Raw genomic sequence first — 137,608 nt, 5'->3', positions numbered from 1 at the left:
AATGTTTAAAAAAAAAAGATTGAATATTTTTGGATTAAACTATCAGAAAGTTCTATATAAAAATAAAAGTTAATAATGCCTTTTTTATCTTCATAAATTTGTTTCTGGTTGCAAACAGCTAGCAAACTGAAAATGGTTTACTTCAATTGCTTTCATCAGCTGCCTACACTGATGTGGAATCGGGCTCACAGGGGAAGAAGTCCCTCTGCCTTAAGGGGGTGCGCCAATGCCCGCATGCTCATTCTCACCTTTTGTGATCCCATGAGTGTGGCCTGCCAGGCTCCTCGGTCCATGGGACTCTGCAGGCCAGAATACGGGAGTGGGTCATGTCCTCCTCCAGGGGATCTTCCCCGCCTAGAGATGGAACTTGCCTCTCCTGCGCTGGGCAGGGGGATTCTTCGCCCAAGCCGCCTGGGAAGCCCCGCGTGCTCCGACAGCGAGGGCTCTCCAGCCGTCCTGATTCGGCCACAAGGAGACCACTGTGCCAGGCAGGGCCTAGCCTCAGCTGGGTCTTGAATTTAAATGCTTGTTTCATGATCCCCTGCCTAGACATGGCGACGTTCCAAAATGGATTGTTCAAATGAATTCGGAAAGATTACCGCAGACTCCATGAGGTAGGCTGCAAGAGACTTGGTCTCCTCCCAGACATATCTGAAGATGGATATTTTTTAAAATACCTGCATGCTCTGTCGAGTCCAACTCTTTGTGGCCCCATGGACTGTAGCCAGCCAGCTCCTCTGACATTGGGATTTCCCAGGCATGACTGCCATGCCCTCCTCCAGGAGATCTTCCCTGTTCTTGGATTGAACCTGCCTCTCCTGTGTCTCCTATATTGGCAGGCAGGCTCTTTACCACTAACGCCACCTGGGAAACCGTTTTTTAAATGACCTGACTGGAAAGGGGAGGGATGAAAATGCAAAACACAAGGGATTTCCAGTACAATTGTATTCATAGCAAATGTGCTTCTCTGCTGTGGGATGTGGATAAGAGGGGAAGGGTGTGCGAGCGGGGGGCAGGGGGCATATGAGAACTCGGTAACCTTCCTCTCAATTCTGCAGTGAACCTAAAACCTTTCTATAAAAAATACCTTTTTGAAAACTGACCTGACTCTACCAGTCAGCCCCTAGTGGGGAGAGTGGTGAAATGAAAAGGATGTGGGGGAAATCCCTGGTGATCCGCACTCGGTGATTTCACTGTGGGGGCTAGTTCAACCCCTGGTTGGGAAACTAAGGTCCTACAAGCCTCATAGTGAGCCCAAAAGTGACCGTGGCTCCATTGTGTCTGACTCTTTGCAAGCCGTGGACTATGGCCGCCAGGCTCCTCTGTCCGTGGAATTCTCCAGGCGAGAATACTGGAGTGGGTTGCCATTCCCTTCTCCAGGGAATCTTCCCAACCCAGGAGTCGAAGCCAGGTCTCCTGCATTGCAGGCAGCTTCTTTACCGTCTGAACCATCAGGGAAGCCCAAAATTCAAGAAAAAACGGAAAGGAATGTTTTACATCACTCTTTTTTTTCCCCCTAACAGTGGCAAAGGCCAGAATTTCTATGAGAAAGTTGCTTTATTATCCTTCAAAAGTGTTAGGACTCAGATTTATTGGTTGTGTTAATGGAGAGGGTTTCTCAAGATGGTTTTGACTCACAGTCTTAGAGAATGAACTTATGGTTGCTGGTTACGTAAGGAAAGATAGGAGCTAGAGATAGAGTGTTCAGGATGGACATGCACACACTGCTTTATTCAACATGGATAACCAACAAGGACCTGCTGTAGACACAGGGAACTCTGCTCAGGGTTATGTGGCAGCCTGGATGGGAGGGGAGTCTGGGGGAGAGTGGATACATGTGTTTGTATGACTGAACCCCTTCACTCTTCACCTGAAACTATCACAATACTGTTAACTGGCTATACTCCAATACAATTTTTAAAAAAAATTTTAAGATGTTTTTGGAGAAGGAAACAGCAACTCACTCCAGTATTTCTTGCCTGGGAAGTCCCATGAACCAAGAAACCTGGCAGGCTACAGTCCATGAGGTTGCAAAGAGGCAGAGAGGATGAGCACAGGCATGTCATGTCATGTCACGGTCACAAATACTGTTTTATTACTTTTTGACAACTTAATTTTTAATGACCTATAAGCTGAATATAATGGTGGAATATAATGGTTATATACATACACACACACACACACACACACACACACATGCATATATTTAATTCCTTTCCCAAAGAAAGCTTGTTTAGTTCCCAACACGGATCCTCAGATTCCTTGATGAACAGAAGTGGATCGGAGGTGAGATGAGAAATGCAGGCAAGGCTTTTCTGGGACTCTCGCTGTGGCACAGGGAGCAAGGACAGATGACAGGCACCCTGGCTCCTTCCGGAGGACAGCAGGCTGGTTCCTTAAATGGGGGGGAGGTGGGCGAGGACCCAGAGGTCGGAGGTCACCAGAGAGGTGGCCCGGGCAGTCTGCACACCCTCTGGTGGTGCCACGTGTTGGGATCATGTGAAGCACCCAGCTTTTGCTCCAGGCATCCCAGAATCAGCAGTTGGCTTGTGGCCTTTTTGTATCTTACTGCATAACTGTGCTGAGTGCACACGGATGTTAGATCTTTTGAATCTTGCTGGAGGAGGCCTTTGTCCAGTTGCAGGCGCTCCAGTGGCTGGTCCCGGGTCTCAGCCTCTCAGATTCAAAGATAGATGGTGGTAGAGCCCATCCGGATATTCCTGTCTGGAGTCTCCAAGTCTCATTTGACAATATCACTGTTAATCTCCAGAGAGTCACAACAAGAATTTCAGAGTGGTGTAGATGGTCAAAAAGTTGACAGAATTGGGTTTATCCCCAGCACATAAGAACATCACAAGCTGGTTTATTGTCTCTATGGAAATTCACCTGAATCTTTCCCTGCCTCCAGTCTATTCCCTGGGAAGTTCCCCGGATGTCTAGTGGTTAGAACCCCTGTTTAGGAAACTGAGAGCCCACAGGCCACAATGTGATTGAAATTTTTTTTTTTTGAAAAGTGAACATGAGGTTTTAAATGGTAGGTACTGTCCCCAGACTCAGAACTGGAATCCAGTGACAAAAGCATCTTTCTTAAATAAACATAATTTGAAGGGGAATTTCCTGGTGGTTCAGTGATTAAGGATCCATGCTTCCACTGTAGGGGGAATGGATTCGATCCCTGGTGGGGGACTGAGATCTCACATGCCTCTCGGTGCAGCCAAAAAAAAGTTTTTTAATTAAAAAAGTTTTTGATAAATAATTATAACCTAGCATGTAAGGAATGTGATCCAGGAACCTTCCAATATTGTAATACCTTACAATATTCTGCTATAGTTTACAACACATGGAAGCTTGTTGTTGTTGTTCAGTTGCTAAGTCGTTTCCAGTTCTTTGGACCCCAAGGACAGCAGCACATCAGGCTTGCCTGTCCTTCACTATTTCCCCAAGTTTGCTCAGATTCATGTCCATTGAGTCAGCAATGCCATCCAACCATCTCATCCTCTGTCGCCCCCCTTCTCCTCCTGCCTTCAATCTTTCCCAGCATCAGGGTCTTTTCCAATGAGTCAGCTCTTCACATCAGGTGGCCAAAGCATTGAAGCTTCAGTTTCAGCATCAGTCCTTCCAAGGAATATTCAGGGTTGATTTCCTTTAGGATTGACTGGTTTGATCTTGTATTCCAAGGGACTTTCAAGAGTCTCCAGCACCACAGTTCGAGAGCATCAGTGGAAACTTATGGCTCTCATATTGATATTCCTCCAGCACTGACCCTCCTCTGGACTGAAGCCATGTCCTCTGACGATCTCCCCACGCTGGGAGAGGCTGGGGAGTTAGTGGTTAACAAGGCACACTCCGGCTCCGCTTGTCACAGCCATTGTACCATCAGCAAAAGACTTCCTTACTCCAGACTTACTGCCTCATCAGTAACAACATGAAGAGGGTGGAGAGGCTGTGAGCATTAGATGATGTGACACATGTAAAGAACTCAGAAGGATGCCCAGCACAAAGTTAATTGTTAGTGTTCATTATTATTAATATCTTTACCTTGAGAGTTGCCATTCCTCAGACAGATTCAGGGGTTTCGAAGAAAACCATGAGGTCACAAGGAGTCAGACACGACTGAGCGACTGAACAACAACCTGCAAACTAGGCGGACGGGACGTTTTACTTGCATCTTAACCCCATCTGATGTTAAGCTCTAACTCAGAGCTGCACCTTCTCCTCCACTGGCTCTCAACGCTCACTTGCCCTCTTTATTCTCCAAATGGATGCCCTTTCAAGCATAAGTTCAGTTCAGCTCAGCTCAGTCGCAGCACGCCAGGCCGCCCTGTCCATCGCCAACTCCCGGAGTTTACTCAAACTCATATCCACTGAGTCGGTGATGCCATCAAACCATCTCATCCTCTGTCGTCCCCTTCTCCTCCCACCTTCAATGTTTCCCAGCTCTTTTCCAATGAGTCAGTTCTTTGCATCAGGTAGCCAGAGTATTGGAGTTTCAGTTTCAGCATCAGTCCCTTCAGTGAATGTTCAGGATTGATTTCCTTTAGGATGGACTGGTTGGATCTCCTTGCAGTCCCAGGGACTCTCAAGAGTCTTCTCCAACACCACAGTTCAAAAGCATCCATTCTTCGGTGCTCAGCTTTCTTAATAGTCCAACGCTCACATCCATACAGGACTACTGGAAAAACCATAGCTTTGACTAGACAGACACTTGTGGGCAAAATAATGTCTCTGCTTTTTACTATGCTGTCTTGGTTGGTCATAACTTTTCTTCCAAGGAGCAAGCATCTTTTAATTTCATGGCTGCAATCACCATCTACAGTGATTTTGGAGCCCCGCAAAATAAAGTCTGTCACTGTTTCCACTGTTTCCCCATCTATTTGCCATGAAGTGATGGGACCAGATGCCATGATCTTAGTTTTCTGAATGTTGAGTTTTAAGCCAACTTTATCTCTCTTCACTTTTACTTTCATCAAGAGGCTCTTTTGTTCCTCTTTGCTTTCTGCCATAAGGGTGGTGTCATCTGCATATCTGAGGGTATTGATGTTTCTCCCAGCAGTCTTGATTCCAGCTTGTGCTTCTTCCAGCCCAGCATTTCTCATGATGTACTCTGCATATAAGTTAAAGAAGCAGGGTGACAATATACAGCCTTGACATACTCCTTTCCCGATTTGGAACCAGTCTGTTGTTCCATGTCCAGTTCTAAGTGTTGCTTCTTGACCTGCGAACAGGTTTCTGAGGAGGCAGGTCTGATGATCTGGTATTCCTATCTCTTTCAGAATTTTCCAGAGGTTTTGTGACCACACAGTCAAAGGCTTTGGGATAGTCAATAAAGCAGCAGATGCTTTTCTGGAACTAAAGCAGATTGTCAGTCCTTGGACGGCTCAGCGTCTTCCCTTTCTGTTAGATCTCAAGTTCCTACAAGGGGCTGCCTCTTTGGCCACCCCTTACGTAGAATTAACTTTCTCCCAAACATCAGATCAGACAGTATTTCTTCTGGTACATGGATATTTTGTTTCTTTCCTACCTGAGGAGTCATTAATATTCATATAAGTGCTTAAAATTTTTTTTTAAAGTTTTGGTTATGTTGGGTGTTCGTTGCTGCGCGTGGGCTTTCTCTAGTTGAGGCAAGCAAGCGCCGCGCTTTGCTTCTGTGTGCGGGCTTCTCAGCCTGTTGCAGAGCATGGGATCTAGGGCGTGCCGGCTTCAGTGACTGCAGCACACGGGCTCAGGAGATGCGGCTCCCAGACTCCAGGCAGTCTCAGTAGTTGTGGCTTACGGGCTTAGCTGCTCCTTGACCTGTGGGATCCTTCTGGACCGGGGATTGAACCCGTGTTTCCTGCACTGGCAGCTGCTTTCTTCACCCCTGAGCTGGCAGGGAAGCCCCGTGTTAAGTGCTTTAGTACAATAGTTTTTTTAAGTTTTTTCTTTTGGGCCATGTATGTATATTCTCTTGAAATATATCCTTATAGTTTTGGTTCTGTTGTGATTAAGATATAAATTTAAACTATTCTTTCAAACCTGTCAATACCATCAAATAAGCAGGTCCCAGTGTTTGAAGTGCACATTTATTAAATCAGAAAGACAAATGTTTTTTTGGTCACACTTCATGGCATGCAGGATCTTGTTTCCTGACCGGTGATCAAACCCTGTGCCCCTTCCAGTGAAAGCACATAACTAACCACTGGACCACCAGGGAATCCCCTGTTCATGTACTGTTGAATTAAGCAGTTATTCACTTCCTGTCACACTCATCATTTCTAGTACCCAGTGGTCCACTGTGACTTGTGGCTACTAAATTGTTTTGGGGTTTTTTTTTTGGTGTGTGTGTGTGTGGCTGCTATATTGTCTGGTGGTTTGTTTTTTGTATGTGTATGTGTGGCTACTATATTGGACATACATTTGGGTTCTGGACCCAATTCCAACCAACCAGTGCTAGGGACACCAGTGGATAGCCTACAATTCAACCCAATTCTGACTCTATCAACTTGGAGATAGTGTCATATTTCACAGGTTAGGGCCTCAGTCCTAAGACTCTGTTACCAAACTCAGGTTCAACTGCTTATTGTTCAAGAATCCAATATGGAGAGACACGTGTTAGGTAAAAGCAAAGATAGCTTTATAGGGAAAGCTGACAATCCTGGGGAGAAGCTGGACTCATGTTCCAAAGAGCCAAATCCCCATTGCTGATCAGAGGGCAAGAGATTTTAAAGGGGAATTTCAAGAATACACAGGCGGAGAGGGCTGGCTACATGCAGAGGAATACAGTCATGTCTGACAGTCATCTTAAAATTGTTCATGGGTGATCTGACCAGTGTCATCTTCTTTGTTTCAAGTACAGTTAATCTTCAGTTCCAGGGTCAATTTGTTCCTATTTCCTTGAGATGAACTCTCAGAATTGTGTAAGACGGAGCAGCTTAAGTCGTGCCTATAGTCTGGTCATGATGTAATCAACTTCTTCCAACTGATGGGGGCTCCAGTATTGAAGGATATGGCTCAGAAAATGCTCTATAGCCCTTGTGTGCTAAGTCACTTCAGTCATGTTGAACTCTTTTCGACCTCATGAACTATAGCCTGCCAGGTTCCTCTGTCCAAGGGATTCTCCAGGCAGGAATACTGGAGTGGGTTTCCATGCCCTTCCCCAGGGATCAAACCCTCATCTCTTAAGACTCCTGCATTCACAGGCAGTTTCTTTACGTCTAGTGCCTCCTGGGAAGCTCAGGATACCCCTTGTGAAGGAACTAAAGATCCTTGACTTTAACGGCTGAAGTATTTCATCTTTTTTTTCCAAAATTTAAACTTTTTGTTTTGTATTGGAGTGAAGCCAATTAACAATGTAGTGGTGGTTTCAGGTGAACCGTGAAGGGACTTAGTCCTCTTTACCATCTCCAGAAGCTGAAGCTGAAGGTACGTTTAGAGGGGTATGTTCCCAGGAAGATAATTAATGCGGAGTCCAGGCTGATGACATCAAATATACCAAGTCTGTCTCCAAGTTCACTTTGTTCTGGCTCCAGAGAAATAAAAACAGTCACTATGGAATGCCATTCTGTATACCTAAAGCAGGAAGGGAAAAGAAAAATTGAAGAAACCAGTTTATAAATACAAAAATGGAGGTCTACTCTTTCCAACTTTCCAGTCAAACAAATATGGAACCTCCTTACCCCTTGGGAAAGTTGTGCATTAGCCAGCCCCTGGCAGAACACACCTGAGGATTCATTCTGCCAGTAAGTCAGTGATATCTTCCACGAAATCTGATTGCTTACCATGTCCCAGGAAGAGGGAGAATATTAGTGAACAAAGCTCACATGCTAACAGGGTTTCTGGGTTCCAGTTCAGAGCTTGAAAAGTGGGCAGTGGAATTCCTCGGGAGGACCACAGACTTGGGAAGAGCCTTGGGGACTGTGACCACCCCCGGACCCCGTGGAGGCACACTTGAGTGGAAGCATCATCCACTGCCCCAGAGGAAGGTGGACGTGACTCCACCATGTGGAACAACTGGCACTCGGGAGACTCCGACGGTGAGTCACATTGGGAACGACAGGCTAGTACCTTGAACTCTCCCATGTCAGAGATCCTGTCCCTGGTTTTGTCTTTGGTCTGAAGCTTCTTCAAGGCCCCTTTTTCTCTGGATACGGAGTCTAGATCTTCGGTTTTGGAACCAAATCTAAATAGGTAAAACAAAGAGATTTACTGAAAAAAAACTGATGTCATGCAAGTCTCACCATTGCTCATCTTATAAGGCAAAGGAGAGGAAGAGATGGTTTCTTTTAGATTTTTTTTTTTTTTTTTTTTGGTTGTTGCTGTGTCTGTGTCTTATGGGGATTTTAGTTACCCAACCAGGGATCAATCCCATGTCCCTGCAGTGGAAGCATAGAGTCCAAACTACTGGACCACCAGAGATGTCCCTCAAAATTCTGAATCTTGTACAAATACCTTTATGATCGACCGATAGGTTTCATATCCTGAAAGTCCTCACAATTCCCTCAAAAGTATTAGTCTTTCCTAAAGAGTCATACCTGTATTTCAACTTTTCCCTCTGCCTGAAATTCTCTTCCCACTTCTCTCCTTCCTCTCAAAAATGCCCGATTTTACTCTATGATCCAGAATAGGGTAATGTCCTCTAGGAAGACATTGCTATCCCATAGGTGCATGCATGCTTAGTCATATCCAACCCTTTGGGACCCCCATGGACTGTAGCCCACCAGGCTCCTCCATCCATGGGATCCTCCAGGCAAGAATACTGAAGTGGGTTGCCATTTTCTCCTCCAGGGGATCCTCCCCACCCGGGGATGGAACGCGAGTCTCCAGTGTCTCCTGCATTGCAGGCAGATTCTTCACCTCCTGAGCCACTGGGGAAGCGCCAGTCAAGCCAGAAATCACATTTTTCATCTGTCCTGCTTATCTTTTTTTCATTTACAACATATTATGCTATTGGTTTGTTTTTCTTAATAACAATGTCAAGTCCCTTTTTGACTACCTGGACTCTTGACTCTGGAACCCCAATTTTTTCAGCAAGTTGCTCTCTGGAGTCAATCCCAGGGTAAGGGTTTTCTGTGAATGCGTTCTTGAGAGTTTGTAACTGAGAGGAACTGTAGCTGGTACGACATCGTCTGTCTCTTCCATCTGGAGTAGGGGTAGGAGTGAAGGTAGAGAAACATTTGGGATCAGCTTACATATTCGAATGAGGAACCCAAACATCTCACCGTCTAACTTGGAATCTGTTGCCACTCCTTGAGAAGGTTATTCAGGTGGAAGGTTCTAAAAGAGTGTGTGCTCAGTAGCATCCTACTCTTTGTGACCCATGGACTGTAGGGCGCCAGGCTTTTCTGTCCATGGGATTTCCCAGGTAAGAATACCGGAGTGGGTTTCCATTTCCTCCTCCAGGGGATTGTCGCAACCCAGGGATAGAACCCATGTCTCTTGTGAGAAGCAGTAATATTTGGCTGAATTGCTAGGCTCCAGCACAAAAAAAGCTAAGACTCAGAATATCTGGACCTTGTGGGGGAAATTTCTAGGAGCCACGTTGAACCCTTTGCTCCTGGGATGCCCTGATCAGGAAACCCTGAAGGAGGAAACATTCATCTCCCACTCTCCTCTTATAAGGTGGAGAGAGGAAGAGATGGTTTCTTTCAGGTGGCGCCACTCTCAAGAGGCATTTGCATCCCAGGAGGCTCGGTGGGGAGCAGGGCTGGAGCAGGCTGTTTACCTGGAATCTTCTCTTTGGGGGAGGTGTGGTCTAAGTTCTTCTTGGGTCTCTCCAGGAATCCATGCCTTGCTCTTCGATTCTGAAACCATATCTAAGAGAGGAAAAGAAAACGAGAGAATTAAACATGTTTATTTCATCTCAGCCCCGTTGCTGCCCTTCTCCAAGGGGAATGATTCTGGGACTTCCCCGGCAGTCCAGTGGCTAGGACTCTCTGCTTCCACTGCCGGTGGCATGAGTTCAACCCCTGGTCAGGGAACTAACATCCTGCCATGACATGGCCCCCCAAAGAGGGGTAGGCAGTGATTCCTATGAACCCTAAACTCAGGATTATCACTGATCCTATCACATTCAACTAAGCCTTAGATCAAGGCTTGGCATTCAGCATCTTCATGACCTGGTCCCAACACAATTTGCTATAATAATCTCTTTTTTAAAAGATTTTTTATAAAGTCTTTATAGAATTTGTTACGATATTGCATCTGTTGTTTACCTTCTGGTTTTTTGGCCATGAGGCATGTGGGATCCTAGCTCCCTGATGAGGGGTTAAAACTACACCTCTTCATTGGAAGGCAATGTCTTTTTTTTTTTTTTAATTTAGAAATTTATTCTGTTTAATCCACAAGCTTTATATAGCTTTGGTTTAAAAAAAAAGAAACAAAAACAAAACAAAAACAGTGAAAACAAGACACTATTTCAAAGTCTGGGCCCTTCCAGCTTTCCAAATACAAGAGCTCTGAAAGTTGTATATACCGACTGGAACAAGACAAAATTATGAATGGAGCCATGACATTTCATAAAACAAAATTTTATGTAACTGAAGGATCCTTCCTGGAGCTTGTTAATTGCCTTTACCAAAAAAGAGAAAAGAATGAAATTCCAGTGTTCCAAATCAACTTGTTACACATCTATATAAACCCACAGTGTCCTGGCAGACAACATGCTTTCATTTTCTGTCTCATCTTAGAGCTCGAATCCTGATTCATTTCAGCAGCGACTCCACAGGCAACAGGAAAGATTGTGGCATTAAAATATTCATTCATACTTTTGTGGTAGTCCAACAGTGGTCTTATTTCTGGGCAAGCTTGCAAACCATCAAGGTTGAAAGCATCATAACTTAAATGGGTGCTAAGACTCAAATGAGAAAAATGAAAAAGGAAAGAAAAAGTAGAAAGAGAAACCTCTGGGAATAGCCAGGGGCATTTAAAGGAACCATAAGAATGCCAACGATATTTAAACCCCCTTTTTTAAAAGGGGGATTTTTCTTTTTTGGCTTAAAATATTTCAGTCTAAACGAATTTATGTCAGCTGTCAATGAAAGAATGTCACTAATACACTGTGGACACCTTTTGCAATGTAAATCCAAGCCCTTTTTTTTTACATGGTGAACTTCAACCTAGCAATTATTACAACAAATGTTATAGTCTAAAGCTTAAACACATTTTAGCAATTTTGAAATTGAATTGCGTACAAACCAAATAAAATTTACATCATAACAAACATTTCCATCTAGGACTGTGGGGACACTTGAGCCTTCCGCATTGATCTCAGGGCCTTTTCACGCAGGTGCTTTTCTAAGTCATCAAGGTTATCTTCAGCCTCACTTTCAGTCTCCTTCTTAGGCTCTGGCTCTGGCTCCTCCTGTGCTGAGGTGGTTGTGGGGGCAGCCACGGCCTTCTCTGGAAGGCAATGTCTTAACCTCTGCACCACCAGGGAAGTCCCCCGAATAGTCTTTTTAAGTTCATAAATGGGTGCTGTAATTATTCTGCTTGTAAGATCTCTGTCAAGCATGAATCTGCACTGCACGCCTGGGCTTCCCAGGTGGTGCAGTGATAAAGCATCTACCTGCCAATCCAGGAGACACGGGTTCCATCCCTGGGTTGGGAAGATCCCCTAGAGAAGGGAATGGCACCCCACTCCAGTGTTCTTGCTTGAGAAATCCCATAGAGAGGGGAGCCTGGAGGGCTATAACCCACGGGGCCGCAAAGAGTCAGCCACAGCTGAGCACGAAAGCACCAGTCTGCCATTCCCTGGTCTGCTAGGATTCATTGACAGGAGAAGGCAACCATCACATCATCCATCATTCCTCGGGCATCTCACCGTGCCGTCAGGCGCTGGCCTGTATCTGCGACCACGCCACCGATGATGACCTACTTGGCTTCCACACCCTGGAATAAGTGTGTCTTGCAGCCACCACACCATTCCTCTTTCCTGAAGGTGTATCTGCACATTTCTTGCCCACTCCTGGGAGCTCCTTCACTCTTAGTGTCCACATTCGTGAAGGGAGGTTATGAGCAACATTCTCGGGAGTTCACTCTGAGGGTCAAGCAAAGCACTCCACTCAGTGCCCTTATCACAGGGGCACATGATACGTGCTCAGTGAATGGTTCCCACTCCCCTTTCTTTTTTTTATATTTTATTTTTTATTTACTTGACTGTGCCAGGTCTTAGTTGTGGCACATGAGATCTTTAGCTGTGGCACATGGAATCTAGATCCCTGACCGGAGATCAAACCCAGGGCCCCTGCCCTGGGAACGTGGATGCCTATCCACTGGACCACCAGGGAAGTCCCTCCTTATTGTTGAATAGAGGTTTCTCCCCAACAGCTCTCTATTAGAAGCACAAAAGGCTGAGACTTGCCTGGTGATCCAGTGGTTAAGACTGTGCACTTCCACTGCAGGGGGCTTAGGTTTGATCCCTGATTGAGGAACCAAGATCCCGCGTGCCAGGCAGCATGGCCAAAAACTTAATCAAAAAAGAAGAAGCACAAAATGCTATGAATATTCTCGCAATTACATTATTGCAAACATCCTAAATTATCTTCCTGGCAAAAAAAAACCCAAAATCCTTAAAATGATATGCTGTCAAATATCATGAACATTCAGGTTTAACGCATATTGACAGATTGTCCTCCAGAAACATTGTACCAATTTCAGTTAATAACTTTTGCGATTACTGAAATTTGTGTGGGGGAAGATTTTCACTCTCCTCGAATTTTGAGGTGTGCACTCTCAAAAAATTATGCAAATGGAGTATCTCCTGCCATATCAGTAAACAAGGATGTCACATTCATCGGCGATTCCAGCCCTCCAGGGCACTCAGAAAGGAGAAAATACCTGGAATCTAACAGCCATCAGATTGCAGCCGATCCTTAGGATGAACCCCAAGGGAGCTCAGGATGTGGAAAAACACAGGATACCGGCCACACAGCTGAGGTGCGCATGAAAAGGATGATTTCAGTGAGCCCAGACTCTTGCGCCTTCTCATACATAGAAAAGCGCTAAATTCCTTCACTTGGGATATCTGGTTTTTTTTTTAAATCACAAAAATCCTTTGGATGTTCAGACTACTCGCCCTTTGTTGCAACATGGGGCTTCCTAGGGGTTGCTACTGGTAACGAATCCACAGGCCCACGCAGGAGACGCAAGAGTTGTGGGTTCAATCCCTGGGTCAGGAAGATGCCCTGGAGAAGGAAATGGCAACCCACTCCAGTATTCTCAGAGTCGGACGTGACCCAGCACACATATAACCTGGCTCCTCCCTCTTCCCCTATCGCCTCCTTGGAGCAGTTCTCTCAGGGTTACTTGAGATGCTGCCTTTCGGGCTTGAAGTCCTAAAAATTTCCACTGAGTAAAATCCTAACTCTCAACTTTTAGGTTGTGACTGTCTTTTAAGTCGACACAAACACCTGTAGCTATGTCTCGCAACATCTAGCTCAGGGCCCATTTAGCTACCGGGCCACCAGATAAGTCCCCACCACCCCACCCCCCCGTTCCCACCCCAAGTTTCTGCTTCTCGTCCTGGAGATCTGGAACTTGGAATGTACCTGGATCCTAGACTCTTCAGTGTTGATTTCCACGGCAAGTCTCTGTTTGGCAGTATAGCCGGGGTAAGGGTTTTGGCTGAACGCCTGGACGAGGATCTTCAACTGCTCTTCTGTGAACGAGGTACGGCTGCGCCTACACTTTGTCACCATGGTCTCTGGGGAAAGAGAGACCAATAAATCGGAGGAGAGAAGCATTAAATTGGCCATTGCATGTATTCACGCTTCAGCTTGGCGCTTGCCTCTCATTTCCTCCTTTCATTTTGAATCCACCAGAACCCAGAACACTTGAGCACACAAGGGTGGTGATTCTTGAAGCTTCCTTAGTTGACCTGAAGGCCATGACTAGGGACACAATGTCTTCTGTTTAAAAAAAAACAACATGAAAAAGTGATGTGTCCCGATCCTATATGATCAAGAACAATGTAAGTCAGGAAGATGCGGGTGATGTTATGACAATGATGGACATTTGAACTCATAAAGAGCACCTGTGACAGGTATTGTTGAGCTCCTTTCAGGTTTTCTGGTTAGAATTCCTAGGTACAAACTGACTCATTTTGAAGTTCATTGCCCTCAACAAATAGGGGCAGTTTCCTTTTTTTTTTTTTTTGGCCTCACTGCATAGCATGCAGGATCTTAGTTCCCCGACCAGTGCTTGAACCCATACCCCATGCAATGGAAGCACAGATTCTTACCTGCTGGACCACCAGGGAAATCCCTCTACAAATATCTTTTAAAACACAATTCATACATTCAGTGGTGTCTTCAAATAGGGAATACATGCCATGTTGCATGATTTTAGACATGATACAGCTCATTAAAATAGCCAAATCTGGAAAACCTGAGCTTTCATTTTGGAGCATGAATGAATTAGGCTTGGTAAACTAAATAAGATAGAAGAAAAGTTACTGTGAATGCTACAGGTTCGTTTGGAACTGGACTCATGCAAAGAGGAAACTTAAGAGATTCTGAGTTGCTTTGGTTGATACCTCACAGAAAAGAACATGCTGGATCACATGGTAGTTCTATTTTTGTTTTTTAAGGAGCCTCCACACTGGTCTCCCAGGTGGCGCTAGTGGTAAAGAACACGCCTGCCAGTGCAGGAGACGCAAGAGACAAGGGCTTCATCCCAGGGTCAAGAAGATCCCGTGGAGAGGGAAATGGCAACCCTCTCCAGTATTTCTTGCCTGGAAAATTCCACAGACAGAGGAGCCTGGTGGACTACAAGTCCATGGGGTCACAGAGTCGGACACAATTGAGTGACTAAACAACAACAGTAGGTAGTTTTAACCCCAAATCCATTTCTTTGTAATGGATTACAAAGAATAATTTATAATTCTAACCCCAAATACATCTCCATGACATTTTCCAGAATGCTGTTTTGTAGTAATAGCTGAAGCAGCTGAAGCAAGCACCCATTGCTAGGAGAATGGATAAGTAAAATCTGGTATATTCCCGTAATGGAATTTTACACATAAGGCAAAGTAATGAGGGGAAAAAATGGAGAAATAAGCTAGGTAGAGCAGGAGGAGAGAAAATGAATCAGAAGCAGATGAGGTCTTAGACCTCCAAGTGGGCAGATTATATGGGACCTCTTCAGGCCATGTGCCTTTGACTCTTAGTATGGTGGGGCTTCCCAGGTAGACACAGGTGCAATCCCTGGGTCAGGAAGATCCCATAGAAAAAGAAATGGCAACCCACTCCAGTGTTCTTGCCTGGGAAATCCCATGGACAGAGGAGGCTGGCAGGCTACAGACATGGGGTCGCAGAGTGGGACACTCTTGGCTGGCCGATAGGGAGTAGAGTTGATCAAACAGTTTGACAAGATCACACAGGCTACAGAGTTGAGAATAGATTGAATCAGGGCCAGGATGGGAGCAAAGAGACCAATTCTTGCCACAATCCAGCAACGATGGTTTATGTTTAAGTGTGTTGTTAAAGCCAACAGAATTCTCAGCCTGGTTAGGTGTAGCTTATGAATTCCCCAGGCAAGAACACTGGAGTGGGTAGCCATCCCTCCCTCCAGGGGATCTTCCCTACCCAGGGATCAAACTCAGGTCTCCTGCATTGCAGGCAGATTCCTTACCATCTGAGCCTCCAGGGAAGCCCTATGAGAGAAAGACAAGGTCAAGAATGCTTAGGTTTGGGGCACCAACAATTGCTATTTGGTGAGCAAGGAGAACAGGAGGAAGAATTGGGGTCTGAACATAAGGAGTTCCATTTGGGACATGTTGCTTTTGAGATACCTATTACAGACGAGCAGGCAGTTAGATGCTGAAGTTCAGGAGACCAAGTTCAGTCTGGAGAGAGAAATCTGAAAGCTACTTCGATTCCAAAACCTTTCTGGTCTCAGGACTTTTTGATGACCCCCATCGTTTCTTTGGGTTTCCCAGGTGGCGCTACTGGTAAAGAACCCAGCTGCCAATAAGAGACGCGGGTTCCATCCCTGGGTAGGGAAGACCCCCTGGAGAAGGAAATGGCAACCCGCTCCAGTACTCTTGCCTGGAGAATCCCATGGACAGAGGAGCCTGGCGGGCTACAGCCCAGGTGGTTGCAAATAGTCGGACACGACTGAAGCAACTTAGCACAGCACAGCACATAGTTCCTCTTCCTTCTTCCCATCAATTTCCCCCTCCCATCTCCCTTCTCAAAACAACACTTTGTATTTATTGTTCAGCTGTTTTCACCCTCCTCCTCGATTGTCTGGTTCTTGCGTGCCTCCATCTTTTTGAAATTCCCAATGCTCAGATGCAGAGAAAACAGCATGCTTTCATATTACATGAGGAATCAATTTTCTCTTACCTAGCACAGTTATTTAAACGCTTGAAAAATGGGACTCCCATACCTTCTCACAAGCTCGTATGTTTTCAGTCCAATTCCCCTTCCTTTCCCCACTAACCAAGGAAATGAGCACAGCAGTCTGAAGTGTAAGGAACTTACTGTCTGAAGGACTGTCTTGAGCCATCTGAAAGAGAGCTCCAAAGTCTGGTTCCAGAAGAAGGCAGGTAAGCAGCACTGGCTAGGTTGGCTTTTTTATGAGCAGTCTGTTTGGCCCCGCCCACTTACTTAAGTATAAACCCGTCTAATCCAGCAAGGACTAGATAGGATCTTTTCTTCCTTTGAATGAATTATTTATTTACTTATTTTTATTTTTGGGCCCCTTGGCATGTGGGATCTTAGTTGCCCAACCAGGAGTCAGACCCACGCCCCCTGCATTTGAAGCAAGGAGTTTTAACCACTGGACCACTAGGGAAGTCCCCTGAGATTGAATGATTTATACCAACATCTGCACCTGAACGAGTGCATTTTTGAGTCGCATTGGACTTACGCATCTTTTTTCTCCCCAATGTTTGTTATGTACACATTACTCTTTTTGAAATTGCTCTTTCATATTCTTCATTACCTTTTGAAGTGGTGGCCTTTTCTTATTTAATTAATTACTAGCAGCAGGATTGAAGTGAGGTGAAGTAGCTAAGTTGTGTCCGACTCTTTGTGACCCCATGGGCTGTAACCTACCAGGCTCCTCTGTCCATGGGATTTTCCAGGCAAGAGTACTGGAGTCGGTTGCTCTTTCCTCCTCCAGAGGATCTTCCCGGCCCAGGGATGGAAGCCAGGTCTCTCTCCCAACATTCTAGGCAGACGCTTTGCCAGCTGAGCCACTAGGGAAATCAAGCAGCAGGATTAGGGTGAGGCGAAGGAGGCTCTCATTTCTAGGGAGCAATATTTAAGGGGCGGATGCTAAAAGTTCTGTGATCAAGACAAATGATATTTGAATGCAGTACTTAAAAAATAAAAATTAATTGCAGAAAGTCCACATTTTCAGAATGTAAGAATTGTAGATAGGGACTTCCCTGGAGGTCCAGTGGTTAAGACCTCACCGTGCAGTGCAGAGGGCATGGGTTCCAACCCTGATCAGGGAACTAAGATCCCACATGCCACTGGGTGTGGCCAAAAAATAAAACAACTGTAAATAAAAGCAGGATCCTATCTGGTACTGTCAGGAGTTATGCATCCCGGGCACATGTGCCGTGACTATAAGGAGCTCTCCTTTGCAATTTCTTCTCAAGGTCATTGGTCAGTTCTGAGGGAAGCTGACAAGTTCTTTTAATTTTTTATAGTTGTCATCCACAGTAGTGCAAAACAGAGAAATTTTTATTACCCACATATGTTTGTGTGACTCAGGAGGAGTCGGAGGGTCAGGTGACACCACTGAGGAAGAACAATGCTATAAGTGGCACCTTGGGGAACCCTCCTACACTGTTGGTGGGACTGTGAATTGGCACAGCCACCGTGGAAAACAGTGCGGAGGTTCCTTAAAAAAACTAAAAATATAGCTACCATAGTTGTTGCTCGGTCACTCAGTCGTGTCTGACTCCCTGTGACCCCATGGACTATAGCACACCAGGCTTCCCTGTCCATCACCGTCTCCCGGAGTTGGCTCAAGCTCACATCCATGAGTCAATGATGCCATCCAGCTGTCTCCATCCAACTGTCTCGTCCTTTGTCGCCCCCCTTCTCCTCCTGCTCTCGATCTTTCCCAGCATCAGGGTCTTTTCCAGTGAGCGGCCACAGCATTGGAACGTCAGCTTTATCATCAGTGCTTCCAGTGAATATTCAGTTGATTTCCTTCAGGATTGACTGGTTTGATCTCCTTTCAGTCCAAGGGATTCTCAAGAGTCTCCTCCGGCAACACAGTTGGAAAGCATCAATTCTTTGGCACTCAGCCGTCTTTATGGTCTACCTCTCACATTCATGCATGACTACTGGAAAAACCGTAGCTTTGACGATACAGACCTGTGTCAGCAAAGAGATGTCTTTGCTTTTGAAGACCGTGTCTAAGTTTGTCATAGCCTCTCTTCCAAGGTCCAACAGTCTTTTAATTTCATGGCTGCAGTCACCATGAAATTAAGTTGCCTTATGACCCAGCAATCCCATTCCTGGGCATATACACAGAGAAAGTCATAATTCAAAAAATACATGCACCAGAGCCCAGGTATGTAGATTTATTGACCTTCGTTACAGAAGCATGACTGACTTGAGTCATTGAACATGGGACTCAGTGTCCAGCCTTCTTTCCCGCTCCAGAGCGCCCGCTGATCACTCGTGGTTCAAAACCCCAAGATTCTGATTACATGTGTGGTCTTTCTGCTGTGGTCAGACATCATGTTGTCTCTTTAGCATAATCTATCTAGGTTCCCATAATGAGCTATCTGTTGTCATAGAATCTAAAATACGTCCCTGACCAGGGATTTAACCGAGGCCTGGCAGTGAATGCACCGAGTTCGAACCACTGGACCTCCAGGGAATTCCCCTTTTCCGGTGTTCTTACAACAGTTGGGATGTCCTTGCTTACAGAAACTGAATGCACACAGAGGTATTATTACTCTGTTCAGCCACGTCTATAAAGTTGTGGTGGTGTGTCCACTCCATACCCTTTATCTCCTCAGTTCATAGCTGCACTGTTTACAATAGCCAGGAATTCTTTCCTGGTTCTCAGATCTCCCTTTATTGGCTGATGAACCTAAGTTATGTTGGGTGGTGCTGAAGTCCTCTCTGGAGGAGTAGATTATCCTTGAACCTTAGTTTCAAGAAGAGGTACCTGAGTTACCCTAAATTGAAAGACTGGGAAGACTTGCTGGAAAGTCTCCCTAACCCAAAATCTAATTCATTGCCTCATTAAAAAAAAAAAAAAAAAAGACCGAATTCTGTGTGTTTATTTATTTTTGGCTGCACTGAGTCTTTGTTGCTGGGAGGGCTTTTCTCTAGTTGCCATGAGTGGGGGCTACTCCCTAGCTGTGTTCAGGCTTCTTACAGAGCACAGGCTCCAGGCATGCAGGCTGCAGCAGCGTGTGGAGAGGCATGTGGACTCCAGAGCACAGGCTCAGGAGCGGTGGCTCACGGGCTTAGTAGCTCCGCAGCATATGGGATCTTCCCAGATCAGGGATCAAACCTGTGTCTCCTGCATTGGCAGGTGAATTTTTTACCACTGAGCCACCAACAAAGCCCTCATCACCTCTTTAAGCCTCTTCTAGGGTTTGTCAAGGATAGATACAGATCTTTAAAGTCTTTCCCACAAATAAGAAAGCTTTAGTCATCTGAGCAAGCAGATTTAACTTATTCCAACTGTTCTTTATAAACTAGTGAGTTTACATTGTAATACCTGATTCACACCCAAGTGTCAAAGCCATGAGATCTCTTCTTTTGCCTGTTTATATGTCTGTGTACACATGATACCTTTGATAAAAGTCTCCACCTCTAGATAAGGTTATCAAAATTAAACTTAGAGAAGAGCTCTATTTAATTGACTTAAAAGGTCAGTGCTTAAAATTAAATATTTTTTAAATGTGAAAGAAACTGGCTAGAATGAATTTCAGGTTCATGTGTTCTAAGAAATGTCCGATGTTTTTCTTTCTTTCCTGTTTTTTTGGCTGTGTGGGCTCTGTGTTGCCTTGCAGGCTCCTCTAGCTGTGGCAAGGGTCTTAGCTGCCCTGCGGTATGTGGCTCCTCGATCCCCCAGCAGTGACGAAACCCGCTTCCCCTGCATTGGAAGTCCCCTTGGCATAGGATTTAAAGCAAGTGTGAATCAAGCCAGCGCGTGGAGCAGGAAACTGAGGTGGAATAAAACAGAAAGCAGTAAAAGACTATGAGGACTTTTAAGACCATGGGGCCAATGCAGTCAGATTTTTTGTATAGGAGGCATCCTCTTATGTTGTATATTACTTCCATTGTATATTACTTTTCTGCTTCTGTGTAAACACTTTCATACATGTGTGGCTTAAAACAACGCACTTAAAACAATCCACACTTTTAGTGGACCAGGAGTTTGGTCACACCTTAGCTGAGTTGTCTGCTTCAAGGTCTTATAAGATTGTGCTCAAGTTGTCAGTGAGGACCAAAGTCTCAATGGATTGAGACTGGATTGAGAAACAAGACACTTCAAAACTCATTTGGGTTATGGCTAGAATTTATTTTCTTGTGGTTGTAGGACTGAAGGCCTTAGCTTCTTGTTGTCTGTTGGTGAAGGTCACCCTCAGCTTCTACAAACTGCCTGTGGTTTCTTATCTTGTGAGCCTGCCAACATGGTCACTTGCTTCATCAAGCCTGCAAAGGAGAGAGCGAATCCAGAAAGATAGGTCTAACCCTGTACACATAATCACATATATCCCACCACCTTTGGTGTATTCTGTATGTCTAGAAGCAAGTTATAGATATGGCCCCAAATTGAGGAGAGAGGTTGTACAAAGGCTAGAACACCAAGAGGCAAGGATTTTGAGGCCCACACTGGTTATATACATACATATATCTATATAGATATAGATATATTTGTGTGTGTGATGATTTAAAAATTACAGGAAATTTTTAAAATTATTTTATTTTTGACCACATTGGGTCTTCCTTGCTGCGTGTGGTTTTCTCCTGTTGCGGGTAGCGGGGGGCTAGCCTCCATTGCAGTACATGGGCTTCTGTTATTGTGGCGTACAGGCTCCAGAGCGCACAGGTTCAGTAGCCGTGGCGTACGGGCTTAGTTGACCCGCAGCATGTGGGATCTTCCCAGACAAGGGATTGAACCCATGTTCCCGAGTTGGCAGGCAGATTCTTAACCATTGAACTATCAGTGAAGTCCAGGCCATTTTTAAGAATAGCACAGAGAAACTCCCTAGAGTCTTAACATAGATTTATCCACAAACATTCTCTCACATTGCTGAGCATTCTCATTCTCTCTTTCCCTCCCATTATCCATCAATTTATATTTGCCTAAACCATTCGAGAACATTACACTTACTGTCTCTTTCTTCTTAAATGTTTGTTTGCATTTTTTTGAGGGAGGAAGAAAAAAACATTATCTCACACAGCCAGAGGGAAATTTCCAATATCAGGGAATGTAACATCAAATCAACAGATACATATGGCTCATGTCACATGCATCATATATAATCCATCATATGCAGTGCTGCGGCTGTTGCTGTTCAGCTGCTAAGTCGTGTCTGGCTCTTTGTGACCCCATGGACTGCAGCACGCCAGGCTCCCCTGTCCCCCACTCTCTCCCAGAGTTCTCTCAAATTCATGTTCATTGAGCCAGCGATGCTATCTATCATATGTAATATCAACTATCAAACAATGGATCAATACCAGATTTGATCTGGTTAGGCAGAAGTTTGTTTTCTTTGGGGATTTAAGTATGGTCTTAGGTAATATGTGTGAGTGCCAAATTGAGAAGGGGTGGGATATGATTGCTTGTTTTATGTGTAAACTGGCCTGGGTTATGCTACTCAGTTATTGGATCTAATACTAATCTAGGTGTTGCTGGAAGGTATTTTGTTGATGTGCTCATTATCTGCAATCAGTTAGTCAACTGATTATCCAATCTTTTAAGCAAAGGATTTTATTTTGATTGAGTCTTCCTTATCTAATCAGCTGTAAGGCCTTGAGAGGAAAAGTAAGGTTTCCCTGAGGAAAAAATTCAGCTTCAAGCCTGCAGCATTAGTTCCAACTGCAGTTTCCAATCTGTTCTCTACCCAATGGATTTTGGACCTGCCAGGCCCCACAACTGCATAACCCAATGCCTTGAAATAAATCTCTTATGTTGTTCAGTTGCTAAGTTGTGTTTGACTCTCTGCAATCCCATGGACTGCAGCATGCCACGCCTCCCTGTCCTTCACTATCTCTGAGTTTGTTCAAACTCCTGTCCATTGAGTCAGTGATGTTATCTAACCACTTCATTCTCTGCCACCCACTTCTCCTCTTGCCCTCCATCTTTCCCAGCATCACAATCTTTTCCATTGAGTCAGCTCTTTGTATCAGGTGGCCAAAGTATTGCAGCTGCAGCTTCAGCATCAGTCCTTCCAATGAATATTCAAGGTTGATTTCCTTTTGGATTGACTGGTTTGATCTCCTTGCTGTTCAAGAGACTCTCAAGATTCTTCTCCAGCACCACAATTCAAGAGCATCAACTATTTCACACTCAGCTCTCTTTGTAGTCCAACTCTCACATCTGTTCATGACTACTGGAAAAACCATAGCTGTGACTATATGGACCTTTGTCGGCAAAGTGCTGTCTCTATTTTTTAATGCACTGTCTGGGTTTGTCATCGCTTTCCTCCCAAGGAGCAAGTGCGTTTGAATTTCATGGCGGCAGTCACCATCTACAGTGATTTTGGAGCCCAAGAAAATAAAACCTGTCACTGCTTCCACTTCTCTCTTCTTAAAAAAAAAAAAAAAATTAAATCCTTTGGGGCATTTTATGCACTCTCTAATTCCATTTCTCAATCTGTATGTACCCTCAAGTCATGAAAAATGCACTTTATTCTTTCAGCTCCACATTTATGGGGGGAAAATTAGCAATGGTGACTTCTCAGATTGCTTAATTCACCTCTTGGTGGACAGTGGAAGCTCTGACGTGAGCTTGTTAGTTTCCTGTCATCAATTGCTTAGGTCTAGTATTCACACTCTGATCATTTTCTTCTTCTGTCTTCACTCATTCCCTTGACAGTCTCATCTAACCATGACTTGAAATGATAGTGTAAGCTAACAACTTTGAAATTTATATATGCAGGCTTGAACTCTCAATGTTCAATCATAGGTTGAAATGCCTAAGTGACACACATACTTTGTGGTCTCATAAAAGTTTCAAATTGATCCTGTTAAAACTGGAGTCTTCGTCTTCCCTGGTTAGTCAGTGGTAAAGAATCCACCTGCCAATGCAGGAGACATGGGTTCAACCCCTGATCTGGGAAGATCCCATATGCTGCGAAGCAACTAAGCCCATGAGCCACAATGATTGAGGCTGCACTCTAGAGCCCGGGAGCTGCAGCTATTGAGTCCGCGGGCTGCAGCGACTGAAGCCCGTGTGCCCGAGAGCCTGTGCTCCACAATAAGAGGAGCCACTGCAACGAGAAGCTCTCATACTACAAGTAGAGAGTAGCCCCCACTCGCCAGAACTAGAGAAAAACCCCGCACAGCAACAAAGACCCAGGGAAGCCAAGAAAAAAAACAAAACAAAAAAACCCTGGAGTCTTCATTTTCCCTCCAGGTCTCTTCGACATGTGGCTTCCCCATTTCAGGGGATGGAAAACCCATTCTTCAGGTGATCTAGGTCAACCATACATGAAGGAGACTCAGGGTGGAAGACTCAGGGAAGTGCAGTAGGGCATGTGTGCAGTGCGTCAAGATGGGACTTCTGGTTTCCTTCTCAAGGTAATTTTTAAGCTACTTTAAAAAAATCTGTTCCCCTAGAATGCTACCAAGCCAAACTCGGGTTCACTCACTCCATGCACAGCAAAGCCAACCTGACACTGGGTTGTGGTGAAAGCACAGCGTTTATCTCAGGGTGAAAACCAAGGAGAATGGGGAGCTCACACTCAAAAGACCTGAACACCTTGAAGACTTCAGGCGAGGGTTTTTATTTTTTAAAAGCACATTTACTTATAATTAACTAATTAGCATTTGGCCGCACTGGGTCTCAGGGCACACAGGCTCTTCATTGCTGCACTCAGGCTTTCTCCAGTCGCAGAGACTGCAGGCCGCTCTTAGCTGTGGCGGCTTCTGTCGGTGCTGACCACAGGCTCCAGAGCATGAGGGCTTCACTAGTTGTGGTGCATGGGCTTAGTTGCCCTGCAGCATGTGGGATCTTAGTTCTCGGACCAGGGGATCGACCCCATGTCCACTGCACTGGCAGGCAGATTCCTAACCCCTGGACCACCAGGGAAGTCCCCAGGCAAGGGTTTTTAAAGACAGTGTTAGGGGAGAGGGTCCCAGGATGCATGATCAGCTCATGGAGAATTTTCTGATTGTTTGGTGCTGAGGTAGCAGGGTGGTGTTCAGGAATCTCACCATCAATCTTCTGATTCCAAGCAGTCTGTGGTCTATGTGTTTGAGGTCAGCAGTTTCCACCTGGTGGGAATTTGGTTTCTATTAAAAAAACAACTTAAAAAGTGTTTCAGACATTGTTAACTGTCTTCCTTGAGGAGAGCTAAGCTCTTATGACCCCGTCCTACAGATTGACGTATTGCTTAAGTTATTTTCTCCTTCTCTGTTTGACTGCCTCTTCTTTGTTCAAATTGTTGCCTCCTAAAATGATTAACTGTTGGAGCCCACCTGTTTGGAAATCAGGGAGGCCAAGTCAACCAAAGCTGTTGCCACAAACGAGAAGTAGGGACACACAGAGGTGTGGTGGTGGTGAAGGCTCCACACGGTCCTGCTAGGTTTCCAGAAGAGGCTCTTGGGAATTCGCTGGTGGTCCAGTGGTTATGATTTTGGACGCACACACTAGTAAGTGGCAGTGAACAGTAGCTGGAAGCAAGGTCTTAGTTGTCCGGACCAGGAGTCCTAACCACTGGACCACAGGGGCCAGTAGTTAGGGCTTGAGTCCGCAGTCCTTGCCTGCCTAGTCAAGAATGAATTCAGGCAAGGAGGCAGAAAGTAAAGTGTAAAGTAAAAAGTTTATTGAAAAATACATGCAGAAAGGTGCATGGGCAAACTTAAGAGTCATGACTTTGGGAAGTTTAAATCCTTTACAAGGAGGGCAGCTTTCTGGGTCTTTGTCTTCCCTCTGGCCAATCATCTCACTTTGTACCCCATTCCTGGCTAAGACCCTCCCCTGGGTGCACGCACACACACACACCTCAGCCAAGATGGATCTTGAAGTGAAGGCTTCTGGAAGGAGATTCATTATGGCCTGGTGTTATCCCCTGACTTTTAACCCCAAGGAGCCTTTCTGCTCATGTGCAGTGTGTCTTGTTTGTCCCAAAAAAGGAGGATACTTTACCCAAACAGGGTTTTACCCCTTTGTCTTTGCCATGACTATTATCTTAAGGCATTTACAAGAGCTTCCCAGGTGGTAAAGAATCCGCCTGCCATGCTGGAGACGCCAGAGACAAGGGCTCAGTCCTGCAACCCACTCCAGTATTCCTGTTTGGGAAAATCCCAGGGACACACAAGCCTGCCGGGCTACAGTCCATGGGGTCGCAGAGTCGCACAGAACTGAACACAGTGTACAAGAAACGAAGACTCGCTATTTACCGTTTCTGTTACTTCCATGTTGAAGGGCAAACAGGGGGTTGATTTGAAATGCCTTGCCTGGAGTCCACCCACATCTTGTCTCTGGAACTGCAAACAGGAGGCTAGTTGTAAACGTCTAACCTGAAGCCCATCTAGTTCCTACCTCAATTAGGACCCCGAGTTTCCACTGCAGGGATGCGGGTTCCATCCCCGGTCGGGAAACTAAGAGCCCAGAAGTCTCGCCGGGTAACAAAAAAAAAAAAAAAAAGAGAGAGAGAGAAAGAGAGAGAGAGAGGATCCAGGAAGGAGCAGCGGGGTAAGGAAAACCACTCAGCCAGCTGCAAGCCCAGGTCACAGCCCCACACCCTTTGCATTTGGCCCCACCAGGGGCGAATGTCCCAGCACTCCTAGCCTCAGTTTCCCTGGGTCACTGCACAGACTCTCTCGCCACCGGCACCTTGTCCACCCGACTTGAATCCAGTATGAAGAAGCACGTCTAGGCCGGCCTCAGCTTTTTGTAGGGAGAAACACCCCGCTGGTTACCCTGCTCCTCGCCTTCGCGGATCTAGCGGAGACTACCTCACCCAGAGGCTGTGCGCCTGAGGCGGGCGCTGGCCAATGACGTAGGGGGCGTTTCCTGAGGCGTGGGCGGGACTTCCGGTTTCTCTCTGCGGACGCCATTTGCCTACAGGGTTCGCTCCCGGCAGGATTCGACGGGCGGAGACCTGGGCCAGCGCGGCTCCCCAGGCCTTTCTTGGGGCCCGCGCAGAGGGGTGCGGATCCCCTTCGTGCCTTTGAACGGGTCGTGAGTCCCTAGGCGGTGGCGTGCCCTGGTCACCCGCCGGTCCGCGGCCTGTGCGGGCCTCAGCAGCGCCCCCGGTCTCCGCGTTCACGAGGGCGGCGCCCGGCTCTGGGGCGGCTTGTTCGCGGAGGGCGGCGGTCAGCCGAGGTCGCCCAGCCCAGGCGGGCGAAGGCGAGGGGCAGCGGGCCGCCCCGGGCTCGCCTCTCCCAGGCGGCCTGGACCGCAGCTCCCGTCATGGCGGTGCCGACCCACCGGACCCAGGTGCGTGGACGCCAGTGACGGTACCGCTCATTTTCTAGCACTGAGGCGGTTTCGGCAGGCACGCCGGATGTGTCCCCGCGGCCGTCTGCTCTGGTTTGTGGAGCCGCCTTGCCACTTATGTATTCCCGGTCTTGAAAGCTACTGGGCTCTGACAAGTGCCCAGAAGTTGTAGAGAAATGACTGCTGCCTCCTCCAGGTTGTTAGTCGCTCAGTCGTGTCCGACTCTTGCGACCCCATGGACTGTAGCCCGCCAGGCTCCCCTGTCCATGGGCGGCGGCTTCTTTTTCTTTATTTAATCGCTGAACCACCTGAGGAGCCCCCATCATATTTGGTAAACCCCTAACCCCACCGTGTACTGCGAGGATACACTCTGCCCCGCCCCCCCCCCCTGGTGTTACTCCACCTGGTGGCCTTGGGCGTTGGAGGGCGAGATGAGTGGACCGACAAAGTCAAGTTACAGAAGGCCAGCCAGGTTGCCATGGTTCCTCCCAGATGCTGAGACGTGTCTCGAGTGGGCGAGATCCTGTGGGCCTTTGCCGAATGTTGCACTCACTTTCAGCCAGGTCAGCCATGGTGGCCAATCTCATGGCCAAAGCGAGCGTTAGCCTGGGCCGCTTGTGCTCCCTGGTCTGAAGTAGTCCTGGTACGGGGTGAGTTTTGGCAGGGCCCAGGAAGAAAGAGGCTAAACGGTTCATTGTGGAATCTCCCTGGGAGGAGGGGCTGGGGAGTTGGTCCAGACCCTGCCATTATCCAGGTAGATCCACCCCTTCAGGCGTTTATCCCGGGAGGTCTGTGATGAAGGCTCTGCTCCTCTGTCCATGTTCACAGAAATATTTTCAGGCATGATGAAATGGATTTAACAGCAAACATTTCCTTAAATGCCTCACAACCTCATCACTAGGTGTTCACTTTGGTGAAAGACTGTCAGGTTACACTGTTAGACCCTGAATTGCACTGGCCTGCGTTAAAAATCTTGCCTTTGGTTTGTAGGACACACGATTGGGTGGATTGGTGGAGCTCCCTTAGCCTCAGGTCATTGACTGGCATGGAGGTAATGAGAGATTTACTCAGAGCCTATGGGAGAATCAAGGAAAATGCCAAAGCCCATGGAATGTTGAATACTTTTCTAAAACTCAGGACAGTTATTGGTGAAGTGGGAACTGTTATTGTATTGATCCAGAAACGAGGCTCAGAGAAATGAAGTGAGTGATGTCTCCAAGGTAACACAGCTGGCAAGTCTCGGGTTTCAAGAGTTTGGATGCAAACCACGGGAGACTGACAAAAGAACTGGGGACTTGTAATCGCTTTAACCAGGATGTGAAGCCCTCAGCATGGGTCAGGCAGTTAGCAGGACCGGGGAGGCGCAGGTACTGCTGTTGTTACCATTACTGACACTGTCATTACCATTACGTACTCATTCCTCTGATGTCCTAGAGCCCTGTCTGCATTTCACAGCCCACACGTCACTTCCATTGTCTTGTGTGACTTTCCAGTGGCCCTGCATAGGAGGCGTCTCTTATAGACTTCATAATACACTACTATATTATATCCAAAACATTGTTCACCTCCCCTTCAGCCCAGCCTAGATCTAGCCCTCAGACAGTGCTCCATGGTTAAGGCCTTGATCTCTCTGCACCTTTACCAGCCTTTTAGAAATGAGCTCTGTTACCTCTGCTTGACAGGTGTCTGTGACCTTTGATGATGTGGCCGTGACCTTCACCCAGGAGGAGTGGGGCCATCTGGACCCGGCTCAGAGGACCCTGTACCAGGAGGTGATGCTGGAGACGTGCAGGCTCCTGCTGTCTTTGGGTAAGGCCTCCCACTCAGCCCTGCAGGCACGCTCTAGCTCCATGCCTAGCTGATCCAGAAGCCTCCCCGCCATACAGCGTCACTCATGTTTGAGATTCATCTCTCTCTGCCTGCTATCTTAGTGTCACTTTGGGCAAGAAAGACCCCTTTGGCTCTTAGAAGGTGGTGGAAGGAAATGAATGTTCTGCAGAACCCAAAGGCAGCATTTCCAGTTGGGCCACATGGGACTGAAATACGAGAACCAGGATTATACCCTGGCTTCTGGGTCTCCTGTCCTGGCTTCTTTCTCTGGCTTTGCTCACATCTCTGTCTTTTCAGAATGGCTTTTGCACCCCGTCAAGTTTGACAGGAGTGACCACCCCAGTCCCTGCTCTCCAAGGCTCCCAGATGCCTTGTTTCTCCGTGTGTTTATATTGTTGCTCTTTCTCTGCTGCAAGGCTCTGGGTGGGGGTGGGGGAGTCCGTGAGGTGGAAGTGACCACCTGAGCCTCTCAGCCTAGGGCCCAGCACGGACCGGCCTCTGTGAGGTTCCTGTTTTCACATTCCGGAGAGGGAGCCGACCGAATGGGACTGGTTCCCAAGCGCCCCTACACCCGCGTGCGCAGGATGTGGGTGCCAAGCTGTTCTCCGGGAGGAGGGTGAGGCAGCCGGGGCCCCAGGAGGCCTTTGTCGTCAGTGCCAGCGGGTCCTGTCTAAGCGCAGGGTCCCGGTCAGGGGGCTTCTCTGCCCTCCTGCGCCTTCACGGGTGTCTCATGTTCCCTCAGCCTCGGCCGGGGTCATCTGGTGGTCCGAGAAGGAGAAGCTGGGAGAGGAGCACTTCTCAGCATGTGGCGGTTTTGTGCCCCGGAGACACCAGGCAGCGTCTGCGGCCACCTCTGCCCGTCACTCGTGGGGGTGGGAGGTCCCGGGGTCTGGGGGTGAGTCCAGAGATACCCCTCAGCATCAGAGGGTGGACGGGACAGCCCCGCTCAGCCGAGGGTGACCCAGTCGGCGTGGGCCGGAGAGCCGCGGTGGAGAAACAGCAGCTCGGGGACGGTCCCCTCAGGCCGCTCAGTTTGAGGGAAGGGAGGGCTGTGAACCCAGGGCTTCGGTGAGACGGGCCTGTTCTTAGAGACCTGGGATTGTGTTCTGTGTTAGTGAGAGGAGGTTAAAGAAAATCAGGAAACGCTTGACATGTTTAGATATTTCATAACAAAAAAAAACGCCCACCATCGAGCCCCGATCCCTCCACCCGCCTCCCCAGGCTCTCCCCGGGCTCACTGCTCCAGTCTCAATGGCGTCTTGCTGTTTCTGTGCATACCTGACATATTTGCCTCAGGCCTGTGAGGTGCTGTTCTGTTTTCCTGGTGGGTGTTCTTGGGCATTTTGGCTTTTCTTGTGGCCCTCTGATCTCCACACCTTCCGGTGGAAAGCTGGAGTGGGTAGTGGGGAGGCACCTTTGGGAAGCAGGTGCCGCTCTCTTCAGAGGGTTAGAAGGTTGATTATAGGAAACAAGTGCTTTGTGAGGGAAGCCATAATCTCCATTTGTTTTTAAAATATCACAGATAGTAGCATCCTCTACCAGGTCTCCCGTTTGGCAGGTTAAGGAATATACCAGGATTGTAGACGGCAGCTCAGGAACATGATCGTATATGATAGAATCCCTAAAAGAAAGCCAAAAGCTGCAACTCTGATTTCTGTCCTAGGAGAGGCAGTCCATACATACCCACTAGAGTGAGAGTTTTAGTGTCCCCGGGTGAAGTCCACTTCATTGATGGGGTGTGGGACAAGGTAACCTTTGCAAGTGGGTACGCGCTCGACTTGATGATGGCCTCAGCATTTGCTGGTTTGTTTGACACAGTGGCTTACTCGGAGGGTTCGGGCCTCTGAGTTAGAAAGCATTGAAGGTGCCCAGACCAGTATCAGAACAGCAGTTCTCAGAGTGGCATAGGGCTCTTCTTCAAGGTTTGGTCTGTCTGGTTTTGGAGTTCAGGCCTGGTGGATCCCACATCGGACGAGCAGCTGCCCGGGCTCCGGGACAGTCCCGGTTACTGTGCCCCCGGGGCGTGTGCTCCCTCGGTCCCGCCCCCAGCCTCGTGGCATGATGGCAAGCTCCGTGCGTAACCACAGCGGGGACAGTGAGTGGCCTGCTGTAGAGCCAGTCTTGGTGTGCGCAGAGCGGGGCCGCGTTCCCCTTCAGCGTAGCAAAGGGCGGTGGGGCGTTTCCGAAGTCTCTGTGTGGTGTAAGTAGGCCAGGGAGCCTTGAATTAAGGCTGCGGGGCGAGAGAGGTTTATTTGGGGATTTGTCAGACTGGAATTCGAAAAGGAGTTGTTGAAGGATATTTTTATTCTCTAGTTAAACCAGCTGTTTGGGGCCTACTGGGGCCATGGAGCTCAATTGATTGCCTCTCACCAGAGCCCAGCATTGTGTAGTTTGTGAAGTGGAATGTGTATCTTGGTCACTGTCAGTAATGCCTGTCATCCGAGAGGGACTCGGGAGCATCCTGGCAAAGCTTGTGTGGTCACCTTTATAAATGTAGGGGCGTGTGACTTTGACTTGCTTTTGTGGTACCTGTGGGACAAGAGGTTCTTTAGCCTGAAGGAGGCAGTTTTGAAGCGATGGCCTAGCAGTTGATAATGAATGTGAAGCCGTTTGCTGATTAGGGCCTCTGGTACTAAGATGGCCCCCTGAGTAGGCCACAGAGTGTTTCTTAGGTCCCACTTTTCACTGGGACATGCTGGCCACAAGGCAGAAAGCAGCAGCATTCTACGGAGCAGCATCACGTGTGATGGACAACAGTCAGGGACCCCCCAGCGGTTCCCTCAGTCAGTCCCGAGGAGCTCCCCGGGTAGCCTGGGAGGGGTGACCCCCCCAGCACCACGGCATTTGGCAAGGAGCTGAGGACAGGAGAAGCCACCGCCTCCTCCCAGTAGAATGTGTCAGAGGGCCTAGGGTCTGTGCCATCCTGTCCTGAGCCCCCGATAGCTGTGCTGAGCTTGGTCTGTGCTGTTTTCATGACCCAGAACATGATGGGCAGTTGGGTGTGGAGGTCAGAGGCTCCAGGTCTGAGAGAGCCTTTGTTGTCAGGAGAGCCTTGTGCGTGGCTCATGGTGGTCTGGACAGCATGCCGCAGCGGGCTGAGGGCACAGTCTGGGCATCTCATGGCCCTGGTCCGTGCTTCAGGAACTCCAGGAGGTGTGCGAAGAGGTCGGCAAAGCCTTTTTAGTGAAGGAGTCTCTGAGGGCTCTAGTGGGACTGGCTTTCCAGCAGTACTGGTAGCTGATTTTAGAGCCTTTGTTGGAGGGAGCCCCATTCAGGGTGGGCTGATTTATAAGTTTCAGTATCAGGGAGATGAAGTAAAATCTATAAACGAATACATGGCCACCAAAGTCATACTAAATGGGAGTGCTATCTTAAACTAGCCCCAGAGGTTTATCAGATGTTGGCCTACTGTCTGTCCTGTGTCAGATAGCATCTCCTTAGAAAGGCTGTGGTCAATGTAATGTCGCCGGCGCTCCTGCAGAGAAGGGGTGCAGCTGAGGTGTCAGCTGCCGAGGGTGTGGGTGTTGGCAGCCTGGGAGATGGGAGAGGAGTCCTGTTTCCCTTCAGAGTGAAGGCAGACCAAGGCTGTGAGCCTGTCAAAACTGACACCAAACAGAACACCTTAGCCCAGTCTGTCAGGGCAAGTAATTACTGGCTTCTAACAATGTTGGGTTTGGGGTGTGTGGATCTTGTTCGTCAGCTCAGACTGCCTCTACTGTGTGGTTAAGCAGCTTTATTTTCACAGTTTCTGGATGTTGGACGTCCCAGTTCAGTTCCCGATAAGGATCTCCTGCTGACCGCCTGCTTGGGAGCCCTTCCTGACCTTTGCTCTGGCTTGGAGGGACCTTCTCTTCCTCTTCAAAGGGTACCAGTCCTACCAGATCAGGGCCCTACCCCATGACCTCTTTTCATCTTTATTACCTCCTTAAAGGCCCTAAGTCCAGGTCGGATCACATTGGGGATTAGGGGGTAACACATTCAGCTTAGGGGAACACAATTCAGTCCATGACAGGAACCCTGAAGCTGGGTGGGACCGCAGAATGAAGGTTGCAGTAACTCACAGTGAGGGGCCCTGGGTCTTTTCAGATTTAGGAACAGGCACAGTTGGGCTGTTAAATGGAGCAGCAGTGGGGATCATCACCCCTTGATGAATTAGGTCTTACACGTAAGGTTTGCTCCCTGAAATTCACTTTTCAACTTAACATTGGGCTGAATAATTATTTTCACTTGGGTGTGTGGGGTCCCATTTCATCAAGTCAATTAATTTATAAGTGCCAGAAATTCATTTTAATTATGTCAGAGCATCAATGCCCAATGCAGGGTACTTTTAGAACAGTGGATACTTGGCCTATAGGAAGTTCAGGCAAAGCTATAGAGTTAAAGTGAGACATGCCCGTTTTTCCTCTTTAGAATTTAGTTACTTTTTAAGATGGCAGAGTGCAGTGTTTCAGTTTAGGGGGATTCCCGGTTATAACTATGATTTGAGCCACAGTATTAAGTTCATGAGGTTTTGTCTGTTGGTACATTTTAGTAAATTCTGAAGATAATTCAAAAACTTGTGTTGTAGGGTCAGACAAACTAATCTGTGCCTTGTTATGTTTCAGTAATATAAACTTTTTAAATACGTTTTGTTATGTTACTTATATATAATAATTTACTATGTAAGTTTTAGTATAAGAATTTTGGATTTCCAGTTGGGTCCAACTATAAACTGTGTTCTAATTTAGTTATGTATTGTATATTGTTAAATGTTTTACTCTTTCCTTGTTATCTAGGGCTTTTGGTTCGGTTTTTGTTGTTACTATGTTTGAGTCAGTACCAGTCTAGAACCAGTATTGTGTCTGCTAGGCCTGGCATTTGCTTGGTGTGTGAGGTTTAAAGTGTGTGCCACCACTCCCTCCCGTTTTCCCTTCTGGGCTTTTATCTTTTAAAGCCCTGGTTTTTAGTTTTAGTCTATCTCCTATGGGGAGGGGCTTGGGTCTCTAAGCTCAGCCTCTCCCTGGCATGGCCCTGGTGCATCCCATAATAATTAGTCCCGTCCTCTTCCTGCCCACTCCTTTTTTACCCTCCAAACAAAAATATTTTTTTTGGCCACCTTTCTATCCCCGACCATTTTTCTTTTACTTGGGTGTTCTCCGGGTAGGCTCCTAGCAGTCCCAAGTGGTGAGTCGGTGAGCAGCGGCCTCCCTTTCTAGGGAAGGGCTGGGTCTCGTGCCTCTAGACAGCAGTGGTGTGACCTTTGGGTGTGTGTTCCACAGGAGCGCCCAGACCCACGGCAGGGCTTGTGCAGTCTGGAGTAAGCTGGGTTGAGTGCCTCTCCCCACTTGCCCCCAGACTTCAGTGATGTTGGCTCAGTTGATGCGTTGCATCTTTGAGGGGACCTGGGCCTGGTGCAGTACCAGTTACCTGGTTGCCCCTGGGTCACCAACCTAGAAACTTGGTATGTTGACCACAGAGAGACCAACTAATAAGATCAGTCTCTTCTCAGATCAGGTGGCAGCTAGGGACTCACAGCCCTTGCGGACTTGGCCAGTCACAGCTTCAGACTTCAGAACTTTGCTTGGGATCTAAAAAAGATATCAATGAGGTCATCATACCTTATTTTGACTGAAGAGTCGATGTTTCAAATATGTGAGTTCTTTAAATTATTCCATCAGTTAAAATAATATAATTCTAAATTGCTTGGCACAATCCGTGTGATATGGTTATACCCTGTACAAATTAATTTTCACTTATAATTAAGATTAAAGGTTGATAGTGATATGGTGGGTTGGTTAAGCACCTGGACTCAGCCAGGGTTGAGCAGAGTCTTCTCAGGGGGCAACATTTGAGCAGAGACCCAGGGAGGAGGGTCAGTACGTGCAAAGGCCCTGAGGTTGTCGGGAGGGTGACTCCTGGTGGCTGAGCCCTGTGCTGGGATTGGAGCAGACGGGAGAGCACAGTTGCTTAGTGATGAGTGATGAACCCTGGATCTCCCAGAGGAGATCATCTGCGAGTCCTGGTGCCTCTGCCATCCACTTCCTGTGGAACCCACGTGTCTTGCCCCTGCATCTGTGTGTGGCTGCATGTGGCAGACCAGCTCAGTCTTCACTCTGGAGGAAGTTTTTTATTAACTCAGCAGTCAGAGGCGCAGGGCTGGAACTGGCTCCTGGTTGGTGGCTTGCAACCCAATTGTCTGCTTCTTTGCCTCTTCCTGGTCTAGGGTCTCGGGCAGCTTTCCTGACAGGCAGGCGGCCTGATGGGCAACCCAGGCTGCTGCAGGACCTGGCACCGGCGAGTCCCCTCGATCAGCCATCCTGAGCCGGGGCACTCTCCTCCACAGGGCCTGGTGTGGGTCACCTGTCGGTTGGTGGAGATCTGAGTTTTCGGCCTTCTTGAGGCCAGAGTTTGGGATGGTTTTAATCTGTTGCTGCCCAGGCCCTGTCTGCAGAGATTAGCTTTCAGTTAGATATGAACCAGACATCCCGGAAGGTTTTGATGCTCACGTGATTGAGACTCACTTGGACTAATTAGAAAACAGCCTCTGGAAGGAGGGGGTTGTGTTCTCTGGGTCTCTTGGCTACAGCTGAACAGGTCTCTTGGAGCTCTGCGTGAAGGAGGTCAAAGGGAACAGGAGCTGTCTACACAACTCTCACTGCTGTCTGAAGTCTGGGTCCCAGCAGTGCTGCTTCTGACCTTGCTTTCCAGGTCACAGGTCTGGATTTTTGTGCGTGGGAGCAGCTTCCTTCTGAGGTCCATATCCTGAAGTCCCACACGAGACTGAGCGGTCTTCCCAGTTTTCACAGAAGCCCCCGTGTCTTCCTCCTTTCTCCATGCCCAGGGTGTCCTGTCCCCAGACCTGAGCTGATCTACCAGCTGGAACACGGGCAGGAGCTGTGGGTGGTGAAGAGAGACCTCTCCGGAAGCACCTGTCCAGGTAGGAGCCAAGCTGTGGGCAGAGACCCACAGAGGCCGCTGGCCCTGGTTCCCCGGGAAGCGTCTTGTTCGGGCCTCTGGTGGTCTGGAAGCCACGGAGCCCTTTGACCCCAGGTCCCTCTGTCCTTCCCGAGGACAGCTGTGCACGCGCTCAGATGTGTCCTGGGCTTCAGGCCTGGGTGCCGACCACCAGCTCTGTGACCCGGTGAAGCTCGGGATCTCCTCGTATCTGCACGTAAGCTCGGCTGAGTTACGGCCTGGCCGCAGTGTCGGGGGGACTCTGGCCTCTCCTCTCGGCGCTCACGCAGTGGAGCCGCTGTTTGTGACTCACGCCCCGTCCCTGTGGGTCACGGGGGTTCTGCAGCACACGGCCGTGCGGGCCCCCGGGTTCGTCTAGTCGTCAGTATGTGGCTTCAGGTGGTCCTGATCCCCTGCAGCTAGCAGAGAGGCGGGGGGTGACGCCACTCTGACTCCCACAAACACCGGCCCTCTGCTCCCTCCACTGGAAGGCCCTGGGCACCTGGCCGCGCTGGGGCGGTGGGCGGGGAGCTGTGACTGAGCCCTCCGCCCCAGGAGAGGAGCAGGAGGTTGGCGAGGGGGGCTGCTCCTGGAGGCGCCAGTCATGATGGTCGCTCTGTCCTGGGGTTGCTGGGGGTGTGTGGTTTTAGAGCATAAAACCGCTCAGCACAGGGTCTGCGCCGTGGTCGTAGTCTCTCGGGAAGTGAGCTGTTGTACCGCGTGTCCCGTTGGTCATGATGAACAGTGTGGCTCGCGCTTCCCCTCCCAGCACCTCTCCAGCCCTCCTCTGCTTCCCCTTCTCGCCCTGTCGTTCAGACACTTAGGAGCCCCCCCGCCTTGTCCCCCTGTCGCCCTCACCCCCGTGTTGGGTGAAGCCTCCCGGTGACGTCTGTCCTGTGGCCATGTCTGGGCGGCTGAGGGTGCTGGAGCCGCTGTGTGTGGTGCTGGGGCTGCTGCAGAGGCGTGCTCTTCCCACTCCTACTCACTCGGTGGCCCGGCCGGCCTTTGAGCATCTGTGTGTGGCCATTGGCGGCCCCTCAAGGGGCCTCCCAGCCTCTGCCCCTGCTCTCCACACACCTCCACCTGAGGATCTCAGGTGAGCACGCCTCAGAGAACCCATCCCGGTGCTCACTTCCATGCTCAAGCACATGGTCCTGCCGTCCGCGCAGGTTGGAGACTGGATGCCGCCCCAGACCCTCGCCCCCACCTGCAGCAGCCCTGCATCTGGCCATCCCGACAGTGACTGCCTCCCCAGCGCAGATGTGTCAGCATATGACCCTGGGGTGTCAGCAAGTCTCCATAGTAAATTCTTGCTTGGTCCTCAGCCCTTCCGCACTCAGGTTCCAGGCTGTACTATTCCTTTCACGTGGTGTAAGAGATCTTGGCACACTTCATGGCCAGTTCTTGAACCAGAGTCTAGGTTACACCTTTTAAGGAAAGTATTTCTTATTTACTGCTTGTTTAGTAACTTTGAAAGTGAAGTCGCTCAGTCATGTCCAACTCTTTTCAACCCCATGGACTGTAGCCCGCCAGGCTCTTCTGTCCATGGGATTTTCCAGGCAAGAACACTGGAGTGGGTAGCCATTTCCTTCTCCAGGGGATCTTCCTGATCCAGGGATCGAACCCAGGTTTCCCACATTGCATGTAGATGCTTTAGCTTCTGAGCCACCAGGGAAGCCCCTTAGTAACTTTATCCTTTGACTACTCAACACAAAAATGTGCTCAAGTTTCTTCCACTTGAATAAAATAAATAAAAAATATTCCTGTTTCATATTCATCCGCTTTCTAGGGCATTTAATTTTTCACATTTCATCACTCTCACAGACAGTGCTACCAAGAATATCCGTATGTATTGGTCATCTTGCACATTATTAGGCCTGTCTTTTGTTATTTCTAGGAGTAAAATTGTTGGATTATAGCCTGTGCAAACTTTCAACTTTAGGTGACAATTGTGGTGGTTTTCTCAAAGAGATCTGCCTATCTATAATTCTCTAGATTCCACTGACTGTGTCCTGTTCTGTCCTTGATGCTCTTAGGCACTTTGATTTTTGCTTAACAAATTGACAAAATTGTGTCTTAGGTGAGCTTGCCTTGCATTTCGTTAATTGTTCACAAGCTTTAGCTTCTTATCATGTAATTATCGGCCCATTTGTACAATCCTCCTCCTCATCTGCAGGCTCTGACTCTAGATTCATCAAGCACGGATTGAAGACACTAGGGGAAAAGAAAATCCCGGAAAGCTTGAAAAAGCAAAACTTGAGTTTGCCTTGTGCTGGCAACTATTTACATAGCATTTACATTGTATTAGATATTACAAGCACTCTAGAGACGATTTAAAGTACACAGGAGGATGTGTGTAGGTTATGTGCAAAAACTGGCATTTACATAGGACTTGAGCATCTTTGGATTTGGGTATTGAGCAGGAAGTGTCTGATACTAGTTATTCCCCTGTGGATACTGAAGAACAGCTGTATTTTCTTCTTTGAAATGTCAGTTCATCAAAAATGCCAGGTGTTCTGTTAACTTGTTTGACTTTTGTTTTTAGGGATTTTTTTACATTACTGATACTTATGTCAGTTATAGGTGCTGCTCCATCCCTAATATCAAAAAGATGTTCTCGTTATAAGATGTTCTAAGCCTGGCACCTGACATTTAACTCTTTCTGGTGTGAGGTAGAATTTGGGGATAGTGTGAGACAAGAATACAGAGTTCTCATTCCCAGCGTGTCACGCATTTTTCTAGCTCCGTTTACTTTATATTCTTTCCTTTTACTGTGAGCTGCTCTCCCTTCTCTTTCATTCCCCAGAGCTCCGTGTGTGTGTGTTTCCTGGGCTCTCTGTTCTTTTTGCATTGCCTGTTTGTCTTCTCTCTGTACCAGGACCACGGTGTCTTAAAGTCTAGAATCCTATTACCTGCTAAGGTAGATAGCTTTTTCTTAATTCTCATTATTCTTGCATCTTTATTTTTCATGCAAATCCCATGGTAAAACTACTGAGTTGCACAATAACCCAATTGGTATTTTATTGGAAATTGTATTGAATATACAAATTCATTGGGATAGAATTGTAAGCTTCATATGATTCATTTTTTTTCCAGTTTTATTGAGAAACGATCGATATACATCACTGTATAAGTTTTAAGGCATAGAGCATGCTGGTTTGATTTACGTATATTATGAAGTGATTACCAGTTGGTTAAACTAACATGCATCTTCCTGTATCAGATCAGTTCAGTTGCTCAGTCAAGTCCGACTTTGCAACCCCATGGACTGCAGCACCCCTGGCCTCCCTGTCCACCACCAACTCCCAGAGCTTGCTCAGACTCATGTCCATCAAGTTGGTGATGCCATCCAACCATCTCATCCTCTGTCGTCCCCTTCTCCTCCTGCCTTCAGTCTTTCCCAACATCAGGGTCTTTTCCAACTCGTCAGTTCTTCATATCAGGTGGCCAATGTATTGGAGTTTCAGCTTCAGCATCAGTCCTTCCAATATATATTCAGGATTGATTTCCTTTAGGAGTGACTGGGTTGATCTCCTTGAAGTCCAAGGGACTCTCAAGAGTTTTCTCCAACACCACAGTTCAAAAGCATCCAATCTTCGGCACTCAGCTTTCTTCATGGTCCAACTCTCACATCCATACATGACTGCTGGAAAAACCATAGCTTTAACTAGTCGGGCCTTTGTCAGTAAAGTAATGTCTCTGCTTCTTAATATGTTATCTAGGTTGGTTATAGCTTTTCTTCCAAGGAGCAAGCATCTTTTAATTGTATGGCTGCACTCACCGTCTGCAGTGATTTTGGAACCCAAGAAAATAAAGTCAGTCACTGTTTCCATCATTTCCCCATCTATCTGCCGTGCAGTGATGGGACCCGATACCATGATCTTTGTTTTTTGAATGTTGAGTTTTATGTCAGCTTTTTCAGTCTCCTCTTTCTCCTTCATCAAAAGACTTCAGTTCCTCTTCGCTTTCTGCCATAAGGGTGGTGTCATCTGCGTATCTGAGGTTATTGATATTTCTCCCAGCAGTTTTGATTCCAGCTTGTGCTTCATCCAGCCTGGCGTTTCGCATAATGTACTCTGAATATAAGCATGGTGACAATACATTGAAAAGATAAGATATTAAATACATTGAAAAGAAGAAAAGATAAAAGGGAAAAAGTTTTCTCACTGTGATGAGAACTCTAAGGAATATATTCTTAATGATGCTGTATATCATACAGCAGTGTCAACTACAGTCATAGAGTTGTACATTACATCCCTCGGTTACTTAATCTCAAAACTGGAAGTTTGCACCTTTTGACTGTCTCTCTCCAATTTCACCATCTCCCACATTAAATTCTTCATTGGTTTAGCTCCTCTTCAATGTCTTCAAGGAAAGTATTGACATTTTCTTTATCTAGATCATGTGTATTTTGCTAGTCTTTTCACCATACTGTTGAGACATAACAGACACAGTGTGTCTGTTCCGTCCTGCCTCCCATCCTGCCTTATGAGCTGTGTCCTGGGCGTTTCCACAGTAACCCAGGTCAGCGCCCCTGCATTCTCATCAGCAGCATCCTCGTGGCCTGTGGGGCTTTTGTACATTGTCTCCGTAGGCTGTCGCGTCCTTCCCACTGTCTCCTGTGGCAGTGCCTGGTGTGCCTGGAGTTGGTGTGGGGCTCCTGCAGTGTACAGCTCCCCTGGCCTCTTCCTGCACACAGTTAGCCAAACCCCAGATTAGGAACATAGAATTCCAGCACTGCCGGGCCTGCCTTGGTCTTCTGAACCAACTGAAAGTCGAGAGACTTCCCAGTCCACCCTCGGGTTCATTGATTTACTAGACTCAGGGAAACTCCCCTTGAACCTGTTGTGCTCACAGAGTATGTTTGGTACAGGATACAGATCAGAAGAAGGGCTGGAGGTGTTCCAGTCACGAAGCTTCCATGTCTTCCGCGACTCTTTACCTCTGGGAATTGATGTTTGGCAGTATGTGCACAGAGCGTTGGCAGCCCATGAACCTCACCAGGGCCCGGGTATGTAGATTTATTGACCTTCATTACAGAAGCGTGACTGACTGAGTCATTGAACATGGGACTCAGTGTCCAGCCTTCTTTCCCGCTCCTGAGCGCCTGCTGATAACTCGTGGTTCAAAACCCCAAGATTCTGATTACATGCGTGGTCTTTCTGCTGTGGTCAGACTTCATGTTATCTCTTTAGCATAATCTATCTAGGTTCCCATAATGAGCTATCCCATCTATGAGCTACAGATAGCTCATAGAATCTAAAGTACGTCCCTGACCAGGGATTTAACCGAGGCCTGGCAGTGAATGCACCAAGTCCTAACCACTGGACCTCCAAGGAATTCCCCTTTTCCTGGTGTTCTTACAACAGTTGGGATGTCCTTGCTTACAGAAACTGAAAGCACACAGAGGTATTATTACTCTGCCCAGCCACGTCTATAAAGTTATGGTGGTGTGTCCACTCCATACCCTTTATCTCCTCACATAAACTCTCTTGGAAGGAGTCAGCAGTCTAATGACCAAGGAAGAAGGAAATGAACAATCCTGAGAGTCAGTGGTAGCAAAGCATAACAGACCCAGAACACTCCTTTCATCTTTATTTTTTTCTCACTGAAATGCTAATTTCATTTCTTCTGTGTTGGATTACTAACAGGCCCTGTTTATTGTATTTCTTTCAGTTGACAAAGGAAAACCCAAGACCGCAGAACCTACCAGTTGTGAGCCAACGCTGTCTGAGGGAGCCTCTCTCCAGGAACTGACACAAGGAGGCCCAGGGGACTCCCAGCTGGGACAGACGAAGGATCGGGATGGGCTGCTGGCAGTGCAGGGAGACCACTTTGTACCAGGGATCAACCCCCAGAGGGAGAAGCTTAATGAAAAAGTAAGTCCTGAGCATGGCAGCTTAGGGACAGCTGGTGGTGTGTGTTCAAGGGTCGAAGAGGAGCCAGTCCCCGTAGAGGGTGCTGTCCATGACCGTGACTCCTGTGGATCAAGTAAAGAGCCCCTGATTCAGGACGAGGAAAGTCTCTTCAAATGCAATGACTGTGGGAAAGTTTTTAACAAGAAACACCTTCTTGCTGGACATGAAAAGATTCACTCTGGAGTGAAGCCCTATGAATGTACTGAGTGTGGGAAAACCTTCATCAAGAGCACACACCTCCTGCAGCACCACATGATCCACACCGGGGAGAGGCCCTACGAGTGCATGGAGTGCGGCAAGGCCTTCAACCGCAAGTCCTACCTGACGCAGCACCAGCGGATCCACAGTGGGGAGAAGCCCTACAAGTGCAGTGAGTGTGGAAAGGCCTTCACCCACCGCTCCAATTTTGTCTTACATAAGAGGAGACACACTGGGGAAAAATCCTTTGTGTGCAAAGAATGTGGGCAGGTCTTCCGACACAGGCCAGGATTCCTTCGACATCACATCATCCACAGTGGCGAGAATCCATATGAGTGCTTCGAGTGTGGCAAGGTGTTCAAACACAAGTCATACCTCATGTGGCACCAGCAGACCCACACTGGGGAGAAGCCCTACGAGTGCAGCGAATGTGGGAAAGCCTTCTGTGAGAGCGCAGCCCTCATTCACCACTATGTCATCCACACCGGGGAGAAGCCTTTCGAGTGCCTCGAGTGTGGCAAGGCCTTCAACCACAGGTCATACCTCAAGCGGCACCAGCGGATCCACACTGGGGAGAAGCCTTTTGTGTGCGCCGAGTGTGGAAGGGCCTTCACCCACTGCTCCACTTTCATCTTGCATAAAAGGGCACACACTGGCGAGAAACCTTTTGAGTGCAAAGAATGTGGGAAAGCCTTTAGCACTAGGAAAGACCTCATTCGGCACTTCAGCATCCACACTGGAGAGAAGCCGTATGAGTGCACGGAGTGTGGGAAGGCCTTCAACCGCAGGTCTGGCCTCACCAGACACCAGCGGATTCACAGTGGAGAGAAGCCCTATGAGTGCATGGAGTGCGGGAAGTCCTTCTGTTGGAGCACAAACCTCATTCGACATGCCATCATCCACACTGGAGAGAAGCCCTATAAGTGCAGTGAGTGTGGAAAGGCCTTCAGTCGCAGTTCCTCCCTCACTCAGCATCAAAGGATCCATACTGGGAGAAAGTCTGTCAGTGTGACAAATGTGGGAAGACCCTTTACAAGTGGGCAAACCTCTGTCACCCTCCGAGAACTCCTATTGGGGAAAGACTTTTTGAATGTAAACACAGAGGAAAATCTTTTGCAAGAGAAAGTACCTGCTGTGACATCTGATCGTACATACCAAAGAGAAACCCCTCAAGTATCTTCGCTTTGAGAAAACCTGTTAGATCATCCATCATTGTGTAAAGACCTATTTTAGAAATTGATGCAGCGTGAGAATTATTCTGCATCTGAGAATTCATCCGTAAGGGAGAGACTAGTGTTTATTGTGCACTAAGGAAAACTAGCTGTGTTTTTCTCCTTAGTTTACACTGTAGTGTTATCTCAGGAATTTTTGTAAAAAGAAGATGGAAACTTAGATAAGCAAATGAAATGCAAACACAGTTCCTTTGAGACTTCTCTGTCAAGCTTATGGCACTTTGAGATGGGTTCCTTAGTTTACTTGGGGTGAGCGGAACATTTATTTCACTGGCAAAGGGCCTTGACTCTTCGTGGGTCTTTGTATACACACTCGTTTTCCAGTGTCGGGAGAGTCAGATAGTTGAGGGCAGGTATTTAAGTAGATAAAGATACACACATGGTATACAGGCACATTTTATTGCACCAGTTAAGACCTTCAGGCTTTAGTTTTTTTTAAAAAACAAACTGTTCTTTTGGTGGTTTTAAACAGCAAACATTCAGACTTTTTCATTGATTCAGTCTGTTGTTTACTTAATTTTAGCTCTACCATAAATCTTAAAATTGGATAAATGAATCGTCTCTATTATTATTTAAATTGGCTTAGCTTTCCTAGTTCCTTGGACTTCCCATGTGAATCTTAGCATGCAAAAAAAATCTTGCTTCAGCATTTATAGAGATTGATTCAAACCTATAGAGCAGTTTGTTCAGAAGTAACACTGAACACAGTACATGATATGACATGTCATTAAGCATTCTTGGTATTTCATTACCATTTTGTAATTTTCAATAATTCAGGCCCTGTAAACTCTTAAAAGTGATTCATAAATGCATAGATTTTTTTTTTATTTTTTCCTTGTGTCTTGTAGGATATTAGTTCCCCAACCAGGGATCAGATCCAGACCAGCTGAGAGTCCTAACCACTGGGGCGGTGGACTGCCAGGGAATTCTCTGTGACACTGATTTTTAAACTTTGATTTCCTCGTTTCCTTTAGTAGTATATAGAAAGATAATTGTTCTGGGGGTGGTATTTCGGTGTCTTGTAGGCTTGGCTGAACTCAGTTATTACTTCTAGTTGTTTCTTTAGATAGAATCCTTGGTAGTTTATGCATAGACATGTCAACTGCAAATACTTTTCTCTCTTCCTCTCTGTATTCTTTTTATTTCCTTTTCTTAATGCACTTGCCAGGCCTTCCAGTGTGATGTGAGTAGGAGCAGTAAGAGAGGACATCCGTGGCTGGTTTCTGATATTCGGGGGAGAACGTTCCGTTTTCTCATCAAGTGCAGTGTTGTGAGTTTTGGTTTTTTCCGTAGGCTCTTCCTGTCAGGTCTCGCGAGTCCCCCTCAGTCCCTGGTTTGGTGAGGCTCTCGTCTCGCTCGAGTGTGGGCTTTGCTGGGCGCTCTTCCTCCCGTCAGTTGACGTGATCGTCCGGTTTTCCTCTGACAGTCAGGTGATACGATGTGTTACATTGAGTTTTGCATGTTGAACCAGCCTTGCCTCCTTGGAATAAACCTCACTTGGTTATGGAGTGTTTGTTTTAAAATACATATTAAAGCATTCAGTTTTATTGTATTTTATTGGAGAAGTTTTCCTCTAATCTCTTGATTGGTGGTGCATAGTTGCCATTCTTTGTTTTTAGCTACTATCATTGTCTGATTTTGGTGTCAAGGTGATAGTGGCCTCTCAAGTTCTGTTTTTTAGGAAGACAGTGTGTAATTGTTTTTAATTGTTGTTTTAATGTTTTATAATAGTCCAGTGAACCATTTGGGCCTGGAGATTTTCTGGATACTAGTTGATAAATAAATATGGAACTATTCAGAGTGTCTTTTCATATTGGATAAATTGGATAGCTGGTCCTCTTCAAAGAAGTGTTTCGTTTCATCTCAATTTCAGACTTGTTGGAAGTATTCCCTCATTATGTTTTTTAACGGCAACAAGGTATGTACTTATATCCCATTTTATTCCTGATTTTGGAAATGGTAAACTCCTTTTAATCATCATCAGTCTTAGACATTTACCAATCTTACTGATTGTTTTCAAGAACCAGCACTTTACTGATTTTCTTTTCTGTTCCTTTCTGTTTTTACTTTCACTGATTTCTGTTCCAGTCAATATTATAGCCTATCTTCTGCTTTGCTCTGGTTGCATTTTGCACTTTTTAATTTGAGGGATGCTGAGATTATTGATTCGACACTTTTAATTTTCTTATGAAACATTAAGTATTATAAAGTTCTACCACATCACTGTTCATTTTATCCCACAAGTTTTTATTACAGTTCATTCACTTCTGAATACCCCTTGATTCCTTTAGAGACTTCTTCTGTCACCTGTGGATTATTTAGAAGTTTTTTAGTTCATTTTCTACTGTTTGAACCATTTTCTGGTATCATTTTGTTATTGATTTCTTGTTTGTTTCACATTTGGTTTGACTGTTTAAATTTGTTGAAGTTTGTTTATTGCCCTTGGGTGTGGTTTGTCTTGTTGAATGTGCTGTAAGACTTCTTGAAAAGAATGTGTGTTCTGCTGTCATTGGCTGGAGTTTCTATAAATGTCTGCACAATTTTCTTTGTTGGGGATGTTTTTCAGATTTTCTATATCCTTGCTGACTTTCTTGTCAGTTGCAGAGAGAGGAGTGATGAACTATTGAAGTACAATTAAGAAATTGTAGTGTTTGCAGTTTGTATTTTTTAAGTTTCTTGTAACAGCAATAGTTGGGATCATATTTTTTTAATCCATTTTGCCACTTTTAATTCGTAAACTCAAAATAGTTAATGATACATTAGAGCTTAAGTGTACCATTTTAATTGTTTTTTTGTTGTATTCCCTTTATAGTGTTACTCTTGTTTTCTAGCTCTTGTTATTTAGCTTTCCCGTCCTTCCTGTGGGTTACTTTAATATTTTTTAGAATTCCACTTGATATGTCTGTAATGCTTTTGAGTATATATCTAATTTTTTTTACTGTATGTAGTGTATTACATATACATAACTTAATCACAGACTGTTATCAGTATTTCAGCACTTCGACGTATAGAAACCTTGATTTCATTAGGGTTCTTTTACATTCCCTGTTCTTAATATATTTGTTCTAAATAGTTTCTCATTGTATACTGAGCACCATATTGGATATTGTAATTTTTGCCTCAACTGTCTTAAGATTTTTTTTTAAAACAAAGTTCATGAGAAGTGAAGTCTGTGTATCTCTGATTTTACCATTTCATTGTTCTTTCTACGTTCTTGAAGTCCCAAGTCTTCTATTAACATTTCCCTTCTGTTTGGCAAGTTTCCTGTATCTGTTCTTTGTAAAGTATGTGTGCTGTTAATGAATGTTTTTTTCTTCTTCATTTAAAAATGTCTTTTCCCCTTCATTCTTGAAAGATATTTTTGTGGGACATATGATGAGGGATCCACAGTTCTTTTAGGACAAAAGATGTCTTTCCACGTCCCCCTCCTCTGTGCACCATGGTTTCATATGCGAAACCTGCCTGTCCTTCTCCGTCTTTGTGTGTAGAGTTTCCCGGTTCTCTAAGGCTTGTTCCAGCCGCAAAGGAGGACGGTCACTCCCCCTCCAGGACCGCTCGTCCTCCTCGTGACTGAATGCATCCCCCTCCTCCGCCCCCAGCTTGCTGAGGACCTCTGTCTGTGTGCTGCTTCCTGGTCTTCACCTTCTCCCTCTTAATGCCCTTCTAGCCTCATCATCTGTACAGTGAGCGCCATATTGGATGTGGTTGTCATTTTTGCCTCAACTGTCAAATGTGTTCAGTCTGTAGTCTCACCCTGGGCACTTCCTGCCCCACATGCCCATTGAGCTGCACCCTTGTCCTTTCTCTCACAGACACACCCAGTGGGACCGTTCTGTCCACTGTCTGTCCTCACCTCCTTGTGGCGTGCTCCAGTGGCAACTAAAGAGTGACCTCCTCCACGGTCACCTGGCTTGCGTAGTCCTCACAAAGTTCCCATTTGTACCCCTCATTATTGGACCTTTGTGCTGCCCACCCTCTTTCTCAAGAGTCCTTGGCTGGCTTCTGAGCCTTTCTGCCCTTCTCCTTCATAGGGTCTGTGTTTTCCATCTATTAAATAGTTCTACTTCCCAGGATCCACGTGTGGCCTTTGTTTTCTCACTTGTGATGTGTTCCATGAGTGAGTTAATTCCCTCTCAAGACATTTTATCCACAGTGATCTATGGAGTTCCCCCAGTCTGTCTTCAGGTTGAATATTTCTCCCTGGCCATCCTTCTACACCCACTGTTCATGTATACTGTGTGCTCGTGTCATGTGACCATGGCCTGGAGATAAACCTATCATTAGAACAGCAAACAAACATTGTTTTATATGTATCAACTCTTTTAACCTTTGCAGTGACTATATAGTGGGTAGTGTTCTCCCCATTTTACAGATGGGAAAGTAAAGGCATAGACAAGTTGAGGAATTTGTCCCGGGTTTCGTGATTAGAAAGTGTAGGAATTGGGATTGGAGTTAGCTGACTGCAGAATCCATGCCCTTGACATTTAACCTGTTGTTTTTCATAGGATGGGTGAATGCACCACTTGAGAGTAGACCAAACCTTGATCATTTGTCTGCAAATTACTCTTCTTATTTGGCATTAATGTTGACCATCCCTTTAGGACGAGTGAGATACGCCAAACTCCCTCTGTAACGGCTGCATAGTCTGTTTTAACTGCGGAAGATATAGTTGATCTGTGGTGGCAGGAAGATGGAAAAGGGCTGAGGTCTTCAGTGCCCAGATGCCCTGTGAACCCCACTGCCGTCTGCCTTGTTGCCCAGGCCAGATGGACACCTTGCAGCCATGTTTCATCGTCCCCATATCCGGCATCCAGCCACAACCACAGTCCAGCCACTCCCATTCTCTTTTGGTTTTTTCCCCCAGTAGACGTGTATTTAGTGAATGGCTACACACAGCCGGGAATGTTTATCATAATGCGTGGCTCCCTCACAGTGTTTACACAAAGCTGTGTGTATGATTGCCACCATATAGAACATACACTGACCTTACAGAAAAGCTCCACAAGCTTTTATGGCCAGATGGAAATCAGGATGAATGATTGTATCATGGGATCAAGACCACGCTTAGTTCAGCAATTTGCTAGGAAGACTCCCGGAGCTCGTGTTTTGTTGACACTCAGCAGCTATGCTTATTCCCCCAAAACGATCAAAGCAGACTCAGCCAAGAGAAAAAGCACAGGGACCAGGGGCAGTGTGCAGCTGTCCCGGCTCAGGGGAGTCGGGATGTGCTCAACTTAAGCTGTCAAGGAGGGACAGCCGTCGAGTGAAATTTCTACTGAGGAAGCTAGCTAGAGACTCAGGGTTTCTTGGGGACTCTAACATATATACCAAATTCTAGACCTCCAGAAGGACAGCAGATCTTTGGCATAAACCACACCAGTACACAGAAAGCTTGAGCACACGGAGCCACTCATTTGTGGGAAGAGTGAGAAATCCTCCGAAGTCTAAGGTCTTAAACCACAGCCCGGAGTAAACCTGTTAGCTCAAGACAATAACAGTCTTGGGTCTGATCTGTTATGTCTTCCTAGCAACTTAAATGGAACTAAGATGCCGATTAATAAATTCAGACTTCTGTAATGTTAAGTACCCTTTCCTAAAAGTCATAATTTTGAGGTGAGATCATAAACAGAAAAAAAATTTAAATATCACTAAGCCAAAGTAGAACTTAACAAACTAGCCAGGATTTAATTTAGTGTTGACAACATACAGAGGAAGTCTGGTGATAAGGACCGTGCCTCTTTCTGATAACTGATATATGTGTGTATGTGTATACACCACTTGAGGCCATATATATGTACATGAATGTGTAGATACCTACTACATATGTAATGTATCTTTATAGGCGAATGGCTTCAAGTGGTCTGACTTGCAAGTATACCAGCGGTTTACCTTTATAAAGATGGAAATGCCAGCTCAGTGCTGTTTCTGAGGCACGTAAGTCAACAGTTGCTCATCTCTCTGTTGCCACTGTTGATCCTCTGCCTCTGTCTTCAACAAAGAGAAATAAGGAATGTCTGCTTCATCCAGCACACCTCACTTGAAATCAAAGACTACCTTGTGTCAGGCTTGGTCACCTTCACCATCTGTGGGGGAGCTTCACCTGGAGCGAGGGGGAGCAGGTGGCTCCTGGGACTGCTTTGCCAAAGACGAGGTGCTGGAGGCCGGCAGGAATCTGGTCTCCGGGAGCACCTCCACTCCCCCGGGCGCTCAGGCTCTGACCCACAGAGCCCCCCCTTTCCTTCTCGGTCCTGGGATGCCCGGCAGCCTCTGGGATGCTCATTGGTGTTGTGCTTGAGGTTTGAGGGTTGAAGGCTTGTCATGTCTGCTCACAGATGTGTTACGCAGCTCACTTTTTTAATGGTCTGAAGTAAGCGGGCAACCTACCGGGCCTCCCTCAGAGCCGTGTGGGTCCTCCTGTCATACTTGTGACCTCTGGCTTACCTGCTGGAAGACTTTAAAACCTTCCTGGCCACTCTCCTCCCCCTTATTTGGGATATTACGTTGAAGCATGTGTTATTCTGGCATTCTAACATTTGGGACCCCACTGATCCTGTGGAGACTGCTCCTTCTAGAGCTAGCTAATCTCCAGATAACTTTCCCCATGGGGTGTGCCCTCCGTAGACAAACCAGCCGCTCCAGAGCCAGAGCCCTCGACTACTGCCTTTGTCAAGTCCCCATGCCTCAAGACCCTTTACCAGATAACCAGGCGGTTGAGGGCAGCCCTTGCCCCCTGAGCTGTGCTGGCGTGAACCAAACTAGCAAATCCTGAGCCTGCTTGGCCTGCCTGTGTCACCAGGCCCACTTCTCCCAGTGAAGATCACTGTGTCTGCAGTCTACCCCTCCCCTCCATCTCTTTGCCTGACTGTCCTCGGGGGTTGCCCGACGTGGCCCCTTGGAGCACAGCAGGCCCTCGTCTTAACTGGAGCCGTAAGTGACTCTTCAAAGGCCTCGTGTCAGGATGGCAAATCCGTGCTTGCTGTCAGGGATGAATCTTCACACACGTTTGAAGTGCTTTCATTGCACTTGGGCAGTCAGCACCGTTTTCCCCACCACAGAGTGTGCCCAATGTTTGTCTTGCCTGTGACCTCACCTGCCTAAAGCCTGTTTTTCATCTGCTCTGTCCCTTCACCCTTTTCTGACTTGTCCTCATCCATTGCTCTGAGCATCAAGCACCCCCGTCTTCGCCACATCTCACACATTGACATCTTTATTCCTCCCTCTCCCTTTAACTGAAGAGTGCCCTTGGGATTCTCTTCCTTTCCTTGTGATAGCTGCACTTCACCGTTACCTCATCCTTTCTTTTCCCTCCATTTCCCAAACCTCCCTGCCTTGTGAACCTCCTTCCTAGAGTCCTGCTGTCTTCATCACCCTGGCCAAGATCAGCAGTGACTCCCATGTTTATATAACGTAAGCCCTGGTCTTGAGACTGAACTGCATCCCACTGACCACTTCATTCTTGAAACACACTCTTTTTCTTTAGTTCTGTGCCATCACGCTCCTGGTTTTCTCCCTCCTTTCTTTTTTTCCCTTTTTCTTCCTTGCTGACTCATCCACTTCTAGCCACCCATGCAGTTTTGAAGTTCCCGAATACTTTGCAGTCCCTTTTCTTTCTTTGTGGTCTCTCCCTGCGCTTCATCTGCATCCTTGGCTTCACTTATCTTCCTTGTTTAGTTGCTCAGTCATGTCTGACTCATTTCGACCCCGTGGACTGCAGCACGCCAGGCCTCCCTGTCCTTCATCCCCCGGAGCCTGCTTAACTCATGTCCGTTGAGTCAGTGATGCCGTCCAACCATCTCATCCTCTCGTCCCCTTATCCTCCTGCCTTCAATCTTTCCCAGCATCAGGGTCTTTTCCAATGAGTCAGTTCTTCACATCAGGTGGCTAAAGTATTGGAGCTTCAGCTTCAGCCTCAGTCCTTCCAATGAATATTCAGAGTTGATTTCCTTCATAACTGACTGGTTGGATCTCCTTGCAGTCCATGGGATTCTCAAGACTTCTCCAACACCACAGTTCGAGAGCATCAATTCTTTGGTGCTCAGCCTTCTTTATAGTCCAACTCTCATATCCGTACATGACTACTGGAAAAACCATATCTTTGACTATACAGACTTTTGTTAACAAATTGTAATTTATTTTCCCAGTCCTGACTTCTTGGGGCTCTGGACCTGACTTCCTGACTGTCTTACTGTCCCCACTTGAGTGTTTCAAAGATGTCGGTCTCCACTTGACATTTTAAAGGTTCTGAAATGGCTCCCACTTCTCCCTGATTCCAATCCACTTTTAGTTTTGCCTCTGGGTTTCCCTGGTAGCTCAGACGGTAAAGCACCTGCCTACAATGTGGGAGACCCAGGTTTGATCCCTGGGTCGAGAAGATCCCCTGGAGAAGGAAATTGCAACCCACTCCAGTATTCTTGCCTGGAAAATTCCCTGGACTGAGGATCCTAGTAGGCTACAGTCCATGGGGTCGCAAAGAGTCGGACACGACTGAGCGACTTCCCTTTGTGCACTGCATGGCACTGTTTGGTGACTGAGGATAGAAACCCCTGACTCAACCTTGTAACCTCTGTCTCCTTGCACTCCACATGCCAAGTTGCCAGTTTCGCGTCTTAAATGCCTCTCAGGTTTGTCTTCTGTAATCCACCACTTCCTTCCTAGACCATAACACCGTCATCTATCACTTCTGCTCCAGCTTAGTAACTAGGTCTTTTTTCACCCAGATTTCCTATCCAGTCCATTCTCCACACTGAAACCAGAGAGGCAGCTCAGGTTAGACTGCCACCTGCCCAACACACAGCCCTTAAGTCGTTCCATGACTTCCTTGAACTCAGGATAAAAACCGAAGCCTTCACGTAGCCCATCCATGGGGCCTTACCTGGTGTGGGACGTGTCTAAGTTGCTGCCTTTTCTCTTGCACGATCCCATTGCTCTGCTGTTCACTTCTGTTTCCTTTTGTTTCCCCACCTGCTGCTAGGCTCTTTCCTACACTTTGGCTGGAGAATGCATGCTTGCGTTTCACATCTCACATCAAATAGTACTTCCTCAGGGAAGCCTTTACCGGGATTCCCATCTAGGTCATTTCTTCCCTTTTTCAAGGAGACTTTCATGTCTGCCCAAGACCACCTTCAGGCTTGGTGGCACCACAGAAAGACAGAGACCGAGATCCCCAAAGGGAAAAGGCACCTAGAATAAAGTGCAAGAGGAACCGAGCACCGCGCCCAGGTGACTCCCCCGTGCAGCTCCGCAGAGCTCATCAGCACCAACACGGGAAGGTCCCCCCAGCTTCCTGGTCCACAGATGCCTTTATCAAGGCTCGCAGCGCCCACTGGACTGACCACGGAGACACAGGATCCGCAGAAGGCAAAGTGTAGTGTAGTCACAGGCAGACACAACCCGCCCTTCGTCGTGAGTCACACTGTTAGCATAAACCTTCTGGTCTTAATGATACAGTGGGACCCACAGACATAAGCAGAGAGATCACTCTTACCAGGCAACACCGTCTAAGGACGAAGAGGTGATCTTGCCGCTGGTGAAGATCACGTCTTTTTTTTTTTTTTTTGGCCATGCCACTTGGGCTATTGTTTCCCTGGCCAGGGATGGAACCCAGACCCCAACCGTGAAAGCATCGTCCTAACCAGTGGACCACTAGGTACATTTTAGAACATGTTCAGGAGCATAAGAGAACCTCCATACAATGGCTGACAAGGTTCTACACAGTGTGTCTCCGGTTTTCTCTGCAAGTTTATCTCGTACCACTCTAATCCCTGCAAATTAAGGCTAAGCCACACTAGCCTTGCTTTTTACTCAAACACCCCAATACTCTCCCAACCCAGGAATGTCTTTCTCAAAGACCTAGGGGTCCAATTCTATGAAATGAAATCGTCAAAGGAGATAGCATCTTTCTGTCACAGTGGCTCAGATGATAAAGAATCTGCCTGCAATGCAGGAGACCCAGGTTCGATCCCTGGGTCAGGAAGATCCCCTGGAGAAGGGAATGGCAACTCCAGTATTCTTGCTTAGAGGGTTCCATGGACAGAGGAGCCTGGCCAGCTAAGATCCATAGGGGTCGCAAAGAGTCAGACACGATTGAGCGACTGTCACTCAGACATTTCAGTTTCTGGCGGGGCAGGGGTGAGGGCAGGAGCCCAATTTGCTCCAAGTAGCAAAACTACCTCCCGTCATATGCGAACTTAGTTTTCCCCTATAGAAAGCCAGTGTAACAGCAAGTAATCACTCCCATTACTGGGTTAGTGTAGCATGAACTATGTGTTACAAATGGTGCTGTCCTTACTTTATAGGACTAATTGTTTATTTGAAAACGTATGTAATGGGTTGTGTCTGTTTGGCTCTATGAAGGGGTGAGTTTTATTCTTTGAAGTCTCTTAACTATCTGTCATGCGCATCACATTCTGGTCTAATGCTTATACAACATTAAACTATTTTATTTCTTTACATCTTTGCAGTGAGGCTTTTCTGAATGGGGAGGAGACTTTTTTTAAAAATTATATTTCCCCAACAATTTACCCTATTTCCTGTCTAAAAGAGATCAGTTGCAATTGTTTTTAAATTTCTGTGTATGTCAAACAAATATGTGGGTTGATTTTATTATTTGAGACCCAAAGTGCAAACCAATTACTGAGTCCAACAAAGAGAGTTGACCCTTGAACAACAGGGGTTTGAACTGCTAGGGCCACTTATATGCAGATTTTCCTTCCAATATACTATAGTACTACGCCATCCCGGGTTGGTAGAGTCCTTCCCTGGATGCAGAAGCAAGGATACAGAGGAATGGCAAATGCTGATAAGACAGGCTAGGATCCTTGCTGCAGTACTTTCAGCTGGACAAAACATCTCCAGCAACAAAATACAAAGACACTATCACGGACTAAAGATAATTGCTCTTATGTGCCGATTATGAGCAATAAGATACAAAAAGACCAAAAACTCAACTGCCATTTCGGAGGAGCTGGGAACAAAAGGAGGGTACTGGGAGCAAAAACAGTACACTGGCAGGCTCGCTGCACACAGCACCCCCCAGGGGGTGGCAGACAACCTAAGCCACGTCTCCGTCCCCACCCGTGGGCCCACCCCTACCCTCACCTGGTTTAAGAGACCAACTCGCCCCTCACCCTTGAGGGAGTGAGTCAGGGAACCTGTTAACTTGTTTTCTCCCTCCTGCAGCAGTCTTGCCTATGAAGTCTTGCCAGAATTTCTCCTCAGGCCTCTTTGTTATCACCAAGGTCATGACTTTGTCTGCCCACCAATGCTAGATGAAAAATACGGAGACAGAGTTTAGAGGATATAGAAAGATGGCTTTAATTCTCTGCCCGGTGAGGGGAGAATACAGCCGGCCCGTCTTCTCTAGCCTATTCACTGTTCCCTTTACTTTTCTGTTCTTAGAGGAGGAAGAACTTCATTTCTATTTTTTGCACTTCACTCATCCATTTCTATTGATTAAGGAGTCCAATAACCCTGGTGGTAAGACCAACGGCTAACTGTAAGTTATATGTGGATTTTTTTCCCTTTTTTTTTTTTTTTGTCCAACCACACCACATGCCACCAACAAGGGGTCTTTCCTGTGGCCCCTGCAGTGGAAGCAAGGAGTCTTAACCACTGGCCCACCAAGGAAGTCCTGTGTGTGGATTTTTGACAGTGCTGAATGGCAGCCCCACCGCAGCCCTCGTTTGAGGGTCAGTGGTACTGTACTAAGTACATGAGAGGGGAGCATAAGTGCAGCTGTGGGTCCTCGCCCCCATGCCAAATGGCCTGGGCAGTCGCGGGCTGCAGGAGGCAGGTGTACCGAGGGAGGGCACACAAAGGATATCTGGGGACAGAAGCAGGTGGCAGGGAGCTCCACATGTGAGTGGTTGAGGAGGACAGAACCCCCAAGCTGGGGCAGCTTGAGTTGCACGTGGTCCTGGTGTGTGCCAACAGCATGACACGTCCCTGTTACCAAGTCTAAGCTCACTCTGCTCACCACTCGACAGGCCAGTAAAGTCAGAGACAGGTGTTGAGGCAAGGAATACAACTTTTATTTAGAAAGCCGGCTGACAGAGAAGATGGCAGACTAATGTCTCAAAATAATCATCTTATCTTGGTCTGGATGCCAGGTTCTTCTCTAAAACAGAGAGGGAGAGGTGAGGAAGTAAAGTAAGACGGCCCTTTATCTTGCAAAATAGTACCGGGTGTGTTAATTTCTTCTTTAGTGCAACCATTCACAGGTGGGCTGGGTCAGATTATCTCTCTGTGAGCTGAATAAAGGTACTTCAGTTTAACAGTCAGGCTGAGGGGCGGGTTCCCTGAGGCAGGCTATTATGTATGGTTATAATAACAAAAGCAAACGAGCCAAAATAGCAGATCCAACGTGGAGCCAGAACTGGCTCTTCTGTGCACCACCCTGACAGCTTCCTGCAGTTGATTTAGTCAGTCACGCCGGCCATTTGGCTTCCCAGGTGGCACTAGTGGTAAAGGACCAGCCTGCCACTGCAGGAGATGTAAGGGGTGCAGGTTTGATCCCTGGGTTAGGGACGATCCCCTGGAGAAGGGACTGGTTACACACTTCAGTATTCTTGCCTGGAGAATCCTATGGACAGAGGAGCCTGGTGGGCTACAGTCCGTGGGGTTGCAAAGAGTCGGACACAACTGAAAGGACTTAGCACACACACCTGCCTTATGTCACTGACTTTAACTCACTGAGTCAGAGATTTATATACATGTTCAGTCATTCAGATACTATACAGTCCATGAAATTCTCCAGGCCAGAATACTGGCATGGGTAGTCTTTCCCTTCTCCAGGGGATCTTCCTAACCCAGGGATCGAACCCAGGTCTCCCACATTGGAGGCGGAGTCTTTACCAGCTGAGCCACAAGGGAAGCCAAAATCAGATACTATGCAGTCCATGAAATATTCTTAAATTCTTGAAGAGATGGGAATACCAGACCACCTGACCTGCCTCCTGAGAAATCTGTATGCAGGTCAAGAAGTAACAGTAACAATGGACTGGTTCCAGATTGGGAAAGGAGTATGTCAAGGCTGTATATTGTCACCCTGCTTATTTAACTTATATGCAGAGTACATTATGAGAAACGCTGGACTAGAAGAAGCACAAGCTTGGAATCAAGATTGCTGGGAGAAATATCAATAACCTCAGATACGCAGATGACACCACTCTTATGGCAGAAGGCAAAGAAGAACTAAAGAGCCTGTTGATGAAAGTGAAAGAGGAGAGTGAAAAGGTTGGCTTAAAACTCACATTCATAAAGCTAAGATCATGGCATCTGGTCCCATCACTTCATGGCTAATAGATGGGGAAACAAAGGAGACAGTGAGAGACTATTTTTTGGGCTTCAAAATCACTGCAGATAGTGACTGCAGCCAAAAAAAAAAAAAAAAAAAAAAAAAAAAAAATCCTACAAAGACATATCTTAGGAATAGGATGAAAAAACCCTTCACAAAATATTAGCAAAACAAATTCAGTACCATATCAAAAGGATCATATACCATGACCAAATGCAGTTTACTCCTGTAATGGAAGGACAACAGAATGAAAGATAAAAGCCCACATGATCATCTTAATTGATATCATAAAAGCCTTAGACAGAATTCATGATTTTTAAAAAAATCCACAAACTAGGAATAGAAAGTACCTGAACATATGACAAAATTTATTTTCTAGAGGTCCAAAATCACTGCAGATGGTGAGCACAGTCATGAAATTAAAAGACACTTGCTCCTTGGAAGAAAAGCTGTGACCAACCTAGACAGTATATTAAAAATCAGAGACATTACTTTGCCAACAAGGGTCCATCTAGTCTAAGCTATGGTTTTCCCCATAGTCATGTATGGATGTGAGAGTTGGACTATAAAGAAAGCTGAGCGCTGAAGAATTGATGCTTTTGAACTGTGGTGTTGGAGAAGACTCTTTGAGAGTCGCTTGGACTGCAAGGAGATCCAACCAGTCAATCTTAAAGGAGATCAGTCCTGAATATTCATTGGAAAGACTGATGTTGAAGCTGAAGCTCCAATACTTAGGCCACCTGATGAGAAGAACTGACTCATTTGAAAAGACCCTGATGCTGGGAAAGATTGAGGGCCGGAGGAGAAGGGGACGACAGAGGATGAGATGGTTGGATAGCATCACCGACTCAATGGACATGGGTTTGGGTGGACTCCGGGAGTTGGTGATGGACAGGGAGGCCTGGCGTGCTGCAGTCCGTGGGTTCGCAACGAGTCGGACACGACTGAGCGACTGAACTGAACTGAACAGCACAGACTGCACACCGGCCCCTGCTTGCTCCATTTCCCTCCACTTGGGTCTTTCTGGGGCGTTTCCCGCCTTCTTGTCTCTATGCCCGGCCCTCTCATTGGCCCAGTGCCCTAAGTCCCGCCCCCAATCACCGGACCGGAAACTCTCATTCTTGCCTCTTCCATTGAGCACTCTGCCTAAGCGTCAGAAATTTCAACCAATGGGAGTCAACCAGGAACTACCTGCTCAGCCAATGGGGCCAGAGCACTTAGTATAAAGAGCCTAGCCCGTGTTACTAAAAAGCGGTCCTGATTCAGTCCCTGAGAGGTCGTCCTCAGAGTAGGTTGCTGCGTAGTTGGTTCCCCGAGTCTGTGAGGGAGCAAGTGGCGGCTACAGGAGCCTCAGCTTGAGTGTTACCTCCTGCCTGGACACCCAGCTCCGCGGGGCGTCCTCCTCCACACCATCTCTGGTCATGAGCCATCCAGGGACTGTGAGGAAGGCGGGCGGGATGCAGCCCACAGGTGAAAGGGTTGCGTACCAGGAACAGAGAAAGAGGGTGTTTAGAAGACAGGCCTAGTGTCGGCTGTTGGGGGTGAGGGGTTGCACAGAACAAAGTATGGACATCTCTTTTCTTTTTTCAGTGGCTGCAGCCGGTCAAAAGGTACCCAGAGCCCCAACCGCGTGAGCGCCTTTGTTTTTTTTTTTGTTTTTTATCAGGAATTGGAAGGGAAGTGGGACCGAGGGTTGAAGAGCAAGCCGCAGGTGTGAAGTGTTGCCTTAGGGGACCGACAGTTATGGACCCAACACCCTGGCTGAGCCCTTCAGCAGGAAAAGGGGCCCGGAGAGTGAAACAGTAAAAGCGGAAAGCGAGCGCGAGGGACCCCTGACTCTCCACCCACCTCCGGAACTGAGGCGCTCTGCTTTCTTTCTTGTCAGGCGGCGTTTCACAATTGATGATTTTGAAATCGGGCGTCCTCTCGGCAAGGGAAAATTTGGGAATGTGTACCTGGCTCGCCTGAAGAAAAACCATTTCATCGTGGCCCTGAAAGTCTTGTTCAAGTCCCAGATAGAGAAGGAAGGCCTGGAACATCAGCTGCGCAGGGAAGTTGAAATCCAGGCGCATCTCCAGTAAGGATAAGACTATCCCTACGTCTCTATGAGTTTCCTGTGCCGATTCTTAATTTTTTCTTGTTCCTGTTTTGCTGTTCCATTTCTGACATTTGAACTCAGCGTTTCCCCCAGTACTACCTCCAAATGAGCCCTTTGCTTTCATCTTAAAGATTTTTTTTTTTCCCTCTGCAATTCATTCCAGTCATACCATGTAAAGCTCCCTGCATGAGACACTCGAATCCTGACACCTGCTTCGTTTTCCCCTCACAAATTTACAGACGAGCGAGCGGTTCCTATACTGGTCCCAGCACAGTTTGCCCCTCTGTGTGACCAATCACTTATAATAGCATCATGAGTTGGGCCTCAGGGAGCTGTGTTTTTGTTTTTTTAAGGAGCAGTCTTGACACTTACTCCTTCTGTCCTCCAGACACCCCAATATCCTGCGCCTGTACAACTACTTCCACGATGCCCGCCGGGTGTACCTGATTTTAGAGTATGCCCCGAAGGGCGAGCTCTACAAGGCGCTGCAAAGGAGCCACACGTTTGATGATCAGCGTACAGCCACGGTGAGGTGGGAGGGCTCAGGTTCACGAGTTTACTATGGGACGGTGTGGGGGTCATTGCTTGAGGCTTTCACGAATGTCCACGTGGCTTCTTTCTTTATTTCATTCTATAAATTATATATAGTGACTCTTTATATACAGTGACACTAAATTATATATAGTGACTCTTACATGCTACAACTTCATATTTGGATACCCTAATGCTCAGTCGTGTCCAGTTCTTTGCGACCCCATGGACTGTAGCCCCCACCAGACTCCTCTGTCCAAGGAATTTCCCCAGCAAGAATCCTGGAGTTAGTTGCCATTTCCTCCTCTAGGTGGATACCCTAATAATTACCCCCATAATATTAATAAGTACTGTGTATAAGTTTGGATTCTTTGGTTGTAAGCAACAGAATCTAACTGCACTACCTTATGGAAAGAAACATGAAATGCTCTGAGTGAGTTCACTGAATAAATGAGTGGAACTTAGAAATAGGAAGCAAGAGATTTTGGGAGGGCTCCAGATGGGGAATCAAGCAGGAAACATCATCTTCTCGTGGCCAGCTTCAGTTCCAGACTACTTTTTCATTGCTCACACAGATAATAGAGGAGTTGGCAGATGCTCTGATCTACTGCCATGAAAAGAAGGTGATTCACAGGGATATTAAGCCAGAGAACCTGCTGCTGGGGCTCATGGGTGAAGTGAAGATTGCAGACTTTGGCTGGTCTGTGCACACCCCTTCTCTGAGGTAGGTCCGGTGGGTGCCAGTTGAGAATGATCTAGTTTAAATCATCTCACATGTAAGACCCAGATACAAACTGGGTTTGCGTTTAAATACTGCCTTTTAAAATGCATATTCTAATATATATTTGTTGACTGAAAGAATGCGGTTCAACTATACCTTTTGTTTTAAATCCTCTTAACATATAAGTCTGTCAATAAGTTTCCATGTAAATACATCAAGAACTATGGTGCCATAATGCCACAAATTTTACTCTATCAACAAAGCATAATTATATATGTATATAGGGCTTCACAGGTGGCGCTAGCGGTAAAGAACCTGCCCACCAATGCAAGTGATATGGGTTTCATCCCGGGGTTGTGAAGATCCTCTGGAGGAGGGCATGGCCACCCACTCCAGTATTCTTGCCTGGAGAATCCCATGGACAGAGGAGCCTGTCAGGCTACAGTCCATGGAATTGCAAAGAGCTGGACATGACTGAAGTGACTTAACACACACACACATGCACATACATACGTGTATACATATGGTTGAGTCCCTTCGATATTCACCTGAAACTACCACAACATTGTTAATCAGCTGTATGAGTGAAAATCACTCAGCTGTGTCCGACTCTTTGCAACCCCATGGACTGTAGCCCACCAGGCTCCTTTGTCCATGGAATTCTCCAGGCAAGAATACTGAAGTGAAGGTTGGTATTTCCTTCTCCAGGGGATCTTCCTGCTCCAGGAAGTGAACCCAGGTCTCCTGCATTGCAGGCAGATTCTTTAATTGGCTATACCCCAATACAAAATAAAAAGTTTAAAATTTGAAAAAAAATTAAAGCATAACTAATTTACTTGGTCTCTCTTGTTGCACCATCAGTTTGTTCCAAATCTTCCTTGTGAAAACTTCCTGGATCATGAGCTAAATATGAATAATTGTAGAAAGAATCTTAGAATATGGAATTGATGGGCCCCAGTACTGGTGTTCTCAGAACCTTGATGCATATTAAAACTCAGTGTTTCCCGATTCCTGTGTCTGGGAGGGGACTGCCTGGGCCTGGAAGCTGGGGGCGGACAGCTTCTCTTGTACTGAGCTTCTGCTTGGTGCCTCTTTCTCCGCAACCCTCTAGGAGAAGGACCACGTGTGGGACGCTGGACTACTTGCCCCCAGAAATGATTGAGGGGAGAACATACAATGAGAAGGTGGATCTGTGGTGCATTGGGGTGCTGTGCTACGAGCTGCTAGTAGGAAATCCACCCTTTGAGAGTGCCTCCACTAGTGAGACCTACAGACGCATCCTCAAGGTGGGATGGCCACACTCTGGGCATTCATGCGGGAACTGGTTGGCAGGGGGTGGGGAGACGGGTGGGCCTGCGGAGTCCGGGGGCACACACAGTGGCGGTCTATGAAGGTCTGGGACGGTGCCTTGAGTGGACCAAGGAAATTAACCATACTTCTCCTTCTCTGGCCTCATCAGGTAGATTTAAGGTTTCCTCCATCAATGTCTTTGGGGGCTCGGGACCTGATCTCCAAGCTTCTCAGATTCCAGCCCTTGGAGAGGCTGCCCTTGGTCCAGGTCTTGGAGCACCCATGGATCCGGGCCCACTCTCAGAGGGTGCTGCCCCCATCTGTTCATATGGCTTTCTGAGCCCTGTCCACCCCTATCCCTTTGGGATTGCCCATGGAGCACCGTTGGCCATGGTATCTCATTTGTCTTTTGTTTCTTCTCTTTTAAGATGCATCATTTTATTGTCATACTTAATAAAAGTTGAACCATTTTGTACCAGGTCTGTTTTTACAACATCTGTTTGGCTGCGTCGGGTCTTAGTGCAGGATCTTTGTTGCATCTCTCATTGCAGCATATCAACTCTAGTTTTGGCTGGCGGGCTCAGTTGCTGTGCTGCTTCTGGGATCTTAGTTCCCCGATCGGGGATGGAAACTGCGTCCCCTGCACTGCAAGGTGGAGTCTTAACCACTGGGCTACCAGGGAAGTCCCACACAGGTCTTACATGTGTTGGTGTGTGACTGGGTAGAATCTATTTCTCGTAGAAACTGTTTCCCACGAGAGCAGCCCTAACTGATGCCCTTGCTGGGTCACAGGAAGGTATTGTGACTTAACCACTATTCCTGAAAACTAGTTATTACTTTACGCAGATAACCACCCTGATGGTGCATTCAGTTCAGTTCAGTCACTCAGTCATGTCCAACTCTTTGCGACCCCATGAACCGCAGCACGCCAGGCCTCCCTGTCCATCACCAGCTCCCGGAGTCCACCCAAACCCATGTCCATTGTGTCGGCCATCCAACCATCTCATCCTCTGTTGTCCCCTTCTCCTCCTGCCCTCAGTCTTTCCCAGCATCAGGGTCTTTTCAAATGAGTCAGCTCTTTGCAACAGGTGGCCAAAGTATTGGAGTTTCAGCTTCAACATTAGTCTTTCCAATGAACACCCAGGACTGATCTCCTTTAGGATGGACTGGTTGGATCTCCTTGCAGCCCAAGGGTGCATTACCTACCCCCATCTCAGGGGCCCCTAGACTCACTTTACTCTTCCCCAGGTTTTCAGGAGAATGTCCTTTGTAAAACAGGACTAATTAACCCAGTGATCACATACTCCACTTTCTTTATGCTGACATCCAACATGCTGCCATCTTTAAGATAAAATGTGTTGCTGCAGCCAATTCTCAAATGAATTCACTAGCACTTGCATGGTGGTGTCATATTCTGATTGTGTCAGGAAAAACCAATCTCCAAACTTTTGAAATCTAACCTCTGCTTGCAGCAATTGTAGAAGTGCTCTTCCAGCCTCCCCGCCACATCCTTCTGGTGACAACTCCTCCCTTCATCTACCATAAACTGAGTGTTGTTCAGTTGCTAAGTCATGTCTGACTCTTTGTGACTCCATGGACTGCAGCACACCAGGCCTCCTTGTCCTCCACCATCTCCCAGGGTTTGCTCAGATTCATGTCCATTGAGTCAGGGATGCCATCCAACCATCTCATCCTCTGTCACTCCCCTTCGCCTCTTGCCCTCTCAATCTTTCCCAGCATTCAGGTCTTTTTCAGTGAGTTAGCTCTTCACATCAGATGGCCAAAGTATTGGAGCTTCAGCATCAGTCCTTCCGATGAATATTTACAGTTGATTTTCTTTAAGATTGACTGGTTTGATCTTGCAGTACAGGTGACTCTCAAGAGTCCTCTTCAGCACAATTCAAAAGCAAGAGTAAATATCCAGACTACCCAGCGGGGAGCTCAAACATGTTCTTTGCTCGCTGCAGGTGATTTTTTTTTTTTTTCTCTCTCTCTAAATAATTATTTATTTGGCTGTGCCGGGTCTTAGTTAGGGCACTCGGGATCTCTGATCTCCTCCTTTGGGCATGCAACCATTTAGTTACAGCATGTGGGATCTAGTTCCCTGACCAGGGATGGAAATCCGGGTCCCCTGCATTGGGATCGCCAAGTCTCAGCTACTGGAGCACCAGGGAAGTCCTCCACCGTTGCAGGCATCTTTTTCACCTCTGTGTCTTCTGACTAGAAAACACTCCATGTAGAGTTTGCCCTCTTACTCCCACCACCATATTCAATATTCTTCTCAATGTGAAATGTCCAGCTGATGCAGGACCACATCTCTGTATGACTAGAACCACTAAGGAAATACGAACAATTCAACCACTCCTCTCTCGGAGGAACAGTCCCATCACTGCAGATTTATCATTTAAATGCTCCAAGGGAATTCCTTAGCGGTCCAGTAGTTAGGACTCTGAACCCTGTGCCCAGCCAAAAAAGAAAAAAATGCTCGAATACGTTGATTCCTGGTTTTTCACCTCACCGTTAGCGGTCCCTCGCTGCCCCCGAGCTGTGCCCGCTGTGAAGCGGGTCTGATTCGGGGCTTCGGGTCTCCTAAACACTTTACATCGAGGTAGAGCAGCTCTTTTTGCCTTTTCATACTGTTTGTGGGGTTCGCCGACTCGATGGACATAAGTCCGAGCAAGCTCTGGGAGTTGGTGATGGAGAGGGAAGCCTGGCGTGCTGCAGTCTGTGGGAGCGCAAAGAGTGGGACACGACCGAGCGACTGAAGTAAACTGGGAGCAGCTCTGGAACGCGCTCCACTGCCGGTTGTCTGCACAGAAAAAAACTACATTACCCAGAAAGCGGTACACCACGCGCCTGCAGCAGGCGCCGCAGTCGGGGACTGCAGGAGGGGACATTTCCTGCGGAGAGGTGGGACTTCCGGGCCCACCGGTGGCATACGTCGTTTGCGTGCGACGGTTCGGTCCACGCCAGCTGTCGGGAGCGTTAAAGCTATTCTGTGGCCTCTTCCAGTGCCGTCTTTGCAAATGAGCAGAAAGGTGGCTTGGGTTCCCTTCCGCGCGTTCGAGCTGGCTGTGAGCCTCTCCGTGATCGGCCATCTCGCCCAGAGCAAGGAACGAGCGGCGGTCGGCTGAACCCGCGGGACTCGCCTCTGTCGCCGCCTCTCCGGGTCCCGCTGTCTCCTCAGGGGCCATGATGGCGGCGGCGTGGATGGACCCGGCGCGGGTGAGTGGACGGTGTTTCTGGCATTGCTGATTCGGAGAGAGCTTCTGAGCTGGGTGGAATTGAGGAGAGGCATTGAGTTTCTCTGCAGTTGAGTTTGTGTGAGACCAGTGGAGCTGGCTCATCACTCACTTCATCTCTAGTCCTAGAACACGCAAGCCTGAATATACAAATGGAAAATAGATGTATAAAATTGAAACTTTGGCAAATAACCTGCCTAGGAACCCAGCCGGTCATCTACAATCAATAACCCAGGAGTCCTGCCCGGTCTAAGTCAGACTTGTCTAAAGTCAAATTCCTATCGCTAGAGAGAGCTTCCAGAAAGACAGTGACATTTGTATCATCGGCCCCAAATGGCCAGGACTTGATTAATAATTAACCCTTTCCCTAATTCTTTTTCCCACTTCTAACTTAAACCAACCAGAGAAAGCCCATCCATAGGTGCACGCTTAAACAGTCATGGAGGATGCTGTTGGATTATATGTCAGAGAGTTTTGAGTTATTTTTTTTCATTTGGGTACACCAGCATGTGGGATCTAGTTCCCTAACCAGGGATGGAACTCAAATTGGGAGCACTGAGTCTTAGCCACTGGACCAGCAGGGAAGCTCCCTGTCCCCTCCCTTAGAGAGTTTTAATTAATTAAACATGATTTGGTAGTCGTTGTTGAGGGCCCAGTTGATTTTTTTTTGTCTTTAACTACCTGCTGCAAATGTCCCTAGTGATGAGTTTATCCAACACCAGAAATGAGTAATATTGCAGGATTCCTATGTATGAACCAGTCAATTTATTAGGAATTTCCACATCTTTGATTGAAGTATTAACTCAAGAAAACGAATGGAATTTCCCAGTGGTCCAATGGTTAGGATTCTGCGCGCTCATTGCCAAGGGCCTGGGTTTGATCCCTGGTTGGGGAGCTAGGGTCCCACAAGCTGAGCAGCGCTGCCAAAAAAAAAAAAAAAGCATTTGATATACAAAGATGTGAGCACTGAATGTGTAAGTGAATGTGTAAGGTGAAAAAATTATGAGCCAATGTCTTGGAGCATTTAAATGATGGGTCTGCAGTAGTAGGGCTGTTCATCTGAGTACAGTGGCTGAATTGTTTATGTTTACTTAGTGGTTCTGATGATACAGGGATGGTCCTGCATCTGCTGGACATTTCAGGAGAATGTACAGAATATGTCCAGTATATGCTGGTGGGAGTAAGATTAACAAGGCAGACTCTGTGGAGTGTGTTTAGTCAGGGGTCACTGGTGAAAATGATGACTTGAGAGCTAGGGACTTAGTTGCTTTTTTTTTTTTTTAATGTTTATTTGTTTGGCTATGCAGGTTCTTAGCTGTGGCACGTGAACTCTTAGTTGTGGCATGTGGGATCTAGTTCCTTGACCAGGGATTGACCCTGGGACCCCTGCAGTGGGAGTGTGGAATATTATCCACTGGACAACTAGGGAAGTCCTTTTAGTTGCTTTCAGACATGACATAATGCTCTCAGCACGGGGCAGGCAACTAGCAGGACCAGTGAAACTCAGGTTGTTGTTCAGTTGCTCAGTCCTGTCTCACACTTCGTGACCCCATGGAACTGCAGCCTGCCAGGCTCCTCTGTCCATGGGATTTCCCACCAAAGATACTGGAGTGGGTTGCCTTTTCCTTCTCCAGGGATCTTCCTGACCCATGGATTGAACCCGAGTCTCCTGCATTGGCAGGTGGGTTCTTTAACACTGAGCCACCTGGGTAGCCGCTACTGCTGTTTCAACATTTGTATTATTATTATCACTGTATACTCACTCCTCTGACATTGTAGCATCCTTTCTGTCTGCATCTCTCAGTTCTAGTGTCGTTTTCGTTGACTTTTGTAAATTTCCAAGGGCTCTGCATAGGACGCTTCTCTTTTACACCGTGATCATAGTTTTCTTTATTGCGCTTTGTAGATTCTGTGCTTTTTTTCGTTTGTTTGTTTGTATTGCAGATTGAAGGTTTGTGGCAACCTTGCATCCAGCAAGTTTTTCATCGTTTGCTTTCCTAGTGTCTTTGTGTCACATTTTGGTAGTTCTTAAGTAGTTGAGATGTTCCACCTGCAACAAGGTTACAGCTCAAGATGATGGTTAGCATTTTTTAGCAATAAAGTACTTTTTAATTAAGGTTTCCAAATTGTTGTCTTAGACATAGTGCTGTTGCACCTTAGTAGATCACAGTATGATGTAAACATTGACAACCTTTTTTTACGTTCGGTTGCGCTGGGTCTTTGTTGCTGTACAGGCTTTCTCTCGTTGCAGTGAGCAGGGCAGCTACTCTGTTGTGCACGGACTTACTGTGCTGGCTTCTCTTGTTGCCGAGCAGGGGCTCTAGGGCTCACGGGCTTCAGTAGTTGTGGCACACGGGTCTGCGTGCCCTGAAGCATGTGACATCTTCCTGGACCAGGGATTAAACCCGTGTCCCCTGCATTGGTAGGTGGATTCTTAACCACTGGACACCAGGGGAGTCCTAAACGTAACTTTTATTTGCAGTGGGAAGCCAAAAACGTCATGTGACTTGCTTTTTTGGAGTGCTCGGGAACCACACTCCTAGTATCTCTGAAGTAGGGCTGTATTGTGTTACGTCCACAGCATTGCCCACCTCCCCTTCAGCCCAGTGCAGAGGAGGTGCCTGGTGATGAGGGCCTCCACCTTGCTGCACCTTTACCAGCGATGCAGAGACAAGCTCTGATCACACCCAGTCGTCCCAAAGCTGATGCTACTGTCTGTATTTGACTTCCAGCTGTCTGTGACGTTCGATGACGTGGCTGTGACCTTCACCCAGGAGGAGTGGGGCCATCTGGACCCGGCCCAGAGGACCCTGTACCAGGAGGTGATGCTGGAGAACTGCGGCCTCCTGGTGTCTCTGGGTAAGGCCTCCCACTCTGCTGTGCGGGCACCGGCCACCGCCTTCATCCCAGACCCTGGCTCCATCTTGGCTTCTCAGGAAGAACTCAGGAATCCTCCCTCCCTCCTGCTTCCTCACAGCAGCACTCATGTTTGAGGTTCACCTCCTCTTGCCTGCTGTCTCTGTGTCTCTTTGAATAAAGTTCCCCTTTGGCTCTTAGAAGGTGGTGGAAGGAAATGAATGTTCTGCAGAACCCAAAGGCAGCATTTCCAGTTGGGCCACATGGGACTGAAATACGAGAACCAGGATTATACCCTGGCTTCTGGGTCTCCTGTCCTGGCTTCTTTCTCTGGCTTTGCTCACATCTCTGTCTTTTCAGAATGGCTTTTGCACCCCATCAAGTTTGACAGGAGTGACCACCCCAGTCCCTGCTCTCCAAGGCTCCCAGATGCCTTGTTTCTCCGTGTGTTTATATTGTTGCTCTTTCTCTGCTGCAGGGCTCTGGGTGGGGGTGGGGGTGTCCGTGAGGTGGAAGTGACCACCTGAGCCTCTCAGCCTAGGGCCCAGCACGGACCGGCCTCTGTGAGGTTCCTGTTTTCACATTCCGGAGAGGGAGCCGACCGAATGGGACCGGTTCCCAAGCGCCCCTACACCCGAGTGCACAGGATGTGGGTGCCAAGCCGTTCTCCGGGAGGAGGGTGAGGCAGCCGGGGCCACAGGAGGCCTTTGTCGTCAGTGCCAGCAGCTCCTGTCTAAGCGCAGGGTCCCAGGTCAGGGGGCTTCTCTGCCCTCCTGCGCCTTCACGGGTGTCTCGTGTTCGCTCAGCCTCGGCCGGGGTCATCTGCTGGTCCGAGAAGGAGAAGCTGGGAGAGGCGCACTTCTCAGCATGTGGCGGTTTTGTGCCCCGGAGACATCAGGCAGCGTCTGCAGCCACCTCTGCCCGTCAGTCGTGGGGGTGGGAGGTCCCGGGGTCTGGGGGTGAGTCCAGAGATACCCCTCAGCACCAGAGGGTGGACGCGACAGCCCCGCTCAGCCGAGGGTGACCCAGTCGGCGTGGGCCGGAGAGCCGCGGTGGAGAAACAGCAGCTCGGGGACGGTCCCCTCAGGCCGCTCAGTTTGAGGGAAGGGAGGGCTGTGAACCCAGGGCTTCGGTGAGACGGGCCTGTTCTTAGAGACCTGGGATTGTGTTCTGTGTTAGTGAGAGGAGGTTAAAGAAAATCAGGAAACGCTTGAAATGTTTAGATATTTCATAACAAAAAAAAACAAATAAAAACGCCCACCATCGAGCCCCGATCCCTCCACCCGCCTCCCCAGGCTCTCCCGGGGCTCACTGCTCCAGTCTCAATGGCGTCCTGCTGTTTCCGTGCATACCTGACATATTTGAGATGCTTGCCCCAGGCCTCTGAGGTGCTGTTCTCTCTGCCTGGTGGGTGTTCTTAGGCATTTCAGCTTTTCACGTGGCCACCTCTTCTCTGCACATGGCCACCTGGCCTCTTCACCAACTGTTTCCTGACCACAGACTCTCTTAGTGGCCCCTCCCCATCGCACTAGCTCTCCCCCGTCACCTGATTTATATCCTCTAAGCCAGCGGTTCTCATTCTCCAGGGAACACTTGGCCCCATCTGGAAATATGGGTTGTTACCACTGGGATGGAGATGCTACAGACAACTACTGAGTGAAGACCCAGAGCTCCTCCCACATCCTTACACTGCACAGGAGAGACACAGTCCCTCTTCTTCTCCTCAGCAAAGAACTTTCTGAATATGAATGTCACTTGTCCAGAGGTTGAGAAGCCTGGTTTCTGAAGGCTTGTGAACACTTCATCAGGGGCCCTGGGAACTACCCCAGGAAGTCCATCCTTTGTTCTTTCTCCTGCCTCCTGATTTTTTAGGGAAAATCTGGTTCAGTACTAAACCTGTCTCCCCCCCCCACTGTTGCTGATTTCCTCTTTTCAATAGGAGAACCGTCCCGCTGGCCCTTAACCCTCACCGTTCCATCCCGTGGCTGCATTTTCGGGTTGACTGGTCCTCAACTTCTCAGCCTCTGGGTTTCTGTTTCCCATTCACCAGAGCTGAACAGGGATCCCTTTTTGAAGGGATGTGAGAAACAGAAAGTGCATCACTTGTAGCGCCGGTGTTACTGTGAATCCTAGTCACAGCTCATCCTGGTCACTGAATGACCGCACAGCAGGCCCGATCTGGGCACTGATCTGCTCCTCCGTGTGACCCTCGGGCTTGCCTGGCCCTCAGCAGAGTCAGGGGAACTCGCTTCTGTGGCGAGCCTGGTACAGTGGAACTTAACATTAAGGAACATACACCTTCACTTCATGAAGCTGTCCTCTGTGGCGTTCCTTTGAAGTCAAAATCCTTTTTTTAGTGAAATATTGGTGGCAGTAGATGTCACCATATCACTGCGCAGGAGTCGTAGTTTTACTGTTTTCTTAGGTTCATGAATTGCCGAAGTCTGCTGAGCCTGCCCCTCCCCAGCCCTGCTCCCAGCGGGAGCATCTCAGTGTTCACATCCCTCCCTCACAGCTGCCCTGCACTTGGTCTCAGGATGCTGGCCCCACTGATGGTGTCTGCTGTTTCCTCCTCAGCGAGGTGCTGGAGAGACCAGGGTCAGAGCCAGACTCTGGTGTTCGGTCCCCACTCTGCGCCTTAAAAACTGTGTGGCCCTGGGCGATTACAGACCCTGTCTGGGCCTCGGGGTGCTCCTTGGTAAACTGGAGTAAGGTGGAGTCTGCTTCCCAGGGCTGCAACAGGGGTAAGTGGGTAGCTTTCTGGAAAGGATCAGAACAGTGCCTCGAGTGACCAGGTTTTGTGCAGGTGACCATTGTGAACCTCACCACTCCTATCATTACCCATCAGGGTCGGCATCATCTCAGACCTGGACTCAGCACCTTTGGGAGCAGGATTGTGTAGCTTTGTGGTGGAACAGCACACAGAGCCGAGATGGTTAGACCTGGACTGCGTGTCGGCCCAGCCGTTCACCAGTTGCGGGCTCTTTGGCAGATCACATTATCTGCCTGATTGTTGGTTTCTGTATGGTTTTTATCTATAAAATGGTGCTACTCACAGACTCAGAAAACAAACTTATGGTTACGAAAGAGGAAAGAAGGTGTGGTGATGGATAAATTAAGAGTTTGGGATCAACAGATACACACCTCTGTATATAATAGATAAACAACAAGGTTCTAATATAGCACAGGGAACTATTTTCAATATCTGATAATAATGTATAATGGAAAAGAATCTGAAAAGCAATGTGGGTATTTGTGTATGTGAATCACTTGCTGGGCACCCGAAACAAACATGACATTGTAAATGAACTTGTAATTTTTTTTAAAATGGTGGCCCAGTGATTAAGTCTCTGCCCTCCCAATTCAGAGAGTGATGGTTTGATCGCAGGTCAGTGAATTAGGATCCTGCATGGCTAAAAAAAAAGTGCTGATCATAATGTGTCCTTGCTGGGAATGCTGTGAGCAACCCTGGGATAGACTCATCTGTGGTCTGTAGGAAGAACAATACAAAACTTTGCTTGTGTTCTAAAAACAGACCTAATCAATGAAGACTCATAACCTTGTTTTGAACGAAAAGAATCAATATTTTAAATATGTCAGTTGTTTAAATGACATCATAAATCTATTTCAATTTTGAAGTGATGTAGCGCATTTAAGTTGTTTGAACACAGTCCTTTGACTGTGATTGTCAGCTGTGTGTTAGCTTCTGATTTAGTATTAGGGATAAAAGCTCCATGGTAGTGTGGCATGTCTTTGGTTTCTGGGTCACAGTGCCACATTTTGTGTGCGTGGGAGCAGCCTCCTTCTGAGGTCCACATCCTGAAGTCCCACACGAGACTGAGCGGTCTTCCCAGTTTTCACAGAAGCCCCCGTGTCTTCCTCCTTTCTCCATGCCCAGGGTGTCCTGTCCCCAGACCTGAGCTGATCTACCAGCTGGAACACGGGCAGGAGCTGTGGGTGGTGAAGAGAGACCTCTCCGGAAGCACCTGTCCAGGTAGGAGCCAAGCTGTGGGCAGAGACCCACAGAGGCCGCTGGCCCTGGTTCCCCGGGAAGCGTCTTGTTCGGGCCTCTGGTGGTCTGGAAGCCACGGAGCCCTTTGACCCCAGGTCTCTCTGTCCTTCCGAGGACAGCTGTGCACGCGCTCAGGTGTGTCCTGGGCTTCAGGCCTGGGTGCTGACCACCAGCTCCGTGACCCCGGTGAAGCTCGGGATCTCCTCGTGTCTGCACGTAAGCTCGGCTGAGTTGCGGCCTGGCCGCAGTGTCGGGGGGACTCCGGCCTCTCTTTTCGGCGCTCACGCAGTGGAGCCGCTGTTTGTGACTCACGCCCCGTCCCTGTGGGTCACGGGGGTTCTGCAGCACACGGCCGTGCTGGACCCCGGGTTCGTCCTGTCGTCAGTATGTGGCTTCAGGTGGTCCTGACCCCCTGCAGCTAGCAGAGAGGCGGGGGGTGACGCCACTCTGACTCCCACAAACACCGGCCCTCTGCTCCCTCCACTGGAAGGCCCTGGGCACCTGGCCGCGCTGGGGCGGCGGGCGGGGAGCTGTGACTGAGCCCTCCGCCCCAGGAGAGGAGCAGGAGGTTGGCGAGGGGGGCTGCTCCTGAAGGCGCCAGTCACAATACTCTCTGTGTCCTGGAGTGCTGGCTGTGTGATCACATAACGCTTAAAGCATAAAACCGCTCAGCACAGGGTCTGCACCACTGCTGGTGGCTCGTGGGAAGTGAGCTGCTGGTCCTGCCATGTCCATTGGTCATGATGAACAATGTGGTTTCTGTCTTCCTCTCCCAGCTCCTTTCCAGCCCTCCTCGGCCTCCTCTTTCACACCGCTCCTTGCCCCCACCCCTTCCTGTTGGGTGAAGCCTCTCAGTGACGTTTGTCCTGCGTGCCCACGTCTGTGCTGCTGAGGGCACCGGGGCTTCAGTTGTTAGTACTGTCCTTTCCCCTGTGAATGGTTTTGCCACCCCTGTCAGAAATCATTTCATGATATATGTGAGGGTTTATTTCTGAACTCATGATTCTATTCCTTGGTCTATTTGTTGGATTTTATGCCAATACCATACCGTATTGGTCATTTTAATTTTGTACTGTTTTGAGATCAGGGATTTTGTGTTCTCCAACTTTGTTCTTTTTCAAGACTGCTTTGGCTATTCAAAATGCCTTCAGATTCATTATGGATTTTAGGGTGAATTTTTTTATTTCTGCAAAAAACATTGTTGGTGAAGATACAGCACAGCCAAAAAAAGGAAAAGTTGGGATTTTGATAGGAGTGGCATTGAATCAGTAGGTTCCTTAGGGTAATATTGATATCTTAACAATATTACATTTCCAATCTGGAAACATGGTACGTGTTTCCATTTATTTACATCATCTTGAACTCTTTAAGCAGTGTTTTATAGTTTTCATTGTACAAGTATTTCACCTTGTTGATTAATTCCTAAGTATTTTATTCTTTTCCTTGCTATTGTAAATGGAACTGTTTTGTATATTCCTTTTCAGATTGTTCATTGTTCATGTATAGAAATGCAGCTGATTTCTCATGTATTGACTTTGTGTCCTGCTACTTCGCTGAACTCATTCATTCTAAGTTATTTTGTGGCATCTTTGTGGCTTTTACAGGTAATAAACTATCATCTACAGGCAAAGATAATTTTACCTCTTCCTTTCCAAGTTGTATCCTTTCAATTTCTCTTTCTTGCCATTTTTCTCTGTCTAGAAATTCCAGTATTATGTTGAATAGAAGTGTTGAAACTGGAGGTCTTTACCTTGTTCCTGATCTTAGAAGAAAAACTTTTAGACTTTCATTATTGAGCATGATGTTTGCTCTGGTTTATCATGTATGGCTTTTGTTATGTTCAGGTTCAGTTCAGTTTAGTCTCTCAGTAGTGTCTGACTCTTTGTGACCCCATGGACTTCGCACACCAGGCTTCCCTGTCCATTACCAACTCCCAGGGCTTGCTCAAACTCATGTCCATGAAGTCGGTGATGCCATCCAACCATCTCATCCTCTGTCGTCCCCTTCTCCTCCTGCCTTCAATCTTTCCCAGCATCAGGGTCTTTTCCAGTGAGTCAGTTCTTCACATCAGGTGGCCAAAGTACTAGAGTTTCAGCTTCGACATCAGTCCTTCCAGTGAATATTTAGGACTGATTTCCTTTACGATTGACTGGTTGGATCTCCTTGCAGTCCAAGGGACTCTCGAGAGTCTTCATCAACACTAGAGTTCAAAAGCATCAATTCTTCAGCACTCAGCTTTCTCTATTGTCCAGCTCTCCCATCCATACATGACTACTGGAAAAACCATAGTTCTGACTAGACAGACCTTTGTTGGCAAAGTAATGTCTCTGCTTTTTAATATGCTGTCTAGGTTGGTCACAGCTTTTCTTCCAAGGAGCAAGCGTCTTTTAATTTCTTGACTGCACTCACCATCTGCAGTGATTTGGGAGCTCAAGAAAATAAAAGTCTGTCATGTGATCAGGTACTTTCTTTCTATTCCTAGTTTGTGGATTTTTTTATTTTAATCATGAATTCTGTCCAAGGCTTTTACAGTATCAATTGAGATTATCAACAGGGCTTTTTATCTTGTTTCTGTTTTCTGTCCATTATTGGAGTAAACTGCAATGGGTCATGGTATATGACCCTTTTGACATGCTACTGAATTTGTTTTGCTGCTATTTTGTCAGGGTTTTTGCATCCTGTCCCTAAGGGATATTTCTTTCTTTCCTCCTCCTAACGTGTCATTACTTACTTGGTGTGTCGGGCCTTAGGGATGAAGGGTCTCTGAGCCGTGCGGCGCGCGGGCTCGGTCCCTGCGGCGCGCGCGGGCTCAGCTTCCCGGCCGGGAGCCCGCCGCCGCCGCGCTGCACGGCGCGCTCCGAGCCGCCGGGCCACCAGGGGCCCTGCTGTGCGGTTGTCTTGCAGGGCGCTTCTCTCTGGGATCAGGGCAACGCTGCTCTCAGAAGGAGTGTGAGAGTGTTTCCTTCCTCTAGTTTTCTTGGAAGACTTTGAGAGTTGGTCTTAATGCTTCTTAAAAAAATGTTTGGTTAGACTGACCAATGAAGCCGTCAAGTCTCCAAGATTTTCCTTTGCTGGGAGATTTTGATTACTAATTCAGTCTCTTTCTGCTTATAGACCTATTCAGATTTTCTCTTTCTCCATGATTTAGTCTCTACAGGTTTCGTGTTTCTAGAAATATGTTCATTTCATCTGGATATTCCAATTTGTTGGTATATAGTTCTTCACAGTATTCACTTATATTCTTTTTTATTTCTGTAGGATCAACAGTATATGTCCCTATTTTGATTTCAGATTTTAGTATTTTGAGGGTTTTTTTTTTTCTTTTCCTTTTTCCTTAGTTCATCTAGCTAAAGGTTTGTCAATTTTGTTGATCTTTTCCAGAATAACTTTTTGTTTCATTGATACTTTCCTATTTTTTAATTCTGTGTACTATTTATCTTTAATCTTTCATACACCCTTCCTTTTGCTAGGTTTTGGTTTATTTCTCTCTTTTCCTGCTAAAGTTGTTGTTAGACTGTTGACTTGAGATCTTTTCGTTTTTCACTGAAAGTGTTTATAGCTACAAACCTCCCTGTTAACAACCACATTCACTGCATCCTGTAAGTTTTGGTATGTTTTTTCATTTTCATTAGAAACAAATCATACTTTGTTTGATATCTTTTTAAAGCTATTGAGATGAGAATTTGTGATTTAACTGTGGTCTGTTCTGGAAAATGTCCCATGTATACTTGAGAAGAATGTGTATGTTATTGTTGTTGGGTAGAATGTTCTGTATGTAGCTGTTAGATCTAGTTGGTTGATTATGTTAAGTCCTCTGTTTCTTTACTTATCCTTTGTCTGGTTTTTCTCTCCATTATTGAGAGTAGGATGTTAAAGTCTCCATCTTTTTTTGTAGTGTCGTCTCTTACTCTTTTCCATTCTTCGATTCTTTGGTTCATGTATTTTGATCTCTCATTATGTAGTTGTTTACAATTTTAATGTCTTCTTGCTTTATTATATCTTTTACTTATATAATATCTTTCATTGTTGCCTGTAATCTTTTTTTGATTTAAAGTCTGTCTTGTCTGATTTTAATGTAGCCACCTCTGCTCTCTTTTTGTTAGTATTTGCATAGAATCTTTTCCACCTTTTGACTTTCAGTCTGTGTCTTTGTATCTAATGTGAGTCTCTGGTGGAAGGCATATTGTTGGATCATGTGTTATCAATCCTGCTAATCTCTACCTTTTACTTGAAGAGTTTAATCATTTACATTTAAAGTGATTGTTGATATGGAAAGACTTCTGTCATTTTGATATTTAATTTCTACATGTATTATAGTTTTTCGTTTCTCATTCTTGCTTTATAGTCTGTTGTTTAGTTGATATTTTGTAGTGAAACATTTAAATTCCTTTCTCATTTCCTTCTGCATATGTTCTCTAGCTATTTGTGGTTATCATGGGATTATATTTGATGAATGTATTAAAGTTTTAATGTTCACATGATTTTATACCAGCCTAACTTCAGTAACAGCAAAAATCCTGTACAGCTCTGTCATTACCTCTTTTAAGTGTTTGTATCACAAAATGACATCTTTATATGTTGTATGCCTAGAAACTTAAACTACTAATTCTTTTAAATGCATTAGTGTCTTAGATTTCTAGGAAACTACACATGGACTTATAAACTAAAGTTACAATGATACAAGCCTTTAGATTAACCAGTTTCTAAAACAATCTTCTAAATCATGTGAATACACAATGTGGAGTTACAAAATAATACTATCTTTTAAACTGCCCATGTATTTACTATTATAAATTCTTTATTTCTTCATATGGCTTTGAATTACTGTCTTACTGTAATTATTACTGTCTTACTGCGTTATTGTCTTACTGTAAGATAAGAATTAGTTATCTTACATTTCACCTGGAAGCCTCCCTGAAGAATTTCTTACAGAGCAGATCCAGTGGTAACAAACTCCTTCAACTTTTGTATATTGGGATGTCTTAATTTCTTCCTCACTCTCTTGAAGGACAGTTTTGCCAGATGTAGGATTCTTACTTGACACTTTCTGTTTCTTTGTTTTGAGCCGCTGCTTTTTGGCCTCCCAGGTTTCTGATGAGAGATCCGATGATCTTACTGAGAACTGCTCGTGTACAACAAGCTGCTTCCTACTTGCTATACTTTCTCTTTGGCTTACAAAAGATTGATTACAGTTTCCTCGGTGTGTGTCTGAGTTTATTTTTCTTGGAATTCATTGAGCTTCTTGGATGTTTCATCCATTTGGGGATGTTTTCAGCTCTTCAGATATTCTCTTTGATCCTATCTCTCATGTATTTCTGGGAATGTCTCAGGGAGTATGTCGGTTCATTAAGTATAACACAGGTCACTTAGATTCTACTCACTGTTTTTCAATCTTTTCTTTTTTCTGTTTGTTAGACTCAATACTTAACATTATTCTATCTTCAACTTGGCAGATTGTTTCTTCTTCCTATGCAGATTTTTATTTGAATCATTCTAGTGAGGTTTTCACTTCAGTTAATGAAGGCTTTGCTCCTGAATTTCTTTCTCATGTCTTTCACTCTGTCTTTTTTTTTTTTTTTTTTGACTGCAGTGTGTGGCTTGTGAGATCTTAATTCCCTGACCAGGGATTGAACCTGGGTCCCTGACAGAGCTTGGAGTCTTAACTACTGAACGTCCAGGGAATTCCCTCTTTTTCATTTCTTTTTAGGTTTTCTTTCTCTGTATTGATAGTTCCATTTTGTTTTTACCTAGTTTTCTTGACTTTCTCTGTATCTTTCTTTAGCTCCTTGAGCTTTTTTAAGTTAGTTGTTGCAGTCTTTGTCCAATCAGTTTGCAATAGGTTTTTTTTTCTTTTTACAGATTTTAGAGGGCTTCCAAACATTAGCTACCACATCGTCAGACTCATTAGCCTCTTGGCATTGATGTGTGGCAATATATGCATGGAGTATTGCCAACATAAGAATTCCACTGACTCTCATTACATAAACACAGCTGATTGAATCAGTGCTTGTGTGACTTGGTGTCCTGCCTTCCCTCTATGTTTCCTGGTTGTTACCTTATGGTTCACACCTCAGCCTTCTGATCACATAATTTGTCTTTCAGGCCTTGAACTGATTCATCTCATCAGCATAAACTATCTGGGCCCACATGAGTTATTTATTTGCATAACTGTCCAGTCTGGGATTGAGTGTGTCTTTTTCCAGCACCCCATCCCCTCACACAGTCCCTCCTCTGGCTCTCTCTTTCAAGGTTTTAACAATCCAAGGTCAGGAAAGAAATCAGTTGTTATCCTGGGATTCAGAGGTAGGGAAACATAGCAGACACAGAGGCACTATGTTCATCTTCACTTTTTACATTAAAATAGTGCTCTTCCATGCTGGCATTATTAACAGGTTTTTTGTATATTGAATTTCTTTTAGGTGACAAAGGAAAACCCACGACCAGAGAATCGACCACTTCTGAGCCCTCCCTGTTCGAGGGAGCCTCAGTCCAGGAACACCTAACACACAGAGTCTCAGAGGAGCCCCCGCTGGGCCGAATCAGCGGTTCAGAAGGGCCGTTGGAAAGGCCTGAAGGACACTGGAGACCAGAGACACAGCCCCAGGAGGGGAAGCTCCCTGGGAAGCCAGGCTGTGAACACGGCAGCTTAGGGACAGCTGGTGGTGTGTGTTCAGGGGTCAGAGAGGAGCCAGTCCCTCCAGGGCGTGCTGTCCATGACCGTGCCGCCGGCGGATCAGATAAAGGTCCCCTGATTCAGGACGAGGAAAGTCTCTTCAAATGCAATGAGTGCGGGAAAGTTTTTAACAAGAAACGCCTCCTTGCGCGACATGAGCGGATTCACTCTGGAGTGAAGCCCTATGAATGCACAGAGTGTGGGAAAACGTTCAGTAAGAGCACTTATCTCCTGCAGCACCACATGGTCCACAGCGGGGAGAAGCCCTATAAGTGCATGGAGTGCGGCAAGGCCTTCAACCGCAAGTCACACCTGACGCAGCACCAGCGGATTCACAGTGGGGAGAAGCCCTACAAGTGCAGTGAGTGTGGAAAGGCCTTCACCCACCGCTCCACTTTTGTTTTGCATAACAGGAGCCACACTGGAGAAAAACCCTTTGTGTGCAAAGAATGCGGAAAAGCCTTCCGAGATAGGCCGGGTTTCATTCGCCACTACATCATCCACAGTGGCGAGAATCCATATGAGTGCTTCGAGTGTGGCAAGGTGTTCAAACACAGGTCATACCTCATGTGGCACCAGCAGACCCACACTGGGGAGAAGCCCTACGAGTGCAGCGAATGTGGGAAAGCCTTCTGTGAGAGCGCAGCCCTCATTCACCACTATGTCATCCACACCGGGGAGAAGCCCTTCGAGTGCCTCGAGTGTGGCAAGGCCTTCAACCACAGGTCATACCTCAAGCGGCACCAGCGGATCCACACTGGGGAGAAGCCCTATGTGTGCACCGAGTGTGGAAAGGCCTTCACCCACTGTTCTACTTTTATCTTACATAAAAGAGCCCACACTGGCGAGAAACCTTTTGAGTGCAAAGAATGTGGGAAAGCCTTCAGCAATCGGGCAGACCTCATTCGGCACTTTAGCATCCACACTGGAGAGAAGCCGTATGAGTGCACGGAGTGTGGGAAGGCCTTCAACCGCAGGTCTGGCCTCACCAGACACCAGCGGATTCACAGTGGAGAGAAGCCCTATGAGTGCATGGAGTGCGGGAAGACCTTCTGCTGGAGCACAAACCTCATTCGACACTCCATCATCCACACTGGAGAGAAGCCCTATGAGTGCAGTGAGTGTGGAAAGGCCTTCAGTCGCAGCTCGTCCCTCACTCAGCACCAGCGGGTTCATACTGGCAGAAACCCCATCAGTGTGACAGAAGTGGGAAGACCCTTTACAAGTGGGCAAACCTCAGTCAACCTTCAAGAACTCCTACTGGGGAAAGACTTTATGAATGTAACCACTGAGGAAAATCTTTTGCCAGAAGAAACAACTTACTCAGAATCTGATCATTCATACCAAAGAGAAACCCCACAGTTTTCTTCCCTGTGAGAAAAACTATTGCAGGATATTAATAGTCATCTAAAGAGTTATATTGGAAATTGCCCCAACCAAGAGCCTTATTCTGCACCTGAGAATTCATCAAGGAGAGACACCTAGTGGTTATTATGCACTTTGGGAAACCTTCAGCTCCATCTTTCTTCTTAGTTTACATTTCAGTATTATCTCAGGAATGTTTTTAAAAAACAGAAGGGAGAGACTTAGAAAATGAACTGCAAAAAAGTTTCTTTCAGACTTCTTTGCCAAACTGTGGCACTTTGTCATAGATTCATTCCTTAGTTAACTTGTAGGAAGCGCGTTTTGTTTCCGTGGTAAAGAACCTATACTATGTGTCTTGTGTATACATTCATTGCTATCCAGTGTAAGGTGAGTTAGGTCTGGAACCTTTCATCAAACATCTTTGTTCTAAAACATTGTCTCTGTTCTTAAGGAGCTTAATTTTGGTTTGAGCCACTAAATACCTTTATATTTAAGGAGGTAAGAATTCACATATGAACGGTCATGTTCTTTTGCACCGTTTAAGACTATTTAGGCTTTGATTTTTTAAAGACAAACCTGTTTTTCGTGTGTTTTTAACAACCTAACACTCAGATGTTTTCTGCTCCTGTACTAATCCTGGTTTACTGATTTCTTTAATTATATGGTAAGTCTTTTAATTGGGTAAAGTGATTCCTCTTTACCCAGTTCAGTTTTCTTATTTAAAATGTCAGTCTTCTTATTTAAAACTGATTTAGCATCCTCATTATTTTGAATTTCCATGTAAAGTTTTGTGTTAAGTTTTTACTAGCAAAATTACTGACTTTTGAAAGAAATTGAGTTAAATTGGCAAATTAAGATGTTTAGGGTCAGCATCTTTGCTGTTTTGGGTTTTTTCCAGTTTCTGAATGTATTATCTCTGTATATTTATTTGCTATCTCTTGATTTATTTCATTATTATTTAATAAGTCTCAATAATAGGTCCTCTACAGTTTTTATAAGATTTATATATAGACATGGGTTTTTTTGTTTGTTTGCTGTTAGTAATTCTAGATTGCTTTGATTTTTGAATTTTCAGCTTCCATAGAGTCTTTATTAGTATACAGAAATATATATATTTTTCATATCCTACAATCTTGCTCTTTCTTTTGATAGAATGCTTTGGATTTTCTACATAGAAATATCCTCTGCAAATAGAGAAGTTTTCTTTCTTTCTTCCCATCTATATACCTGTCATTTCCTTTTTTCGTCTTATTGCACTAGCTAGAACTTCCAATATGATTTTGAATACTAGTTGTGAGAAAACATGTCCTTGGCTGGTTCCTGATAGTAGGGGGAAAACATCCAGATTTTCATCATTAAACTGTGGTGTTAGTTGTAAGGTTTTCTTCATAGAGCTTTCTTTATCAAGTTTAGAAAGTTTCCCATATTCCTAATTGGCTGAGAATTTTTTGTTGCTGTGAATGAGTGTTGAATTTGTCAAATGGTTTTTTTTTAATCAACTGATAGAATCTTGTGTTTTTTTCTTTTGTAGCCTGTTGTTATATATTATGTTTATGTGAGTTTTGAATGTTGAGCCAGGCTTGTATCCTTGGAATAAGCCCTACTTGGTCATGGAGTACAGTTATTTTTATATATATTACTGTATTTAATATGCTGGTATTTTGTTGAAGTTTTCCTCTCATTTCATGAGTGACAGTGGTACGTTTTAAAATATATATATATATTTTTTCTTTCTTTGTCTATTGTCAATGTCTGGTTTTGGGGTCTAGGTGATTCTGGCCACCTAACATGTGTTAAGAAGTGTTCTATTCAAAAGACAGTGTATAGTATAGAATCGGTTTGGTGTGTTCTTTTAATGATTGATAGCATTCTCCAGTGAACCATTTAGTCTTGAAGAGTTCTCTTTTGAATGCTTCTTACTTACTTATTTATTTTATTTAATATGTATAGAACTCTTCAGTTTCTATTTCATATCAGATAAATTTTTACAGTTTATCTTTTTCTAGAAATTGTCCCATTTCATCTAAATGTTCTTATTTGTTTAAAGTGTTCCTTTATCATCATTCTGATGGCAGTAGACTCTGTATTTATAACCCATATTTTATTCCTGATGTTAGAAATATGTTAATTCTCTTTTATGTTTGTCAGTCTTCTTAGACATTTATCAGTTTTTGAAATCATTTTAAAAAACCAGCACTTTATATAATTTTTCCCTCTGTCTTTTCCAAATTTCACTGATTTTTTTCCCTCTGATCCTTATTACATCATTGCTTCTGTTTGCTTTGGTACTATTTTCATCTGCAGTTGCTTGAGGTGGGTGCTTAGGTTATTGATTTGAGGATTTTTTTTCAGTTTTTTAATATAAGCATTAAATTCTATAAATTTCCCTCATGGTACTGTTGTAGTTTATTATGTTCTAATTACATTTCATTCAGTTCTAATTATTTCTTTATTCGACACTATCTGTGTGACCCGTTGATTATTTAGAAGTATGTTGCTTAATTTTGCAGTGTTTGGAGTATTTTGTGCTTTATTCTTGTTTTTGATTTCATTTCTTTTATATTTGATTTGGCTATTTAAATTTGTTGTGGTTTGTTTTACGACGCAAGATATAGTCTATCTTGAATGTTCAGTAAGGCTGCTTGAGAAGAATGTGTATCCTACTGTCATTGGGTGGAGCTTGTATATGTGTGTGCCAGATCCTGTTCATTGATGATGTTTTTCTGATTTTCTTTGTCTGTTTTTTTCCCGCCTCGAATTTTCTTTCAATAACTGAGAATGGGGGTATTGTCCTGCAGTTTAATTCTAGAATTGTCTCTTTCTCCTTTAAGTTCTATCAGTTTTCACTTCATGTATTTCAAAGCTCTGTTACTTGGTACGGACGCATTTAGGATTGCTATGTTATCTTGGTGTATTTGTTGCAGGAAGGGGGACCCCTGCCAGGGCCCGAAACTGGGCTCTTGTCTAACACTCAGAAATGAATTGTCCGAGGAGACACATGCTGACAAAGCAAGAGATTTTATTGGGAAAGGGCACCCGGGTGGAGAGCAGTAGGTAAGGGAAACCAGGAGAACTGCTCTGCCCCATGGCTCGGAGTCTTGGGTTTTATGGTGGTGGGATTAGTTTCCGGGTAGTCTGGCCAATCATTCTAATTCAGAGTCTTTCCTGGTGGCGCACGCATCGCTCAGCCAAGATGGATGCAAGGAGAGGGATTCTTGGAAATGGATGGACACGCGGTGTCTCCTTTTGACCTTTCCCTAACTCTTCCGGCTGGTGGTGGCTTATTAGTTCCATATTCCTTATCAGGATCTCCTGTCATAAAACAACTCATGCAAATGGTTCCTATGGTGCCTGGCCAGGGTGGGCGGTTTCAATCAGTGTGCTTCTCCTAACAACTACCCACCTGAGAGACTTCATACTCAAGATGCTTCTTGGGAATTGGGGCAGAGGTCTCTTTCTTCTGTAACTTCTTCCTGCTGTGCCTGGGTGTAGGCCTGCCTAGCAGAGCAGAAGTCTCTCTCTACCTGATCTAAGTTGGGGTGTTCCACATCTGAAACCAGCTTACACTCTTGTAATAACAGCAATTTAGTTTGAAACTGTTGGCACCTCTCAGAGAAGTAGACAGGGGCCAAACAGGAGCCCTAACAGGACGGTCATCACTGGTCCCCAGGAACAGGAGGCAACATTTGAGGTGAGGGCTGCGGGGGTTTGTGACCTTTTTTTTTTTGATTGGCTGGTGGTGAAGCAACAGAACTGTGCTCCAGGAATCTTGTGTTTAGTCTGAAGCCTCCACCTGGGTGGGGGCCCCCAGTTCTGTAGAAGAACTCAAAGACATTGTTATGCATATTTCTTTGAGTAGGAACTAGGACCCTGTCTCGAGGCTGTACCACCATTGGATTGTTTCTCCCGTTTCTGTATTCCCTCCCTTCCCTGATTAGCAATCGTTTGAATCCACCCTTTGGAGCTCAGGGAAGGTCAAGGAGGCTGAATGAAGCTTACATTCTACAGAAAAGAAATGGAGAATACAGAGCAGATTTGTACTCCAGAGTCGCCACCCCACAGAGTCCTGCTCAGTTTTAATTCAGGAAACAGGACAACTATGACTGTGATAACTTCTTGTCAAATTGGGGCATAGGTCTGCCTCAGCTTGGAGAAGAGACACTGAATTGGAAGTATTCCTGAGTCCCAAGTCCCAGATCTGAGCCTTGTATGATTAAAACCTCAGTCCCTTGGTCTGCCATTTTGTTGTAACAGACCCAGTTAGTAGTAGCTGGAGGAGGGATAACTGGAGTTTTAATAGACAAATCTTTTTTTTTTTAGAAGAATAGGCCTGAAACCCAGTCTGGACCTGGCACTTCGGGGAGAGTTTTAGCCAGGTGGCCAGTTGCCTAGTTTTATAAAAAGTAAGGTAGAAGTTACTAGCATCCAGCAGACATTGTTTTGAGAATGGTGGCACCTAAGCCTGACATGACTCAGAAAACTCAAGTGTTTAGCAATACAATGTCTAATCTGAAATTTCACCCATAGTAGCAGCTGGTTATTTCCCAGGATGTCTGAACCATAGCTGAGTACTCTATTTTGACTTTTAATTGTAAAATTTTCCTTAATAGCCAAAGCAGATGTCACCATTAATGATATCAGTGTTTCTCTAGGTATGAGAATATGCAAGAATTGGGACTCACAAAATCTCCTGAAAAGATCTAACTATATCTGAAGGCCTGTTCTGCCAGTTTTTTTTAGAGCACAGAGTGCCTCATTCCTGATTTTCACCCTGAACTCCTTTCAGGGGCGTTGAAAGTCAGCAGTTGCACAGGCCATGATTTAATCTCTGTAGATGCAGATGGCAAGTCAATCTTCAGTTGGCAGAGCCCCTTTTTGCTCATAAACTTGACCATGACTTTGAGGGGGGCATTTCATGACCATTTTATCCCATGGTGCTGAGAATGTCCATTCTCAGGTTTGGCAAAGATTTTGTTGACAGGCCACTCAATGTGCTGTTACTGGACTAGGACATAAAACAGTATCCAGAATTCTCTGGACCACCTGTCTTACTAGCCTCTTGGTCCAGGAAAACATTCCCTCTTGTCGCTTTTTCTCATATCTAGAGTTACACTGTTATCATAATCGATCTCATATACTATTCTATCAGAGACCTCAGTCACACATTTGGCAGTGTAAGAAACAGCAATTTTGTAAAACAGGTGAAATATAAAGAACATAGCCAGCAATATTAGTAAAGTCACAAGTAAGACTTAAGAACTTCCATTAGATGTAGCCAAGTATATCTCAGGTCGTCTGACTCAGTCTACTCTGTGCAAATCTTTATCTTTCACAGAAATTATACATTGGCACCACCGTCTATAAGGCACATAGCCCAGTTTTCTAGTGTTACTAGACTGATTTATCCTTAGTATGATTTAATTGTTTCCAACACAGAGGAGACTTTAAACCTAAATTACCATAGCCTGGTGTTATCTATATAAATCCTTCTCATAATTGTGGGAGATTTCTTTCTTCTTTGCTGAAACTTTTCTTGTTGCTCTGATTAAGCTTGAGTAATAGAAAAAAGCTCAAATTTATGGCCAGAGTCAGAGCAGGCATTATTAATTGGCCTGGTGAGGGGATCCCATCTAGTAATATCACAGTGACCTGAATACAACTATAATTTTTTTTTAAGTGAATTTTCTCAGGGCCAACCAGTTAGAGCCTTGTAGTAGAGAAATTTACTAAAGTAACCCAGAGCTAGACACAGGTAATTGGCCACAAACCCAACAATTGGATTAATTTCTAAAACTAGCATAGGATCAGGCCTATGATAGAAAAGCATTTGATTTATATACAAAAGTCTAAGAAGTCAAGTAAACATTATAAATGATCATACAAATCAGATCCAGCATCTTGGACAAGCTGTCTACCTCTGATGTCGCTATCTTCTCATCCTGGTGTAGTGTAGTTTCCTGTTGGAGCATCATTTTAAGGTGAGATCAGGTCAGCTGTTTTCTCTATAGACCAATCCAGTGTAGGGGCCTTTGGAAGTGGAAATTAATCTAAGAGTTAATTTCCCTTCAGTTTCATTGTGCATGAGCTAGTTAAGAGTACCTGATAAAAAGTCCTTCCATCCAGGTTGGAGACAGTCTCTTAAATTATGTCTTTTTCCAGTCCTGGTTGCAGGTCATGAGGCATCTGATCTTCTTCCAAAGATAGATTACTAAGATAAGCTTCAGAAACAAACTTAGGGTGTTCTTTAAGAATTAAATTAAATTTTACATTAATATCGCATAACAGCAAAGAACTATCCAAGAAACGAGTCTTACTACATGCAGACCTCCATTAACAAACTGGGATTTAACATTTTTTGAAATACCTTTTTCTCCCTAAAGTTACCCTCATTTTTATCAAATACAACCAAATTAAGGCTAGTTTGTTTGCAAAATAGGTGTGTTCTCACTAATTTTGGTCTGATGATTTATATAACCATAATTGATTATAGATTTTTTATTTTGCTGAAACACTTACGGGATCTCAGACTGAACTTTTAATATAAAACAGGGCTGGGAAACTCACACCAAAGGCTTATCACAGATTTTGCCTAACAAATCTAGGTGAACTCTTCCCTTTTTAAGGTCTCAAAAATTCCTTGAGATTTTTGTACCTGTTAGTGAGATAACCTTCCTAGCTCATTTGATAAACTTACTGGAAACCTAAGAGTTTCAAATTTCTGGAGGAGTCAGAGAGAAAATATAATTGTTTTGTTCATAACGTATAATTTTACCAAATTATTTTCATAATTAGTTTGAGAGGAAGGTTTTCCTTACTTGGAAAACACAAGATTCAAACCTGTAATTTTTCAGATAGAAACCATAAAAATTATAAGCATATTCGCTGGTTCATTTAGTCCTTTGTTAACTTTTGTGAAGTCATCAGGTTTCTTATTAGAACACCAAGACATATCAAAATGTTAAGAACTCCATATAATTTCTAGGATATCTGTATTAGTAGTCTTATCATGCACATTATAACATGAGCAGATTTATTACTCATTTGATAATCTTTTTCATGTAATTTAACCAACCAAATAAACACAGTTTAGTATCTCTCTTTGGGATGTTTCAGGGGCCCTCTGAAGCACCCCAAAGATAGCTAGAGGTCAAAGGAACTTCGAAACAATTCAATTTAGGAAGTTTTATTGAAAAGATCAATTAAAACCTTTAGAACATTTGGTCAGATTTAGTCAATGTTGATGGGTGTATCATTTAGCTTATTGATATGTCACAATGAGCGTAAATATCAAGGCTCAAGGTCCAGTGAAAGTCAGCTCAGCCATCTTGGACCTAATTGGCTCTAGCTAGTTTTCTTATGACCGTGATAAAATAACTCATGCAAATGGTTACTATGGTGCCTGGCCAGGGTGGGCAGTTTCAATCAGTGTGCTTCCCCTAACATATTGACCCTTTTATCTTTATTCTCTGTTTTCTTTTTGCTCGTGTGAAATTTTTTTGCTTTGAAGTATACTTTATCTGATATTAATGTACTCACTATTGAGTTCTTTGGTTAATGTTTGCATGGTGATGTATTTCCATAATAATTACATTTTCAACCTTATCTATATTCTTACATTTCAAGTAATGTAATATGTGACTATTGTGAATAGCATATACTTGCCTCATTTTTTTGGAGAAGGCAGTGGCACCCCACTCCACTGCTCTTGCCTGGAGAATCCCAGGGACGGGGGAGCCTGGTGGGCTGCTGTCTCTGGGGTCGCACAGAGTCAGACACGACTGAAGTGACTTAGCAGCAGCAGCAGCAGCCTCATTTTTTAATGTCCATTTTACTGATTTCTTTTTAAAACTTGGTATGTTCAGGTCATTTAAGTTTAAAATAATTATTGATATTTTTAGGGCTTACAATGACCATTTTATGATGTTTTTGTTGCCCTGTTGTTTGGTTTTGGGGGCTACTTTTTGTTTTGCCTTCTTTTGAGTTACTTTAATGTTAGGAATTCCACTTGATATATCTGTGACGTTTTTGAGTATATGTCATTTTTTAGTGGTTACTTTTGGTATTGTATTGTACATACATAACTTATCAGAGTGTACAGTATCAACATTTTAGCACCTTGACGTGTAGACACTTGCTTCCATTGGGTACGTTTACATTCCTCATTCTTTAATATAATTGTCTTCAGTATTTCCTTTTTGTATGTTGAGCACCATATCGGATGATTATTTTTTTGCTTCAGCTGTCAAACCACTTTTGCAAACTTTTGCAAAACTCATCAGAAGCACAGTCTGTTTACTTTTACTCATTACATTGTTCTTTCTTCCCTCTTAAAATCGAGGGGTCTTCCATTAACAGTTTCTTAAAATTTTTTACCCCAGGAACACCTATAGCCTGTCTTTTGTGGTAGGTTTTCTGCTAACAAATGTTTCTGTTTTCCTTCTTCTAAGAATGTCTTTCTGCCTCCTTCCTTCCCAAAGGATGTTTTTGTGGGGGATAGGATTCAGGGTCAGCAGTTGTTTTCGTTCAGCACTTGAAAGGCAAGGCGTTTCCTGTCTGCCGTGGTCTCCGATGAGGAATCTGCATCTGCTGCCGTCTGGCTCATTGTTTCTGTGTCTGTGCTGCACCCATTTCGCCAAGTGCTCTCAGTGCTGTTCCTCTGTATAGAGAGTTGGGAAGTTTGGTCAGGATGCAACCTGCCATAACACTTGGGGGCTTATCCTGTCTGGTGTTTGCTTCACTTTAAAACTTCTGTGGTGTATGCCATTTGGAAAATTTGCGTGATTTTCAGTTATGCTTCCAGTAGTTTTTTCAGCCCCTCTCTTTCAGGGGCTCCAGGAGCATGAGTGGTGGTCTCCTGTTCTTGTTCCATAGGACCCTCTCCCTTGTACCTTTTTGTTTCCCCAGGGTGTTTTTCTCTGTTGCTCATATTGGTTAATTCCCATTGAGCTCTCTTTGAGCTCACGGACTCCTTCCCTCTCATGTATAATCTACTATGGAGTTCACCCAGTGAATTTTCATTTTGGTTTTTGAATTTTTCAGTTGTTTGATTTTCTGTTTTGTTCTTTTATAAATCTTCTATTTCTTTGCCTAGTTTATAATGCCAAAAAGGACTCAGAACACAGCAAAACTTGTAGTCCAAAGTCGTTGGTCTCTGGTAGTTTATCTTAATTATCGGAATAGAAATCCTAAATTACCTGGAGGAATGGAAGACCTGCAGTCTTTGTTGTTATCCATACATAGTTCTCAAGAAATTAAAACTGGGCGACCTTCAGCTTGTTCAGAGTTCTGTTCCCCAGAGAAGATTTGTGTGTATGATTTCATTGCTCAGTAAGACTTGTTACAACCGGAAGAGTATGGGCTATTCCTCTTCCACAGTCACTATTCTTCTTTGTGGTTGAACACATTCCCCCATATTTTCCAACATGTGTAGTACCTCTGTGTTTCTTTTATGCCTCCGTTTTTGATCTTTAACTTCTCCCTCTTAACTCCCTTCTGTGTTCCTCACCCCTAGGCACTTTATGCCTCACTTTTCCATTGAACTGTGCCCTTCTCTGCTCTCTCACAGACACACGCTGTGTGACTGTTCAGTCCACTGCCTGTCCTCGCCCCCTCCTGTCCCTGTCACTGCAGTGACAACTGAAGGATGATCTCTGTCATGGTCGCCTGGCTTAAGCAGGTCTCAGAGTTCCCTTTTGTCCTCTTCCCCTACCTCCCAGCCCTGTTTGGACTGCTGCCCACCTCTCCAACTTAAATGTCCTTCCCTGGTTTCTCAGGTCCTGCCCTTCAGAGACTCTGTCTTCAGCCCATGTATTAGTATTAAACAGTGTGCTTCCCGGGGTCCATCCAAGGCCACTGGTTTCTCACTTCGATATGTTCCATGAGTGAGTTAATTCCCGTTGAAGGCATTTTACTCAGGGAGCTACAGAGTTCTCCCAAATCTGTGTCTCCAGGGTGAATGTCTCTCATGTCTGTTACCCTTGTTCATAATTCCACACCTTCTGTGTATTCATACACACTGAGTTTATGCATGTGTCACATGGCCAGAATCACCACCATGAGGATGCACCCACAGAAGTTGTAAGAGCAAGCAAACACATGGTGTTACTGTACATCCGCCACTGTCTTCAATGTTTAAACATGCCAGCTCCTAACCTCTCTCATTTTACAAATCAGAAAACTGAGGACTAGAAAGATTAAGGAATTTGCCCAAAGTTGTACCATTGTCCAAAGTATGAGGTTAGGGATGAGAGGCTTTTAGGCTGGCTTAGAGTCCATTGCCCATATCACTTTCGCAGATTGCTCCATATAGTGTGAATCCTTGTTTTCCTTGTCACTACTCATTTTTACTGAAATGGATCAAGTAATATGCATTGTTTTCTGACCCCCATTTATCATTTTGCAGTACATTTTGGCCACCCTTTCAGTTTGAGTGTGAAACCACACTCAGTCTTCAGTGCTGGCATCATCTCATAACTTTGTCAAAGATATAGATAATCTCTTGAGTTTGAAGTAGCAGGGAGATTGAAGAAGGACAAGGTTGATTTGGTTTTGGACACTGTGTTTGAGGTGCCTGAAAAACATCTCAGTGAATCCAAGTGTCTTATGTCTCGGTGACCAAGCCATCTTATAGCCATTTTTCTTTCATCATCCTCACCTCCAGCCACTGTCCAATTCTGTTCCTTTAACCTTTTTGTTTCCCTCATTAGACACATTAAACTTAATGTTTCCCTCAATATGTGTGTGTGTTAGTGAAAGCCCACACACTGCAGTGTATTTTTATATTGATTGCCTCCCTCCCTCACAGAGTGTTTAAACAAAACTGTATATAATGGGCACCGTGTATGACATATGTTGACCACAAGGAGAAACTACATGCGCTTATATGAACAGACTGGTCAGACTTTAAATAAGAGTCGTGATGAATGACTATTTTGAAAGTCCTCAAGATTATCCAGGTTATGATTTACTAGGAAAACATCAAAGAACTCTGTGTATTATCATGCTTAGCATCTGTGTTTTGTCACAGCGGAAGATTACAAAGCGATCTCAGATAAGGGGAAAGGTACAAGGATTGGAGTCTAGAGGAAGCCAGGGACAAGCCTTTGGAGTTCCAGAGAAGTTGCTCAGTCGTGTCCGACTCTGTGATCCCATGGATTGCAGACTACCAGGCTCCTCCACCCATGGAATTTTCCAGGCAAGAGTACTGAAATGGGTTGCCATTTCGTCCTCCAGGACATCTTCCCAACCCAGGGATCGAACCCGGGCCTCCCACATTGCAGGCAGATACTTTAGCATCTGAGCCACCAGGGAAGCCTTAGGCGTTACGAGCGCCTAGTTTAAGTTCTGTCAGTGAACTTCAACAGCACGTGTGAAATGGCTCCTAGGGGAGCTCATTAGGACCTCAGAGCCCAGTATTTTTACTGGGCACTCTGCTTGGAACATAACAAGATTTTTGACCTTCAGAAGCATAGCAGACAATACACAGACAATACCTATACTGAGCCATTCATCCTTTCTGGGCATGATAGCAAGCATCCCAAAATCTAAGACCCTAAATATTAACCAAGGGAAAATTGTGACGTTCAAAGGATAGCACGGCATGGTAAGTCATTTTCACAGTGACTTAAATGATAGCAAAATGGGATAGAAGTTCAAATTTCTTTAACAAATACTAAGCAAATACAGTTTCCTATGACAAAAATAAGTCACAGTTTTGAGGTGAAGGTTTAAATACACATAAATCATTGTAGCAAGTTACGTCACAGCAGAAATTCTTACACCTGTTCAGGATTTAATGAAGACAAAATATAGAGAATATCTGATGAGAAGGAATCATGCCTCTCAATAAATCTTGTATCTAGATATATTGCCAAGTGATTTGAGTTGCAAATATTCCCTGTATTTGCCTCTATTTCTACAGATTTGTTAACAACCAGGTTAACGCCGTGCATTTCCAGTGCACATATGTCAACAATTTCTCCTTTACTGTTTGTTCCTACTGTTGAAACTTGTAGCCTTTGACTTCAAGAAAGGGAAGATTAACGAATATGGTGTTATAATTCCAGCATTATTAAATGTGCATAACTGGAGATTAAAGAGTGTGTTGTTGCAGGCTTAGTGGAGTTCATAGACCTGTCTGTGAGTTTTACTGAGATGATATGGGAGTGTTTGGTTCAGCTGGGAGGGCCCTCTAGAGAGACGCGATACTGGAGACCTATTCGAGTCTGGTCTCTGGTTGTACATACCGCTCCCCTTGGTACTCAGGCTCTGACCCATAGACCACATTTCCTATCTCAGTTGTGGGGTGCCTGCAGCCTCTGGAATGGTCAGTGACATCATCCTTGAGATTTGAGGGTTAAAGATCTGTAATCTGTTCACAGCTATGTTACATACCTGACAATTGAATGGTCTAAGGTAAATTATAAATGGGTAACATCCTTTGCCTGCCTTGAAGCAGTGTCGAGCATAAGCCTCTAGTGGTCTGACTAAGCCACTAGTCAGACCACCTCATTATACTTCTGCCCTTGTTGTAACCAGATAGATGGCTTGAAGGAAATTTCTGTCTACTGTGACTTTTTCATTTGGAGATCCATGTTTTAAGCATGTATTTGTTGTTTTGTTTCCCCTCTGCCTCTTTTTTTGGTCTCTACCTCTCTACTGATTGATTGACTGCTGGGCCCCTGCAGCTTTCTGGATGTTAGTTCGCTGACCAGGGATCAAACCTGGACCCTCTGCCGTGAGAGCACAGAGCCCTAACCATTAACCCACCAGAGGATTCCAAGACTGCTCCTTTCAGGGCTAGCCACTTCTTAGAGGTAACAGACTACTCTTAGGGGCTATCCTTTCATCTGTAGATTAAACAAGCCAAATCTCCTAATAGAAACCCCTTCTCTTTCCGACTCTTACACTTCAATAGACTTCAATAGACTATACGGCCTGTGCCAGGCAAATAAGGACGCCCTCCATGCTCCAAGGCTTGACAGGATTCAGACTAGCCAATACCAAGCCATTTATCCCGCCTTGCCTCCCCTCTCCTATCGAAAACAAAAGCTCTGGACCGCGCATTGTTTGCTTCCGCCCCCTGACCCGTCCCGATCTTCCCCGCCGGGCCCTTTGCGATGTTCCCCATCTCAAGTGTTTAGGGATCTGTGGAACATAAGTTTGGCCCTTCGTATCAGTCATTACCATTTCTGCGTATCTTACTGTGGTAGATTAAACAGTTCCTGGGTATATGTCTAGAACACGCACAAAACATATTACAACTTCCTCTGAGCGCCTAGAAGGCTCTACACAGGGAGCCTGAAAGTGATCCTGGGGGTGAACAGAAAGCAGCAGATGACAGAATTCCAGGGTCAGGACCCGATTGTCCCCTTCCTTTCTGGTTTGCGCGGGTGAAAAACTACGTTACCCAGAACTCTGAGGCCGCGTGTTTGCGCCGGTGCTGGGCCAATGACAGCCGCGGGCCGGGCCGGGACTTCCGGGCGCTTTAACGACTGTGCGTCATCAGTCGGCGTCCAAAGTGTGCCTGGGGCTGTAGGGGCTGAAAAGCCGGCGTGGCCGCGTGTCCCCGGCCGGAGCTGGGGAGGCTGGTGAGGAAGCTGTCCTCACCTCTGCGTCGGTCAGTGTGCGAGCCTCACATCCGCCCCGGGTCCTCCGCCACAGGGGTGGCTCCTGAGCGCCCGCCGGGGCCCCGATCCGTCCCCGCAGCTCTGACGCGATGGCCTGGGCCTCTACGCCTGGGCTACTGAGGCTCGGAGAGCGACGGTCCGCCGAGGTCTCCCCGCCCTAGCAGCCTCCGGGCGGCGGGCGGTGAATCCTGGAGCCGCCGCTGCGGCCCACGCTCTCCACAAGGCCCCGCGATGGCGGCGGTGTGGATGGGCCCCATGCGGGTGAGACAACCATTTCGCCTTTTTTGCATTTGTTTTTCTTGGGGATGGTCTTGATCACTGCCTCCTGTACAAAGTCGCAAAACTCCTTCCATCGTTCTTCAGGCACTCTTTATCAAATCTAATCCGTTGATTCTGCTTGTCACTTCCACTTTATAATCGTAAGGGAGTTCAATTAGGTCATACCTGTATGGTCTAGTCGTTTTCCCTACTTCTTTCTATTTAAGTCTGAGTTTGGCAAGAAGGAGTTAAAGATTTGAGCCACAGTCAGCTCCAGGTTTTGTTTTTGTTGACTGTATAGAGCTTCTCTATCTTGGGCTGCAAAGAGTATGATCAGTATGATTTCTGTATTGACCATCTGGTGATGTCCATCTGTAGAGTCTCTTCCTGTGTGTTGTTGGAAGAGGGTGTTTGCTGTGACCAGAGCATTCTCCTGGCAAAACTCTATTAGCCTTTGCCCTGCTCCATTCTGTACTCCAAGGCCAAACTTGCCTGTTACTCCAGGTATGTCTTGACTCCCTACCTTTGCATTCCAGTCCCCATGATGAAAAGGACGTCTTTTTTTGGTGTTAGTTCTAGAAGGTCTTATAGGGCTTCATAGAACCGTTCAACTTCAGCTTCTTCAGCATTAGTGGTTGGGGCATAGACTTGCATTACTGTAATATTGAATGGTTTGCCTTGGAAACGAACCGAGATGATTCTGTTGTCTTTGAGATGCACCCAAGTACTGAATTTCGGACTCCGGTTGACTATGAGGGCTACTCCATTTCTTGTAAAGGGGTTGTTTCCTAGAGTAGTAGATCTAATGGTAATCTGAATTGAATTTGCCCATTCCAGTCCATTTTAGTTCTCTGATTCTTAAAATGTCGATGTTCACTCTTGCCATCTCCTGTTTAACCACTTTCAGTTTGTTGAACAGAAAGGTATATAACCGGCTTATAAGATTTCTAAAATGGCAGCTAGTTGCCAGCCCTTTGTTCTTTTCAGTTCCTGATTCTCCTTCCTCACGAGGATGTTTTAGCGGGCTAATTTCAAGGGCTTTATCCTGGACATTAGTAAAGAACTAAAGGGGTGAGTTAAACAGTTACTATAAATCATCCAATCAAAAACTTAGGTGGCCTCCAGGAAGATTATAACTGTGTGACTCTCAGCCTGTGAGCAGCTGGAGGAGGGAACCCTCATTTTAGGAATAAAAACAGTGGATTTCCCGCTCCGGGTGCTTGCTCCCAGACCTTTGCAGTATACCCTTCTGCAGAAGTAAAGACCGCCTTATGGAGCCATCTTGTCTGTCTTACTCCCCCGACACCCTTTGAGAGCATCTGCAGCAGGCGTGTCCGGGGGCCAGCTCATTTGCTGGAGGCTCCATCCTGCTCAGCCAGGACAGACAGCCCATCCGAGGCCTGACTACAGCCTGCACCGTCCTCAGCAATTCGTGCTCCCTGGTCCTGAGGCATTTGCTCCGGGACACATGCTGACAGGTCTCAGATAGAGATGAGCAGGGGTGGTTCCTGTGGATTCTCCCTGGGAGTCTCCAGGATTCAGAAAGCAACAGAGCCCATACAGGCCTGTCCGCTTCCATGCAGCTGTCACCGCTTCGGGTGATGCTCCTGTGAGGTGTGCGTGATGTACGAAGTTGTTCCACAGGCAAGTGTTGATTGAGGACTTTGGATTCAGGCTGGGGACTTTCAGTCACTTTAACAAAGCATACAACGCGCTCAGCCCGAGGCAGGCATGCAGTGGGGACCAGTGGGTGCGGGGTGCTGTTGCTTTGATTACTATTGGTGTTGGGATATCAGTCATATTTTCACCCTTTTTCTTTCTCATTTTTCTGAAATCGTCGTGCCCTTACCTTCTGTGCCCCAGCGCCCCTGCAGACGGTACTGACCCCGTGTCGTTCTCCGTTGGCTCCCACATGGGAAGCTTCCATCTCCTCCGTGGCTGAGGTCACCGCCGGGTGGTGGCCGCCTCCTTGTGTCCTGCCCCGAGCTCAGCCCGAGGGAGGTGTCCGATCTCTGCGTCTTCGCCATGGAAAGGAATGGGCTCTGATCGCACCAAGAGCCCCAAGACCAACCCCGCTGCCTCTGTTGATTCTCCAGGTGCCTGTTACTTACGAGGACGTGGCTGTGACCTTCACCCAGGAGGAGTGGGGGTATCTGGGCCCCGTCCAGAGGACGCTGTACTGGGAGGTGATGCTGGAGACCTGCAGGCTTCTGGTGTCTCTGGGTAAGGCCCCCCACTCTGTTGTCTTCTCCCTCTGGCTCCAGGCCCGGCGGGCTGAGAAGGCCTCTGCGGCCCGCCCGCCTCCTCCCCCAGAGCTTCAGTTGTTTTCTGTTCTCACCTCTTCCTGCCTGGGCCCCGTAGGTCTCAATGAGGGACGGTTGGACCAGAAGACTAGTTTGTCTTTGGTCACAGCCAAAGGAGAAGGGTGTGTCGGGACGGAACGGGGGCGTCTCATGCCTGCTGGGCTCCCCGAGGGACCGATGCAGTGACTTAGAGAAGTGTGTTCGGCCCCGGCTTCTGGGGCTCCCTTTCCGCCTCTCTCTGGGCCCGCCCTGTGGCTTTCCTTTCACAGCGCTTTCTTTTGCTGCTGCAGCTACTCTGCAGAAAGAAGTAGTCTCCAAGTGCTTTCTCTCTGCCACCCGCACCCCCCCACCTCTGTTTCCTGCCGGATGTCTGTCTTGTGTGTCTGTTCATGCTCGCCTCATGGCATTCTCCCACACGCTGTCCTCAGATGGTGAGGAAAGTAGGGCTGTTGGCATGAGTGACTGAGAAAGCTTGTCCACTCTAAGGGCACATCTTGCTCATGAAAGGCTCTCCTTTGCGCTTTTTGGTGGCACGAGCCCTTTCTTTTGTGAAATCTTGACAAGAGTAAGTGACTTGATGTTTGTACGAATGTCTCTATCTGATCCAATCACAGTGTGGGATTCCCACCCCGAGGTTTTACTTTTCGTGGTTCGTGAATCGGCCCCTCCCTCCGGCCGCCTCCTGAGCTCTGACGCCCCGCTCGTGTGGCCCTCTGCCCGCCACAGCCACTTGTCTGAGGCTGCTGGCCTCACAGCCGCTGTGCGCCGCTCCCCTGACGAGCGCCTGGGAGAGCAGGTCCGGCGCTAGGCCCCTGGCGGCTCATCCCCGCCCTGCTGCCCTGCCCACGAGCGGCGTGTCCCTGGGCCAGTGACTGAACGCTGCAGCGTGCCCATCCTCGCATAGGCAGTGCCTGAGGTCGCGCAGCGTCCTCCTTGCATGGCCGGCCGGCCTGAGGCTGAGTGAGAGCAGCTTTAGCCTTTGTGGGCCCCTGCCGCCGCCACTGCCGCTAATGACGACACCACCCTCCTTGTCCTGGTCGTCGCCTACACGTGGACTCAGCGTTCTGTGAAACAGCGTTGGGTAGCTTTGTGCGCAAATAGGCCAGGTGCCAGAGGTGAGCAGACCTTGGTTTTCACCTTGGCTCAGCCATTCACCGAGTCCTGGCTGCAGCACATCATCTCATCTGCCTGAGCCCCCGTTTCATGATCTGTAAAATGGCGCTTATTGCACTGTGTACTTCATGTGGGTACTGTAAGGAGATCCTGCAATAGAAGTTTTCGTGCAAGGTCCACAAGGACAGTCAAAATAGTCCTTTTAGGACCTAAAAAGACTCAGATCCGTGCAGACATTTACCTTTTTCTTGAATGAAGAGGCTCAATATTTTAGATACGTAAGTCATTTCTTTTCTAAATTAGTACATAAGCTTAATTCAGTTCTTTTTTTAATACATTGAAATTAAACTGCTTGGCATAGTCCCTGGAATATGGTCATACCTGTAAAAAATGCCTTTTTAAGACTGTTTTTTAAAAATCAGTTTTAGGTTCACAAAATTGAGAGGAAGTACAGAGATTTCCCACAGTCTGCTCCCTGCACAGGCGCATTGGCTGTTGTTTAGTCACTCAGCGTGTCTGACTCTGCGACCCCATGGACTGTAGCAGCCAGGCTCCTCTGCCCATGGGATTCTCCAGGAAGAATACTGGAGCGGGTTGCCATTTCCTCCTCCAAGGGATCATAGCCTCTTTCATTATCTGTGTTCCCCTACATGGTACATTCGTTACAGCTGATGTATTTACATGAACACATGATGACATCAAGTCCATAGTGTGCGTTAGGGTTTACTCTTGGTATTGTACATTCCGTGAGTTTGGACAGATGACATGTATCCATCATAGTAGCGTCCAGATTACTTTTGTGGCCCTAAAAGTCCTATCTCTTCACCCCCAACCCTCACCAGCCTCTGATCTTTTTTGACTATCTCCATTTGTGTTTTCCAGAATGTCATATAGCTGTCATCTGATAGTACTTAGCTTTTTCAGATTGGCTTCTTTCACTCAGTAATGGGCATCTGTTTCTTCACGTCCTTTCGTGGCTTTTTGGTGCTGAATAATATTGTCTGGATGTACCATAGTTCATCCACTTACCCACTGAAGAAATCTGAAGTGAAAGTCGCTCAGTCCTGTCCGACTCTTTCTGACCCCATGGACTGTCCATGGAACTCTCCAGGCCACAATACTGGAGTGGGTAGCCTTTCCCTTCTCCAGGGGATCTTCCCAACCCAGGGATCAAACCCAGGTCTCCCACATTGCAGGCAGATTCTTTACCAGCTGAGCCACAAGGGAAGCACATCTGGTTGCTTCCAAATTTTGGCAGTTATGAGAAAAGCTGCTGTAAATATCCATGTGCAGGCATGCAGGTTTTTATGCAGGTGTAAGTTTTCAGGACCTTTGGGTACAGAGTGAGGACTGATTGATGGATCCTGTGGTGAGGGCATGTATAGTTTTTTGAGAGCCCACCAGACTTCAGAATGGGCATCATTTACATTTCCACCAGCATGGAATGAGGGTTCCTGGAGCTCAGCCTCCTCCCCAGCATTTGGTGTTGTCAGTGTTCCTGTTTTACCCCTCCTCATAGGTGTGCACTGGTGTCTAGGTTTAATTTGCATTTCCCTGATGACAGTCTAATGGAAATCAGTCCTGAATATTCTTTGGAAGGACCGACACTGTAGCTGAAGCTCCAATACTTTGGTCACTGGATGTGAAGTACTGACTCATTGGAAAAGACCCTGATGCAGGGAGAGATTGAAGGCAGAAGTAGAAAGAGACCACAGAGGATGAGATGGTTGGATGGCATCACTGACTTGATGCACATGAGTTTAACCAAACTGTGGGAGTTGGTGATGGACAGGGAGGCCTGGCGTTTTGCAGTCCATGGGGTTGCAAAGAGTCAGACACGACGGAGCGACTTAACTGAACTGATGACAGTCTGTGGAGCATCTTTTCATATGCTTGTTTTCCATCTGTTTATTGCCTTTGGTGAGATATCTTTTAAGGTCTTTGTTCTTGCTTTTGGGAAGCTGACTGTTAAGGTATTTGGCTCATTTTAAAATGGGGTTGTTTTCTTACTGTCTAATTTTAAGAAATATTTGTATTTTTGGACAACTGTCCTTTATCAGATATGTCTTTTGCAAATATTTTCTCCTGTCTGTGTGTGGCTTGTCCTCTCCTATCTTTTGGCGGAGCACAGGTTTATAATTTTTATGAAGTCCAGCTTGTCAGTCATTTCCTTCCTGGGTTATGCCTTTGGGATTGTGTCTAGGGAGGTATCACGCACCTGTAGTCGCCTAGGTTTTGTCCTGTAATGTCTCCTAGGGGTTTTATGGGCTTGTATTCCGTTTAGGTCTGTGATTCACCTTGAGCTCATTTTGGTGGGGGGTGTAAGCTCTCTGTCTCAATGGCACCTGTTACACGTGGGTGTCCTGTTGCTCCACCGATTGTGGAGGAGACCAACTTGGCTCTGTTGTGTTGCTTTTGCACCTTGTCAACAATCGTTGAGTGTATTATGTGAGTCTGTTCCTGTGCTTCCAATTCTGTTCCATTTATCTTTCACCAATATCACACTGTCTTCAGTACTGCAATTTTATTATAAGTCTTGAGGTTGGGGGACATCAGTTCTCACATCCAGTCTACTAATAAGTTCATCAAAGGCATTCATCAGTGGTGTTTGATCTGTAACATTTCTTTTTGCTTCTAAATTAGAGTTTCCTTCTATCTGCTTACATTGCCCGTCTGTTTTTCGATGCTGTCTACTTTGTTCATTAAAGCCTTTAGCATATTCATCATTGTCATTTAAAATTCCTGATCTGATAGTTCCAGCATCCCTGGCCTGTCAGGTTCTGATGCTTGCTCTAGCTCTTCAAACTATGCCCTTTGACTTTTAGCATGACTCGCCAGTTTTTCTCGACAGCTGCACATGATGTGGAGATAGATCTCACGATATTGTGAGGGCCCGCCTGTTACTGGGCCCCACTTGACTTCTCCTCTCAGAGTTGTCTGCTCTGAACCTGCCGCAGTTCTTTAATTATGGTTCGGGTTTCCTCACCTGGCGCTGGTTCCCGTGGCAGCTCCTGCTCACTGCTCTCTGCTCCCGTGACTCACTGTATTCCCTGTGTCTCCAGTCTTGGGGACAGCAGCTTACCCTGTTCCCTAGCCTCTGTTACTGACCCAAGACGGCTCGATTTTTCTGTCTGTTCAGCTTTCCACTTGTTGTTCAGATGGAGTGGGGACTCGGAAGCTCCTTACAGGCAGAACTGGAAACAGAAACTCCACTAAATATGAGTTTTAACTTACCCTTAGGGTTAAGAAAATGCCATGGCAACATGGCAAACTGATGAAGCTCCTAGACTCAGAAGCCACAGTTTAGTGACATCTTCTCAGGAGGTGACGTTTGAGCTGAGAAGCAAAGAATGGAGAGTAAGCTAGTCAGAGGAAAGTGGGACAAAGCAGCCTTCCAGCTGGACAGGGCAGCATATGCAGAGTCCCCGGGGTCACAGGGGGCATGACTCCTGACAGCAGAGGGCAGGCTCCTTAATTTGCATTGCCCTGTCCCTGAGCACATGAGCAGATGGGGTGAACATCTGCCTAGTGATGACTGATGAGTCCTGGGCCGTGGTTTAGGATCTGCGCCGCGGGTGCACTTTCTGTGTGGGCCCCGTACCTCCAGCAGCGACTTATCTGCGTCCCTGACCCCCTCCTTTGTTGATGTGTGTTTGGAGCAGTCTGTGCCCGAAAGGAAATGTATCATGTTGTCTAAGAAGAAGCTCAGAGGTGATGCTGGCTCCCAGGTGGGGGTGCCAACTCAGGTGTCTGTTTCTCCATATCCTTGGTCCTGGTGCTGAGGCCAGTCCCCTCACAGACATCGTAAGCTGCTTCCCAAGGGCAGAAGCAGGTGACGTGGGCCACCTGTGGACCTTAGCTGCTGTCTGTGTGACGATGGAGACCAGGGTCCATAGCCTGCCAGTCTGGTCACCAGCACCTGGGAAGCATTTAAGACCACGGGTACTTGGACTTCTCCCCACAGACTTTGTCTGACCTGTTCTGTGCTGGTAACAGGATACCCTGGGTGTTGCTAGTGATCACGGAGGCAGGCAGAGGCCCCTGACTCCAGTGAATTAGGTAAAGTCCTCAGGAAATAGTCTGAGCGGTGCGGGGATCTGGGGATGGAGATCGGGGAGGGGTCCTGTCTGTGCAGCCAGTGGTCACATCTTTGTCTTTGGGGACCGAGGGTGGTGTTCTCACATGTTTCCCAGGTGCAGGGTTCTGTTTGCCTGGAGGGGGGCAGCCACATGTTGGGTTCTCTTCCAAACCCTGCAGTCCTGGTCTCGGTTGAGAGGCTTCTTCTTCCCACACATCCCCACATTCTCTTTTCTTCTCTCTGAACAGGATGTCCTTTGCCTGAGCCAGAGCTGATCCCCCCAGCGGAGCCTGGCCCTGAGTCACAGACGTCGAAGAGAGGGCCCACCCCTGACTCCTGCTCGTGTGAGTACCCGCAGCTGGCCAGGGCGGTCAGGGCAACATGCACACCTCATGGAGGCCACGGCCCGTCCGCTCTGCGAGAATGTTCTTGTCATGGGCGCGGGGGATCCCTGCAGCCTTTGGACCCATGCTTGCCCTGCCCTGTGATGCTGCTGGGAGGTGTGGGGTGTGTCAGGTCAGTTCAGGCTCTCAGCTCCATGAGCGTAAGCTTAAAGACTAGGTGTGACACAGCACACAGCCTTGTGGCCCAAGGATGTTCCGTGATCTTTGTCTGTGCATTTGGTCAAGGTAAATCTAGCTGCTCGAACAGGTGTATTCCAGAATCTCTGTGGCACAGTCTACAGAAAAGTGTTCTTCTTGAGCCAAGAACCACGTGGGTCTGTGGGGAGCTGTGAGCAGGCAGTTTTTTGGGACTGGGGTGCCTCCTGTCATTCGTGTGGGCCCTCCAGGGTTCCTGGCATCCTCCAGCTGGCAGAGGGGAGACAGAGAAGGAAGTGTCACAGCAACTCCCAGCACGGTGTTTCCCTCATATCCCACTGACTTGCGACTTGACCTTGTCATCTGGTGCCAGGGCTGGGAAGAGAGGCTGCGTGTGTCCACGGAGAGGAAAGCAATGGTTTGCTGAGCGTGGTTGGTTACACTCTGTCCGGTCCTGGACATTTGCAGTCCTCATGGTTTCTGCCTCATTGGGTGGTTACAGGATGTAATAGATTGCGTGTGAAGTTGCTCCTCACTGGACCTGACCGTAGACAGCGGCTCAGCAGACGCGAGCTGTTGGTGTCACAGGACTAGTGCTTGCGAGTCAGGGCAGGGTCTCACGTTTCCTTCTGGACAGCTGGGGCCCGTTGCCACCCTCTCTGCCGCCGACATTCCCAGCATTGAGCGGACAGATGCGCCCTCTTGCTCTCGTCTTCTGTCTTCTTTGCCTGAACCTCAAGGCACCTCACACCCAACACACCCGAGAGAGAGCTCAGACCTTGCCCACTCCTCCCGCCTCGCGAGCAGGTCAGGAGGCGGGCACACCTCAGACAGCTCCTTGGCACCCCCGTCTCCACCAGCGCCTCCATCCAGGTGGCACCAAACCCTGTCCGTTCCGTGCGCACGTCTCGAGTCCATCACCTCCGCCAGCTATGCGAGGCCCGTCCCCATGCTCCCAGTCCAGGCTTCCGGCTTCTGCCTGGGCGATGCCAGCACGCTCCTGGCTGGTCTCTCTGCCTCTGCTCTGTGCCCGTTGGTCTGGCCTGTCTCCCGCACTGACCCTCGCAGCCGCTCCCCAGCCCCCGAGGTCTCAGCACGTCTTCGTGTCCACAGTAGAGCCTGGTCCGTGTGCTGCTTCATCCTTAAAGCCTCACCTGTCACCCGAGTGTCCTGTGTGTAGCTTCCACCCTCACCTCCCACTGCCTGGCTGTTTTCCACACGGTGATGTCTGTGTTCCGATACTGCTCTCCCACCCTCTCCTCCCCCACTGTGTCCACACGTCTGCTCTCTGTGCCTGAGTCTCCATTGTTGCCCTGCAGATAGGTTCATCCTTTTATTCTTAAAAAACTCTCCAAGGTTAACCCACACATTCTTGTTCTCACGCCTTCAGTTTACCTGCTTCCTGGTCAGGTCCCTGGTGCGCATATTGGACTAGTCCATAATAAAAAGTGAAGTCTGATTGATTTCTCTGCCCTGTGTCTGGCCTACTCGCATGGTATAGGTGGTGTGTCACTTCAGCGTCACCGCAGTCCTACAAGACAGGTTCTCGTTTTAGCTCTAATTTTCAAAAGAGGAAAATGAAGGCCTGTGACATTTGAGTGCCTTGCCAGATGCCATAAAGCTCACGCTGAGTTCTGGAATTCAGGCCTAGGTTTTTGTGGTCAGAGACCATAATATCACATGACCCTAACTTCTGTTCGGTGGAGCTCAGGTACTGGTTTCACTTCACGGCTCTGTGGGCCCGTTGTCATCACTGATTCATGAATGACCTTGACTAGTTGATGTAGGAATGGAATTATTTCTCTGCTTATTCGTTTCTTTTTGAACATAATGCACTTAACATCCCCGGGCTCCAGCCTGAGAACCTTGCTCATGCCCTCCTGTCTCAGCGTGGGCTGCTGTAACAAGAAAGCCACAGCCCAGGTAGCTCAAGCAGCAGACTTTGTTCTGTCACTTCAGGAATCTGGGAAGACCTGGATCAAGGTGCTGGCAGATCCCGGCTGAGGAGGGCCCGCTCCTCTGTGTTCAGATGGCAGCTTTCTCCTTCTGTCCTCATGTGGCAGTGAAAAGGAGCAAGCTGTCTCCTCTCTCTTCCCGTAAGGACACTAATCCCATCTCAGAGCCCTCCTCTTTGCAACCTCGTGCTCTCATGCAGGGCAGCTCCCTGGTTCTGGAAGACTGTGTGCCTTTGTGCGTGCTCTTTCCTTTTTTTTTTTAATTTTTTTGTTTCCATTTATTTTTATTAGTTGGAGGCTAATTACTTTAAAACATTGCAGTGGTTTTTGTCATACATTGAAATGAATTAGCCATGGATTTACATGTATTCCCCATCCTGGTCCCCCCTCCCACCTCCCTCTCCACCCCATCCCTCTGGGTCTTCCCAGTGCACCAGGCCCGAGCACTTGTCTCATGCATCCAACCTGGGCTGGTGATCTGTTTCACCCTAGATAATATACATGTTTCGATGCTGTTCTCTTGAAACATCCCACCCTCGCCTTCTCCCACAGAGTCCACAAGTCTGTTCTATACATCTGAGTCTCTTTTTCTTTTTTTACATGTAGGGTTATCGTTACCATCTTTCTAAATTCCATATATATGTGTTAGTATACTGTAATGGTCTTTATCTTTCTGGCTTACTTCGCTCTGTATAATGGGCTCCAGTTTCACCCATCTCATTAGAACTGATTCAAATGAATTCTTTTTAATGGCTGAGTAATATTCCATGGTGTATATGTACCACAGCTTCCTCATCCATTCGTCTGCTGATGGGCATCTAGGTTGCTTCCATGACCTGGCTATTATAAACAGTGCTGCGATGAACATTGGGGTGCACGTGTCTCTTTCAGATCTGGTTTCCTCAGTGTGTATGCCTAGAAGTGGTATTGCTGGGTCATATGGCAGATCTATATCCAGCTTTTTAAGGAATCTCCACACTGTTTTCCATAGTGGCTGTACTAATTTGCATTCCCACCAACAGTGTAAGAGGGTTCCCTTTTCTCCACACCCTCTCCAGCATTTATTGCTTGTAGACTTTTGGATAGCAGCCATCCTGACTGGCATGTAATGGTACCTCATTGTGGTTTTGATTTGCATTTCTCTGATAATGAGTGATGTTGAGCATCTTTTCATGTGTTTTTTTGCCATCCGTATGTCTTCCTTGGAGAAATGTAAAAATATGGAACGCTTCACGAATTTGCATGTCATCGTTGCGCAGGGGCCATGCTAATCTTCTCTGTATCGTTCCAATTTTAGTATATGTGCTGCCGAAGCGAGCACTGTGCGTTCTCTTTCCTAAGGCTGAAAGAACCTTGTCATCTTCTGTGTACTGCAGCTCCTGCCGCACCCGTAGGGCTGCCCTCACCAGGAAGCCTCCACAGCCCACCCCTGTCGCCCACCTGGGAGCACGCGGCACCTCTTCGCTGGCTCCCCTGTGCGTAGCACCATGAGGTGCTGTGGGTCGCAGCAGACTCACCACACGCACTGTCACCATTCCTCTCTGCCCTCCTTGTCTCCAGACATTCTGTCCCCTGTCCATACTCTCCCCCCGGGCTTTCCCTTTAAATTTTTCAAGAATTCAAACAGGAGAAAGAAAGAAATTACAAACTTGGGTTTCAGAGACCTGAACAGACAGCAGGCTGAAAAGATGGCCCCTGTGTTCATCTTATTCCCACTGACATGGTGATTTAGTTTCCTCTACTCTGCCGTCACTTACAAGCCTTTTTGTGTATTGTCTTCCCTCCAGGTGACAACAGAAACCCTGAGGCCCCACAGCCTGCCCCTTCCCACCCAGCCTCATCTGACGAAGTCTCGCCCCAGAAACGACTGACTCAGTGGGACTCAGAACACTCCCAGCTGGTGCACACCAAGGATGGGGGTGGGCCGTTGGAGATGCAGGAAGGTCCCCTGAGACCAGGCACAGGCCATCAGGGGAAGGGACTCCCTAGGAAAGTGAACGCTGATCACCACGGTTTAGGGACAGATGGCCGTCTGCCCTTGAGGACTGCAGAGCAGCGAGTCCCTCCAAGAGACGTGCTCTGTGAACGGGAGTCGCGTGGGCTGGTGACAGGACCCCTGGCTCGTGAAGAAAACTTCCCCTGTAAGTGTGGGGATTGTGGAAAAGCTTTCAACACACATGGCTTCCTTGTTCGACATGAGCAGCTTCCCTCTGGAGCGAAGCCCTGTGGATGCGCAGGCTATGGGAGAGCCTTCAGCAGGAGCACACACCTCCTGCAGCGCCTCCTGACCCACACCAGGGAGAGGCCCCACGAGTGCAGCGAGTGCGGGAAGGCCTTCCGCCGCAGGGCCCAGCTCACGGCGCACCGGCGGACCCACACCGGGGAGAAGCCCTACGAGTGCCGCGAGTGTGGCCGGGGCTTCTCCAACAGCACTAGGCTCATTCAGCACTCCGTCATCCACACCGGAGAGAAACCCTACAGGTGCCTCGAGTGCGGGAAGGCCTTCCACCGCAGGGCCCAGCTCACGACGCACCAGCGGACCCACACCGGGGAGAAGCCCTATGTGTGCGCCGAGTGTGGAAGGGCCTTCATCTACTGCTCCACTTTCATCTTCCATAAGAGGGCCCACACTGGAGAGAAACCGTATGAGTGCAAGGAATGTGGGAAGGCCTTTAGCAGTCGGTCAGGCCTCAGCCGGCACTTCACCATCCACAGCAAAGAGAAGCCCTACAAGTGCACAGAGTGTGGGAAAGCCTTCAGCCGCAGATCATACTTCAACAGCCACCAGCGGATTCACAGTGGAGAGAAGCCCTACAAATGCATGGAGTGTGGGAAGGCCTTCTGGTGGAGCACAAGCCTCATTCGACACTCCATCATCCACAGTGGAGAGAAGCCATGTGAGTGAAGTGAGTGTGGAGCTCATCCCTTACTCAGCACCAGAGGGCTCATACTGGGGGAGACCCTGCCAGTGTGACATGTGGGACGACTCCGCACACTTATGTCATTCCACACTTAGAGCCGAACCTCTAAGAACTCTTTTCTGGGGAAAGACTTCTGCACGTAACCCCTGAGGAAAATCTTTTGCCATTGAAACATCTTACTCAGAATCTGATCATTCATACCAAAAAGAAATCCCCTCATTTTTCTTCCCTGTGAGAAAACCTATTTGCAGGGTATCAATTGTCATCTAAAGAATCATGTTAGAAATGGAGTCAGCCTGGAAATTTATTCTGTATCTGAAAATTCATGCAGGAGAGTGAGCCAATCTTTATTTTGCATTTAGCAAAAACCTTCAGGCACATCTTCCTCCTCAGTTTACACTGCAAAATTATCTCAGGGATATTTAAACAAAAGAGGAAGAGACAGGGAAGAGAAGAAGAAATGCAAACACAGCTTTCAAATATCCACGAGGAGCCTGAGGCGTTTTGTCATCCCTCAGTTTATCTGAGTTAAGAGGAGTGTTGTTGCAGAGATCAGAGGACCTTGTTCCTTTTATTTATCTTGTATACACATGCACTGCTGTCCATTGTCAGGGGAGTTAAACAGTTGAGAGTGTGTCTGAGAAGATTTACTAAAGCCACCTTTGCTTGCCTAGTAGCTCAGACAGTAAAGCATCCACCTGCAATGCAGGAGACCCGGGTGGATCCCTGGGTCGGAAAGATCCTCTGGAGCAGGAACTGGCAACCCACTGCAGTGTTCTCGCCTGGAGAATTTCGTGGACAGGAGGCTGGCGGGCTGCAGTCCGTGAGGTGGCACAGAGTCGGACACGACTGAGCAGCTGGCACACACACCTTTGTCCTACAGCATTGCCTCTACCCTTGAGCAGCCTGTGTCTATGAGAAACATGAAGGCTTGACTTACACTTTCATGTTTAAGGAGACAAAGATGTATGTGTGAATGAACCCATTTTACTGAATGATTTTTTTTTTTTTAGCAGGTGAGTTGTTACGCACTCCTTAGCGGAGTCCGACTTCCATGGCCACCGTCCTGTTCGATTGATACTTTTGAAACATAATGTTTCATGTGTCTTTAACCAGCTGACACTCATACTTAATCTCTTTATCTTTTTATTTGTCTGTAGGGTGAGTAGGACAGTGTAACTGTGCATCCTTCCCACGTGTCCCAGTTCTTCCCTCTGATTCCTCCTTAGAGAGGCTTCACGAACAGTTCAGTGAGTTTCTGGAGGTTGAATTGCAGCCAAAACAGAACAAAACACACAGCTAATTTACGCTAAATGATAGCAATACATTCAGAGAAGGAACCTCATTTTCAATCTTACAAAAGTGTGTGTGAAGATTCACTGTCAAGTGACGTGACTGGAAATTTTCCGATTGAAATGAGCTTGTGTCAGTACAGGTACAGGTGAGTTCCACAGTTGTCGCCTTTGGCTCAGTCCCAGCATAAGGACTAATGACTAACATCATTTGTCAGGGTATTTTGAGATTCCTTCCTTTTATTTTTTTAAGCAACATGTGATAACATTACCTACGTTAAGAAATATGCTGTACAGAAGGACATAAAATAATCATGTGATCACGCTGAACCCTTCTCAGGGCTTTTCAAATGATTCCATGTCAGGTTTTGTGTGGCCCTTGTGGGCCGTGTCATTTCCGTTGTGTTAATCTATGGCATTATTGTGAAGGCCACTCTTCATGCTTTTCATGTCTCGTCTAAGAAGTCTTCAGCAAGCTCTAGGTTCTTAAATCTCTGATACAAGCTGAGTTCCTTTTTGTATTAACCGTGTGCAGTTTAGGTTGTGGTTGTTCCTGCCTAAGGATGTTCAGTTGTTCTTGGCACCATTTGAATAGTTGAAAAGACTATCCTGCCTCTATTGAACTGAAATTAGCAAAAAAAAAAAAAATCTGTTGGGCATGTTAATTTTTGTACTGTTTCTGAGTTCTTTATGTGATCCTACTGATCTGTGTATTTAAACCTCTGCAAATACGTTATGTTGAATACTGTAGCTATTAAGTCTTAAAATTGGATAAAGTACTTCCATCTTCTTTATCATTTTCTTCTTTATAGTTTTTAAAATTGATTTAGCTTCCCATGTCAATTTTTCCTTTGGTTTTCTGTGTAAGTTTTAACATGTACTGGTCTATATATTAAAAACATCTTGTGGGATTTTTATAGAAATTCCATTAATCTATGGATCATTTTGGTGAAACTTGGCATCTTTATTATGTTGCATCTTCCACTCCATGAACGTGGTATGTCTCTGCATTTATTTGGATCTCTGATTGAGTTCATAAGTGTTTTATAATTTTCAGCTTACATATCCTGAGCACATTTTGTTAGGTTTTTATTGAGTTTTTAAGTTCAGTTTTATCATTGTCATTACTGTTATTGAGAAATAAATTAATTTTTATATGTTGACTTTGTATCCTGTGCCCTTGCTGGACTCATTTATTAGTTCTAGCAAGTTTCTTCGTTGGCAGGTTCCTCAGGATTTTCTTCATAAGCAGTAAGTTACCTATCTGCAGCTCAGCTCAGATGGTAAAGAATCGCCTGCAGTGTAGGGGCCCAGGTCCAATCCCTGGGTTGGGAAGGTCCCTGGGGCATGAAAGTGGCAACCCACTCCAGTATTCCTACCTGGGAAATCCATGGAGAGAGGAACCTGCTGGGCTACAGTCCCTGGGGTCACAAGGAGTTGAACACAACTGAGCAAATACACTTACCTGGGAATAGTGAACATCTTATTTCTTCTGCCTTAGGTGTATGCTTTTTATTTCCTTTTCCTTTCTTTATTCTGCTAGCTAGAATTTCCAGTACAGTGTTGAATAGAAATGGTGAAAGAGGACGCCCATGTCTTATTTTTAATGTTAACGGGAAAGTATTCAGTGTTGCTTGACCATTAAATAAGATGACAGTATGGGTTTTTATATAGATGTTTTAAAATCAAGTTTGGTAGGTTTCCCTCCTCATTTGCAAAGAGCTTTCATTATGAATTGGTGTTGAATTTTGTCAAATACCTTTTCTCTTTCAGCTGATACGATCATACGACTTTTCCTCTATAGCCTGTTTATATGATGGATTGTCTGACTGGATTTGAATGTTGACCAAGCCTTGCATTTCTGCAGTAAACCCTGTAGTTGTAGAATATGGAACACACAGACATACACACATTCCTTTTGCCAGTATTTTGTCAAGAAATTTTATGTGTAAAATCATGAGCATATTGGCCTTTACATAGTTTATTTTTTTGACACTGCTGTCTGAATAATACTGGCCTCCCAAAATGAACTTTTGAGTGTTTCTCCCTCACCCCGCTGCCCCCCCCCACCCCCCGCCCAGCCTGGTTGAGATTTTGAGTTGGTTTTCTTTCTTCTCTAAATATTTGGTAGAATTCTCTGGTGAAACCATTTTGGCCTGGAGATTCCATTTGATGGAATTCATTAACTACACTTCATGAGAATATGTAGGGTTGTCATTAGCTTTGATACATGTACACTAAAGTTTCCAGTTGCATATCTTATAATGATTTAAAATCAGCAAAATTATGCTTTGAATAATAGGACTTGAGCACTTTAAAGGACCATAGAGACCCTCTTCAATTTAATGATTAGAAAACTGAGGTGCAGAGATGGCAGGTGTCTAGTGCAAGCCCATATTCTCAAGGTAAAGCCAGATCATGTCTGTTTTGTCCTAGCCATTGGAATTCTGCCCTTTATACTGCTTAATAAAAGCCCTATCCAGTTGGCATTGAGGATGTGATTATTTTCAAAAAGCACATTTTGATGATCTTTACTTCCTTCAGGCATAGGTTATTTTGTAACAATTTCAAGCACATCTTTAGATGTTTTCATTCACATCTTCTGTTACTAATCCTGTTTTATTTCATCCTATGCAAATTAGAGATTTTTTTTATAGTCCTGTTTATTGTCTGTTTTATATATATTTATTTTGTGCTAAAAAGCAAACATCCTCTATTTAGCATATGCAGTTCTATATGTATCTATCAGGACAGATTTATTCATCTTGGTGTATGAATCTGGTAGAAACTTAACCAATGTTATTCCTGCCTTATAAAAATTAAGATGGCATTAAGATGTTTCAATTTATTTATAGATGTAAATTTTTATTCTTAGAGTAAAATTATTTTACGTAAGTTGATGTTTAAGATTGTATACAAATTTAAAAATATGTCTTCCTGCTATTTTCTTTCTTAAATCTATTTTTCAGATGCAAATGCACACTTTTGTATTTTGTTGTTTTTAAATAACTCTTAATATATTTATTTTCCAAAATTTTATTTGCTTTATCTCTAACATATCTTCAAAACTGTGATTTATAAACTGAATATTGGGGGATAGTTTTCAGCCTACTAAAAGCTACTGACGTCTAATTCAAACATTCAATATACATTTCATGTGATAGATGGCATATTTAATTTAAAATGCATCTTCCTATTGTGGTTATCTTTGCTTCAGTTCTGTGTCTACACATTCTTTTAAAAATTTCTGTAGATTATTTACATTCTAAACTTCACTGTTAGTTGGTAATGTATATACTTCTGTTTTATTAGTGTTTAAGCTTAAAAATTATAATACATGTCTTTAACACAGCATAAGTTAATATCAACCTTGTGCATGATGTGATGGATATTGTTGAGGATCACGTGGTAATTCCATTGTTCTCAACGAGATGTTCATGTTTTACGTAGATAATTAACTGCCTTTAGTCACAGGTGCCCTTTTCTTGGATCTTCTGTCCTTCTGTCACTGCAGACCTTTCACCTGGGATCATTTTCCTTTGGCCTTAAGTGTAGCTCTAGGGTCTATTTTGTGTGGGTTACTTTTTGTTTTTTAAATTGGAGTGTAGTTGTTTACAATGTTGTGTCGTGTGTGGGTTAGTTACCTACTATTTCACTCTCTTTTTGAGAAACATTTCCAGTACACCCATCCACTATGTCCTGGACCCACTCTATGTTGTATGTGACTGGAGGTGATTTACTTTGTGTTAACAGCTTCCTGGGATTAAGGAACAGTATTTGAACATGCTACAAGAACAACACATCCTAGAAATTCTAATAGGCTCAGTAATTAGATAGGGTTTTTAGTTGTTGGAATAATAAAAGGATGACTGTGTAGAATGCATTGGAGAAATAATATGTCTGGTAACCAAACTGATGGATTGTGACATAAACTGACCAGATGACTAACAAACTCCATTGTCTCTTTCTGGATGCCTGGAAGGTCAGCATGTCCCATCTTTCCTTAACAGTTAACTCTGGGACCATGTGAATAAGCTGTGGCCAGATGAATACAGGCAGAAGTGGTTGTGGGTGCGTGTCTTAATTGTTCTTGCATTTGTGCACCGTTCTGGGAATCTCCTCAGTGGTTCTCAATCTCAAACCTCCCCAGGGCTTAGTGCTCCCTTGGGTGCTGCAGGTTCAGGAGGTGGGCTGATGGTGATAATGTCTTGATGAGAACAGGTCCTGAGGACCTGAAAAGCCTCTGAGCTTCCAGCTGGGCCATCTCATCATCACATATTTGTACCCAAGTCTGCCAGTCCTTAGGGTCAGAAGAGGAGGACAGGAGGGCAAGAAGGAGGCCCCAGTTGTTAGGAGCTCGATATGTCATCATGTCATAAACGTGAAACTATCAACTCCACTCCACTTGGACCTGAGGGCACTTAGTCCTGATGTTCCCAAGATCAGACTCTTACTTGTAATATTGCAACTGTTTGGGCATCGTGCCTACCTGTAGTTTAAGAAGTCTACCTGCTCTTTAAGAGATAACTAAATATGAATAGAAAAAAAGAACTATGCAAAGTAGTACATACAAATGTATGGTTTTTATGTAAAGCATTTAATCAGTACCTGAGAGGCTACTTGCCAACTCAAGGAATCATGTTTTCATAAATAATGCCAACATTCTTGCAAAAAGGTATCCACTTAAGACTTTCACAGCCTTGTACATTAAAGCATTGTGTCTGCAATCCCATGGACTGCAGCCAGCCAGGCGCCTCTGTCCATGGAACTCTCCAGGCAAGTATACTGGAGTGGGGTTGCCATTCCCTTCTCCAGGGGATCTTTCTGACCCAGGGGTCGAACCTGTGTCTCAGACCCTCATTGCTGGCAGATTCAGTACCATCTGAGTTACCAGGGAAGCCCCCTTCTCCAGGAGATCTTCCCAATCCTGGGATCGAACCTGGGTCTTCTGCATTGCAAGTAGAGTCTTTACTGTCCTAGCCACCAGGCAAGCCCCATGTTAATACTGACAGTAGTAATGTTCAGTCAATCGGTCGTGTCCAACTCTTTGTGACCCCATGGTCTGGAGCACCCCAGGCTTCCCTGTCATTCACCATCTCCTGGAGCTTACTCAAACTCATGTCCATCAAGTCGGTGATGCCACCCAACCATCTCATCATATGTCATGCCCTTCTCTTGCCTTCAGTCTTTCACAGCATCAGGGTCTTTTCTAACGAGTTGGCTCTTCACTCCAGATGGCCAGAGTATTGGAACTTCAACCTCAGCATCAGTCCCTCCAATGAATATTCAGTATTGATTTCCTTTAGGATTCACTGGTTTGCTCCCCTTGCAGTCCAAGGGATTCTCAAGAGTCCTCCAACACTACAGCTCAAAAGCATCAATTCTTCAGTGCTCAGCCTTCTTTATGGTCCAACTGTCATATCCACACGTGACTGCTGGATAAACCACAGCCTTGACTATATGGACCTTTGTTGGCAAAGTAATGCCTCTGCTTTTTAATACTTGTCTAGGTTGGTCATAGTTCTTTGGTTTTCTTTTTTCTTTTTTTTTTTTTTACCCACAAGGAGCAAATGTCTTAATTTCATGGCTGCAGTCACCATCTGCAGTGATTTTGGAGTCCAAGAAAATAAAGTCTGTCATTGTTTCCATCGTTTCCTCGTCTGTTTGCCATGAGGTGGTGGGAAGGGTGCCATGATCTTCGTTTTCTGAATGTTGAGTTTCAAGCCAGCTTTTTCACTCTCCTCTCACTTTATAATCAAAATGCTCTTCAGTTCCTCTTGGCTTTCTGCCATAAGATGGTGTTGTCTGTGTGTCTGAGGTTATTGATCATTTCTCCCGGCAATCTTGATTCCAGGTTATTCTTCATCAGCCTGTTACTTCGCATGACGTGCTCTGCATATAAGCTAAATAAGCAAGGTGACAATATACAGCCTTGACATACTCCTTTCCCAATTTTGAACCAGTCTGTTGGTCCGTGTCCATTCTCTGTAGCTTCTTGACCTGCATACAGGTTTTGCAGCAGGCAGGTATGGTGGTCTGGCATTCGCATCGCTTTAAGAATTATCCATAGCTTGTGAGCTCAGCCTCAGCCCGAGTTCCTCGTGACCTGAGTCTGGAAGGGGCCTTAAGTCCTGCGTTGATCAGAGAAGGCGGGGCATTGCCCCCAGGCCTATGGCAATTTGGGCAGTCTTCTTTAAGAGGAAGCCCCGCCCTGTATTAGGAAAAGTGAAGCCAAGTTATCTCCCAGTCTCTTCTCTTGGCGCCGAGGGGCTGTCGACAAAGAGAAGGGAAATAGCGCACGCGCGTGGGCACAGGATGGGCGTTAACTATGGTGCACAGAAGCGGATGCCAACGACACTTCCGCCCCCACCCCTAGGCCAATCACAGTCCGGGGAGGGGCGTTTCCGGCGGCTTCGAGGCGGGACTTCCTGTCTCGCTGTAGAGCCTCCTTCCGGGAGCGGTTGGTGGTTGAAAGGCGATCACGTGGACCGGAGCGCAGCTCCGGGACCGTGTCTCTAGGGCCTGGCGGGTAAGGCCAGCAAGGTAGCGGGCCTATCTCCGCACCTCATCGGAGCCGTGACGCCCCAGCCCCGGCTCCTTCGCCGTGACACTGTGTCTCCGTCTACGGGACAGGAGACTTCGCGCCTCGCGTTTGCCAGTCTCCGCCGAGACTGCACGTTTCTGCAGGCCTCCACCCGCGCTCCGTCGCCTAGGGCCCCGAGGACGGCGGCCTGGGCCTTTCGGGCATTTGACGTCATTTTGTTGTTGTTGTTGTTTGACATCATTTTATAGCGGGGTTCGGAGTTTGAGGCGCAGCCCGAGGGGACCCTGCCCTGGTCTCCCGCCGCACGGGGCCCCATTCCTCCCGCTGTGCCCAGCGGCAGTGGAAGGCGCCGCAGCACTGATGAACCCGGCGCAGGTGAGTGGAGGGTCACCCAGGGCCACGCCCTGAGTCCGCGCCCCTGGCGATAGCTGCTGGTGTTTGTCCTGGGACTCTGCCTTCCCTTCTCTCTGTTCTTGGTCGCGGGTCTCTGGAGGGAGTCGCTTCTGGGGTAGGGTACCGAATTCAGGCATATGAATAGATTCCTAAACTGAGAACCTCGGGAGTGAATTTCGGCGCCATGTGCCGACTCTCAGGGGTGAGCCTGAGTTGGGAGTGATCAGGGTCTACATTGTACCTTAGGGGGACAGGGAGCACCCGGGCCGAGGTCAGGCCTGGAATGACAGCCAGAGGAGCTAGACCTCCCTTCCAAAAGTTTGGGGATAAGATGGAGGTGATTTAACACGTCTCGTTACATGGGTTTCCTCTGGCTGCCCAGAGGAGGCTGTGGAAGTGAGGGAAGAGGCGGGGAGCCCCGGGAGGATTGTGAACCGATAGCTTTAAGACCCAAGTCCTGGGGACTGGTGGGAGAAGGTGAGCGCGAACGTGATTGTGCCTGGGAGATCCACTTTGGATGACACCAGGACAACAAGCTGGCAGGAGAGAGTTCGAGGCCTTTCATACTGTACTTAGCTTAAGAAGTATTTTTTCCTGCCCACCTGCCTGGTTTTGGTCTGGGCTGCACACAGTAATCAGAGGGAAAAGAGGAGAGAGCAACTACCAGGGTGGTGCAAAGTCAGGCGTCTCCTCTGAGTTGGGAGACTGGGGAGAAGAGGGACCTGGGATGGTCTGGGGAGAGATGCTGCCTGCCAGCTTATCTGTCCCCATCGTGGCAGGGCTGTGTGACCTTCGAGGATGTGTTCGTGTACTTCTCCCGGGAGGAGTGGGAGCTGCTAGAGGAAGCTCAGAGACTCCTGTACCGTGATGTGATGCTGGAGAACTTTGCACTTGTGTCATCACTGGGTAAGTCCCTCTTTTAGTTATCCGTTGCTACCTGGCAAATTACCCCAAAGCTTAGTGCATTGAATAGACAAACATTTATCTCACAGTTGCTTTGGGTAAAGAATCAGGCATATGCTACTGAGGTGCCCCTAGCTTAGGGTCCTCCATGACCTTGCTGGCAAGCTGCCCAGGGTTTCCATTTGATCTGAAAGCTCAACTGGTGGTGAATCTCCTTTCAAGGTCATGCATGTGATCAGGAGGCTGTTGGACGAAGCCCTCCATCAGTTTCTCGCCATGTTGTGTTCTCCTTAGGCAGGTCACAACAAGGCAGCTGATTTCTGAGATGACGGGCAAGAGACAGCATCCAGGAGAGAAACTGATATTTTTACAACCTGCCCTCGAAAGTGCCATCCCACGGTGTTACATTATTTTCTAATGAACAAAATTATATTCTGTTCATTATAAAATAGTGTTTAAACCCAGCCAGCGCTCAGCTGGAACGCGTTAAAAGGGACATGATTCTCAGTTTCCTGAGCGGAATGTTGTTTCTTCTCATGGGCAGTTCTTGATGTCTCACAGTTCTGTCATGGCGCAGCTTCTTTCCTTGTTCCCTGGAGTAAAAGTGTGAGTCCCAGGGCTGGGCAAGGGACACCTTCCTCCTTTCCCAAAGCCGCCCCAACCTCTGCTGCCGGGAACTTTGAGATGAAGTACTTGGGGGTGAGAAGTCTTGCAGTCTACCCCCGACACGCCAGATCCCTGGCCTCTCTGTGCCCCAGGTTCTGCCCCCTTCCGCCATCTTCTCTGTGAAGGGGGTCTCCCAGGGTCACTACTGGCCCCTCATCAGCTGTTCTTTCCCATTAGGACTTGCAGTTTCCAGGTCTCATGGGGCTACCCAGCTGCAGCCAGAGGGGAGCCTGGGGTGCCTGAGGAGGTAGACGCTGCTCCGGTCAGAGCAGAGAAGACCTGGAGGAGGCCCAGGCCTGGTGAGTGGAGGGCACGGGCATCAGGGCTGGCTTCACTTTATAGCAGCAGTTCGCAGTGCGTCTATAGTGTGTTCTTCCCCAACTTTGATGCGTTGCTCATTTGTCACTCTACTCTGCCCTTAGGCACCTGTTCATCCCACCCCCCTTTCTAGTCGCACATCTTATCTGACTTCTTGCTCCTCCATGCAGCGCTCCACGGCATTGGGTTTCTTTTAACGTGTCACGAGATGTGCACATATCCTTAGTTTTCCTTGAACACTATCAGGCCAGATATTCTGTTCTGGGCCAGGTTAGATATTCTGTCAGGCCAGGTTTTTCTGGCCCTGGCTGGACCCTTTTTCACAGCACTCAACCAGCACAAGGAACCAAGAGCCTTGCTTGGAGACCATCTGCATGGTGTGGTTCAGAGAGCCCCTGGTCACACTGTGCCCCATCGTGGTATCCCCTCCTCCAAGGTTCCCTTCCCCTCCTCCTCCTGATTCTGGGCCCCATCTGAGGCCCGCGGTCCCACAGACCCATTGCAGTTACCAGACACGGGTTTGTCACCGGAGGCCACCAGCTGAACGTGCGCTTCAGCCGCATCTGTCTTCCTTCAGGTTGTTGGCCCGGAGTGGCGGGTGTGGCTGCACCTTCTGAGCAGTGGGTTCCTGTGAGCCGGCTGCAGATGAGAACTGCCCAGGCTGAGCCCTCCACCCACACGGCTCACCCCTGCGACATGTGTGGCCCAGTCTTGAAAGACAGTTTGGCCCCTGGCTGAGCTGCAGGGAACTCCCCGCAGGTGAATCATGGGGAGAGATTTCGGGTGTAGTGTAAACCTCGACCAGATGCAGAAGCGGTAGAATGGAGTCTTCAGGAGAGAAAACGCAGGCTTCATTTGTAAAGTACTGCGGATCCTGTACGTCAGAGACAGCCTTCACTTGCAGGGAGGGTGGAGAGGACTTCCCGGCCAGCACGCGGCCCCTCGCCGTGGGGAGAGGCCAAGCGGGCATGTCAGGAGCTTATTCTCTGCTGTCATCGCCATGGGGTCCTTTTGGGTGCTGGACTCCCGTTGGGCCGGAAAGCACAACTGAGGCCATAAAGCTTGCTGCCTCTCAGCGGCCCTTGTTGGAGGGAACGTTGCTCCAGGGTCAGTTGACTCTGGGACTCTGGGTTAGAGCAAACTAGAAATCAGAAATGCAAGAAGGGCTGTGGAGCCCAGGGACAGTTTCCCACAAGGAGAGTCTTCAGGAGGATGAGCTGTGAACACAGTGGTGTGAGAACAGGTGAGAGTCTGCACTCCAACAATTACTGGAACAATTACTCCGGTAGATGCTTTTCATAAACAGAACTCACGTGCACCAGGGAAAGCTTCCATGATCTACGCAGGCAAGAATCTCTGCAAGTGGAAGAAACGTGGGATGGCTTTAACAGACATTGATGTGCCTTTCTCCCGAGGGTGGGCCCGAGTCAGCACATGAGGATTTATGCTCAGCAGAACCACGGGAGTGGTCAGGCTATGCAGCAATAGCACATTCACACTGAGAAGCCTTATGGACGCAGAGAGTGTGGGGAAGTATCTGTGTCTGCTCTCCTTTTGTTCCAAGTAACATTTCCCATTCCAAAGACAGTCGTACTTTGAGTGCAGAGTATGTGGGCACAGCTTTCGTGACAACTTTTTTCACTCATCATGTGAGGGTTCTCACAAGAGAGGATCCCAGAGTGCAGTGAATGTGGAAAGGCCTTCATTCACCCTTATTTGTCTGGCCTAATAGGATCCATGCTGGAGAAAAACCGTTTGAGTATAAGAATATCAGAGAGCCTTTCGTTATAGCTCCTCCCTGATTCCATATGGGAAGGCTCACATGAGGGAGAAACGCTGTGAATCCAGTGAATGTGGACAGCCCCTCTGCCTTCATTTATTCCTTACCAAGCCTCAGAGTGTTCACACTGGGGAGAAACCCTGTGAGCGTAAGAAATGGGCCAAAGCCTTTTACATGTGAACTTGTCTCAGGCACTATCAGAGAACTCATACTGGGAAAAGACCATTTGAATGTAACTCCTGGGGAAAATCTTCTGAACAGAGGAAGCATCATACTCTGAGGAATTACACCAAAGAGAAATAACTGTTCGTATGCTGTGAGAAAATCTTCTGAAATCAGTCATCACTTACTGTCATTGGAAGAGTCATATAGGAAATGGACCCATCCTAGGATGTTGCATCTGAGAAATTATAAAGGAGAGAGAACCAGTGGCTACTGTGCAGTTTCAGAAATCTTCAACCATAGCTCTGCCCTTACTATGCACTGAAAAAGCAACCACAGGAATATTTAAAAAAAACAAAGGAGAGAGAAAAATATAAGTAGATAGAACAGGCCAAGAAATGCATTTATGACTTTTTTTCTAGTTTTCCTCAGAAACCAGTGACAGTTAATTGGCTGGGTTTTTTGTTGTTGCTGTTTTTGAGTGTCAAAACAAACTCTCAATTTGTTTGAGAGATTAAACACCTGAATTAATATGCACTGTGTGCCATGCCACACCAGGAAAGCTGGAAGCTTGAGAACATCTCTGCAAATGTTACTTGTTACGAAACATCATCTTAGGTGATGCCTTGATTTATGAAGCCTTTAAAACTTAAATTAGGATACAAAAATGTTGTCTGAAATTATAATCTAAAGACATAAGGACACACTTATGAATGGATCCATTTTACTTAACTACTTAAAACTGTTTAAGGCTTCATTTTTATTTATTTATCCATTAATTATTGAGATATAGTTGGCCTATAACTATGTATGGTTTTTTTTTTTTTTGTGGTTGACATCACAGCTGGCTTTTATTTATTTATTTTTCCATTTATTTTTATTAGTTGGAGGCTAATTACTTTACATCATTACAGTAGTTTTTGTCATACATTGAAATGAATTAGCCATGGATTTACATGTATTCCCCATCCCGGTCCCCCCTCCCACCTCCCTCTCCACCCGGTCCCTCTGGGCCTTCCCAGTGCACCAGGCCCGAGCACTTGTCTCAGGCACCCAACCTGGGCTGGTGATCTGTTTCACTCTAGATAATCTACATGTTTCAATGCTGTTCTCTTGAAACATCCACCCTCGCCTTCTCCCAGAGTCCACAAGTCTGTTCTATACATCTGAGTCTCTTTTTCTGTTTTGCATATAGGGTTATCGTTACCATCTTTCTAAATTCCATATATATGTGTTAGTATACTGTAATGGTCTTTATCTTTCTGGCTTACTTCGCTCTGTATAACTATGTATGTTTAAGATGTACAACATATTTATCTGATACATTTACACTGTAGTATGATTGCCATCGTGGCATCAGTTAGCCTCTGTTGTGCCACAGAATTATCATCTCTTTTAGTGGTGGGACAAATAAGATGTCATCTCTGGGCAAGTTTAATGTTTATAATATAGTTTTGTTGTCTGTAATCCCGGTACTTTATGTTAGATCTCTCGGAATTATTTGTCTACGAGTTGTAAGTGTATACCCCTGAGCATCATCTCTCCCATCCCCTCACCCCACCCCCGGCCTTTGGTAACCATCACTGTAATGTTTTCCAGCTCAGTTTTTGGTTTTGTTTTGCTTTTTCCATGTATAAGGGATATTATACAATATTCACTGTATATCACTTAGCATAACGTTCTCAAGGTCCATCTGTGTTGAAAATGGCAGGATTTTCTTTTTTCTCAAGGCTGAGTAGTATTCCATTGTTAGTGTATATATGTTTTTATGCATTTATTGTTGGGGTCCTTTAATGGACCAGAACCTGGTGGTCCAGAGTTGACAATAAGAAAGTGAAAGAGAGAAAGAGGCTGATATTCCCTGGTTTATGCAGAGAACCACGTCTTGCATTGCTCACGAAGGCACAGGGCGCCCTCTCGAGGGGGACTTGGAAGCCTGGGCAGGAAAGTGAACATAATGGGTTTCTACACTCCAGAGAATTAGCCAGGGGGCGGGTGGGGGGGTGGGGGAGACAGAAAAGACACCCAAGCTCTGTTGGAGCAAAGGTGCTTTAGTGATCTTTCTGTGAGTATATATAGGCTGTTGTACAAGAAATTTCTTTCGACAATGATAAAGATCAGAAAACCAAATGTACAGCAACTGTTACCAAGGGAACAAGGGATTAATAATGGTCACAAGGTCAGGAGACAATCCATATCTCAAGAAAGAGGATCGAGACTAAGCAGTTTTGTCGTAAAGAGAATGTTTACTGAAGGAGACTGAAGCCTGCCTCACATAATGACCTCAGTCCTGGGAGTGGCTTGCTGTTCCACTGAGCAAGAACAGAGGATTTATGAGAAACAGCACATAGGAATCCTCCTGTTGAACAGTCCCTGACAGTTTATCCGTTGATGGACATTTTGGTTGTTTCCACATCTTCGCTGTTGTGAACTATAGCAAACATGGAAGTGCTTCTGTCTCTTTAATAACCTGCGTTTATTTCCTCTGGAGCTTGAGGATGAGATTGGTTGGGATTGCAGCTTGTCTGCGCCGTGCCCGTCCCCGATCACACGGCCTTGGTCATGTCACTTAGGCTTGGGGTTGAGTGTGTGTGTGTAAAACAGAAACCTTGGTTAAGCAGAGTCAGGAGACCAGGAGCAGGGAGCTCTCACAGCCTGCCGCTGACAGCAGAGCCCCGGGAAGGAGAGCGGCTCCTCCTCTCCCAGGGAAGACGCAGCCAAGCAAAGCCCTGCGCGCTCCTCATGCCCCCCCCCCCGCAAGGGCGCTCGTGCTGCGCACGTCCTTGCTTGGGGCGCACCGTTGTTGCAGGCTCCAAGTCACTTCTAGGTTGATGCTGTGTAAGCCCCTCTTTGCTGGAGAAATAGCTGGCAGTCTTTGTTTTGGGGGAACCGTGTTCAACAGGAAAAACCGAGAGTTCAGAGGTGTCAGACCGGCTGCCTGTTCCCCAGGGCCCCCGAACCCTGCTGTCCCCCTTCCAATCACAGCCCTTCCGTGGCATGTGATTTGGACCTGAGATACAGATAGAAATCAGCCCACATGCCAAGTTCTAGGCAGAGGGAACCTCCTGCACAGTGATGGGGAGCGGGGCACGCGGTGATCCTGGCACATGAGAAATTGAAAGTTTAGTATAGGCAGTTCTGAGGGTAGGGCCTGGGCACGGAGGTGGCCCACCTGGGGGGCTTGTCAGTGGGGTCTCCCAGAGAAGGTGAATTCTGAGTTGGGACAAGCCGAGGGCACATATATTCCTGCAGGGATCCTGTTACAGGAGCGCCTAGCTGTTTGTGGAGCCCATGTGGAACTCACAGACCCTTAGAGTGACGAAGCTAGTGCAGACCAGGAGACGTGGGTCCAGCATGGACGCCTTGTCATGGGCACCCAGAGGCAGGCACATGCAGGCACACTCAGAGAGGTCATGGGATTTACAGAGACGAGCAGGAGACTACAACACCATCACATGTACGGCTCCACAAAAATGAATCTGCAGACATGCAACTTGGACACATATGCGGGACACAAAATCCTATGCGGATGTACACACAGATACCCACCAGGGCACACAATAGAGAGGATGTATTTATATTGACCAAAGACACACACACATGAAAACACACAGGACACCCAGATACGTGTGCTCACAAGTCCCATACATACCATGAACAGTGCTCACAGGGACGTGCATGGACAATACACAGATGCATCCACTGGCAGCAAGATACGTACATGCAGACACGGGGCACTGGTGTGCAGAAGGAGTGTGGAGACATCCAGAGAAAAACTGGATGCACACATAGGCTACACAAGGACAGCAGGAACAGATACACTGAGAGAGGGGCACATGAAGAGATGCAAAGGGAGACACCTTTGCACAGCCACGTTGACAGATGTAGATGTACAAATGGTTGTACATGAATAGGTGGAACCATCCAGAGACACAACAGCTCACTCGCTCACATACACATTTACATGGGCATTTCCAAATGCAGATAATCATATGTATCCACATAGAATGTGATGATAAACATTTAACTCTGCTCTTAAGGAAAAAGCGCATATAGATTATGTAAGTTGATTACAAATTTTATTGATATAAAGGGTGTGACGTGCTTCCCAGGTGCCACACTGGTAAAAACCCACCTGCCAGGGCAGGAAATGCAAGAGAGGTGGATTTGATCCCTGAGTGGGGAAGATTCCTCAGGGCAGGAAGTGGCCCCCCACTCCAGTATTCTTGCCTAGAGCATTCCTTGGACAGAGGAGCCTGGACGGCAGTCCCTGGGGTCACAGAGTCCCAGCAAGTCCCAGTCATGCTCAGACACACGGGCAGCCGCTCACAGTGCAGTTTACAAATGGTAATGGTACATTCAATGGTTTTTGTCGCAAATTCCACTTGCCAATTAATTCATTCTTACACAGTGCTTTAACGCTTACATGTCAAGATTAAATTTCAACTTATGTATGTATGTATATATCAGAAATAAGCAAATCCAGCTCCAAGCATATACCCATTTAAAATGAGGACTTTTTCCTCCAAGATATATATACATGAAAGTTTACAACAAGTTTATTGATAACAGCCAAGAGGTTGAAACAACCAACCCAACCACCATTGGGAACATGCTTAAATAAATAATGATTTGGTCACATGAATGAGGATATAAGAGTGTAGAATGTAGAAAATGAATGATAAAAATGGGCATCAGGTGATCTAATCAATATTTTGTGCTATAAAACTGGCTACTTGTTCCCCAATACTCTTTTCTTGTTCTGGACACCCAGGAGGATAGGCATGTCCCACCACCTTCCCTAACTTAACTTGGGAGCATGCAAATAAATTTTGGCCAACGGAAATGGGCTGGAGTGATTGTGAAAAATGTTTCTTCAGTTTACCTTCTCATTTATACTCCTTCCTGGGGTACCTCTGTGGGCCTCAATAGTTCCAGTTGTCACACCTCCCCAGGAATTACTACTCCTGTGGGAGCTATAGCTCCAGGTGATGGAAAGATGTTATCTTGAAGAGGACCATATTCCATGACCTTGAGCCACTAGATATCAGGCTCGGCCACCTCATGATCATACATTAGTACCAGGTCTGGCTGTTGAGGGTTATGATGAAAGGCAGGAGGAGCCTGAGTTTGTTCTTCTGAATTAGGCATGAATGATTCTTCTGTCATCTTATGCAGTGAACCATGATATGAAACTATGTTAACTCCACTGCCCATTTAAGTCTAATAGAAATTACTCTTGATACTTCTATGTTTTGAATCATATGGTCTGTAGAAATGTATCTGTTTGACAATAGACCTAGTAGTTTATGACAGTTGCCTGCATTTGTTTTAAAAAATAGAATGAATCTACAGGTATACAACTGTGATCTATGCAAAATGTTTGCCATTACCTATAATTCTACTTGGTGAGTCAAGACTGATTGTATTTATATCTTGAAAATACGATCAGTGATTCTGCCAAGAGGAGACTCCGACATCTTCCTCTAGCTGTATGTGTAAGAAATTGTGGTCATGACGAATAGTAACAGTAACCGCTCGTGTGTGTTCAGCACCAGGTCTTGTGGTAAGCACTTTTCATCTCACTTCCCACTTGGAAGGTATTTTCCCATTTTAGTTGCTGTAGTTGGGGCAGGGAGGAGGTAGACTTTCAGTTCCCACCCCAAGGGTTTCTGTGTCAGAAAGTGTAGGTTGGATCCCAGAATGTGCGTTTTGAGTAAGTTCAGAAGGGATGCTGAGTCCGTTTTGGATATCAACGAATAGCAGGGACATTTATGTTACTACATGAAGACTGCACAAGAGAGGGATATTGATCTTCAGTTTTCCTTTTTTTTTTTTTTTTTCTTTTGGCCGCGCTAGTAGCTTGGGGTTCGTAATTCCCGACTAGGGATCAAGCCCGGGCCCCTGTTGTGGAAGGGCAGAGTCCTAACCCACTGGGCCACCAGAGAATTCCTTTCCATCATTCAATTTAAATCTCAGTCCCCAAAACTCCCAAGAGGTGAAGCAGCTCTCCCAGGATGAAAGCATGCTCCCCCTGCTGGAGACGTCGGAGGACGCTGCTTTCCTACAAGTCATCACAGAAATCTGGACGCGTCGCCTTTATGAGGAGGTCCGGCACTTCCTGGATGGCTCAGATGGCAATGCAGGAGACTCGGGTTCAATCCCTGGGTCAGGAAGATTCCCTAGAGGAGGGAATGTCAACCCACTCCAGTATTCTTGCCTGGAGAATTCCATGGACAGAGGAGCCTGGGGGGCTACAGGCCATGGGTCAGAGAGTTGGACACGACTGAGCAACACCTTCTGGTATTTCAGGACGTCATTTTTTCGGACCTTTCTCTCTCCACCTGCTTCCGCGCAGCTGTCGGGGACAACCTGAAATCCGCCCTTTCCCTGGTTGGATGTCGGCCACAGACTCCTTTACCCAGAAGTCTGTTCTGCTGTGCATCCGCTCTGCACCAATGGCAGCCCAGAAGATGCGCGTTTCCGTTGGCCCTTTCAGACAGAGGCGGGACTTCCGGTAACACGGTTGTGACGTATTTTGCTGGCGCCGGTACTGTCAAGAGGGGCTGCGGGGCCGCCGAGTCGGCGTAGGTTCCGCTTTCCGTGCGACTCTTGGGAAGCGAATAGGAAAGGACGGTAATAAGGTCGGGGCCTCCGTCCGCGTCGTTATTACAATCCATGGTCGCCGCCGTGAGACGGGCCGCCTAGCGCGGAACAGAGGGCTGGGGCCGCACTCCTTCCCAGGCCTTCGCGCTCGCTCTCCGTCCTCGTTCGCTTCCGGAGGCGGCACCCGGAGCCCGTGCGCCGTTTTGACCGGGAGGAAACCAAGGCTCGGAGCTCGACCGTCGTCCAGGGCCCACCGCAACCAGGGGGTGTGCGGGTCCCGCTGCTCCTGCGGAGCAGCTCCAACCACCAGTTTCTCGACCAGGTTCTGCTCACAGGACCCCATGACGGCTGCGGCGCTTGTGGACCGGGCTCAGGTGAGTGGAGGGTCCTTCAAGCCCTCGCCGACTCAGGTGTGGGGGATGTTGTGTTCTCAGGCTTTCCGAACTTGGCCTTCGTCCCTCCCTTCTCTTGAGTAAGAAGGCGGTGAAGGGCGGTCATTGACGGTGAATACGTGGGGAGGGTCCCGTTCCCCGTGTTGAGATGAGGTGCGAAATGGTTTCCAGGGCTTAGGAGTCCCAGGTACCAACACTTGGAGGTGAGGAGGAATTAAGCACTTTCTGGAAACGGCAGGTGTCTGCGGTTATGTGTGCTGAGAACAGAGAGCAGGCAGTCAGCAGTCGGACTGGAATGGTAGCCTGGGGAGCTGGACCTCTGTACTGACGGTGATGGGAACCACGGAAGGTTTATAACAGAGAAGGGAGGTGGTCTGACGTCGATGTTGACAGGCTCCTTCTGGTAGCACAATGGAAAGACTGGGGGAGCCTGAGGGTGGGACGTGAGACCAGGAGGGAGTCGACAGCAAAAGTCCAAGTGTGTTGATTGTGGGTGACTAGAGTGGTGGCTGTGGACGTTAGAGAAGTGTGTGAATTTTGTATGGTTTTAAAGTAGGGGCATTGGAGGTTTTCTGATGAGACGTATTGATGTTCTGCGACTCTTCACCTGTCCCTCCCTCTGCTCTTGAGTCTAGGGGCCTTAAAGGAGGGGTCTTTTCTAGCCCAGCACCCTGAATCTAAGCCACGAGTTATAGAAGAGGTTCCTGCTTTGGGCAGCCAGCAGGAGGAAGCCTGGGCAGGTGTATTAGACCCAGGAAGAGCTTGTGCAATGCTTAGCGGTAAGATGGAGTTGGGCGCCCTTAAGGAGCTGGGCGAGCGGCAGGCCGAGGAGCTGGGCTTCTGCTTTGAAGGCGATGGAAGACATGGGCTTCCCGGATACTCAATGGTAAAGAGTCCGCCTGCAGTGTAGAAGATGCAAGAGACACGGCTTTGATCCCTGGGTCAGGAAGAGCCCCTGGAGGAGGCAGTGGCAACCCATTCCCGTAGTCCTGCCTGGGAAACCCCACAGAGGAACCGGGCGGGCTGCAGTCTTTAGGGTCCCAAAGAGACAGACTCAACTAAGTGACTGGACATGTAGCATGCACAAAAGACTTGGGAGATTTTGAGCAGAAGAGAAATGCGCTGAACCAGAACTTAACAGGCTCCTCTGGCTGCTGTCTGGTTGAGAATGGAGTGTGAGCGTGAGGGAGGAGGCTACAGCAGTGGTCCACAGAAGTGTTGATGGTGGCAAAGAAAGTCCCCACTGGGCACTGAGGACTGGGTGTCTTGCTCAGGCACTGGGGTGGCAGTGGAGCCTGTCAGACACAAAGGAGTTCTTCCTGGATTTTGTGTTCAGAGTGGCTTCAGGGGTGGGCCGAGCCTTGGAAGTGTGGACTGGAAAGTTTTCAGTCTTAATGGAGGAGGACCCCAGATATGAGGAAGGTGTGGTTCAGAGTGAGGTTCATGGTGGGAGGAGCGTAGACTGATGGCCTTAAAAGTTGTGTCTGGGAGGCATGGTCAGGGGGATGCCAGCGGGAGAGATTTGGTGCCCTTCCTGCTGGACCCGTGGCTTACATAGTCTCTGTCTGCGCACCTTCCTGATTTTGCTCTGGGCTGCACATGGTGGTCAGAGGGACAGCAGAGGGCAGCTAGTAGTGGTGTCATGGCCGAGTATCACCTCCGAGTTGGGAGGCTGGGGAGCACCAGAGCCAGGGGGTGGGAGGTGAGTGGAAGCCTGGGGAGCCCTGTTGTCTGTGGGCTCAGCTGTCCCCATCGTGGCAGGGCGGTGTGACCTTTGAGGATGTGTTCGTGTACTTCTCCCGGGAGGAGTGGGAGCTGCTGGAGGAACCTCAGAGACTCCTGTACCGCAGTGTGATGCTGGAGAACTTCGCACACGTGGCTGCCTTGGGTAAGTCCCCGTTTCAGTTACCTAGTGGTACATGTCAAACTACTCCAGGCATTTTCCGGCTGCAGGACAGCTGGATGCCCAGAACCTGAGGCCAATGCCGCCAAGACCGTGGGGGGTGGTGGGGGGGCTCGCCTTTCATCTTTCAATAAAGCTGTTGATTTAAAAAAAAAAAAAAACTACTCCAAAAGTGAGTGACATAAAATAATAAAAAGGCATTATGTAAGTTTCAGCATGTTAGGAACTCGTCACAGCTTACCTAGTGCTTTTGGCTCAGGGTCTGTCATAAGGCTTCAGTCAGGCTCCCAGCCAAACTGTTCTCATCTGAAGGCCATTCTTGGGAGGATCTCATTCATGTTTCCAAGAGGTCATTTCTTGTGACTTGTTAGACTGTAAGTGTTAGTTCCTCACTGGCTGTTGGTCAGATGCCCCCTGGCTTCCTTGTCACCGTAGCCTTTCTGTAGCGCATCTCACAACAGGGAAGGAACCTTCTGTCTGAGCGGAGAATGTCCAGGACGGTAGCTGGTCTTTTTCTAACCCGACCTGGAAACAGTGATCCCATCATTTTTCCCTGTTCTCTTAGAAACAGGTCAGTCAGTGTAGCCTCCATCAAGGGAAGTGGCTCACGCAAGGGCAAGAACACCAGGTGATAGGTCTTCCTGGGCCATCGGAGAGGCTGCCTGCCACAGGCTCACACGCCTACTGCAGTGTCCTTAGGTTTGGTTTTTCCCTGGTGCCCTGGGGCAGCTCTTCCTGTCCTGCCAAATCAGGGGCTCTTCTCCCTCCCGTCTTGGTTCCTAGGGTAGGGGCTGTGGATTCCCAGGGCTGTGGTGGTGTCCCCTCCCTGAGCAGTCTGACACCTGCTGCCCAAAGCCTTTTGGATCAGGTTAGGAGTTCAGGGCTCTGGCTGACAGTTCTTGGGGACGGACTGTGCCAGGAGTTATAGGTACTGACATAGTCCCTGCTTGTGGAGGGCATAGGGGTGTTCTGGTGAGTCCTCCTTTGGGTTTGTTTTTGTTTTTTAACATTTTCTCTTCTTCTCTGTGGGATGGTTTATCTGGGCCTTTTATATGCCTTGCCTTTTTTTTTTTTAATTGGAGTAGGGCTGATCCAGAATGTTGTTATTTTCTGCCCACCCCGCCCCCTGCTTTTTTTTCTTTCCCCACAACTTCCACCTTCGAGATCCCATGTAGTTGCCCAGTGGCAGAGAGGCAGAAAGCGCTGGGTGCCTGTGGGTGGACCTGACTCCAGCCACACTGAGGCCAGAGAGAACCTAGCACTGCCCCATAGGAACTGAGAGAACCATCTGGGAGCAGGGTTCACTTTGTGCTGTCAGCCTGTTCACCAGTGTTTTCTTGCCAAGGCCCTCAGCAGTGCCTTACTTCTCCCTTTGCTCACCGTTCATCGCACTTGGCGTCTCTCCTCTGTCGTCTTTTCCTTGGCTGTTTTCCCACCTCTCCGGCCTCTGTCCCTCCTTCCCCCCAGCTTACTCCACAGTGCTCTGTAACACTGGCTGCTTCAGCATGCTGTAAGCTGTGCACATATCTATGTGGTCCAGAAGAGCCAGCCACGTACTTGCAGTCAGATTTTCCTGGGCGTGGACACAGCCTTCTGCACCAGGCTCACCTGACACCAAAAGCCGAGACCCTGCTGAAACCCTTTGTAGAGGATTGAGTTGGAGACCTCGCCTCTGCTTCCAGTACTGTGCACTATCATTGTGTCTTTACCCATCATTAGAAGTCCTTCATACCTTCAAGGTGCAGGACTGACAATGGGCCCTTCCTTACCCTGATCCTGGCCCCCTCATCCTGCAAAAGCCCAAGGACTCACTCACTGGTGTGTCACACACTCAGAGGTGATGGACTTGCTGCTTCCCACCAAAGTCAACATGTCCTTCACTAGCATTCTTTGCTTTCAGGTTGTTGGTGTGAAGCAGACAATGAAGAGGCCCCCTCCGAGCAGAGTGTTTGTGTAGAAGGAGTGTCAGAGGTCAGGACTCCTGAGTCCTGTTCACTTATCCAGAAAGTCCATCCGTGTGAGAGAAGTGACCCGCACTTGAAAGACATTTTCCAGCTGGCTGAACATCAGGGTTCATGCCCTGCACAGAACCTGGACACACATGACCCCTGTGGGCGAGGATTCCTGTTGAGTGAGAACTTTCATCAGCACCAGAAACCACGTAGTGGGAACAATCCCATCCAAGGGGATGGTGATGAGGCCTCATGTGTGAAGAGCTGTGCCACCTACGAGTTAGGGAGACCTTTTACTTGCAGGGGGAAAGGGATGGACGTGCTGGATAGCTCTAGCCGTTTCCAGCATCAGAGCACTCACAGTGGACTGAGTCCATGCAGAACAGCTGAGTTTGTGGAATCATTTGCACACAAGTCCAGTTTCAGGCGACACCAGGGAGACAGTGATGAACTGATGTTTTTCAATTGCACTGATGATGAGAAAGCCTTCATGAACGCCTTCACTCTCCTCGACAACCAGATAACTCAGGCGGTTGAAGTGCGATCCTTTAGGTGCCTACCTTGTGGAAATTTGTCCAAGGAGAAATCCACACTTATTCGTCACAGAAAACTTCATGGTGGGGAAACATCACATGTGTGTACGGAGTGTGGCAAGGCCTTCATTCACTTGTCTCACCTAAAAACTCACCAGAAATTTCACACTGGCAAAAGACAATATACATGCAGTGAATGTGGAAAGGCCTTTAGCCGCAAAGACACACTTGTGCAGCACCAGAGAGTTCACACTGGAGAAAGGTCCTATGACTGCACTGAATGTGGAAAAGCCTACAGCAGAAGTTCTCACCTCGTTCAGCACCAGAGAATTCACACTGGAGAAAGGCCTTATAAGTGCAGTGAATGTGGGAAGGCCTTCAGTCGTAAAGACACACTTGTGCAGCACCAGAGATTTCACACAGGGGAGAGGCCTTATGAGTGCAGTGAATGTGGAAAATTCTTTAGCCAAAGTTCTCACCTTATTGAACACTGGAGAATTCACACTGGGGCGAGGCCTTATGAGTGCATTGAATGTGGAAAATTCTTTAGCCATAACTCCAGCCTCATTAAACATAGGAGAGTCCACACAGGAGCAAAGTCTTATGTGTGCGGCAAATGCGGGAAGGCTTTTGGCTGCAAAGACACACTTGTTCAGCACCAGATAATTCACACTGGAGCACGGCCTTATGAGTGCAGTGAGTGTGGGAAGGCCTTTAGCCGTAAAGACACGCTTGTGCAGCACCGGAAAATCCACACTGGAGAAAGGCCTTATGAGTGCAGTGACTGTGGAAAATTCTTTAGCCATAGCTCCAACCTGATTGTGCACCAGAGAATTCACACTGGAGCGAAGCCTTATGAATGCAATGAATGTGGGAAATGCTTTAGCCACAATTCCAGCCTCATTCTACACCAGAGAGTTCACAGTGGAGCAAGGCCTTATGTGTGTAGTGAATGCGGAAAAGCGTACATCAGTAGCTCCCACCTTGTTCAACACAAGAAAGTTCACACTGGAGCGAGACCTTATGAGTGCAGTGAATGCGGGAAATTCTTTAGCCGCAACTCTAGCCTCATTCTACACCAGAGAGTTCACACTGGAGAGAAGCCTTACGTGTGCAGTGAATGTGGGAAGGCCTACAGCAGAAGCTCCCATCTTGTTCGGCACCAGAAAGCTCACCCTGGAGAAGGACGTCATGATTGCAACAGTTTTGGTGACCCTTTAGCTGCGTCTCTTAAACTTGTTTAACACCGAGAAACTTCACACTGGAGAAAGGCCTTATGAATGCAGTCAATGCGCTGTGTCCCTTTCAAGATTATAGGACTCACACCAGCAAAGGTGGGAATCATTGTTGGTACAGAGACACTGAGATAATGGAGTGGGGATGACTGAGGCTCGTGAGAGGATGGGTGTCTGTTCTTAAGGCAGTGTCTCTATATGTCCCTGAGATTTTGTATACAGTATACAAAAAAAAAGTATACAGAAATTCTCAGGACCTTCACACTTGAGTCTCCTGTGTCTGACACACTGTCTAAGTAAATAAAGGTTTGTGGATTCCTGTATCTCTCTGGGCTGTTGATGTTCTGGCCATCACTGCACAGGCAGGAACCCCAGCAGTGACAGAAGAAAGATTCAGGGCTCAGGCTTCTCTGACCAGCCAGCATTCCTAGTGAGTAAGGTGGACATGGACTTCATTGCTCTGCAGTTTTGCTAGTCCTGAGGCAGGGCTTATGCTCGTAAATTGTGTGGAGAGGCATATGGTAGAACCAAAACAGTTGGCAGATGGGACTTTCCAAGAAGAATGGTAAATACGGATATTTATGGGTAATATTTAGTTCTTAACATCTTTGTTGAAGTATGATGACATGAAATAAATGGCATGTATGTAAAGTGTAAAACGTTTTATGATTAAGCATGTATATATACTGACGAGACCATACATGAAGATAATGGAGATATCCAACACAGCCAAGAGATTCCTTGGGTACCTTTATAATCCTTTCCTCCTCGTCCTTTCTAACCCCCCTTTCCCATAATTCACAAGTAGTAGCAAGCATATTCTAGAATTTCATATAAGCAAAATTATATACTTTCCAGAGAGTGGGGACTCTGGCACTTTTCACCAAACATAACTTTTTTGACATTAAGCCATATTATTGCATGTATCAGTTACTCATTTGTCTTGTTGAGTACTATTCCATTGTATGGATATACCACAATTGTTTTTTTATACATTCACTTGTTAGTGGGTGTTTGGGTTGTTTCTGGTTTGGCTGTTAACAAATAAAGCAGCTGTGAAGATCTGTGTATTAGTTATCATTGAATTATATTACATTGTATGGATGTACCAAAGTTTGCTTATGCAGTCACTGAAGAACATCTTGATTGCTTCCAAGTTTTGGCATTTATGAATAAACTTGCATCATGCATTGTGTGTAAGTGGATGTAAGTATTCAGTTCATTTGGGTTCAAGCCAAGGAGTATGATTTGCTGGGTAGTAGTAAGAATGTTTTCTTTTTCTAACTTTCTCATTTTTTTGGCTGTGCTGTGTCTTCATTGTCATGCACAGGCTTTCTCTGCTTGTGGCAAGTAGAGGCTGCTCTTTTTTTGTGCAGTTTCACGCTTTGGAGGCTTCTCCTGTTGCAGAGCACGTGCCCTAGGCTTGCGGGCCTCAGTAGTTGTGGTGCACGGGCTCAGGTGTTCAGTGGCGTGTGGGATTCTTCCCAGACCAAATGTTGAACCCGTGCCCGCCACATTGGCATGCAGATTCTTAACCACTAGACCACCAGGGAAGTCCAGCAAGAGTAAGACACTGTCTTCCAGAATGGCTGCAAAAAATCCTTTTGCATTCCCAGTAGCAATAGAGAAGAATTCTAACTCCAGGTCTTTGTCAGCATTTGGTGGTGTCAGTGTTTGGGATTTTTGCCAAATAGTTGTGTAGTAATAGCATGTTGTTGTTGCTCTAACTGCAGTTTTGTAATGACTTATGACAAGTATCTTTTCATATTCTTTTAACAGTGTCTTCTGCTTTCAGAGCAGAAATTTTAAATTTTAGTCAAGTCCAAGATACTCAGTGTTTCATTAATGGATTGCGTTTTTGGTGTAGCTAAAAACTCCTCACCATACCCTAAGGTCTTCATTATCTCCTGTGTTATCTTCTAGATGTTCTGTAGTTTTGTTTTTAGGTTTATTATCCATTTTCCAAAAATACTGGTGAAAAGTGGAAGATTTGTGTCTGGATCATTTTTTAAAACCCCATTTGTTTAAAAGACTATCCTTTCTCCATTCCTTAGCCTTTGCTCACTTTTTAAAGCTCACTGACTATATTAGTGTGAATGTATTTCTAGACTGACTGTTCCAGTTCTTTCCATTTATTGTGATAATAATCATATGGCTGTGGGGGCTTTTTTCTTGTGTCTTATTTATATGGTATATTTCATTAATTGATATTCAAATGTTAAACCAACCTTGTATTTCCTGGGACATATCCCACTAGATCATGTTGTGTATCAGCAAAAACTACTTAGTATAGTTCTATATAAATTCTTCGTGTCAGAATTGGTAATTCATATCTTTCTAGGAATTTGTCCATTTTAACTAAATTGTCTCATTTGAGAGGATTAGGATTGTTTATAATATTCCCTTATGAGACTTAATTTCTGTAGGGTCAGCAGTGTCTTCACTCCTGATTTTGTTAATTTGTTATATTCTTTTTTTTGTCCACCAACCTAGAGTTTTGCCCCACAACAAATCCTTAATTTGCAACTGCAAACAGTGTCAATCTGACTTTTGCTTAGCAGTAGGGAGTCAGCAAGAAAAAGAGCAAGGGGAGAGGGGCTAAGAAGAGAGATCAGAAGGATAAGGGGCAGGACAGAGCTGAATGTGGGAGGGGAGAGAGCTGAGTGTGGGAGGCAGCTGGAGGTCATGGAGACGGAGGGTTTACAGGGCATTGAGTCTCCCTTGTTTCTGCTGAAGCTTCTCTGCTTGCTCAGGTTTGGCCAAGGAATCTTTAGTGATGTAACATTTCAGAATTGAATTTGGAGGCCTCTGCGTACTAATAAAAAAGGCTATCCATTGGGCCTGAGAATTCTAATTTATTTAAAGAATTCCTTCATTTTCAAAGGGGTCTCTCAAATGAACCTTTTTGTTCAAATCAGGTGTTCCTCTGAGTGGCCATTGAGAGCTTAAGTCATCCTTTGTACAGTTATCTTATTCAGCACGACAGGCACAGAATTAGGATTGTAACAGGAATAGGAAATACAGGGGTTTTTCTGGGGAGAGAAGATTCAGACTTAGACAACCCCAAGGCCAGGCAGTGGTCACTAGGAATGTAATTCTTGTGGACCTTAGTTTCCTAACCTGATGTTTGGCCGCCTCACCCCACAGACCCACAATGATTCCCCTGGCCTGTGGATACTGGAGAGAATGTCCTCTCTATAATACTGCCCAGCTCACACTACTATACAACAATTTCGAGATGGAAGGAGTCATTTGGTTTATTGGTGACCCACAGGGCAGTTTGTCACGTAGCCTCCAGTACTAAGAGAACTGCAAACCCATTGGTCTGTGAAGCTGGTTTGAACAGGTTTATAGGGCAGTACTTCTGTTCCCGCCATGATTCAACTCACAACAAAACTACACTTTTTGACAGCACAGAAAACAATAACCAGTATCTCAAAGGACAATAAAAAAGGTTTGAAAAGGAATGGCCTGATCCTCCAAGTATCTCAAACCACTAGGAACTAACAACAAATTCCAGGTGTCAAACAGAATGAAAAGCCAAGAAACTCAACACAAAACAGAGTTTAGACCCACTGCTGATATACCACATCTTCAAGGACTCAAGTTGTCCTTGAGAAGCAAGGCACAGGGGGTGTCTGTGGTACTGCACCTGTGGAAGGCTGGGGTCTGCGGTGACAGCTGTTGCAGACCAGATCTTGGTGGGACTTCCACAGTAAACATAATAGGCTGTCCCATAGCTTCTACAGTGGATGCATCCAGTTTATGTTGTTCCCTTCCCCATTGAATGTTGATTAATGAGATACAGTCTCAACTCACACTGAGTTGGAGGACTGATGATGATAATCAGTGTGGAAGCTCCTTACAACTTCTTCTTGTTAATCTGAATTTTTCTTACCAATTACTTTTTCACTTGCTTTAATACTAGTTGAAGAAATCATACAGCTCTCATGTTTAACTATAATGTTGGTCCATTATTTTTAATATTGAATGAATAGTTGCATATCATTCAAAGACCTTGAAGAGGACTTTTACCACATTTAAGAAATATCCACTCTCCACGAAATCACAAAAAAATGTATACTTGCATTTTTATATTGTTTATACAAACAATAGATAACAGCAAGGTGAGCAATAATAGAAAATTGGTTTTTTCAATCTCCCATGTGCATCAGTTTGTCACAAGTCCAAACTCATAACTGAGAGTTAAAAGGTTGAGCCTTTGAAATGTCTGCAAAGTTGTGAACTAACAGTGACTTGAACTTGGTACCTAATACAAAGAAGGGCAGAACTACCTGTTTTCCTGCCTGCAAGGAAGAGCTCTAGTTGTCAGGCAGTCACCTCAAAATGGGAAGTCTGGCATTCAGGAGTTGGCACTTTCAAAAATGGGCATATTTAAGGACTGATGAATTTCCAGGAGTATTACTGGGCTCAGTACAGTTGACTTGGAAACTTTTGGAAGCGGGGTTGTATAGTGAGGCATTTACTGATTGGTTGTTACCTAGGGGCCTGAACACTGTTGGCTGGATTCTAGAAGGTTGGCACTGTCAATTATTTGCTAATTTCTGGAAGCTTGAGTTTACTGGTGTGAGGCTGTTGCTGACTAGTTTTCACAGATTATCTGAAGTTATCTCTAATGTGTTTTCTTGTTCAAGATTTTGGAATTTGGCTAAAGGAAGTCTTTGCCTTCCACATATGAAAAATAAACTCATTAATTCTCAGTCCCCTCTTTTGTTTTCCTTAGCCAGACTCTCAGAAGAGACCATAAGGCATTATGAGAAGGCTGTTTATGGGGACATGTTTATGAGCTAATGTTGCCCCTAAATTATTTAATTGGCAATTACAGTGAGAGAAAAATAGCTCTAACTACTAACTTTTTATAATGTTAAAAAAAAAAAACCTGAAATCAGAATATTTAGGGTGTTGTGACAGTATCAATACAGGACACAGAACATGTGCTCTCTACACAGAACAGCTGGCAGTCTTATTTCCAATGTATGTCACGCAGCTACTCTTGTACCTGAATCCTTTTTAGTACTAACTGAACATTTATAGGTTAGTAAATATACAACAGCACAATTTCTTCATTCATTTTTACCTATTGGCAACTCTTTTTAAATACTGTCTTTACCTTTCCCTCCAAACTGTTAATGCATCATGTTTTCAAATATGAAAATAATCACATTTTTAACCAAACTCTGAGTGTGTCTAAGGTTTCAGCAAGCCCTGAGGTCTCGGCTTCATTTTCTGACTTCTCAGACTCAGTGACTTACTCACACTTGACCGTAGCCAAAACGCTGAGAAGCGATCAGTGACTCTTACTCAAACTTCATTGATTTCTTTTCTCCCACTGTCACAAATAAATTTCTCTAGAACCATTTCTGCCACTTCCCTTGAAAAACTATAAACTTATTATTAATAACATTTAACAACATCCATTTAACAAGTATTTTTCCAAAGACAAACCTCAACTCCCTGTGTATATACTGTTGCGATAATTTACGAGTGAAATGATAAACCATTTCCCAGCAAGGAGATGAGATTACGGAATCACAAACCTTTATATCAGGGATAAGCTGGCCCCTTTGCACACATGGTCAGATTCTGAGGGGCATATACTATCCTGGCAGAAGATGGCACAAGATAAGTTCTGCTTCTGTTAGAGAGGTTTCACATTCTTAATCACTCACTATTCAGGCAGGAAAGACATTTTCTGTGGGAACCAGGGGCACCTCTTAACCCTTTTAAGCTACTTTGGTGACTACAAACATCCCCTTTCCACGTTTCCCATCCTAAGCCCCGTCTGGGGGCTTTTCATATTGTGTTTGAGTGAACCTACTGAAACTTAGGGAAAGCAGAGTATTCATGTTTTTGACAAGCAACAAGATAGCTGACAACTATGAGACGATGCTGCGTAACATTACAGTATGGTGGATCCCTTTCCATGTGCAGTCGCTGGAAGTTTGCTACAATTCATGAAGTCTGAAATAATAGGTCTCTAAACATTTCTGTGACATGCCCTAGATTACATCCCAAGGAACTCTGGGTATACACCCTTCAAGAGCAGCAAAACCCCGCTGGGTTTACAGCTTCAGAATCTCATGTCCCAGAGCCCTTCCCATGCTCCCTTAGCCTTCAGCCACAGTCTGGAACTACCAACTTTGAGAAAGCACAGGTAACTAAGGTGGTGGAAACTACTCTACCTACAAGGCTGTGCAGCTATGGCCGTGCACCAGAGAGATTTCTGGGTAATGTAGCTTGCTCTGCCAACACCACCTACCAGCTCTTGGAGAGGAAGTCACTTCCTACCGGACCTGTAAAAGCCAAGAAGCACCCGCAGGGACACCAGGAAAAGGCGCTCCCTGCTCCAGCCACGGGAGGGCCTTCGCTTCCTCTTAAATGGGATGCTCCTAAATTTGTAGAGGAGTCTTGAAAAAGCCCACAAAGCTTAGGGACCTGTAACTTGAGATAGTCATATATTTGTAATAGTGGTAAAGAACCCGCCAGTCAATGCAGGAGACAGAAGCAGGTTCGATCCTGGGTCGGGAAGGCCCCTGGAGGAGGGCGTAGCATCCCACTCCAGTGTTCTTGCCTGAAGAATCCCACGGACAGAAGAGCCTGGCGGGCTGCCGTCCACGGGGTCGCCAGGAGTCGGACAGGGCTGAGCAACCTGGCATGCACACACTAACCACATCTAGTTCAAATCTGCACACCGAAACAGACACATCACATGACACTCTGTCCACTCATAGCTGTCACCTATCTTGTTGCCTGTAAACTACATGTAGACTAAAGTTTTAGACACTGTTTCATGACCTTCAGCATGCAAAAGACCCCAGACAGGGCATGAGGGAGAGTTGGAGAGGTGGTATCTTTCCTGCCTTGGTCATGAGTGATTGTGGTCGAACCTAGCAAACAACACTTTTATTGAAATGTTTATTAGTCTGAGTTTCTTTCAAAAGCTGAAGCCCAGCTCTAAAGGAGAGCAAATTATCATATGCCATTTCCTGCCAGGATCCATCACTAAACAAAGATGATAGATGACAAATTTTATGTACATTTTGCCACACCAAAATGATTAATGGTAAATGGATAAGAACTTTTATGACACAAACACACAGCTGAAAGACACTACAGGAAAAAAGCCAAATAAGAAAAATATAGAAAGATATGCCAATGGAAGCTTGGTTCAAAATTTAAGATATTAATTTCCTATGAAACAATTTAAATTTCCTTAAACTTAATTTACCCACTTTATTTATTTATTTTTTCACTTACCCACTTTAAACAACTTTTTCTCAGAGTGATTGTCAGAAAATGCAGCTCTAGTATATTACAGGGCCTTGCTTATTCCTATATGA

At 46.4% G+C, this 137,608-nt stretch overlaps 6 protein-coding genes, 1 long non-coding RNA gene, 1 other non-coding gene and 1 pseudogene across 12 annotated transcripts; 5 read left to right on the top strand and 4 right to left on the bottom strand.

Moving 5' to 3' along the window:
• Window positions 1-8,059: 8,059 nt before the first annotated feature.
• Window positions 8,060-13,694, bottom strand: DUXA (double homeobox A). Its single transcript, XM_070451735.1, has 4 exons — window positions 13,524-13,694; window positions 9,701-9,791; window positions 8,972-9,117; window positions 8,060-8,158 (listed from the first exon to the last, which is right to left on the bottom strand). The coding sequence occupies exons 1-4, from the start codon at window positions 13,671-13,673 to the stop codon at window positions 8,060-8,062; spliced, it is 486 nt and encodes a 161-aa protein (XP_070307836.1). The 5' UTR covers window positions 13,674-13,694.
• A 10,202-nt stretch (window positions 13,695-23,896) lies between these two features.
• Window positions 23,897-26,190, bottom strand: LOC139029997 (uncharacterized). Of its 2 annotated transcripts, none has more exons than XR_011482336.1 (3): window positions 25,975-26,190; window positions 25,539-25,625; window positions 23,897-24,410 (listed from the first exon to the last, which is right to left on the bottom strand). It is a non-coding gene; the product is annotated as an uncharacterized lncRNA (long non-coding RNA). The 2 variants fall into 2 exon arrangements; XR_011482335.1 differs by having other exon boundaries at window positions 25,539-25,619.
• Window positions 26,191-26,213: 23 nt separating this feature from the next.
• Window positions 26,214-46,764, top strand: LOC110147632 (zinc finger protein 264-like). Of its 3 annotated transcripts, XM_070451657.1 has the most exons (6): window positions 26,214-26,580; window positions 27,761-27,947; window positions 28,263-28,389; window positions 35,231-35,326; window positions 40,217-40,354; window positions 41,020-46,764. In XM_070451657.1, the coding sequence occupies exons 2-6, from the start codon at window positions 27,912-27,914 to the stop codon at window positions 42,645-42,647; spliced, it is 2,025 nt and encodes a 674-aa protein (XP_070307758.1). In that variant the 5' UTR covers window positions 26,214-26,580; window positions 27,761-27,911; the 3' UTR covers window positions 42,648-46,764. The 3 variants fall into 3 exon arrangements, with proteins under 3 accessions (XP_070307758.1, XP_020764934.2, XP_020764932.2); XM_020909275.2 differs by lacking the exon at window positions 27,761-27,947; XM_020909273.2 differs by lacking the exon at window positions 26,214-26,580 and having other exon boundaries at window positions 26,968-27,947.
• A 7,466-nt stretch (window positions 46,765-54,230) lies between these two features.
• Window positions 54,231-61,105, top strand: AURKC (aurora kinase C). Of its 2 annotated transcripts, none has more exons than XM_020909276.2 (7): window positions 54,231-57,455; window positions 57,576-57,615; window positions 57,871-58,062; window positions 58,472-58,610; window positions 59,190-59,338; window positions 60,447-60,621; window positions 60,795-61,105. In XM_020909276.2, exons 1-7 carry the CDS (start codon window positions 57,407-57,409, stop codon window positions 60,963-60,965), a joined length of 915 nt encoding a protein of 304 aa, XP_020764935.1. In that variant the 5' UTR covers window positions 54,231-57,406; the 3' UTR covers window positions 60,966-61,105. The 2 variants fall into 2 exon arrangements, with proteins under 2 accessions (XP_020764935.1, XP_020764936.1); XM_020909277.2 differs by having other exon boundaries at window positions 54,232-57,273.
• A 2,459-nt stretch (window positions 61,106-63,564) lies between these two features.
• On the top strand, window positions 63,565-89,506 carry ZNF805 (zinc finger protein 805). Its single transcript, XM_070451668.1, has 4 exons — window positions 63,565-63,850; window positions 66,600-66,726; window positions 70,622-70,717; window positions 77,155-89,506. The coding sequence occupies exons 1-4, from the start codon at window positions 63,818-63,820 to the stop codon at window positions 78,783-78,785; spliced, it is 1,887 nt and encodes a 628-aa protein (XP_070307769.1). The 5' UTR covers window positions 63,565-63,817; the 3' UTR covers window positions 78,786-89,506.
• A 2,770-nt stretch (window positions 89,507-92,276) lies between these two features.
• Window positions 92,277-108,028, top strand: LOC139029989 (zinc finger protein 805-like). Its single transcript, XM_070451699.1, has 4 exons — window positions 92,277-92,662; window positions 94,756-94,882; window positions 100,402-100,497; window positions 104,435-108,028. Exons 1-4 carry the CDS (start codon window positions 92,633-92,635, stop codon window positions 105,550-105,552), a joined length of 1,371 nt encoding a protein of 456 aa, XP_070307800.1. The 5' UTR covers window positions 92,277-92,632; the 3' UTR covers window positions 105,553-108,028.
• LOC139030131 (U6 spliceosomal RNA) lies at window positions 103,862-103,968 on the bottom strand. The gene has a single exon (XR_011482438.1). It is a non-coding gene; the product is annotated as a U6 spliceosomal RNA (small nuclear RNA).
• A 5,205-nt stretch (window positions 108,029-113,233) lies between the features above and the next one.
• On the top strand, window positions 113,234-131,447 carry ZNF304 (zinc finger protein 304). Its single transcript, XM_070451660.1, has 6 exons — window positions 113,234-113,779; window positions 114,577-114,703; window positions 115,544-115,665; window positions 116,262-124,606; window positions 126,386-126,512; window positions 128,428-131,447. The coding sequence occupies exons 4-6, from the start codon at window positions 124,574-124,576 to the stop codon at window positions 130,254-130,256; spliced, it is 1,989 nt and encodes a 662-aa protein (XP_070307761.1). The 5' UTR covers window positions 113,234-113,779; window positions 114,577-114,703; window positions 115,544-115,665; window positions 116,262-124,573; the 3' UTR covers window positions 130,257-131,447.
• A 2,701-nt stretch (window positions 131,448-134,148) lies between these two features.
• LOC110147638 (zinc finger protein 547 pseudogene) overlaps window positions 134,149-137,608 on the bottom strand; it is a 10,782-nt pseudogene continuing 7,322 nt past the window's right edge.

Source organism: Odocoileus virginianus, chromosome 20 (genome assembly GCF_023699985.2).
Source record: "Odocoileus virginianus isolate 20LAN1187 ecotype Illinois chromosome 20, Ovbor_1.2, whole genome shotgun sequence".
NCBI lineage: Eukaryota > Metazoa > Chordata > Mammalia > Artiodactyla > Cervidae > Odocoileus > Odocoileus virginianus.
The sequence above is the reverse complement of the archived record's forward strand: the minus strand, read 5'-3'. Positions and strand labels throughout refer to the sequence as shown.

Bases quoted from the DNA above. Each gene is read 5' to 3' on its own strand.
- DUXA (XM_070451735.1), bottom strand. From the start codon at position 13,673: ATGGTGACAAAGTGTAGGCGCAGCCGTACCTCGTTCACAGAAGAGCAG. The intron at 9,792-13,523 runs GTACATTCCAAG...TTCCTCTCTTAG, and splicing joins CTGAAGAGTCTAGGATCCAG to ATATGGTTTCAGAATCGAAG. The intron at 9,118-9,700 runs GTAAACAGCCTG...CCCCTACTCCAG, and splicing joins CCCCAAAGAGAAGATTCCAG to ATGGAAGAGACAGACGATGT.
- LOC110147632 (XM_070451657.1), top strand. From the start codon at position 27,912: ATGGGTCAGGCAGTTAGCAGGACCGGGGAGGCGCAG. The intron at 35,327-40,216 runs GTAGGAGCCAAG...TGTTTGGTACAG, and splicing joins CTCCGGAAGCACCTGTCCAG to GATACAGATCAGAAGAAGGG. The intron at 40,355-41,019 runs GTATGTAGATTT...TATTTCTTTCAG, and splicing joins TGAACCTCACCAGGGCCCGG to TTGACAAAGGAAAACCCAAG.
- AURKC (XM_020909276.2), top strand. From the start codon at position 57,407: ATGAGCCATCCAGGGACTGTGAGGAAGGCGGGCGGGATGCAGCCCACA. The intron at 59,339-60,446 runs GTAGGTCCGGTG...GCAACCCTCTAG, and splicing joins GTGCACACCCCTTCTCTGAG to GAGAAGGACCACGTGTGGGA. The intron at 60,622-60,794 runs GTGGGATGGCCA...TGGCCTCATCAG, and splicing joins CCTACAGACGCATCCTCAAG to GTAGATTTAAGGTTTCCTCC.
- ZNF805 (XM_070451668.1), top strand. From the start codon at position 63,818: ATGATGGCGGCGGCGTGGATGGACCCGGCGCGG. The intron at 66,727-70,621 runs GTAAGGCCTCCC...CTCCATGCCCAG, and splicing joins CGGCCTCCTGGTGTCTCTGG to GGTGTCCTGTCCCCAGACCT. The intron at 70,718-77,154 runs GTAGGAGCCAAG...AATTTCTTTTAG, and splicing joins CTCCGGAAGCACCTGTCCAG to GTGACAAAGGAAAACCCACG.
- LOC139029989 (XM_070451699.1), top strand. From the start codon at position 92,633: ATGGCGGCGGTGTGGATGGGCCCCATGCGG. The intron at 92,663-94,755 runs GTGAGACAACCA...TTGATTCTCCAG, and splicing joins TGTGGATGGGCCCCATGCGG to GTGCCTGTTACTTACGAGGA. The intron at 100,498-104,434 runs GTGAGTACCCGC...TCTTCCCTCCAG, and splicing joins CACCCCTGACTCCTGCTCGT to GTGACAACAGAAACCCTGAG.
- ZNF304 (XM_070451660.1), top strand. From the start codon at position 124,574: ATGACGGCTGCGGCGCTTGTGGACCGGGCTCAG. The intron at 124,607-126,385 runs GTGAGTGGAGGG...CCATCGTGGCAG, and splicing joins CGCTTGTGGACCGGGCTCAG to GGCGGTGTGACCTTTGAGGA. The intron at 126,513-128,427 runs GTAAGTCCCCGT...CTTTGCTTTCAG, and splicing joins CGCACACGTGGCTGCCTTGG to GTTGTTGGTGTGAAGCAGAC.